The sequence below is a fragment of the Globicephala melas genome, chromosome 20, assembly GCF_963455315.2.
Source record: "Globicephala melas chromosome 20, mGloMel1.2, whole genome shotgun sequence".
Taxonomy (NCBI): Eukaryota; Metazoa; Chordata; class Mammalia; order Artiodactyla; family Delphinidae; genus Globicephala; species Globicephala melas.
Window position 1 is genome coordinate 37741234 of NC_083333.1, and position 142261 is coordinate 37883494.

Sequence of the window (142261 nt, forward strand, 5' to 3'; positions counted from 1 at the left end):
GTCCTTCCATCCCTGGGGGTCCCCAGAAGCCAATCCTCCCACCCTGGAGCTGACTTCCCTCCCTCACCTTCTGGACTGAGCAGGGAAGAGAGAGATGCAAGAGAGGTGCCATCTGAGGAAGGCTGGCTGGGCCCTCAGGCAGGACCTCACAGGGCGGACTTCAGAGTGACCATCATGGTCCAGGCTTCAGGAGGGTCCAGACGGTGGGCCAGGACCCTCAACAGTGGCCACAGCCTCTCTGGACTGACCAGACTCAGTGATGAGCAACCAGAGCACCACTTCCTAAACTCAGGATGGAAGGGATGGAGGCTGCCTTTTCAGTCACTGGACTACCCATGCTCACTATTCTGGGGACTCCTTTCTTGGAGTCAGGAGACCAGGGAAGCCAAAATAAAGATCGGAAAGCCACTTGGAGAACAGAGAACCAGCGCAAGAAGGCAATAGACCTGAGTGAGTCACCTCTTCATTCACTATTATCATCCACTCAACAGACATCTGTGGCGTCCCTGCCATGCAGGTGCTAGCTAGGTACTGGGGACACAGTAGCGGTGGTGGGGGTGGCAGTGGTTGGGGGAGGTATGGAACTCTGTGAGAGACTCTGTTAAGAGAATGAAAAGACAAGGCATAGGCTGGGAAAAAATATTCACAAATCACAATCGGCCAAAAGGCTGTATCCAAACTACACAGAAGTCAACAATCAGAAACTAACAACCCAACTTTAAAACTGAGCAAAAGACACTTCACTCAAGAAGACATGCAGATGACAGATGAGCCCATGAAAAGATTTTCAACACCACCATTCATTAGAAAATAGAAATTTAACTCAGTGAGATATTGCTACACACATACTAGAAAGACACATGTACAAATAAACAAAATACAAAAATTATAATAACCCTGACATTACCAAGTGCTGGTGAGGATGCAGAGCAACTAAAGCGTTTGCACATTGCTGATGGGAATGCAAAGTGTGACGTCCACCGTGGAAGACACTTCGGCAGTTTCTTGTAGAGTTAAGTATATACTTTCTATATGACGCAACAGTCCCCCTTCTAGGTATTTACCCAAGAGAAATGAAAAATTTTTGTACACATACATACAAAACTGTACATGACTGTGATGGATTTTTCATAATCACCAAAAACTGATACAACCCAAATGCCCTTCAACTGGAGATAGATAAAAATCAAAAATTAATTTAAAACATCTGTGATGCATTCATATGATGGACTACTACTCAACGATAAAAAAGAACGAACTGTTGGTACGTGCAGCAATGTGGATGCATTAAGCTAAGTGTAAGAAGCCAAACTGGAAAGGCTATATATCTTATGGTTCCATTGATTTGACATTCTGGAAAAGAAAAACCATAAGGACAGAGAACAAGTCAGTGATTGTCAGGGGTTAAAGGAAGGAGGGAGGATTTGACTACAAAGTGGCAGCATGAGGAACTGTGTTTGTCTGGTAGAACTGTTCTGTATCTTGATTGTGTTGGCGATTACACAACTCGAAGCATTTGTCAAAACACCTAGTACCATACACCAGAAAAAAATGAATTTCACTGTATGTAATTTTAAAAATAAAAAGACACTTATAATGACTATTTTGGGGAGAGTTTAAAAAAAAAAGGTGGAAATAAAATACCAGACAAGAGGGCTTCCCTGGTGGCGCAGTGGTTGAGAGTCCGCCTGCCGATGCAGGGGACACGAGTTCGTGTCCCGGTCCGGGAAGATCCCACATGCCGCGGAGTGGCTGGGCCCGTGAGCCATGGCCGCTGAGCCTGCGCGTCCGGAGCCTGTGCTCCGCAACGGGAGAGGCCACAACAGTGAGAGGCCCGCGTACCGCAAAAAATAAAAAAAATTTTTAAAAAGAGGTATGTGTCATTAACCCCCATTTTACAAACGAAGAAACTGAAGCTTGGAAAGCATGTCTTATAGCTGATAAGGAGCAGAAGCAGGACTTGAATCAAGGGCCCTTCTTTTTTTTTTTTTTTTTTTTTTTGCGGTATGCGGGCCTCTCACTGTTGTGGCCTCTCCCGTTGCGGAGCACAGGCTCCGGACGCGCAGGCTCAGCGGCCATGGCTCGCGGGCCCAACTGCTCCGCGGCATGTGGGATCTTCCCGGACCGGGGCACGAACCCGTGTCCCCTGCATCGGCAGGCGGACTCTCAACCACTGCGCCACCAGGGAAACCCAAGGGGCCCTTCTTGATTATGGACTCCACACTCCCAAACATCCCATTATGTCAACAAATGGGGGAGTTGAAGGGTGAAAAACATGTTTCAGAGCGAATTGTGGTGTCTGTGTCCCTCCTAGTGTGAACTCCCTTTGAGCTTTCCTTTCTTTGTCTTTTTCATCCTGTGATACTGAGGAGTGAAGCAGATTCTGGAAAGATAATCAGATAAGTAGGCGGATGATATAAGTTGGAGATTTTATTATAGTTTTGACACGTTTCATGACAAGCAGTAATCATCCTCAGTGTTCAGTTGTCACTTGAGAAAATGTAAATGCTACATCTGCTCACGGCCTGTCTTTTCTTCCAGACAAAAGAACATATGTTCCTAACAAGGGCGTGTGCTTTGTTCATCATCGTCGGTCCTACTAGAGAAGCCTGAGCCTTGGGACAGGTGGGGATTGGCTGAATGTGTATGGGCTCTCCTGTCCCCTGTAGCCCAGGCAAGCTTCCCAGGACTATTCTGGCCCATCGGGCATTAGGGATCATCTTAGTCCCCATCTTAGTCTCATTGATGAGAAAACAAAGGTCCACAGGGAAAGTGTGGCTTCATCAAAAACCCATTGACAGCAAATGTCAGAGTCAGGCTGGGACCACACCTCTAGATTCCTCCTCCAGTGCTCTCTGAACTCCAAGACCCTCTGGAGTCTCCTCTCCAGCTGCAAGCAGGTCCCTAGGCTCCTGATGGAGGCGGCCTGAGTCCGCCAGTCTCTGGGAGTGCTGAGAATAGCCATGATCTATTGAAAAAAGGATGTGGCCCAGGAGCTCAACAGACAGATGTTCAGCACCACAGACAGCTCCGCTGGCCTAATTTACTTGAGAGGCTGGTTGCCCCTCGAGGCAGAGTGTCATGGGAGAGAGAAAAGTACTGGAATGATCTTAGAGACCACCTAGTCCAGCTCCTTGCTTCGTATGGGAGGAAACCCAGGAACAGATAGAATGACTTGTCCAAGGTCACACGGCAGGTCAATACAGAGCCAGAGAGGAGGGCCAGCAGCCCTCTTCCTCACACCTCTTCAGGGCCCTCAGATACCTGATTCCCATGACTTATTAATGGCACAGCCAGAGCTTGAATCAAAGTCTTCAAAATTTAAATCCCTTGCCTTTGGGGATGGCAAGAAAAGAAAAGAAAAGAAAAAAAGAAGTAAAAAGAAACTGAAAGAGCACCCAGCCCTGATGGGAAGGTCTGTGATTTGGCCTCTAACTTCAAGTGTTTTTTTTTTTTTTTTTTTTGCGGTACGCAGGCCTCTCACTGTTGTGGCCTCTCACTGTTGTGGCCTCTCCCATTGCGGAGCACAGGCTCCGGACGCGCAGGCTCAGCGGCCATGGCTCACGGGCCTAGCCGCTCCGTGGCACGTGGGATCTTCCCGGACCGGGGCACGAACTCGTGTCCCCTGCATCGGCAGGCGGACTGTCAACCACTGTGCCACCAGGGAAGACCTAGCTTCAAGTCTTTGACAGGAGCTTCCTACTTCCCCAAGGTGATGTGGCATTTTAGAAACAGTTTTGTTTCCATGGCAACCTCATTCCAGGTTTCATCTCCATGGCAATTCATTGGAGTTTTTCACCCTTTTGGTAAGTACACATGTGACTGCCGATACATACATTGCAGAAAAGTTAATATAAAGCCACATTTTTAGAAGTGGGGCATCTCATTATCTAAGTCTGCAGTCCGGAGCATAACAAGGCAGGTTCCAGGGGAGACAGGGCCCATGGCATCAAGGACCCAGAGCAGTCTTTGGGGCAGGTATGCCCTCTGACTGCCATTGTAAACCTCTTCTAATCTTTACGGATCAGTGTATCTTAAGGTCACCATGGCCATAAATAATTTCTCCTTTTCTGTATCATCCCTCGTGCCCTGCTCATGACAAAGCCTCAGAGTTGCCTCTGATGGCAAGAAGTGCTGGGACAAGGAGAGAGGAAGCTGATTCTTCTGACTACAACCTCTGCAGTACCCCGGGAGTGACTCCACCTGCTTCCCTCGCCCATGCACCCCAGTTTGGCGCACGCTGGAACAGTTCCCACCTTTTGTGGCAGACCTTGCTTTCCTGATCTGTGAGCTGTGAGTACCCCTTCCGACCTGACCTAATCTGACACCTATTTTCCAGGATATCTTCATGGTTTCTAGTCCACTGAGGGCACCCCTTATGTTTTCCTGCAATGCTATAGATTTTCTTTAGTATCTGTCCCAGTGTTTATAATGACTCAGGGCTGGATGGAGTGAGTATATAGTCAACCATCTCGACATAACCCTCTCTTTCCCTCTCTACTTCTAGTGTTTTGGGTAACTTTTCTTGTCAACTTATAGTCTGTTTAATGATGGTGGTGAGTCGTTAATTTCTCTGCATCATCACGAACATCTTCATCGTCAGTAGTGGTACTATTTCATGACTAAGGAGTCACCATCACATTCTGCAACAAAGAAAAGTGAGAAGTGCTCCCCCAAATATCCCCACATCCTGAACAATGAAACAGAAAAATCAAGGCATGGTGTAATTTCAAAATTTCAATCAAAATCATAAAATGTGCCAGCTCTTCACTTTCCAAATATCTTTTGAACTCAGGTAGACTTGAATGTGGACTCTGGTTCCATTGATCCTTAACTGTGGTTTCAGAGGAATGACCTAACAGTCTGAGCCTTGTTCTCTTCAGTGGAGATGAGAACAGTCTCTGCCTTGCAGGAATTATTAGATCTGGGTTATGAAAAAAATAGAAAGGATTATGAGACAAAATATGAAAAGTGCTTCACACCATTCCTGGCATGTGGAAGATCTTCTCTAAATGGCAGTATTAGCACCTAAAAAGGGAGTCATTACCATGGAATTGTATTTGCATCTGACTGAAGTGAACACTTACCCTCCTTGTGTTTTGTTTATTTCATGACACGTCTTTGATCCCTATGATGCATGACGCCCCTTGAAAGCAGAGGCTGTGTCTTCAATTCAACCAAGTTTTGTGATGTTCCTAAACAGAATAAAGCATCATGCTCGGCACCACAGAAAATACACACACAGAGGAGACAGTTCTGGTCCTCGAGGGTAGTGTAGTGATGGAGCTCTGTCACACCATAGAGCTGCAGGGGTAAGCGATGCTGCCTCAGGGTAGAGACCCCACACCCCCGCCCCAGCTGCCATCTCAGAGACCTGGACACTTGCCTGGTTTGGCCTGCCCTGAGCTGGGTTCGGGGATCTGGACATCCTATGTACCTGGTAAGATCTTGATTGGCAAGAGAGGATCGTGGGCGGCACTCAAGGAATGCTACTCAGAGATCCCACCAAATTCCCTGGTATAAAATGTGTGACCCAGGGCTTCCCTGGTGGCGCAGTGGTTGAGAGTCCACCTGCCGATGCAGGGGACATGGGTTCGTGCCCCAGTCCAGGAGGATCCCACATGCCGCGGAGCGGTTGGGCCCGTGAGCCATGGCCGCTGAGCCTGCGCGTCCGGAGCCTGTGAGAGGCCACAACAGTGAGAGGCCCACGTACCGCCAAAAAAAAAAAAAAAAAGTGTGACACACACATACCCACCCCCACCCCCACCCTCCCACACACACCCCCTTCCCCCAACATTGGAATGCTGGATGTGGCCATTTTTTGTCTGTGCCCACCATTTGTCAGGCTTCACTGTCCCTTCTAAACCTCCCCTAACACTCCAGGCTGCTCTTGGTCTGCTGCTGAGTTGGGGTCTGGGGAGAGTTTGGGCAGAGCGACTCCCAGAAGCCAGACCAGCATGGCTCTGTGTGAACTGGATTCAGACAAATAAGTGGGAAAGTAAGTGGATGTTGTGATGTAAGCCCTTCCTAGTGTCCCCCATTCCAGAGGACCTCTTGCTAGTGAGAGCACAACTGACCCCAGATATTCCATCCCTGACTCAGAGGAAGGGAAGCAGAGGGTTTGACCTAGTCCCTGAGACCCTCAATACCCGAGGGCTAGTGGTCCTGAGGAGCAGTGCAAGTACCCGCGGCTGCAGGCCAGGCTAGACTCCAGTTCTGCTATCGCCTTGCTCACCCCAGTGCCTGCACGGTACCTGGCCCACAGGAGATTCCCAGTAGACACTCATTGAAAGGATGAACAGGGGCAAGTCCGTTAAATGGAAACTTAGTTTCCTCTCCTATAAACAGGCTCATGGGAGAGTGTGTGCTCTTACTCACCGAGCTGTTGTGGACAGCAAACAAGAGCATGTGGAGGGAAGGCTGGAGTCACAGGCAGGGCTGAATCCTAGCTCTGCCCCTTCTTGGCTGGGTGACCTCAGACAACCTCTTAGAGCCTCAGTTACCTCACCTGTAAAATGGGAGCACTAATGAAACCTTCCTCAGCAAGGTGGGAGCTCAGTGCTCCGCTCATTAGATACGCGATACATTATTTTTGTCCTGATTATGAGAGTGCTTTGAAACCTACAAAATGCTTTGCAAATACGAGTTACTATTTTTCTGTCCAAGATCCCTTTTCAGAGAACCAAATATATCTTGCTGGGGAAGAGTTCACACCTTAAACAAAAATAATGATAATCATAATCATTGTCTTTATTGGCTGTTTATCACATGCCAGGCACTGTGTCAGCTACTTTATACTCATCGTCTCATGGGAGCTATGGCTACTATGGCTTCCATTCTATAGATGAGGAAACTAAGGCTCAGAGAGATTGAGTTACTTCCCCAGTCACAGAGCCAGGAAGCAGGGCGGCTAGGATTTCAAAGACCAGCGTCCAAGACTTCTCTTCTGAACCCAGGACCTCCAGAGATTTGGCCCCTGAATCTTGGGCACCCCTTGTTGGAAGATCTCTCCCTGCACAGGGGTGGGGAGTGAGGAGAGGGCACTGGAGAACCAGGCTCTTTCTTGGTCCAGTGCCCGATGCCCCAGGCTCAGGACTCTGATCTAGTCCTGCCTTTCCCCTGAAGCACTATGCTTCGTGCGCTCGCTCTTTGGTAACTAAGTGTGCCCACCCCTGAGGTTTATATAAGAGAGCTCTGTAAACACATTGCAGGACATCAGGGCTTCGAAAGAACTAAGATGGACTGCAGAAGAGATGTCACCCTCCACCCTTCCCTGGACCCCACTCACACTTGCTAGTTTCCTGTTTGGGGCTTGAGCCTGGCTTTGTGTGCACCTGCCTGTGTGTGCATACTTGTCCACATGGGTGTGCCAGTCATGGGATGGGGTGCACAAACACACATGTTAGTACATGTCTTCATTGTCCTTTTTCTTCTTTACAGTGAGAAAATCCTGCAAAGCTTCCCCATTAAGGCTTTTCCTTTTTCAGCAAATTCAGGAAACTTAACTCTCGAATTCCCTTCTCTTGCCCCAGTTGCAGATCCATTTTATTAGAGGGAAGTTCTCGTAGTGTTTGCTCCAACTTGGTCAGCCAGAAAACAGTGTCTAAGCTGTGTCCCTGCCAAAACTCCCATTTTTCCTGTCATTTGGGTTTTACATGAACACCCGCGGCTCTCTGACCTCCATTCTTCAGGCCATCGGGTCAGCCGGGCTCCAGACAGCTGTGCTACACAGAGCCAGATCCCCAGGTTGCCCCAGTTGTTCAAGGCTGCTCTCACCAGATCAAGCTGGGCTACTTACCCAAACCATCAACAGAGCATTCTTCACATTGTGGGTTTAACTCTGCAGTAGTTTCTGGCCCCTATCCTTTACTGGACTGGCCTAACTGGATGAACTCTCCCAGGTCTGAGATTGGGGTGGTGGGGTGGGTGTGGGTAGGAAGATGACACATCCTAATGATGATGATTTTTTTTTTAATATTTATTTATTAATTTATTTGGTTCCACCGGGTCTTAGTTGCCGCACGCGGGCTCTTTTAGTTGCGGCATGCATGTGGGATCTAGTTCCCCAACCAGGGATGGAACCCGGGCCCCCCCTGCATTGGCAGCACGGAGTCTTAACCACTGGATCACCAGGGAAGTCCCTAATGATGATGATCCTGGTTACACAGGAGGGCTCAGGAGCCAGGAGGATTCTGAATCCTTCATGATCAGTGACCATCATGGGCTTCCCTGGTGGCGCAGTGGTTGAGAGTCCGCCTGCTGATGCAGGGGACACGGGTTCGTGCCCCGGTCCGGGAAGATCCCACAGGCCGCGGAGTGGCTGGGCCCGTGAGCCATGGCCGCTGAGCCTGCGCGTCCGGAGCCTGTGCTCCACAACGGGAGAGGCCACAACAGTGAGAGGCCCGCGTATCGCAAAAACAAAAACAAAAACATAGTCAGTGACCATCTATGCTTTTGTTGAGATGCTGTGCACCCCCTCGCAAACCTCGTAGGGAACTAGTGTTGGAGACATGAGATGGCGCTCATACAAGAGAAGTATACTTCTCTTCCCAAAGCCAAGTAAGGCTTCAGCCACCTTCCTTCTCATTCACCTTCACTTCCACCCATGGCAAAAGAGAGAAGAGGGGGAGAAATCCACTAGAGCCCTCCCCCCAAATCTTCCCAGCACCAGGGTGCCTGAGTGGGGTTGGCACTAGGGCTAAGGGGGATATACACAAGCTACAAAGACCAGCTTTCTCTCCTCCTGTCCCCCACCCCCCAGTTTCAGTTCTTCCCCAGACCAGACACTTGCAGAGAGCAGAGCCACTCACACTCCCCCTTGGCTGTGAGTGCCAAGGTTCTAACTCCTTAACACGGCTTTAAGGAAATTCTGCACCTATAAGAGGTGCCAGGGTTCTGGGAAGCAGGGGGCATCTCATAATGGGAGCTTCCAAATTCCCTGAACACAGCTACATTGGAGGTCATTTGCTCATTTTAAACATCCTGGGTCCTTCAAACCACAAAGCCCTCTCCCAAGCATACATTCCACCCACCCAAACTCTCCTCCCCATGCTGCAAGGGCACATCTTCAGAATCTGCTCACCTACCCTCTACAAGGGTAGCGTCAAGCAAGCCCTTACATGGGGCTTTGGGCCCTATAATTAAAATTTCCCTCGATCTAGACTGCTGCCCACACATTAATTGAATTTTATTTGCCCACTGTCCTGATGTATTATTTTTGCTATTTTCTCCGTTTTGGACTCAAGTAACTGATTTTTTTTTTCCATCTCACGGAATAGATTCAAATTTTCCAGGGATTTAATTGATCTCACCAGCTATCCCGCCAGCCTGCAGGACCTGCCTCCCTGGCTGTCCGCGTAGAAAACAGGACCTTTTTTCCTCCCCGGCTGCAGCTTCCGAGTGGGTCTCAGGAGCCCGCGACCAGCCCCGACAGCTGCCCAGTCCTGAGGCCTGGCGTCCTGTGACCTGCCTAAAGTACTTGCTAGTAGGCTACACACCGCCCACCCCCGCCCACCCCCACCCCCACCATACACACACATCCCACAGGAGTGCGGGCGGAAGCCGCGGGAAGCCCGACGGCTGTAGCTTTATTGCAAGATTTCTTCTCAAATGCGAAATCAAGCCAACAAGCTCAGTGACTCGGATTCGTCAACAGCGGCGCCCCCCCGCACGCTGCTCGGAACTCGCGCCCACTCCACCCCACCTACGTACACACAAAGTTCCCACGCCGGTGACCTCAGCCCCAAGTGCATCCCACAACCTCTCCCACCCTGCCCAGAACTTCCTTTCAAAGTAACAGTTAAGAACCCCCATCCTCTACCCTCCCACCCCCCAACGCTGGACCGCACGCAGGACCGAGTCGGGTGTGGAAGTCCCTTCCCGCGCCGCCGCCTAAGGTCCCGCAGTGGCCCGGGCCCGGGCGCCCGGAGGCACGTCGCTGCCCCTCGCGCTGCCCGCCGAGAGGCGACGGCAGAGCCCGGGGAGGGGGAACCAGGGTCCTGGGCTCCCTTCTCCGTCTTCTTCCAGCCAAGCTGCCGAGGGCGGGCCGAGGCGGCGCTCAGTACAGCCCCAGAATGGCAGCGCCCACGTCCTTGGAAGGCCGGCGCTCCTGCATCAGAAAGTTAATCATGCTCTCCGACTTGATGAGCAGGTTGCAGCCCAGGAAGAAGACGCCGAAGACCACGGTGAGCGACAACACGCAGAGCACGGCAATCTGCGCCACGCGCGACACCCACAGGCTGCGCTCATCCGGAGCCAGCCCCGCGGGGACCCCGTCACTGGCGGACAGCGGCGCGCCCCCGGGGCAGCAGCCCAGCCACGTGCCCAGCCCGTGGCTGCGATTTCCCACGGCGGCTCCGCCGCCGCCGCCGCCCAAGCCACCCGCCGCTTCCAGGCCGCTGTGGTTCAGGAAGGTCGCGTTCATCGCCGCTCGGCGCCCGGGGTCTTGGCGCGCGGTCCGGGGCACACCGGGAGGCTCTCCGGCGTCCGCGCTCTCGGAGACGCTCGGGTCCACCTGTGTGCGTGGAGAGCAAGAGGGCGGGGGGATGCCCGCGCGCCGCACCCCTCGGGCCGCCGGCCCCTGGGCACCTGGCGGGAAGCGGCGGCCGGGAGAAGGCAGCAACAGGCTTCGCGGGAGCTGGAGCGGCAGAGCCGAGCGCGCCTCGCGGCACCGACTGCGCTCCTCGCACTCCCCGCCGCCCCTCCCCTAGCAACGGCCCCGCCCCCTACTTCCTTCCCCATCCCCCCCTCCGCCCCAGGCCCTGCAGCGTCCTTGGGGGGCGGGAATCCCGCAGCGATCGCAGCTCCCCTAGTGTCCCAAGGCTGGAAGGGGTCGGGAGATCAGGGCAGCCCCGCCCTCGGTCGGCGAAGCTCGACACCCTCGGGGCAGCCTTGGTTCCAGCCGGGAAAAATCTCCCAAGGAACCTCTTCTGGGATTTGCTGCTCTTAGCAGTTAAGTTCTTCTTGAAGTCTGCCCTAAGTCTCTTCTCCGCTCTTTACTGAAGTCGCAGTAAGCCTTCCCAGATGTCAGAGGAGTCGCAGAGACCCCTCCCCTCGCCCCAGCGTTGCCTTCCCTCTCCTCTCTCCCCTCGTCACTGGGCAATGGCCCTGGGTGGCCGGCCGTGCCCCGCCGCTCCCACCCAGGTCCTCCCAGCCTCGCTCCCACCATCAAGGTGAGGAGTACTCTCTGCCTCCTTCCCACCTCGCCCCCAGCCCTCCCCGTTTGACATTTTCTTAATTTAAAAATGTTATTGCATTTTTCCCTTCTCCATTCCTTTTCACAAATACACGTCATTGTAAACTTGTTAGAAATTACCGATTAGCAAAACACAAAAAAATCTAAAAGCTTGTAATCCTACTACCCAGAGAGTGTCCATGTCACCGCCTTGGTACAAAATCTTCCTGTCCTTTTTCTATGTGTGTCTTTATATATGTATTCAGAATAGGGACGCACTGTTCATACATGCTGTTTTGTACATGCTGTTTTGTAACCCTTTGTCATTTAACAGTTTATCCTTTGGTAATGATAAATATTCACCTACAACAGTGGTTCTGAATTGCCCAGGGGGCTTGTTAAAACCCAGATTCCCGGGCTCAGCCCAGAATTTCTGAATCAGTAAGCCTGTGCATTTCAAATAAATGCTCTTGCTGCGCCTCCTAGATGCACTTTGAGAATTACTGGTCTGCAGCATCATTTTTAGTGAAGGAATTGTATATTGTAGTCAAAGTACAGACTGTTACAATTTATTTAGCCAAATTCTCTATTTTTGGATATTTGACTTGTTTCTCTCCCTTTCTTTCTCTTTCTCCCTCCCTTCCTTCCTTCCCTTCCTTCCCTTCCTTCCTTCCTTCCTTCCTTCCTTCCTTCCTTCCTTCCTTCCTTTCTTTCTTCCTTTCTTTCTTCCTTTCTTTCTTCCTTTCTTTCTTCCTTCCTTTCTTCCTTCCTTTCTTCCTTCCTTTCTTTCTTCCTTTCTTTCTTCCTTTCTTTCTTTCTTTCTTTCTTTCTTTCTTTCTTTCTTTCTTTCTTTCTTTCTTTCTTTCTTTCTTTCTTTCGTCAGAAACAAGATTACCATAAAGAACCTTGTAATGAAATCTTGGTACAGAAACTGTAATGTTATTTATTTATTTATTTATTTTTTTGCGGTACGCGGTCCTCTCACTGTTGTGGCCTCTCCCATTGCGGAGCACAGGCTCCGTCCAGACGCGCAGGCTCAACGACCATGGCTCACGGGCCCAGCTACTCTGCGGCATGTGGGATCTTCCCGGACCGGGTCACGAACCCGCGTCCCCTGCATCGGCAGGCGGACTCTCAACCACTGCGCCACCAGGGAAGCCCAGAAACTGTCATTTTTTATTTCTATTATATTTTGAAAAATGGACCTGCAGAATCAGTAAATCACATCTAACCAAATTGCCCTCGAGAAATGTACCAGTTTACACACCAGCCCTGTGGTGAAAGAGCATACTGCCCCCAGTCCTGTTTATTGTCAATATTTAAAAAATCATCGTGTGAATTTAGGGGCTAGTGGATGGTTTCTCACCCTTGTATTCTTTGATTGTTGAATCAAAGGAAAGAAGGAAAGCATTCAGGACTTTTTGCAATAGTCCAGGCAAAAGATGGCTGGCTGGAGACTTGGATTCCAGTGGTGGCAGTGGAAGGAGAGATAAGTGGATGGAAAGAAAGGGCTTGGCAAATTGGAGGAAGAGGATTCAGGATGCCTCCAGCACATGAGCATCCCAAAGCCACCCCTTCACTATTAGTAGAACACTAATTTGTGTGTGTGTGTATGTGTCCTGCGAAGCTATTAAATTTCTCATTTTAAAGATGAAGAAACTAACATGTATGCGCGCACACACACACACACACACACACACAGGAGAGATTAGGGAAAGACCCAGCTCACCTCCTCAGTCTTAAGAAAGCAGCCTGATACAAGGGCACTCAGAGTTTTCTGGGCAGGAGTCTCCCTTTCCTGACCACCCCTCAGAGCCATGATAACACAGGATGAGAACAGGTATCTGGCCTAGACATTTTGTCCTCTGCTTTTGACCAGCTGGGTTTCTTTAGAGAAATGCTTTTGTCTTTTGTCCATCCTTTTCCTGAGACCAACCCCTGACCTTTGATATACCCTGGACTTGGAGCCCATGGCTTTGACCCCATCCAGCTGAGGTCAGTCAAGCTGTCTGCTGCACAGAAAGGTTGGGGAGGGGTGAGTAAAGGTGGGGTACAGGGGCCTGCCTACTCCAGCAAGAGGCTGTGAGGAGGCTCATGGTTGGCCTTTCCTTTATTAAGCACCTATTATATGCTCAGTGCATTAAATATATTACCTCACTGAATTCTTACAGTGGATGTCCCCTTGACATGAGGAAACAGAGACTCAGAGTGGTTATTTGACTTACTTAAGACCACACAGCTAGTTAAGCATCAGAGCCAAGAATTTGAGCCGAGATCTGTCCTGTTCCAAAGCTACTCTTTTTAAAAAAAATTTATTGACATATGGTTGATTTACAATGTTGTGTTAATTTCTGCTGTACTGCAAAGTGACTCAGTTATACATATATATTTTTTCATATTCTTTTCCATTATAGTTTGTCACAGAATATTGAATGTAGTTCCCTGTGCTATACGGTAGGACCTTGTTGTTTATCCATCCTGTATATAATAGTTTACATCTGCTAATCCCACACTCCCAGTCCTTCCCTCCCCTACCAACTCCTCCCTTGGCAACCACAATTCTGGTCTCTATGTCTGTGAGTCTGTTTTTGTTTTGTAGATATGTTGGTTTGTATCGTATTTTAGATTCCACATATAAGTGATATCACGAGGTATTTTTCTTTCTCTTTCTGACTTACTTTGCTTAGTATGGTAATCTCTAGGTCCATCCATGTTGCTGCTAATGTCATTATTTTATTCTTTTTGATGGTTGGGTAATATTCCAGTGTGTGTGTGTGTGTGTGTGTGTGTGTGTGTGTGTGTATAGAGATAGATATAGGTATAGATATAGATATATAAATACTACGTCCAAAGCTACACGCTTAATTATAACTGTCCCCTTTCTTCCATCATCCCTGAGCAGCTTTCTCTGGTTACGTGGCAGGAGAGGAAGATGTTGTCTGTGACCTGGGAGCAGGAAGGGAGAGAGAGAAACTTGGGCTTGTGGAAGTAAACAAAGACCACCCAAATGAACGAGCAAAGGCTATTCATTCACAGCTTACTACAGTAGGGGAGTCAGCCACCATTACTTGAGTTTGGCAGAGACACAAAGGCAGATAGAGGAGTGGGAAAGCTTTGTAGCAGCAAAAAGGGCCGGCTTCAGGTGTGCCCCGATTGGAGGCTGCTGGCATAGAAAAGCTATAGGTGGGATGACTAGACGAGGGGCAGCCCATGTGATTGGTTAGGGGAGCATATTTAACTTTCTCCAGTTTGTACTGTGTTGAAAGTGGGGGCAAAATTAGGGAAGCTTGTTATTGATCAAGGCCTGGATGTTTGGGGCTGGTTGCTACAGGGGTTGTGGTTCGGCTTCCTGGGCTGTTGCTATAGGTAGTGGGTCAGAGCACTATTTTTTTTTTTTTCCCCTTCGGTACGCGGGCTTCTCACTGTTGTGGCCTCTCCCGTTGCGGAGCACCGGCTCCGGACGCGCAGGCTCAGCGGCCATGGCTCACGGGCCCAGCCGCTCCACGGCATGTGGGATCTTCCCGGACCGGGGCACGAACCCGTGTCCCCTGCATCGGCAGGCGGACTCTCAACCACTGCGCCACCAGGGAAGCCCCAGAGCACTATTTTTATATACGGTCTGGCCATTGTATATTCAGTCTCTCAGACTCCTTCCCAGAGTTCAGGAGTGGGAGACCTGCCTGGCCTGGATTCAGCCAGGTGCTCCCTCCTTCTGCTTTTCCCTTCTGCCCTTTCTGGAGTCACTGGTCCCAGCAAGTCCGGTTGCTATTTGATTGCATTAACTGCTTTTTTTTTTTTTTTTTTTTTGAGGGGGCCACCTGAGTGGCTTGTGGGATCTTAGTTTCCTGACCAGGGATTTGAACCCTTGCCCTCGGCAGTGAAAGTGCAGAGTCCTAACCACAGGACTACCAGGGAAGTCCCTGCATTAACTCTTAATTCGTATAATATCCCTGAAAGAGAAGTACATTACTTATCTCTGCATCACAAATCACCCCCAAATTTAGCAAATATTTATTAGCTCACATAGCTTCTGAGGGCCAGGAAACTGGAAGCAGCTTAGCTGGGTTGTTCTGGCTCAGGGTCTCTCATGAGGCTGCAGTCAAGGGGTTGGCCAGGGCCACAGTCACATGAAGCCTCCACTGGGGGTAGGGGATCGGCTACTAACGTGACTCCCCAGCAGAGCTATTGTCTGGAAGCCTCAGTTCCTGGCCCTGGAGACCTTCCCGTAGGGCTGCTTGAAGTCCTCATGACATGCAGCTGGCTTGCCTTAGAGCAACTCTTGAAGAATGTGCTGGAAGATGAGCAACCGGTGGAAGGGGGAGGGGCAGAAGAGTGAGGTTGCAGAGTAGAACACGTCAGCTGTCATTGTTACTTAATCTTCACAGCGAGCCTTGCAGAGAGAAGTCAGAAGCCCCATTTGACAGATGAGAAAATGGAGGCTCCGAAAGGAGAAAAATCTTGCCTGAGGTCACAGAGCTGGTACCTGGCACAGCCAGAATTTCAGCCCTTAGCTACCTTATAACCCAGCCCAAGTTTGTTCCAGCACGTTCTTTGTGCTTGGGGGGGGGAGGGGGAGGGGGGGAGGGGAGTGTTTCACTGTTAGAGAAAGACCACCCTCCCCCCAGGCCCCAGGGCTTGGGAGGGGCCTCAGGAGCCTAAGAAGGTGCCTGTCAACTGGGCTGCCTTCCCGCTCTAGAATGAGGAAGCCAGGGCCTCTGGGCCCAGCGGCCACCCACACAGGACTATTTTTACCCTCCACCTCAGTGACAAGCCTGCATCTCCCAGCTCTGGAAAGGCCATCTGGGCAGTCTGGCTGCCCCAGGAAGAACCTCCACCCAGAGGCCACCGTTGTCCCCGCAGCTGTTTCTAGATGAACCTCTAGCTGTCCACCATGCCTTGGCCATCCGGGGTTGGTAAGACGATTCCACCCCTAGATTCAGAGACTAATAAAACATCCCCAATTAGTATCAGTTGCCGGATGGACCTATCTGAACCGAAATGTTTACATCTGAAGGTATTTTAAATTGTTCACATTTCTAAAAAGGTTAACAAAGTGTTCTACGCATGAACCATTTTAATCAAGAGGTAAGAATGATTTTACTTGCGTATTCAACTGTACACACACAAACACACACACACAAAATGTCAATAGATGACCATTGTACAACAGTGCACTTCAGGGAAGCCCAAAAGCCCTTGAAAGGAATTCATTTTCTGAAGTGGTTTCAAACAGCTGCCCTGAGCCTCCTGTTTATGCCCTTAGTTTGTTTGGCAAACTCTTCCTGGAGCAGGCAAAGGTTGCCTTCGGCCCAGGTCCTGTCCAAATGATCTCACGTTTTACATTGGCAGAGGGGAAGTTAATGATTTCCTGCATCTGGTACAGAATTTAAATAAACACAGATTGCCCTGTTTAGCTTTTGCCCCTCCTCGAGAGACTTCGAGGCTGGCCCCTGCTCTGTTCACCCGTCCAAGGTGGAGAGCAGAGGAGCGCCACTCTTCACACCAGGGTGCCTTTGCCCAAAGCATCAGGGGAAATGCCTCAGGGGTGTCTGTGCCGTAGCAGAAAGGGGGCAGTACCTGTGTAAGTACTGCGCAGTGGAGATCTTGAGAGCAGGTATCACAGGTATCAGGAACTTCACACGCCACCTCCTACTACCTGTCTGATTTGTGTTTCAGAGAATACCTGGATTTTGGAGATCTGGAATCTATTTCTGCCTCTGCCCCTAATTGGCTATGTGCCCTTTGACAAGTCACCCATCCTCTCTGGGCCTTGATTGGCTCATCCATAAATCAAGGGAGCTGAAACAGATCATCTTCAATAAAACTTTATTTATAAAACAGGGAGTGGGCCATTTGGATCATGGTTTGCCTTCCTCCACCCTCTGTTTCCTGGAAGGTGGGGGAGGGGATGTGCAGAGAGCATTGGGCCCAAGATCTGTGCCTGGTCTGCACCTAAACCACTACTTGGGCCTCCCTTACCCCATATATAAGATGAGAAGCATGGTTAATATCTTCATTTCCCAAACTGTGCTTTCTGGATCAGCAGTTCTGTGAGGTCTGTACAGAAGTGGCACTGACCTTAACAGATTTCTTTACTACAGGACTTCTCAGGGCCTTTAGTATGTTGATGTGCATTGTGAATTTCCCGAGGGGGCGGGGTTGCAGGATGCGGTGTGTAACAATGGGATTCTTTTTCCCTACCCACCTACTCATATTTTTTGCCACTGTGCACCACTCAGCACAGTTAGGGAAATGCCCCGTAACCTCCCCAAAGCCTCTGCTTCCTTCCCTGCAGAACAGGGTGATAAATGGTTTCTGCCTCCTAGAATTGTTGGGAAGGGTAAATGAGGTAATGCCTGGAAGCGGGCCTGGCACAGGGCCTGGCACAGAGTAAGTGTTCAATAAATGCTGGCGGTGATTATTTATAATGAGGTTCTTCCCTTCCAGCTCTGACATGCACTTCCAACGGCAGCGTGTAATTAGACCCCAAAGCATCTGGCTCCCCGAGCCGAAAGAACAAGGCTGGAGGAAGGAAAAAGGAAGAGAAATATCCTTCTGGGTTGCCCATTTGGCACCAACCTCACTGCCAGTCGTCACAACAGGGGAATGTAGCAAAATGCCAACCCCTGATGACTAGGCTCAGGGGAGCTGGTGGTTCCCTGTTTAGCTCAGACGCTGTGGGGAATATCGGAAACTGCGGAGAGGAGAGGGCTAGGACCAGCGCTGCTTTGGGGTCAAGCAGAAGAACCCCACAGCATCCCAAGTGGGTCAGCCTCCCTTTCTCACTGTCCGGGCACAGTGATCTTGGCCATTTACAGGTCTGTGTGATGTGCTGGGGGAACAGTGACAGGAGTGCTGAGTCAGAAAAGGTAAACAGGAAAATGCAGACAAGGGCAGGAAGAGCAATCCGCAGAGGAAGCAGCATCTGCTGTGGCTCTGAAGCCTGGGGAAGCATAGGGCTGTAGTCACAGGGACCCAGGGGTGGGGCGGCAGTGCGGAGGAGTGACAAAAGAGAAGGCTACAGGGTGGGGGGGGAAGTCAGCGGGGAAGCATTTACATTCCCCTGGATTAAAAAAGAAAACAAACTCTCCTCTGCATTTTTAAAAAATTTGACAATGAACGTGTATAGCTCTTATAAGAAGAGAAATAATGTTTTTGAGAAAGGAAAATGATCACCCTTGCAACCATGTAGAGATCACTCTGGATGCTACTGCAATTGACCAGACAAAAGGTAAAGGTGAGCAATTCCACTCGCAGGTGTACATTCCCAAAGAGTTGGAAATGTACAAATACACATACATGCGTGTTCACAGCAGCACTATGCATAGTAGCTGAAAGGTGGAAACGGCCAAATGTCCATCCACAGATGAATGGACAAACAAAACGTGGTCTAGCCATTCAAATGGGATATTACTCATAAAAAGGAACGAAGGACTGATACACGCTGCCACGTGGATGCACCTCAAAAACTTTAGGCTAAGTACAAGCAGCTGGACACAAAAGGTCACATACTGTATGATTTCATTTATATGAAACATCCAGAGTCGGTAAATCCATAGAAACAAAAATGCAGATTAGTGGTTGCCAGGAGCTGGCAACAGCTTAAAGGGTGTGAGAGAAAGTCGCAGCATTCAGAACGCTGAAATCTCCCATAGTTTAGTCATAAGCCCTCTCTATAGCTTAAGCTACCTCGAGCTGACTTTCACTTATACAGAAGAGTCGTATCTAATTCACCTGATACCATTCCATAAGCCTCTTTGCCAAAGTTCTTAAATCAAGAATAAAGTCACCAGGGACTTCCCTGGTGGTCCAGTGGCTAAGACTCCGCGCTACCAACGCAGGGGGCCCGGGTTCCATCCCTGGTCAGGGAACTAGATCCACACGCTGGCAACTAAGAGTTTGCACGCCGCAATAAAGATCCCATACATGGCAATGAAGATGCTGCGTGCTGCAACTAAGACCCGGCGCGGCCAAATAAATAAATATATATATACATGAGAAAAGAATAAAATCACCCACGGGTGGGGGGAGAGGGAATCGGATGAAGGTGGTGAAAAGGTGCAAACTTCCAGTTACGAGATAAAAAAGTACTAAGGATGTAATGTACAACATGATAAATATAATTAACACTACTGTATGTTATACATGAAAGTTGTTAAGAGGGTAGAGTCCAAGAGTTCTCATCACAGGGAAAAATATTTTTTTTCTTTTATTTTGTATCTATATGAGATAATGTATGTTCACTAAACTTATTGTGGTAATCATTTCATGATGTATGTAAGTCAAATCTTTATGCTGTACACCTTAAACTTATGCAGTGCTGTATGTCAATTATATCTCAGGAAGGCTGGAAGAAAAAAAAAGAAGAAAATGATCATACTATCAATGTTTCTGAAAGCCATGATGAACATGTGCAATGGGAGGAACTTGAAGAACCTTCTACAAGGTTTCTAATGATGAAAAAATGGAACCAAATTAAATGTCCAAGAAAAGGGGGTTGATCGGGCTTCCCTGGTGGCGCAGTGGTTGAGAGTCCGCCTGCCGAGGCAGGGGACGCGGGTTCGTGCCCCGGTCTGGGAGGATCCCACGTGCCGCGGAGCGGCTGGGCCCGTGAGCCATGGCCGCTGAGCCTGCGCGTCCGGAGCCTGTGCTCTGCAACGGGAGAGGCCCGCGGACCGGAAAAAAAAAAAGAAAAAGGGGGGGGGGTTGGTCAAATTACAGTGCATCCCTTCAGCAAAAAGAATGCAAGGCCACCATGGGAAAATGATTCTGTGGCACAGGAGCCCTCCAGCTTGGCCACACATTGGAACCACCTGGGGAGTCTTAAAAGTCCCATAGACCAACCCCATCCCAGGCCCATTATATCGGCCTGGGGGTGGAACCCAGACGTGAATATTTGTTAAGCTTTCCTGGGGGGTTCTAATGAGAGCCACTGTTGGAGAACATAGAAATATGGCCACTATATGCAGTCATTCCTTGATATCCAAAGGGAATTGGTTCCAGGACCTGCCTTGGATACCAAAATCCACAGATGCTAAAGTCCCAGAGTTGGTCCTCCATATCTGCGAATATGGAACCTGCCTTGTATTGGAAAAAGTCTGCTATAAGGGGACCCGCGCAGTTGAAACCTGTGTGGTTCAAGGTCAACTTTATTGTTAAGTGAAGAGAAGCTAATAATCTAACAGAGTATACCCTATGACTCCTTTCTGGTAAATTTCTACCTGTGTGTGCACACACACACACACGCACACACACATACACACAGACTCACATAGATGAACAATAGGTGTGAAACATTGATGTGCTCATCTCTGTAGGATGGGGCTATGAGAGACTTTGATATTTTTCTTTTGATTATCTGTATTTCCTCTATGTTCTAAAGTAAACATTATGTCTTGTAATAAGTACAAAAAAAGATAAAGTCATCATCTTAAAAAGTCATATACTTTTCATTTCAGGAAAAAAGACAGAAATGAGCATCTAATCAAACAAGGTGTCTGCAGGTCATTTGCGAACACAGAACATCCCTAGGGGTGCTGCCACTGCAGCCCCACCGAGAGGCAGATCCCAGCCTCCTGGCGACACCTGGGTTCTGTGAGTTAGGCAGGTGCTCCTGCCTGTAAGCCTCAGGCTCCTCCAGGGGAGGATGGGATGGGTTTGCCGGCCTCACAAGATTAACGGCATGAATGTGCAGCGTCCGTCACAAAGTAGGCACTGGATGCAGGCTGCTTCTTCCTCCATCGGTAAATCTCAGAGTCAGAGCCTGCAGCCTGTCAGCTCCTTGCTTGTCTTGCTGAAGGAGAAGGATTGGTTTTGCCCAAGTTCATCCACAGCTCCTGGTCCCCAGTGCTGCTGCAGCTGTGCTAGCTAGTGGCCACCTCTCACTGGCTTTGGCTGGGAATCTCTGCTGCCCGTGGAATTTTCCTGGGCTCCCTAGAAAGACCCCAGCTTCTCATCAGCACAACCTGTTGACCCTCTTATCAACATAGTCTGTATCCACCATCCCCAGATTGGGTCCCATCTGCATTAAGAAAGAAGGGCTTTCAGTCTTCCTGGGGTTGCTCACCTTTAATAAAAATGACAATTGTAGCTGCCATATATGGACCCTACGTGTGCCTGGGCTTAACACCCTCTATCTCTCAGCCTTGACTCTGCTGGGCATGGGATGATGCTATTCCCTTTTCACAGGTGAGGCTCAGAGAGGTGAAGGGACTCAGTCATGGTCACACAGCTGATAACTGGCAGGCCTGTCTGGCCCCCAGGTTTCTCCACTCTACCACACTGCCTTCTAGCTGCCTCTGTTCCCTTTTCTATCCCAGTGGATTCTCATGTGCGGCCAAGTTAGATAACTGTTTTTACAAAAGCAGTGATTCTCAACATTGACTATGGAATTGCCTAGAAAGATTTTTAAATGCTGGTGGTAGGGTGGGCATTGGAGGGTGTGGGGTGGGAAGGGTGGAGGTGGGAGGAGGGCGAGTGGGTGGGTAGCCACCAGAAGGGGACACTCAGGGCCTTCTGCGGTTGTGGTAATGTTCTACTTCTTGATCTGGGTGCTGGGTACTTGGGTTGTTCATTTATTTGTGAAAGTCATTGAGCTGTACACTTATGATTTGTGTGCTTTTCTACATACATGTTATTCTATGGTAAAATTGTTTTAATTATTTTTTTAAGTAAAGAACGAAAGGCAGTTGTCCTCAGCCACATCACTGCCTCCTGGGAAAAAGGCGGTCTGTGGCCCCGGATTCATCATCTTAAGGATGCTTTTCACGGCATCAGGCAGTTGTTGGCCTTTGAGTCTGTGCCTGTCCTTGACAGTGAGCAGACACTTCTTCCAGGGCTCATGCTACGCTTAGCTGTAAAAGGTCCACTGCTGCTGCTCTGGTACTCAGGGACCGTCAGGCCCTGTGGCTGGGCTCAACACCCCCTCCCTTCCCACAACTGCACTCATATGACCTCACTCTGCCCAAGCCCTGGGACCTAGGGCAGCAGGGATGGAAACAGCTACAGCCCAGCACCTGGGCCTAAACTGTGAGTCCCCTGCTGACTTCTGCCTTGTATCATAATTTGAGTCACTGGATACGTGTTCTCTGACCTTCACTTACTGACTCTCTGATTTTTAGCTGGGCCCATGAATGTGTGAAATGAAGACGGTATTTCCCATTGTCATTTGTGGCTAGGTCTAGTTATGTGACTCAGTTTTGGCCAATAGAATCTAAGTGAAGTAGTCTGCACAATTCTAGAAAATGCCCTAAAAAAGGAGACTGCTCTTCTCCTTCCCCTACTCTTTCTTGATACCTGGAATATGGCAAGGAAAGGCTGAGTCCCAGCAGCCTTTTTGGTCCAAGGAGCAAAGTTATGATTGAAGATGACAGGGGAGCCTGGGTTCTCTCTCTCTTTCATCTCCTTTGTACCATGGAGCACCCTGTTGGTGGTAGACTGACTCCCTTGGGGTGTCTTAACGTGAGAAGAAAATGAGCTTCTACCCTGTTTGCGCCAGTGAGAGCTGGGGTTTTCCATTCCTCTCCACTCAGCTTAATCCTAACTAATCCTCATGGCTTCTGATTTGGTCCTTGGCTTGAGTTCCTGCCTTGGTCACCTGCCCAGTATGAGGCTGAGGGCCCTGCCTTGCCCCTCCTGTGCCCTGGAGTTCTGTCCCCGCCCCATCTCAGTGCCACCTACTGGTGCCCCCATCCATGCTCCCTGCAGGATTGTGTGTTGCTGCATTTGCCTCTTGCCAGGGTGGAGTATAGTCTGCCGCTCCAGTTGCTTTCTTAGAGTGAACCCTGCTGCTTCCCGCTTCTCTCTCATCCTCTTACCGTGGCTCCTGCCCTGTGCCTGACAGGCTGGCAGCTCTCTGGACATCTACAGCAGGACCGATGCCTGCAGGACCTTTCCCAGTGGGCAGGTCCACGAGCAGCCAGTTCTGGAGAGGTAAAAACAATGGAACCTTCATTCATGTATTCATTCAACTATTTATCAAGTGTCGATCTTGGGCACTGGGGACACAACAGTAGGACCAGGTCGAGAGATGGTGCACTGGGTACAAGCACAGGCTGTGGAGCAGGAACGGCAGACACAGGCATCAAAGACCCTGGAACTGATCACAGGAATTTTTAGGGGTTTCCTTTAAGGTTATTCCCAGGACCTTGGTTACGTGTGCAAGTCTGCGTATGTCACTACACCTCTCCGGCCTTCAGCCTCCTCACCTTCCCCATCTGAACATGACAAGGCTGAACTGGGTGATGTTTAAGATTCTGTGCAGATCTGTCCTCCTATGAAGGGAGAAAAAGGCCTAGGAGTCCTTAAGCCCAGGTTTGCCACCCATGGGCTGCTGCCTGATTTAGGGCCTTAAGACAACTCCTATTTAATTATTTATTATAATTCTGTGGGTTGATGGGGGCTCAGCTGGACAGTTCTTCTGGTAACAGTTTCCTTTACCCCTCTGACCTCTGTGCTCATATAGAAATGGAGTACACTTGTACCGACCCAGAATTCTCACAGAATTCATGAGATAATAGCCAGGGTAACCGATAGTAGAGGAGGGGAAGTTTCTCTTTATTGAAATAAACCAGTTACTAAATGAAGAAGGAATTATAGAATTAGGATGTCACCATGTTTAACTCCCAGAGAATTAATGGATCCAGGCATTGGGCATCAACAGCTGCTAATGTCACAAAAAGGAAGCCAACTAGACATTATGTCCCTTTGATGGAAGAACACAACACCTGCTTTGATCTTAATCTGATCAAACCTTTAGACTCAACTGTCAATTTACAGGAATTATAGAAGACAGAGCAATATGTTAAACTACATCATGGGCTTGTAATCATCAAAACACAGACTGTGGACAATCTACAAGGTATATGCTCTGCCTTCTTCAATAATAAATTACAAAGAAAAAGCGAAAGAGGGGAGAGAAACCTATGGATTAAAAGAGATTTAGGAGACATCAACCAATCACAACTAAGCGCATCTTATTTGGATCTTGATTTAATCCAATTGTTAAAAAAAATGCTTTTTGGCATAGAACAATTAGAAATTTGAACACTGACTGAATATGTAGTGATATTAAAGAATTATTGTTTTCAGAAAGACACAAGATAATGAGTAAATAGTAATAGACAAAGTACAAAGAAGTGTCCAGAAGCAAGGACCTATCATTAACTAAGTCTGGGGCGTGTGGGAGAAAGAGACTGTGCTGGGAGTCCTACCCCCAACTTGGCCATTAGCTCACCCTGTGTGTAGCCTTGGTCGAGTCTTTTCCCCTCCCCAGTCCTCAGTTTTCCCATCTATGAAATGAAGCAGGTGGATCCAATGGGTCTGTGAGGACTTGTTTATCTCTGGCCTCCTTTTGCTTTGTCCTCACCTGTGCAGCCCTGGAGCCTTTACTTGGTGCCTGTATCACCCCTACCATGTGTCCATAAGAGCATAAAAGCAGCAGGATGGGCAGAAGCCCATAGCTGATGGGCCCTGCAGAACAGAAGAGGCCACCTCCCTGAGGCACCTTGCCTGGAGGATCAAGCTGCATGATCCCAGGCGGACCGGTCCAAGCCCAAGGGGGAGGATGTCCAGGAAAGAAACCTCTAGAGAGGGACTTCACTGGTTGTGCAGTGGTTAAGAATCTGCCTGCCAACGCAGGGGACACGGGTTCGATCCCTGGTCCGGAAAGATCTCACATTCCATGGAGCATCTAAGCCTGTGCGCCACAACTACTGAGCCTGTGTTCTAGGGCCTGTAAGCCACAAGAGAGGCCACCGCAATGAGAAGCCCACGCACTGCAACAAAGAGTAGCCCCCGCTCGCCACAACTAGAGAAAGCTTGCACACAGCAACAAAGACCCAACGCAGCCAAAAATAAAAATAAAAAAAAATTACAAAAGAAACCGCTGGAATACTTCATCACCCACAAACCACACACATAAGTTATCTGCTCACTGGGACGGTTTGGCTTTTCCTGACGACTGGGGCCTTTTGGTGAGCTCCCTGGACCTACATCCTGGTCTAGGCACCTGCTCGGGACTCCAGCTGAGGTGGGGCCCCGCTGCCTTTGACACACATCTGTGGGCAGAAATGAACAATGTCACTGGGTCATTCCATATCACCTGCCCCTCGATTCCTTGTTGCTGGTCTCTGCCCACCTGCCCTTCCAATAGCATCACTAAGAAAGTATCAACCTTAGCACAGAACCTCACACATTGAAAATGTTCAATAAATAGAGAGGACTTCCCTCCTGGACCATCACAGGGGATTAAAATTCTCTTGAATCATCAGGAGCTTTATCTCCAGAAGTTTGAAATAAAATACCCACCACCTGCTACCAACACCAACCAATTTAACACAGGAACTAAATAATACCCCAGCCCCAAAGAGTAAGAAAGACAATTCCATGAAAGTGAGCAGTACAGAGTAGCAGCTAAACCCACCATGTTGGTGTCAAACCTGAATTCAAATCCTTGCTCTACCTCCTGCAAGCTCTGTGATTATGGGTGAATTACTTAACTTCTCTGCATCTAATTTCACAAGAGTGCTGTGAAGGTGAAATGATTCACTGCATACACGCTTCGTGCCTCACACACTGGGAGGGCTCAGTATGTATTAACAATAGTTTTTATTGGGGGGCCTCCATTGTAGCATCCCATGGGTGCTCCACCATCACCTCCCCACCCCCAATTAAACCCTGTCTCCTTTCCCTGTCCCTTATAAAAAATGACCTTTCCACCAGTGCTTCACTCTTCAGCCTGGTTAGCTAAGCCTGTGATGTTGCAGTGTCTGATAATGGAACGCTGACTTTTTTTTTTTTTTGGCTGCATTGGGTCTTCGTCGCTGCGCGCAAGCTTTCTCTAGTTGCGGCGAGCGGGGCTACTCTTCGTTGCGGTGCGCGGGCTTCTAATTGCAGTGGCTTCTCTTGTTGCGGAGCACGGGCTCTAGGCGCGCGGGCTGCAGTAGTTGCGGCATGTGGACTCAGTAGTTGTGGCTGGCAGGCTCTAGAGCGCAGGCTCAGTAGTTGTGGTGCACGGGCTTAGTTGTTCCGCGGCATGTGGGATCTTCCCGGACCAGGGCTCGAACCCGTGCCCCCTGCATTGGCAGGCAGATTCTTAACTACTGCGCCACCAGGGAAGTCCGCCTTGTTTCATAGTAGGAGGGTTTCAGGCAAGGTGGAAGGCCAATGCAGAGGGTACCTTGAGCCTGAGCGGCCTTCTAAAGGCACCTTGAGAATCACAACTCTTTGATGCCACCTCCAACTACTCCATGTCACTTCTGTGGATGACAGACCTGGAGCTCTGGCTGCTGCCTCACTGGACATAGGACATATGGTAGCACAGGGAGGGCTCTTGATGTTGAGGAACCAACAAAGTGGAATCAGGAGCCAGAGAGACCACAACCCAAATCCCGGCTCTACCACTGCATAAATCGGGGATATTAATGCCCAGCTCCCAGGCTGGCGAGCATAGAGGAGGGAATACTTTTACGTGTTGGTGTCCCCGCAGCCCGTGCCTTCCTGTACCTGGACCTCTGCTAGCCTCTAGTGGCCACTTGGATAAATTGCACAGAGAGTTGGCCTGAAAACCGGCATGTGGGAGAAACTTTGCTCCAACTTCTGAATTTTCCTAATACTGGGATTCTCAGCCATGACAGACCCATAACTCCCTTTCCACAAAATATATTTTGTGGGTAGTGTCGTTGTTACTTCCGAGGCTTCAGCATTCATGATGAACTTACTTCAGATTGTGTGTGACCACTGGGTACATATACTTGTCCCTGTGGGATTTGTCGTTGGATGCTATCTAGACAGAAAGAATGATGAAAAGCTAATTGCCTTCCGGAACAAGAGTCTGTTATATAAAAGGGAATTAAGACCCAGTGAAGAAGTCACCAGGAAGTAAAAGTTGCTGCTGAATTACAGAATGTTCACATTTTTTAAAATATAAGAGAAAAACACATTCATTACTTAAATATATATATATAGTGTAATGATAGTAATTTTTAAAGATTTTAAGCACTTTATTGACATATAATAAATGACATATTTATAGTGTACAATTTGCTAATTTTTGATTTATGTAAATTCTCCTGAAGCCATCATCACATCAAGATAGTGAACATCTCAATCACCCCCCAAAATTTCCTTGTGCCCCTTTCTACTCCCTAATCCCCCAAAAAACTACTGATCTGTTTTGTCATTATAGATGAGTTTACACTTTCTAGAGTTTTCTATAAATGGACTCATACAGTATATACTCTTTTTTTGGTCTGGCTTCTTTCACTCAGCATAATTATTTTGAAATTTATCCACGTTGTTGTGTGTACCAGTCATTCATTCCTTTTTCTTTTTTTTTTTCTTTGCGGTACGCCGGCCTCTCACTGCTGTGGCCTCTCCCGTTGCGGAGCACAGGCTCCGTCTGGACGCGCAGGCTCAGCGGCCATGACTCACGGGCCCAGCCGCTCTGTGGCATGTGGGATCTTCCCGGACCGGGGCACGAACCCATGCCCCCTGCATTGGCAGGCGGACTCTCAACCACTGCGCCACCAGGGAAGCCCCATTCATTCCTTTTTATTGATTTGTTTAATCCATTCATAATGACGGTAAATTTAAAAATTAGCATAATGCTTTAACTATAATATAAAAGAGAAACTGGGGGAAAGTAATAAAGTAATAGGTAAGTTCTATGAAGATGCACAGGTATGATTACACTAAAACATATAATGATGTAATCACATGCTTTACCTATACATGCGGTTATATGAGCCCAGTTCTTTGCCAGGAATTTTGGTTTGACTCCAAAGGCCAGCAATTGGCCACCTCATGCAAGAGGGTCCGAAGCTGGGTGGATGACGTGTGGGGACTGAGTTTAAGCAGAGAAAGTGGACACAGGCAAATTTTAGCTCAGTGGAAAGATTCATTTCTCGAAGGGCTGACCATCAGGGTGGCATGCTTCTTTTTGAACTATGTGAATGATGTGTCTGGACTGGACCACCGTGGAATTTCTCCAGTCTTTTAATTACTCAGACTTATGGCCCTGCTAAGGTCCATATTTGATTTTTCAAAGGCAGGTGTGTATTTCACTCATCTTGCATTTCACAGCACAATCTAGGAGCTTCCATTGCACTTTCCTGAGCAGAGACATGTCTCTCTCCTTGCCACATGCTCCCAGGTCCAGCAGCAGGCAGTGGTACTTCTCAGTCCTGCTGGGGGTCCCCCCTTGGGACAAAATATGATTTTATGGGAGAAAGTATTTGGCAATGCTTTTGGGGTGTCAAGGCTTTAGAACCTTCAGTTATATTTACTTTCTTGGATAATCTACCCACTGTGTTTTTATTAAAGAAATCTGTTGTTTGCTGGTAACCCTTGGCTTCCGAGTGGCCAGTCCTTGCAAGGAATTCACTCCAGAAACTTTGAAATATGTAGTTTACACAACCCTAATGCTACAGAGAAGGATCCAAAGTCCATAGTGGGACATGTAATATTCAGGTTCTCTAGTCTTTGCTTCTTAACTTTGTTTTTAACTCGTCACCCAATATTTTCCCCTGAAGCCAATTAAATACGTTACACTTTCATTCTTACGTTTTGCTTCCTTCTGTTTTCCCTTGGGAATGTTTTTCTTCTACTTTTTCTAACTTCTTGAGTTGAATGCTCAGTTTGCTTGTTTTATTTGAATGAAAGCAGTTAAGATTATGAATTTACTTCTAAATAAATTTCCGACACAATATATTAATGTCATGTTCATTGTTTTGCAAACCTGTTATTCCAGATTTTAATTTTGCCTTCGACTCAGTAATTATTCAGAGGGGAAAAAGTGTGAGTGTGTGTGTGTGTGTGTGTGTTTCTGTTAAAGTTATAAGAAACTGAGGTTTTTAAATTATAGCCAGAGTACGGAGCTTACGTAATTCCTCCTTTGGGGACAAATTGCGGTATTATTTGTAGCCTAGTTTATAATCAATTTCGTCACTATTCCTGAAGTATTTGAGAAGATATGTGTTCTGTGGGGTAAAGTACAGGCCTAAAAGTAAAGTCAAAAATTCAGTCTTATGAATATATGGCTTGAATATGTCTCAGTAGTGACTGTCTTTTCATGTATTTTTCCTGGAACACAGGTTACCTGTCAGATCTGCAAACTCACCTTTTTCAGCTCTGGTGTCTTTGTCCCAGTCTAAGGCTCTAATCTTTATCATCCATAGCCATCCTTTTTTTGTCCCATTGTTTTCCACACGTCTTTCTGCTCTGCATTTGAAGAACTTCCCAAGTGTGTGATTCCAGCCTTGATTGACTCTTCTGACCTGTGGATTCTGCTCTTCCTGCCTTCAATACAGGTTTCATTTCTGTCACTGGATTTTAGTTCCTTGTATTCTGCATTTCAGCCAGCGGTATCATTTGGGGGTTTTCTCATATTTTATTGAAAACTCAAAGCAGACACTTCCTTAACTTTTCCTCTGGTTTCTATAGCAATTTATTGCCAGAGCATACTTTTCCAGTATTGCCATTAAAACTGACAAGTGGAGCCCCTAGCTGGGCCTGTGCTTAGTGCACCTGCAGACAAGATAATTAAATTAAACCACAGGATGCCTCTGTTACTCCAGATCTGGCACTCAGCACTGGCACAGCACGACTTAACCCGAAACATCCACTCTCTTGACTAACAATGTTTAGGCCCTGGGGAGATGCTTCTTTACATCTTACCCTATGTTCATGGGGAAAAATGCAACTGCATCTAAAGGTTTGATGAAAGCTTAATGACTCCTGCTTGGTACAATTTCAGAGTCCAGAGACGCTTTGAGCAGAAAAGAACTTAGGAAAGAGAAAAGACTAACTTGTCAGAGCTTTCCTCTCAGGTAGCTTGAACGCAATAGATTTGAACACAATGAAATATCATTTTCTAGTAGTGCTGAGTGGTACCATTCTTATTTTCATGTTTCTACTCATGGTTCTGGAAGTACACAGGAATTAGTACAGTATTTGCCTCAGTTGTAAAAAGCTGAGGAAATTTTTGTAATATTGCATAAATCACATTACATATTACTCTTAAATTTTTATATATGTTTAGACTTCAGACATAACATGATACTAATTCTTTATTTTTTTAATTTTTTTAATTTTTTTATTTTTTGTGGTACGTGGGCCTCTCACTGTTGTGGCCTCTCCCGCTGTGGAGCACAGGCTCCGGACGCTCAGGCTCAGCGTCCATGGCTCACGGGCCCAGCCGCTCCACAGCATGTGGGATCTTCCCGGACCGGGGCACGAACTCGTGTCCCCTGCATCGGCAGGCGGACTCTCAACCACTGCGCCACCAGGGAAGCCCCATGATACTAATTCTTTACATTAGCAGCAAGATGGACATTGAATGCTAGACTTATGAATTGTAACATTTTCATTTTAAAAGTTTTAAATTAAAAGAAGTTTTAAAATTAATTTATAATTTAAATAAAATTTAAGTTAAATTTTAAAATTAAAAGTTAATAAAATTTAATTAAGCTTTCAGAGAGTAAAAGAAAGTGTTTGGATTTATATAAATAATTTGATATAAAAATTTAATATTCATTCATTTTAATTTGTATTTTGCCTTTTGAATTATTAGATACCTTTCAATATTTTAAAACTAATTTTTGGAAAACAGAAAATTAATACATTTTTCACATAAATTTATATTTTTGATGAAAATATATTTAAAATTTTGTACTTTGAATATAATTATGTTTTAAATTCTTAAATATATTGAAAAATCTTGATAATAGTAATATAATTAGTGATTGTATTGAAAGGGAGATAAGAAAGATAAATTTCATGGAATAGTTATAATCCTTTATGAATTATGTATCTGTTTATTATTCATCCCAACATTGCCAGCCCATTAACAGAGCATCTAGACATGTGGAATAAAAACTAAATTCATTCATCTTTGACATTTTGCTAACCTTCAGTCATATATAAACCATAGCTTCATACACATTTTAAAATTTTATCCTTTTAAAGGAATGTTTGTCAGAATATGAGGATAGAAAATATTTTAGTTAACAGCTTGTTAGTTTGATTTATAACTTGTAAATATTTATTTAGACCAATGATCTGTGGCTTCCATGTCTTCTTGTCCCAGGTTGCAACATTCCGAATTTATCCTTGGGTCCCAAGTTGGGTCCCAGGTTGGGTCCCAGGTCCTTGAATGGGTAGGAATCCATTCAGGGCTCATGTCTGTCACAGTTGGGAGGTGGGGGTCGAGGGTCCCTCTGGTCCCCCTTTGAGTGCTGCCATCATCCCCTCTAAGACTTTAAGCTGCAGGGAGACCCTCCCCTGGCCCAATTTCCAGTGTGTGGTCCTGGGCTATGGAAGCCTCTCCTCCTACCCAGGTCTCTAATTCTACACAGACATGGTAGTTTGGGTCATCTGAGGCACCTGCATATTTTTGGCCCCAAACGATACTTCATAAAGTGGTACCCAGAGAATACCCTCCTCCCAGAGTTCAACCTCCACCAGAGCTCCGGCTGCCTTCACATCCCAAGATGCAATGTGCTGCTGTCCCACTGGGGAGGGAAGTCCAAAGCCAGAGGGTATGGGGCATCACTGCCCACTTAGAAAGCTCTTCCTACTTCCCTTCTGTCAGACCTTATCACCCTGTTTCAGAGGGTGGAGTGAACATCAGTAACAGAATTTTCTCTTGCTTCCTTTTTGCTATAGTTGGTGGAAATGTCTCCCAGACTTTGCTGACAAATGATACGTGGCCTTCATGGGGAGGTGAAGGTTGTCAGGTCACCACTCCGTGGATGGTTAACCCCATGCTTTCTCTCCTGGCAGGTCTCTTTTGGTTGTAAGTGACAGAAACTCAACTCAAACATGTTTACACAAGAAAGGACATTTATTGAATCATAGGGTAGTAGTAAGGGCAAAAGGGTGTTTAGGTTGCAGAAAGGGTGGACCCTGGGGCTGCAATCCTGTCTGGACTCTGATCCCTGTTCAAGGAGGCTTATTCTCTCAGATGGGCCGTATCCACGTGATTCCAAACTGTCTGCCTCTGGCCCCACACCCAAAGTCTACCTGGGAGAAGCTGAGCTGCTCTGCCTAATTTCAGTTCAAGATACACTGGTTGGGGCACGGGCACACCCTGTCACCTGGAGTGCAGGGCCCTGTGTGACTGTGGCACTAAAGCCCCATGGGGGAAGGAGTTCCCTTAAAGGTGGTACTGTTCCCAGAAGGGAAGGGAGATGCGCAGACAGAACAACCAGCCCCCTCTACCCTATCCCACAGTTGTCACCAATCCCTCCAGGCCCATCTACCATTTCTGCCTGAAGTTTGGCCTCAAGACTGAGCCAATTTGCATGTAAGACCAGAGTATTTCCAGGAGAGTGATGACATCACAGAACTGGGGTTCCAGAAGTTGGGGATGGCTGAGCACTCCCGTCTTCTTTAGAATATGGAGAGTGGTGAGCTGGGCGGGGCCACAGGGTAGTCCATGAGGAAGAGGAGGCTCCTACCCAAACGACTTTGTTCTACAGATTCTCCCAGAAAGCCCTAGGCCGGCTGGGACCTGGGGTCAGAGAGGGATAGGAGAGCGGTAAGCTCGGGAGGGGAAGTTGGGGGTACACCTGCCCGAACCACTTTTTCCCCAGGGAACCCCAAGAGGGGCCTTCATGGGCAGAGATGGAGCTCCCTGCTTTCCGAGGTTCAGTGATACCTGTCTCTGCAGGACCCTACTGAGTCAGGGCAGAGTAAGGTTGCATGAGACACACTTATACTAAAAACTTATTTGTTGTTTGTCTGAAATTCTAATGTAACAGGGCATCCTGTAATTTTATTTGCTAAATCTGGCAGCTGTAGGGTGGAAGAGAGAGGCAAAAGAATGGTCGCAAGCTCAGGCTGCAATGGAGTGAGTCTTAGGAGACAGAATAAAACATCCGTGAGGAGACAGGCATCAGGGTAGCCATGTTGTCCAAGAAGCTGCCTGACTCATGAAGCTAGTGGATGGAGGAATCCTCAGGAACATACACCTAGTTTAATGGAAAGATACACACACACACACACACACACACACACACACACACACACACACACACACACACACACACCCTAGTGATAGAAATAGCCTCATTCTTTGCTTTCATGGCATTGATCATTTTGAAGAACGTAGGCCAGTTATCTTGTAGATTTTCCCTCCATTTGGCTTTGTCTGCTGTTTCCTCAAGATTAGCTACAGGTTATGCATCTCTGGCCAGAATGCTGCATAAGTGATGTGTGTCCTTCTCAGGGTGTCACATCTGGAGGCACATAATCTCTCTCTGTCCCTCACTGGTGGTGTTAATTTTGATTACCAGGTCAAAACACTGTCTGGTTTCTCCACTGTATTGTTACTGTTTTTCTCATGCAATCAAGGGGAGATACTTTAAGACCATGAACATACTCAGCTCTTCACCAAGCTTCCCACCCCCTCATATTTAGCATCTATTGATGATTATTTCTTGCTCAAACCAGTTTAGGATGGTTTCAAGATGGTGATTTTCGAACTTCATGACTACCAACACTTTTATCAGTCAGCATTTTCTTGTCAAGAAGAGCTCCCCTTTAATCTCCATTATGTATCTATTTATCTATTACTGTTATGAACTCATGGATTCCTATCTCATTCAGTGGGTTATAATCTGTCACTATCATCATTTATTTTGATGGTCAAATTGTTCCAGATTACCTTGGAAACCATTATGCATTGGTTTCACATATATGATACCAAAAGCATATGCAACAAAAGAAAAAAATACATAAATCAGTCTTCATCAAAATTTACAAATTTTGTGTTTCAAACAACACCATCAAGAAAGTGAAAGGCAGGACTTCCCTGGTGGTGCAGTGGCTAAGAAACTGCCTGCCAATGCAGGGGACACGGGCTTGAGCCCTGGTCCGGGAAGATCCCACATGCCACGGAGAAACAAAGCCTGTATGCCACAACTACTGAGCCTGTGCTCTAGAGCCCGTAAGCCACAACTACTGAGCCCACATGCCACAACTACTGAAGCGCACGTGCCTGGAGTCCATGCTCCGCAACAAGAGAAGCCACCTCAATGAGAAGCCCACGCACTGCAACCAACAGTAGCCCCCACTTGCCACAACTAGAGAAAGCCCACGCACAGCAACAAACACCCAATGCAGCCAAAAATAAACAAATAAATAAATTTATTAAAAAAGAAAAAGAAAAGAAAGTGAAAGGCAACCCACAGAATGTGAGGAAGTATTTGCAAAGCAAGTATCTGATAAGGTTCTAATACCCAGAATATATAAAGAGCACTTACAACTCAATAATGAAAAGACAAACAACCCAACTGAAAAAGTGGGCAGAGGTTCTGACAAGACATTTTACTAAAGTTACACAAATAGCCAATGAGCATGTGAAAAGATGATCAACATTATTAGCCATGAGGCAAATGTAAATCAAAATCATAACGTGATACCACTTCACACCCATTAGGATAGCCTTGATCAAAAAGACAGTTAATAACTCTGTTGGTGAGGATGTGGAGAAATTGGAACCTCCATACATTGCTGATGGGAATGTAAAATGGTACAGCCGCTTTGGAAGTCAGCAATTCCTCAAAAGTTTAAACTTTAGGTCACCATATGACTCAGCAATTCCACTCTTTGGTATGTATCCAAAGGAATGGAAACATTTGTCCACACAAAAACTTGTACACGAATGTTCATAGCAGCATTATTCATAATAGCCAAAAAATAGAAACAACTCAAATGTCCACAAACCGATGAATGCATAACCATATTGTGATATATCCGTACAATGGCATATTATTCACCCGTGAAAGGGCATGAAATATTGGTACATGCTACAAGATGGATGAAACCTTGAAAACATTGTGAAGTGAAAGAAGTCAAACACAAAAGACCAGATATTGTATGACTTCATTTATATGAAATGTTCAGAATATGCAAATCTATAGAGATAGAAAGTAGATTATTGGTTGCCAGAGGCTGGACGGAAGTGGAACAGACAGTGAGTGCTAACGGATATGGGGTTTCTTTTTGGGTTGATGAAAATATTCTAAAGTTGACTGTGGGATTGGTTGCACAGTTCTGTGAAAAATGATTGAATTGTATACTTTAAATGAATTAAGTGTATGGTATGTGAATTATATATTGTGAATTATATCTCAGTAAAGCTGTTACCCGAAAAATGCTGTCCCAGATTTGGCCAGTGGGTACCCCTTTGAGCTGGCTCTCATTTCTATTTGACATGCCCCAGCATCGTTAATTTTAGACTAGGAAAAACAAAAACAGAAACAAAACAACAGGAGACCCCCCCAAAAAAAATGTATTTATAAAATAATACATGAGAGGAAAGAGAAACAGCCAGGAGGGGGGCAGTGAGTAAGCGAGGACATGTGGTTGCTCTCTCCAGATTCCCCAGAAGACTCTCTCTCCTGGGAGACCCTAGGACCCGCAGGCCTTCCTCTGCTCACCCTCCACTGCGTCTCCTCCCCTCTGAGGATGACGACCCTGCTACTCATCTCCTTGGTCAGCTGTCTCGTTGCCGTGAATCAAGCCAGCCTCATCAACCGATGTGACTTGGCCAATGTGCTGCACCAGGAGGACTTGGATGGCTTTGAGGGCTACTCCCTGAGCGACTGTGAGTGCCGTTTCCTCACACCCTCACACCCCTTTTCTCCTCCTCTCCCGGTCATGCCCTCCGTGGCCATCTTTCTTTTTCTCTCATTTGTTTTTCAAAGTCAAGTTCAAAAAGTAGCCCTCTCCAAGAAGCCTTTCCCAACATTCGATATTTGTTCCACGATTCTTAACTGAGCACTTATTATGTCCCAGGAACTACTTTAGGCGCTGGGGATACAGATATCAACACAGCTCCTTCTCTCATAGTGTTCACATTCTAGGGGAAGAGACAGCAAGAAAGAAACACACAAATATATGAAGTGCTTCCTGGTGGTGATAAATGCTATGCAGAAGAGTAAAGCAGTGGGGAGTGATGGGTGACACTGTTGTAGAGGGGGAAGTCAAGGAAGGCCTCTCTGAGGAGGTGACATTGAGCAGTGCTGAATGGAATAAAGGCCCTAGTCCCCCAAACATCTGGCGGAAGAGCATTCCAGGTGGAGGGAACAGCCAGTGCAAAGGTTTCGTCCTACTCCATGGTAGAGATAGCTCCCTCTTGCCCAGAATTGTAAGGCACGACTGCCTTATAACACTCTCTCCTTTCATCTTGCTTTGTGGTTTTTTTAGGTACATATCTTCATTCTTATTCTATAGGCACCTTGAAGGCAGCCTCATGCATTTGAGCCAGCTAAAGGTCCCTCACTGGGTTTTGCACAGTTTCTGGCACGCAGTAGGTGATCATTAAGTGCAGAAATCATGCATGGACAGATGGACGGATGAGTGGTTGTACTGATGGGTGGATGGACTGAAGAATGAGAGGAGAAGCTAATGGGTGTTTCTGGCCCACTAGCCCCATCTAGCCTCTTAGGCTTTGTTCCTTTCTTCTTTTTTTTTTTAAAAAAATTAATTAATTAATTATTGGCTGCGTTGGGTCTTTGTTGCTGCGCGCAGGCTTTCTCTAGTTGTGGCGAGCGGGAGTTACTCTTCGTTGAGTTGTGCAGGCTTCTCATTGCGGTGGCTTCTCTTGTTGTGGAGCACGGGCCCTAGAGTGCGTGGGCTTCAGTACTTGTGGCTCGCTGGCTCTAGAGCGCAGGCTCTGTAGTTGTGGCGCACGTGCTTAGTTGCCTTAACCACTGCACCACCAGGGAAGCCTGTTCCTTTCTTCTGATTCCTCGTCTCCCTTTCTCCTCCGTCTTCCTTGTCCGTCAGCTTGGCCCCCCATCTAAAAACCCTCTTCTCCCTGTTCTAAGGGCTGTGCCTGGCTTTCGTGGAAAGTCACTTCAACATAACAAAGGTAAATGAAAATACAGATGGCAGCTTTGACTATGGCATCTTCCAGATCAACAGCCACTACTGGTGCAATGATGACAAGAGTCACACGGAAAACATTTGCCAAGTGGACTGTCAAGGTCTGGCCAGGGCCCCAGGGTGGGAGAGGTGAGAGAGATGACCAGGCTCTGGGTTAGTGTGGGACTAACCTTCCCACACACAGCCTGGAAACAACACCAGAGGATTGGTTCAAGGAATCAGGGAATCCCTTTACTGAGCAGAGGGTTGACTCGTGTCCCTAAATGCCTATAGGAGGTTCTGCAGTGTGCTAGCAGGGTCCAGAGAAGCTCTGCACAGGCAGTAGCAGTAGAGCAGTGCAGCAGCCAGCATTTACTGAGAGCGTATTATATACTCAGTACTTTACATACATAGCTCATTTCATCCAACTTGCCATGCAATAGAAACTAGTATGATCCCCACTTTATTGGTGAGCAAACTGAGGCTCATAGAACCAGTGCTGAATGCCAAACTGGTGGCCCTGAAGGCTCAGCTCTCACCACCAAGTAGAGCTGCCTTTGGCTAATGGTCTGACCGAAGGCCAAGTGCAAACTCCCACCTCAGGGCTAATCCAGGAGGCTCCACAGGTCCGTGATTGTGTCCCCCATCTCCTCCTTTGTATTCTGATTAATGGCCCTGGGCTCTTCACCTGAAGAGCCTCCCTCCTCAGGCAGGACTTTTCCTTCGTCTCTGTGCTGCCTTTTTTGGCATTTCCTTTCCCTAGAATCCTCCACACTTGGGGTGAACTACCATCCATTAGGAAGTATGGCAGTAAACAGGCTCAAATCTCAGCCCTCCTGCCCCTCCTGCCCCCACCCCCCAACCATCCCCAACCTCCAGCAGCCATTGTACGGATGTCCAAATGGGCCTCTGAGGGGGAAGACTTGCCTCGTCCGGAAGTTCTCAGCCACTGGGTGGCACATGCCTTGCAGGGAGACCAGTCTTCGGGACTGTCCCCTGTGCTCTGACGGGTATTCTCTTTCTCCCTTTCAGAATTGCTGAGCCTCAATCTTCTTTCAAACATCAACTGTGTGAAAAAAATTGTGTCCGGAACAGGGGGGATGAAGAACTGGTAAGGAGGCCATGGTGGGATGAAGTTAGTGGGCGGAGCCTTAAGAAAGACATAGTGACAGAGAAAGGGACAGTAGGCCAGGACCTGACCTTTTCTACAGCCTAGAAAAATGTGGGATGTGGCAGGGCTTGGAACTCCGACTTAGAAGACCTGGGATCTGGCTCTTCCTCTGACACTGTATTAAACAAAACTCTTTTGGTTGCAGGAACAGAGCAACTTGAGCTAGCTGGGGGAGATTTATTCTGAGAGGACAAGGTGTCTTGCTGAGCCCACACGAGGGGTGCAGCTGGGCCTCAGGAAGAGGGTGGAAGCAGGGCTGGAAACTTTCCTTTGCAGGTTTCTGCTTCTCTTTGTGCATTGGCTTCACTACTCCCTCTGCAGACCAGCTTTCTCTGCTCTACAGTCCACCAGACAGACTATGTCCGCCCTGAATCTCTGGGCTAATGTCCTAAGCGACCATAGAGACTAGCTAGGCTCAGTCCCAGTCCAAGTGCCTGGCAGGGAGGATCTGATGGGTTCAGCTTGGACCCTGTGTCCCAGCTCCATTCATTCAGCTACAGGCATGGAAGAAATTAAGCAACATAAACATGGCTGCCACGGGCCCTCTCTACATAATTGGCAGCAACATTTTCTATAAAAAGTGTTGCTGGGCTTCCCTCGTGGCTCATTGGTTAAGAATTCGCCTGCTAATGCAGGGGACACGGGTTCGAACCCTGGTCCGGGAAGATCCCACATGCCGTGGAGCAACAAAGCCCATGTGCCACAACTATTGAGCCCACATGCCTGGAGCCCGTGCTCCGCAACAAGAGAAGCCACCGCAATAAGAAGCCCGCGCACCGCAACAGAGTAGTCCCCGCTCGTCGCAACTAGAGAAAGCCCGTGTGCAGCAATGAAGACCCAACGCAACCAAAAATAAATAAAATTGATTCTTAATAAAAAAAAAGAACCAATCTTCTTTCTCTCCACAGGGTAAAATGGAGGTTGCACTGTGCAGACCGGCCACTGTCCTACTGGATGACAGGATGCCACCTGGCATGAGACAGGGAACAGGCCTGTGGTGGAGTCATTCCAGAACTCCTCTCCTCACTTGGGAATTCTTCATTTCTTCTTCCTCTTGCCTCCACCTCGTCTTATTTTCTTCCTTTCCCATTTACAAATAAAACTGACCGGAGCCCCAGGAATAAATAGTTTTCTAGGGCTTCCTCCTTGTTCCTATCCAGGCCCAGGCCCCTGGTTCCTGACTGTCATTTGCAAACCAAGAAGACCACGATGAAGAATTTTCTATATTTTTGGAATTATTAAAGCATTCCTTGTGCAAAGAATGTGTTAATTTAGTCATGATTAATCCCAGGTATATTTGAGTACCTAATAGAGTATGAGTGTGCTAGGTACTAGAAAAAGGGTGATAAATCTGTAAATATTGTTCATGAGGTGTTCATAATCTATCTGGAGAAGATTATGGGGATCTTCTCCATGCACAGATAATGGATACAATGAATAAATGGATACATACAATGAACGCAATGGATAATGATATGGATAATAAATCTATAGTTATTGGTTTGAAACAGTATCAAGATCCAAGTAATTCCTCCAAAGTCAACAATTTTTGAAGTAAAAGAGCTCAGAAGTAGGTAATGGGTGGGGCTAAGGGTCTGATATATTGAGGTGGAGAAAGTCATGGTGGGGATGGAGAAATGTGCTGGGTGATTTGGGAGTACTTTAGGAAAATGGGCTAGAAACCAGCTTTTTAAGAATTTCATACTAGACTGTTGATGGCTTTAATGTTATACCTTGATTTGCATATTTAAGACTCATGAAAACACTCAAGTCGAAGGATTGCATCTTTGGTGGTCATTTCTCACACAGAGTCAGGAAATCTAAATTTTTAAAGTTCAGTGGATAGTTAGCGCTAACTACTTAGTACTCTAGTCTTCTCTGGGAGTTTGAAGATGAAGCCAGCTGCTATAAACATGTCCGCACCATTCGATCCTGTAAACTCACACTTTGGACTCTACGCTAAAAATACACTTGAATAGAAACGCTAAACTTCAAAACTTCTGGGCGCGCGGGTTGCAGAAGGGGAACTAGAGGCAGAGGCAAGCCCGGAGTGGGAGGGGCGAGGGAGAGGTCCGAGCACCGCCCCCGTCCCACTCCCACCGAGCTGGCTCCGCCCCTCAGGCTCCCGCTTTAAAAGGCGCGTGCGCGCGTGCGCAGGCGCAGTCCGCTTGCGCCTCGAGCCGCGCACGCGCGGTAACGGTAGAATGGTGGAGTTGGTACCTTTTGCGGTTCCCGTCGCGGGTGACAAAACCTTGCTGGTGTGGGAGCTGAGCTCTGGACCCACGGCCGAGGCCTTGCAAGTGAGCCGAGCCGGGGCGGAGGGAGGGGTGGAGGAAGCCGCCCCGCGCCCCAGTAACTGGGCGCCCCAGGGTACTGCTTCAACACCTCATCTGCCTGTGGTCTCCGCTGAGAGGAATCTTAGTTCTAGAGCCGACCTGAGCAGTCAGCTCGCTCCCAGAGATTTTTGAGAGATAGTTCCCAACAGACGGCATTGCCTCCTAATGCTTCTCGAAGCTTAGGATTTCAGAGGGAAACTTGTTCATAAAATGAGAAGTGTTTGGAGTTGCCGGCTCACCACAGTTGCCTGTGGCGAAGGGCTGGGGGAATATAAGGGAATGGGCGGTTTGTTTTCCTGGGCGTGAAATTTCCTGCACTTACTTATCATGGGACCACCCTACAGCATTCTGTGTTCACAGTCTTCTCCCAGTTTGGCCTTCTGTATTCGGTCCGAGTCTTCCCAAACGCAGCAGTGGCCTGTCCTGGGTTCTATGGCATCATCAAGTTTTATTCAGCAAGGGATGCCCACAGAGCCCAAAAGGCATGCGACCAGAAGCAGCTTTTCCAGACATCTCCAGTGAAGGTGGGTCCAAATGTGGAATTCCTCGCTCTACCGGGATGAAGTGCTGAATTTAAAACTAATGGGCCATCGGGAATTCCCTGGCGGTCCAGTGTTAGGACTCTGCACTTTCACTGCTGAGGGCCCGGGTTCAACCCCTGGTCGGGGAACTAAGATCCCAGCGGCGGGGGCAGGGTGGGGTGGGGGGAAGGCCAACGTTTATACAGCACTGTGGTGTACAGAATGCTCTCAGATTCACTGCTCCAGTGATCCCCCAGTTCCCCAGATCTTTCTTTCTTTTTTTTAGATGAAGAAACTCGAAATCAGGATGGTTAAGTGACTTACTTAAGGTTCATGACAGTAAAGGAGGAAACTAGAGGCCAAACCCAAACTTAACTGATGTTAAACCCCATGTCATTTTATGCTGCCCCTTAATTTAAGAAATCTTCACAAGAGTCTTCCTTATATTTACTTTTACGTGGATTTCAAATGTGTGAGGTTGACAAACGTTTTTCATGAATTAATTTATTTATTTATTTATTTTTGGCTGCGTTGGGTCTTGTTGCTGCGCGCTGGCTTTCTCTAGTTGCGGCGAGCGGGGATTCCTCTTCCTTGTGGTGTGTGGGCTTCTCATCGCGATGGCTTCTCTTGTTGCGGAGCATGGGTTCTAGGCACGCAGGCCTTGGTAGTTGTGGCTTACGGGCTTAGTTGCTCTGCGGCATGTGGGATCTTCCCGCACGAGGGATCGAACCCGTGTCCCCTGCATTGGCAGGCGGACTCTTAACCACTGTGCCACCAGGGAAGTCCGGAGCTTGAGGAACTTTTGTCAGATGTAACATAAAGGAGGCTTCATCATCACTCTCAAACTGCCTATTCAGAACTCCCTTCACATTCCAGAAAATGGTTAAAATATTCTCTCATGCATTGTAGAAACCTTATTCCATATTAACATGCCATCAAATCTTACTTGCCCAGAATTAACATTTCATTATGTGCCTCCATTCAGCCACCATTCCTTTTTCAAGGACCTTTTCAATTCCTCTGAATAAGTGAATGAGGCTTAGATTTCCAGACCTTTCCCTTTATAATTGTGTGTCTTCTCTGATTGGTTTCTCGCTCTGGCTACTTCCTACTGACCTTGCTGCCTGTTCTTACCCATATTTCTTTACTCACTGAGTTCACCTTTATTGAATCTGAGAACTCTCCTCAGATGTGACTCCAGGTACACTACCTCCCACTTCTGTACCCTGTTTAACACCCTCTTCATCCTGGCTGTACTCCCTGGGATTGAAATGATTTTGTGCCAGGCATTCTTTTGTTTGCACACCCTGCGACCATTTCACATAACCACTCAGATATTACAGATGGTCCTGGAAAGATTATGAAACAGTTACTTGGTGTCAGTTGTGAGTAATGAGTTGTTTTCTCATATTGGACATTAAGACTATTGCATAAGCTTAGGTTCTGAGATTTTCACAGCATAAAGCTCGGCACTGATAGAATGTTCTACAAGTCACTATAGAGTTGAGAGGAAAGGGCATTCGTATTAGATTTCCTTATTTAATGCAGAGCCTTAGTTTACTGCCCACACGCCCGAAATTGTTACCCACTTTAATTATGCGTTCCTTTAAAATTTTATTTATTTATTTACTTGGTTGCACCGGGTCTTAGTTGCAGCAGGCAGGCTCCTTAGTTGTGGCTCGCAGGCTCCTTAACTGTGGTGTGTGAACTCTTAGTTGCAGCATGCATGTGAGACATAATTCACTGACCAGGGATCGAACCAAGGCCCCCTGCATTGGGAGCATGGAGTCTTAACCACTGCACCAGCAGGGAAGTTCCAATTATGTGTTCTTTTATTCATTGGCAGGTATACATCTTATCTTTTTTCCCCTGTAGTTTTTATAAATACAGAAAAGATAATAACATCTTAAAATAAAATGAAGGAAAGGCCTAATGTATCTGAGTTTTTCTCAGTAGCACGAAGGGATATGTTTGCCAGCAAGAACTGTGGCAAGGTTATCCCAGATGTCAACTGTCTCTACTACCCAGGGGCTCAGAGCCCTTCTGAAGCTTCCTAATTGTCCAGGACAGCTCCATTATGACTCACCGTACAGGGCCTATCCTCCCATGCAACACTCAACATTTAAAAATTAGTCTTCATTTCTCCTTCCCAGCAGGCAGCTTCAGTTGGAGGAAATAATTTCATTTTCTTATGTACTCATTCATTCATTCAGTCAACAGACCATCACTCCCCTATTATATGCCAAGACCTATGCTTGTTTCTGGTAACAAGGAAAGAATAATATACGGTTCCTTCAAGCACTTAAGGAGCTCGTAAACTAGTGACGGGGAAGATGCACAAACAAATCAAAGAATTAACAATGCTTTGACTTTCTTTGTATTATTTGAATTTTTATGACTGTATTTATATACTACACGCTGTTCAAAATGGAAATAGACATTTAAGAAAGAACTAGTGATGTAAAAACTCCACAGTGATATGTAAGCTATTGAGAGAGTTAAGACTGGAAATATTTGCACTCTCAAAGAAGCTTGTTAATGCAGATGAACCTCTAATTCTTTTGGTTGCTTTATTTACATTTAGAGAGGTATACGTATTCCCTCTTCTAACAGGGGTTAGTAACTTGGGGAGGGGGTGCTACAGATTAAGGTCCTAATTCAGTGGCAGGTCCATCTTATCTCCTCTTCAGCTCATATTCTCAAGCAGGAGCTACAGGATGAGACAACTAAAACAGTTCACTTCCTTTGCTTAACCCCAGCCCCATAATAGGCTTCTGCTGGGCTTCCTTGGTTGCTTTCATCATCACTTTCACCACCAGAGGTCAGGGAACCTTCCCGGTTAATCAGGGGCCCTGGAAATGATGCAGAAAAGTACTGACCTAAAAATAATAAATAACATTTATTTAGGGCTCACTGTGAACTCATTGCTTAAAATGTGCTACTTAATCTGCACAGCCCCTCTATGAAATTGGTATTGATAAATCTCAGGTATATCCAAAATAAGCCTCTATGTAGGGTTGTGATATTTTTACGTCTTTTATTGTCTTTAGGTTCGTCTCGGCACCAGTCATAAGGCGGTTCAACATAATACGCCTGCCCTAAACAGCTGCAGATGCCAAGAATTGGCAAATTACTACTTTGGTTTCCATGGGTGGTCAAAAAGGATCATCAAGGTAAACTCTGTAGACTTTCTTTGACTAACCAGACTCCTTTCAACACTGAACTCCTAGACTTTAGAGGGAAGAATAGAACAGGGCTATGGGGAGGAGATGTGAGAGGCTTCCACATGGAAGTATCTGAGCATTGGCCTGCCACCTAGAATTAGTGATAATCTCAATGACATAGATGGTGGTGTCCATAATTTTTCCAGTATTTTCATGGTATATAATAAAAAATAGTTGACCATATCTAATCATTCATTTGCAAGTCTCACTTGATTTTGAAGCTATAGCATACCTAAACTATTACCTGGGGTTGCTGGAGTTTAGTTTTTATTTCTAACAAGAGGATATTTTGAAGTCTAGCCTTTAATTCAAAATCCTAACAGCTTCAGGATCTTTCTAACCTTGAAGAAAGGGAAAAGGAAGATATTGTGACACCACTTCAGAAGCAAAGCCTCAAGTTCTTCTGTGCTTTAGAGGTGGTGTTGCCCTCCCACGAGTGCAGGAGTCCCGGAGTTGGCATGGCTGAGGAACCTTTGGATAAGTTGGAGGAAGGTCTGTTTTCCAATATGTGTGTGTATGGGGAGGTGAGGGAGTGGGATTTCTCTTTTTTCCTTTCTTTCTGAAACTCAACTTTTCAGATACATCATCACCATAGCTAAGCAACTAAAGCCCTGGGCAGAATTTTTCTGCCTGACAATGTAGGTTTTTATCTTAGGCAATACCTGACAGCACCTTAAACTTTAGAATTTTAGAACTGGCTGCCTGCCAGGAAGCTTAGGAGGAGGGAAAATTAGTTAGTTTTTGTGGTTTTTTTGGTTAATAATTTGTTATGTGCTAAAATAGTCCTTCAAATACAGATGTCTTCTGGCCTCCAGTTATCCCAACAAAACCATTGTCTAAAGATTGAAATAAACTCTTGTGTAAATGTTCAGTCCTTTGCTCCCATAGAAGGGCCTGAGCGGAAAAAGTAAATATAGATCCCTAGAAAGGGGATTCCGATTGGTGCTGAGTTTTTTCCTAGAATCCATGGCACTTGGGCTTAGGGTTTTAAGTCAGAGGCAGGGCTGTTAGCGAACGGAGTGGAGGAGGCTCCACCCTCCACCTGAGTGGGTGATGGTTGAGGAGAGGCCAGATCATCTGCACTACCACCAAATCTATCTCACTGTATGAATCCAGCCCTTCACGCACAGGAGAGCAGCGTCTGTAGCAGTGTAGCCTCAGCTTGTCCACTTGAAATCTGTGTGTCATATGCAATTTGTGCCACGTTCTTGGTTTTCATTTCCCATCGAGTATTTTAGGAACTTCCAGAATAGATCTGAGCAGTAAAAATGTGCCAAGCCAGGGTATACCTACAGCAGAGTCATTCAACCGCACCCCACTGTAGTGCCTGCCCTTGATCACTAAGGTAATGATCTAAGAATCACAGATGCATTTTTAGTTTTAAACACATAACCTAGACATCAGTTATTCAGACAGGCATTTTAAATTCATCTGTTTTGGTTGAATTTAGGGTCATTATCATTCCTTATGAAAAGGAAGGTAACCCAGAAGCTTGCTATTCAGAAGGCTATGACAGATGCATTCCAGAAACGGCTGATTGTGGTTTTAGGTAAGACCTTTCTGATTGTCCTTGAAGTACTTCAGTTTCAGTGAGCAAATAAACTTATTTGAAAAGTTAGTTAGATGGGGCTTCCCTGGTGGCGCAGTGGTTGAGAGTCCGCCTGCCGATGTAGGGGACGCGGGTTCGTGCCCCGGTCCGGGAAGATCCCACATGCCGCGGAGCGGCTGGGCCCCTGAGCCATGGCTGCTGAGCCTGTGCGTCCGGAGCCTGTGCTCCGCAATGGGAGAGGCCAGAACAGTGAGAGGCCCGCATACTGCAAAAAAAAAAAAAAAAAAAAAAAGTGAATTGGATGAAAATAATGGTTCTCTAAAACATTACGTATTCTTTCATTCACCAGATGCTTTCACAGCAGCAGTCTTAAATTTGTTCTTGGTGGCATTTATGAGAAAAACGACAGTGAATATTATTGTCCCCAGTGTTTAGATGTAGAATGACTTGCCTCAGTTCATACAGAAAGTGTTTGATCCAGTTCTTCCTCAACTGGTTGCTTATCATACAGAATAGTGTAGTGAGTATAAGCCTTGGACACCTGTGTTTGAGTCCTAACTTTGTCTCTTAGATTTATTTGTTGTTGTTGTTGCAATTTTAGGTTTTTCTAGCCAGAGACATTTGAAGGTGTTTAATATCTCTAAGCTGCAATTTCTTTATCTGCAAATAGGGTTAGTAATTCAGCTTACCACCTAATGGGGGATATTGTAAGAGTAAATGAGATGATGAATGTAAAAAGCTTAGAACTATGCCTGAAACATAGTAAGCAGACAAAATATATGGACTATTATCATTGTTGTTTTCTTGTTGAAGAGTTTATTAGATTATGTTTTTGGAATCAGTTTAATTTCAGTTTTCATTTCTGATATATTGGGTGAATATGATTCTTATATAATTATCGGATACGTTTGTGTGAGCCTTAAAAGTGGTCATGCTACTAAATACCGTTGATTGTGTTCCCTATCGAGTTATACAGCGGTGAGAATGTCACAGGCTGTGCCCAAAGGAAACTTTATGATTAGTAGATTCCTGGAACAGAATTGCTCCCCTGCTTCACAGCGCTGCAGGCTTAGAGACTGAGAAATCCTAGCTAAGTTTCAGAGACCTTATTTGCTTGTAAGAGTTGACCCTGCATTGGTCTTGGCCTTTCCGCCTGGGCAGTCCTTCCAATGAAGTTTGACTTCCCTGGTCATCAGGCTGAATCTCCACCAGCTGTCAACTCTGGGTAACAACCTTTAAGAACCAAACTAAATGTCTGGGTTGTTTGTCCCTAATTTGCCAAGGTATTCCTTATATGTACTCAAAACTCCTTAGACCAAAAAGCCTGGTGGCTCTAGCTTGCCTTGAGGAAAGCGGTGTTGTCCAAAGGGTACATGGGCCAGTTTCTGCCAGTAGAGTGTTCAAATGCTCTCTGTCTCTGTCTCCAAAGCTTTGTTCATTGTATCTGGTAGAATTTTGGTCCCAAGGAGTAGGCACTTGCCTTGCTTCTAACATGAAGTATCTATTATAGTCCAGTGGTATCTATCCCAGGTTTGAACTCACTTTGACCCCCACCTAATGCCTTCCTATTTCGTTGTATTGTGATTGAACATTTTTGTTTCCACAGCTTTTAATTCCTATGTCATTATTCCTTAGTTCTTATTTCTAAGATCATAAAGGTTTTTGAACCAAAGTTGATACTTGTTATATACTTTTTCACAAGTAATTATGATAAAAACGGAAGTGTCAGATGAGGGAACTTCTAGGAAAAAGCTATTATTTTCTGCTTTTGGAAATCAAAAGAATGTCTAATTATTGGGTGCTACCATTGTATACAGGAAGTTTTAGAACAAGAAACCTTGTGAATTGATCCTTGTTAGCTTTATTTCAGAAAGTGGTAAAGTAGCTGTGGCATATAGACCCTGTGAAGAGGCCACAGATGCTAGAACCTAAGAGGAGCTACAGGATTTCATTCAAGTATGTGGAGATAAAAACTCAAGGGGTACACAGCCAGTGTAGCCGTAATTCAAAGCACCCAGCAGGATTTGGAAGACTTTGGCATGTCTACTCAGCTCTGTCATCCTCAGGAAAAGGTGAAACTCTGAAACTGCTTTTGAGGCAGGGAATTTCTAGGACTTTTCCAAGTCCCGAGCCTTGTCTCTGGCCCCTTATTTGAAGTTTGGAGAGCAGGATTGAGGGCCATCAGTGTACATCTGCAGTTGTGGACACAGGAGAAGACACAGGCCTTTTAGAACTCCCCTCAAATAGAATTGCAAGGATATGGGAACAAAGTAACTATGGCCTTAAGTGTGATTATGCTACAGTGTTTAAAAACTATTCATACCTTTCAAGTAAGGTATATTACCCAGATCTCAGCATCTCATTTATATCCTGTGTTAAATATTTTGCCGAAGAACCTTACTGTAAACCAATTATATGAATGCCTCAAATTAGGGATTAAGTTGTCAACGTAATTTCTAAAAGAAAACATTAATGTACTGCATATAGGATTTTTATTAAAAAGGAGCAAAAAATGTGTTTCATGTCATTGAGAGCTGAATTTGGGGCTAGATTTCTGATGATTTAACTCACCCCAATGTTGCAAAGTTTGTTCTGAAGGGAAGAAAGTAGAGAAAGAAAAGGTGGTTATGTTCTGAAAAATGTAAAGATTTTGAAAGTTTTTCCTGTACAAAACAATTATTTTAATTCAATTTAAATCAGTCAAGGAAACTTCAGACGTATCCATGTTTGGGCTTTAAGAAGTCTAGCTTCCTGTGAAATGTGAGAGGAAAGGATTCCGTATTGATACTAAAGATTTCGGAAACCTGATTATAACAACAGATCCATTCCTAAATGAGGCCAATCTTGGAATCAGTTCCATTTAGAAACCATTATGTGCTAGGCACTGGAAATAAGATGAAGCTCCTTCTCTCTTGGAGTTTAGGTGTTAAAGGTGTACCAGACAATTAAAAAGGACTAAAATCAAATAGATTATGAAAAGGACTGTGAAGAAAGTAAATAGGGTGCTAGTTACAGTAGTTCAAGAAAATTACTTAACATGCTAACTTTAACATTCGAAGTGTCTTCTCCATGTGTGCACACAGGGTTGACCTCTGAAAAGTGACACTGTAGTTTTTTCTAGATTAATGGCTCTGTTGAGACAAGGTGGGGTGTGGGAAGTTTCCCCATGCTAATGTAAAGGGCCATTCACTTGGTTTTAGACTCTCTTTCCCAGAATGAATTGCTCACCTGCCCCAAACCCCTCCTACAGAAGTTCTGGAGTCATCACTGATTCAGTGGTAACCCCTAATAACAGAGTGGTGAATGAATAATGAGACGTGAATACTGAGAGTTTGGAGGAAATGGCAAACATTTTATTTTATTGTTTTTTATTTTTTAACATCTTTATTGGAATATATTTGCTTTACAATGGTGTGTTAGTTTCTGTTTTATAACAAAGTAAATCAGTTATACATATACATATGTTCCCATATCTCTTCCCTCTTGCGTCTCCCTCCCTCGCACCCTCCCTATCCCACCCCTCTAGGTGGTCACAAACCACCGAGCTGCTGTGACAAAGTGAGAGAATGGCATGGACATATATACGCAACATTTTCGAATAATTGTAAGGTGTGTTCCCCTCCCGCCACCCAACTGGTGCTCATTTCCTGGTCAGCAACTCTTCTTGTCAGTTGTGTGGCCAAAGGGAGGAAGAATGTCTCTTAGACTTCAGCTCTGAGGAGGAAGAGTTCAGATTGCCAGAACTGGATTAGCACTTTTGAATTTCCCAGAATGCTACGTCCTGTGGTTTCCTTGGGAAGCTCTGCATCCTTCCCAACCCCTCTCCACCCCTGGGCTGCTGGAGTTTGGGGCCACTGGGGACTGCAGCCCAAATCCCGCCTCATTGTTTGGGGCCAGGGAGGGCAGGGAGGGGTTGGGAAGAGGGCCCGGCAGGAGGTAAGTGTCGCCTTTGCAAGGGGAAGGATGGCTTGGGCCCTGGGGACTCTGGGCAAAAGGCCCACTCTGGTGGCGCGGATTGGATCTCCGCACTAACCTAATAAAGGTGGCGTAACTAAAGATGTCATAAATAACGGGTGGAACGTTAGGCGGGGGAGGGGCGCGCGGTTGCTAACCTGAGCGCTCGCGTCGGCGCTGGCATAGCGGTTCAGCTCGGACACAGGATGTGGCTCCGGCTCCTCACTGGCCTGGGTCACTGTGCCTGCGACCCGCCGCACGTTGTGTCCCGGCTACGCCTTTGGTTGCCACGGCTCTTCCTCACGTGGCTACAACTGTGGCTTCAAGTCCAGGCAGTTCAGCCTCCGGAGTGGGCCCTGGGCCCCGTCCAGGTGACCCCCAACCCCCCGCGGCTGACAGAGGCTTGGTCTTCATACGCCTCAGACCCCCCTCCCAAATTGCCCCATGCCCTTACACCCCTGGCAGAAGCCGGGGGCTTTAATTACTTGACGTCCTGGTCTCCATTCAAGATGTTGGCCCCGCCTCATCGGGAGTTGACTGAGACTGAGGCTCCATACCCGGACACGGATTCCGCGAGTGTAGTTTTCTCTCCAGAGCATCCTGTGCCGACAGTTTCTCCTCCAGGTCAGGATCAAGCTCAGCTTCTGCAGCGGCCCGATGTCTCTGTTAAACCTGTGGGTCTTGCACTGATCGTAACTGCAGCGTTCACTAATGAGCTTGAAACTCCTCCACCCCAACAAGAAACCTCGGCTCAGTCTACAGTGTCCTCTGAGCAGTTGGAACCTTTGTCAGTCTGGCAGGAATTTTCAGAGCAGCATCCAATCCCCTCTGAAAATGTTGAACTTTTTCCAGTTCACCAAGGAGCCCCAATTCAACCACCGTACCCCGAGGTGACATTTCCAAATCCAGAGCAAGTTCAGGCTCGCCACCCAACTTTGATTGAGGTCACAATTCAACCATTGGACCTTGGACTGACCAGAAGGCCAGAACCCAGTAAGGAGGGTGAACCTTCTCCAGTCATGCAGGAGACCTTAACCCAGCCTGCAGAACCACCTAAGGAGGTTTTTGTAGCTCAGCCTCCAGTATATCACAATCCAATAGTTCCAACACCGCATCAGGATCACACTGAGCCTCCAACATCACCCAGTATCACAGTTAAACCTTTGAACCTGGAGCTGACCACAACTCCAGAACCTACTACAGAGTCTGAACATTCTACAGCCCGGCAGCAGACTACAGCTCCCCCTCCAAAACACCCTGAGGTGACGCTTGCACAACCAAACCTGTCTCAAGTCACAGTTTCACCTGTGGACCTGGGAGTTAACGTATCTCAGCAACCAAGGCCATCTGAGACGGTTCTTTTTCCTTCGACTCAGTATTCAGTATCCACAGGTCTTCCTGGTGTAAGATATACCCCAGAAAAGAAGCAGCCAGGGCAGAATGCCACCACAAACATCAGCATATGTGAGCTCTGTACCTGCAAAAATGAGACGCTGTCGTGTGTTGGTCTCAGCCCAAAGCAGAAGCTCCACAGAGTGCCTGAGCCAGAGCCTGACGCCTACAACGGCACCTTCACCATCCTGTAAGAATCGCCTTTCCTCATTTGTTCTCTGCATCCTGCCTGACAATGCAGCCTTTCTTCAGGTCTTCCTGGGCCCTCCTTATCTCCCCAATCCACATTGACTGACTTTGTGTTTCCACCTTTTGTTTGTCAATGATTCCTTATCTTCATTCTTCTTACTATTTTTCCCTCTCCTCCAGTCTTGTAATTGGCCGTATTTTTTCCGTCTCCATTTTTTACCCCATTATTTAATTCCTTAACATCTACTCTTCTCCCATCTTTACTCCATCCTCTTTACAGCAACATGTCCCTCTCCCCATCTCTTTGGTGGTAATACGACAATGTGGTTAAGAGTAGAGATTCCGGGGCTTCCCTGGTGGCGCAGGGGTTGGGCGTCCGCCTGCCGATGCAGGGGACGCGGGTTTGTGCCCCGATCCGGGAGGATCCCACATGCCGCGGAGCGGCTGGGCCCGTGAGCCATGGCCGCTGAGCCTGCGCGTCCGGAGCCTGTGCTCCGCAACGGGAGAGGCCACAGCAGTGAGAGGCCCGCATACCACAAAAAAAAAAAAAAAAGAGTAGAGATTCCGGAGCCAGACTACCTGGGTTTGAACCCAGGTCTGTCATTTATTAGCTTTATGACTCAACTTCCTCATCTGTAAAATGGGGATTATGGTAGTCATCGTCTCACAGGATGACTCCTATGGCTGCTAAATCTCCCAATGACTCCAATCTCATTGGGAGATTTAGATGAGTTAATATTGGTAAAGCTCTTCTATCAGTGCCTAGCATATATTTTAGTGTTAGCTATTATTATTATTCAGTCCCTCAGTTATATCTAGAACTCATCTTTGTCCCCTGGCTTTCTATATGTAGCACCCATTTTGTGCCCAACCCAGGGCTAAGTACTGTGGGAGCCACAGAAGTACATGTCATTGTCTCCAGAACATGACAATGACAAGTGGGAAGAAAGGGGATATGCCTTAAAAGGGAGGTAATATATAATTATTAAGAGAAATACAGATACGTGCTGTAATTCACCAGAACCTGTAATCACAGGGGTGTGGAGGTGACAGAAGGCTGCATGGATAAGCTAAATCTTTAGCTGGGACTTCAAGATTGGCTGTGATTTGTCAGAAAAATAATAGGCAGTACAGTCTAGGCAAAGGTGTGACTGCAGGGATGATCAGAATGTATTAGATTAGTCTGGCTGTGAAGAATTGGGTTAGGCAACAATGAAAGATAAGATTATAAAATATCTTGACTATCGGCAACGGGGGTTTGAAAGTTATGCTGTGAGATATGGGGAGCCGCTGCAAGTATTCAAGCAAGAGAGACAAACGATTAAAGCAAGAGGCTGATTTTAGATTTCATATGTAGAGCGACCTAGAGAGGAAAGCTTGGTTCAGGGAGACCAAATAGAATGCTTTAGCAAAATCTAGGAGTAAAGTGAGAAGGGGCCGAATTAGAGTGGTTGTGATGGAAGTAGAAAGAAAATCCTGAGAGTACTACAGAAAACCTGACAAGATGTAGTAATTGACTAGAGTTGGGGGATTGTAGTACAGCAAAGAGAAAAATCACATGTGTTGATGGGCAGAATGATGGTGGTATAATAGGTGGAAATACAGCAGTTGGGAAGCAGAGTCAGTTTGAGGGAGATGAGTTCAGTCTTAGGCATCTTTTATTGGTGAGCATAAAGCAACCAGAAGGCTCTGTTTGAGTGGAAATGTCCCTCAGGCAGATGGGCAGACAGGTATCCGTTTTGACTTATTTCTGACTCCCGTGAAAAATGTGCATATAAACTGAATAGTTCCATTGTTGCTGAGGGAAGAGGGCAAAACTAAAGCTAAAGATTCAGTCATCCACTGAGTTAGTGGTGCAAACCGAACCTCAGGCATTTAACAGCTTCTTTTAAACATGTCTAATTCATGGATACATTCTCACTGTTTAAAAAAAGAAATGCCACAGAAGTATATAGGATAAAATGTGAAAATTCCACCCCACCTTCCCTACCACCAATAAGGTAACTCCTGTTACTGTTTTGATGTGTGTCCTTCCTTCCGATCTCTTTCCTTTGCATTTTGTTCCCCTAATGAGGTAATAACTTTACTCCTTGTTCAGTGACTTGTGCTTTTCCCTAGGCAATATGTTTAAGAGATATTTTTGTATTAGTCCCTCTAATTTCTAATTGCCTTGCCCGTATCCTTCTAACACCTGGAGAGATTCTGAGGGCACTGAGCCAAAGCTTTGGTGTTGCCTGCCATAGGATTTCTTAATATTTATTTGCTGATATTGATAAATGTTTGCCATTTTTCTCATTGATTTGTAGGAGTCATTTTAGACACATAAATGATTTTGGAAAAAAAGTAACTGGCATTATGTATCCAAGAATTTGGACAGATAGGAAGTTCAGGTTCTGAGGAGATGCCTCATTGTTTGTGCCAGTGGCCTCACAGTATGCTTTTATTAATTGTGCACACTGGGAAGCTGGGAAGCTGTGGGAATTAAAAAGCTGGTCTTTTCTGCATTTGAATATTCCCTACATGGTGGCCATGATTCTTTTCCTTATTTTCTACATTCTTTTTCTACCTATTCAAGCATATGAACTGTGTTTCTTCACAGAAATTTCCAAGGAAACTCTATTTCTTACCTTGATGAAAGTATATGGAAGGCATACCGCTGGGCTGAGAAGCTGTGAGTATACTCTCCCCAAATATGAATACAAAAAGCTAACTGCATTGTAAGATCCTTCTTGGTCCAGAATTTGAGGTCAATACCTGTGAGCAAAGGTACTTCCCCTTCCATAGCCCAAAGCAACCTAATGATTGAAATTCTATGTTTATTTAAAAAATTAAATTTGGCAGGACCTCTTGAAAACCAGTAAGAGACAATTTAAACTTATTTTCCATTATACAAGTAATACATGATTGTATTCTCAATATATAACAATGAAATAACAGGTATAGTGAAAACCCTCCTTTTGCCCTAGTCCCACACCCGCTACTTTGAGTTTAGTATTAATCCTTCCAGACTCTTTTCCATACGTTTGAGTACATACATATTTACAGATAGCAAAAGAGGTTTGTGTGTTTTTCTTATCATTTTTTACATAATTAACATCCTGAAACTTGATTCCTTCATTTCCTGATATGTCTTAGATTTCTTTCCTTCCCAGTTCATAGAGGGTTACCCCATTCCTTTAAACTCCTGCATAATATTCCATAGTATGAATGTGTTACAGTTTAATAATGCCCCTATTGAAGGATGTTTAGATTATGACCAGTTTTCTTGTTACTTGCATTGCTGCAATGAATATCCTTGTACGTGCATTTTTGTGAGCCTGGTCATTTATTTCTATAGAATATTTATCTAGAAATGGGATTGTTGGGGTGAAGACTATTTAGATATAAAATTTTATTTGCCCTCAAAAAGTTATGCCAGAAAAAAAAAAAAAAAGTTGTGCCAGCTTACCCTCCAGTCACCATGCTGTGATGACATTCATTTCCCCACACCCTTCCACCACTGGAGATTCTCACTTTTTTTTTTTTTTTTTGCTAATCTGACAGATGAATAAAAGGGGTCCCGTCTGAATTTGAATTTTCTTATTATTTGTGAAATTAAATATCTTTATATGTTTACTGAACATTTGTATTTTATCCCTGAATTGTCTGTCCTTTCCCCATTTTTCTGTTACTATTTTTTTATTGATTTGTAGTAAAAGTCAGTTTAGATACATAAGTTATTTTGGAAAAAAAACATTCCAAGTAATTTTCATGACAGTCTGTGGTCATATCCTTAGTTCAACTTGAATAGACGTCATAAATGACTTCTGAATTAATAATAAAAGACATAACAGTCAATCTAAAAACTGGTATTATGACCACCCTTAAAGATATGCCCCCTTAGTCTGATATCTTATTGGAAATGAAAAAAATGCTAGAACCAAGCACTTTTTTTAATTTACAGATTTCCTAAATACTATATGTAGTTTATATTTCCCGTGATAGTACCTAACTTGGAGATTTTATTTCCCAATCTTGTAAGAAAAATGAAAGTCATTTGGCACAAGAAACAGATAATTTCCTCTGGGAGTGGAGGGGGGGTGGTAGACTGAGGGACAGAGGTAAGAGAAAAAGTTTGAATTGTGTGCTACATATTTTTGGAATTTTGAGATGTGAATATATATTACATATTTTTTAAAAATAAATTGAAATTAAAAATTAATTTTTGAAAAGCATGTGTTTGGGAGGCGGTACACTATAACATGAGTCTGGTAAGGTTTGAAGATTTCTAAGTCAGCTTGAGGTTTATACCTTATAAGCAGAGGTTCCTGACTTGAGGTCAGTGGTTCCCCAAAGCAGAATTTCTTAACCTCCCTCCTGCTTCCCCGTGTATAACTCTTTGGCAAGCTGCAGAAGCTTATGTTCTTGGGATAATGTTTTAAAATGTATAGTAAGTCAAAATATATAGAAAAACAAAGGAAACCAACTATATTGAAATAGTTTTCAGAATATTTTTAAAATTAGTGAAATAGTAATAAATATGCTTCTCTTAACGCTTTAAATAAGAAGATATAGTGGTAGGTCTAATAAATGTTATAACTCCAGGGTAGTGATGAGAATAAATGATATTTCGAGGTATCTGCAGCATATACGTGATATGAAATGACCTGTGATTTCTATTGGGGACCAAATTAACTATACTGCTGATCTACTGTGGTTCGTTGCCTACATTCATAATGGAAGGAAGTGCTGATTTTAGTTAGAGATTTGTGAAAACTGAGATGTAATTTTATTTCCCATCCAAGTTTGGCACTCTGGATTCAGTCCTCTCTATTCACAGACCTCTGCCCTAAAAGGATGATCCACAAGTCGAAATTGCGTGCACACTTTTGCGTGTGTTCAAGAAAGTGCAGTTTTTTAGGGAAAAGCATCATTGCTTTTATGAAATTCTCAAAGGATTCTTGTCTCAAAAGATTGAGTCACAAATGTAGGGGAGAAAAAAGACATTTCTTTTCCTGTAATTATCCTCATGAGTGAGGATAAATGGATAATTTGTTTTAAATAAAAGTATCTGATAGTTGATAATTTGTCACTTTCTGAATTCATTCAATAAATATTTTTCGAGTATGTACTATATGCCACGAACTGTTTTACATGCTAGGGTTACAGGTCCAAGAATGAAACAGCCCAAGTATCCCAGTTCTCAGGGGGTTTACAAATAAATAGAAATAAGTATATAAGTGTAATAAATAGATAGATATAATTTCAAGCATTGCTAAGTACTTTGGAGAGAAAGAAAGCAGGGGAAGGAGAGTAAATCAGTTCCAGAAAGGCCTATTGTTTGCATTATATATATAGTTAAATCAATCAAACAAACAAACCCTGAGCCCTCTCAATTTCCTAGAAGTTTCAGAGGTGGAGAGAAGGGTAATTGTCAGTATTACAGAATCAAGAATGAATGTGAAGTTCAGAAGGTTGCCTTAGACCTGAACCCTGGTCTTTCTTAAATGTTACTTCATGCCTAGTTTTGATATTTCATGGTGTGAGAAAGTTTTAGATCTGGCTGTAACTCTGATTCCCCATAGTTTTAAAATTTTTTCTTCAGTCAAGATGAATATTTGAAGTTCTACAGATTAAGGTATTTTATTTCAGTTATTGCTTATTTGAAGCCACTTTTTGGGTAATTTTTTGGTGACTGACTCATTCTCAGTCTAAATTTTACTTCCAGGCTGAATTTACCATTGTTATTTAAAATTTCTACTGTCCTGTCGTGCAAACATCTTCACAGAAAGAAACCCAATTAATTTGAAATACATACTGTTTGGTTACCCCCTGTCCAACCATGATATTCAAACTCCAACCAGTCTGATATGGGCATCAGCCAATCACAGAAGACAGTGTCATAAAGAGTTGAGGATCGACCCCATCTCTTTGCTGTACTTACTGAATCCTTGTCAACTTTCAAAGTTATAATTAGTATATATGAGTTCCACTTTTGTGCAGCTGTTTTTCATAGACCATCATTTCCTGTGACGTTTGTATATCATTTATGGTATATACATACAGATTTGTTTTTTCCTACCTTTGATGGTATGAAAAGGGTTACCATACATGTTGTTGGACATATTGATTTGGTGTTTTTCTTTTTGAATCATTTCCATGGAAATACGAAACCACGACTTACAGGTGAGAAAACAATCAATCTTAGCACCATCTGTTGAACATTCCCCCTATCATGTATTCTGACAATCACTGCGATTCCTCCTAAAATGGTGAATTTCAAATTGAGGTCAGGGTCTTTGAATCACGCTCAGGGATCCAAGAGTTCTCTGTGGGAATTGAAGCCTTTTGTGATTTTGTTTTAGTGATCTTTTAAAAATGTGTGTGACTATATTCTCTATAATATGAACCACCTTAATAACTGAGTTGCAGAGTTTCCAGGTAGTAATATTTTAATTCACATAAGCTATGAGTAAAGAATTAACTTATGAGCTGGAATTAAGCTATGAGCTGGAATTAATATAAATATGTGACCAAGAGACACTGTGAGTGAAAAGCAGAACGTTTTAAATGCAGAATTCAGTGGAGATAGTTTCACAAGGCAACATAGCCTGTGCTCAGATCCCCAAGGCTCCTGAAGGATGTACCACTGTTAATATCACCTGCAAGGAAGGGGATTCTTCCAGGCAAGAGAAACCTACCTTTGACGTCTTATAGAGGTCCTTCTATACTGGCTCTCTCCACCACTCCCTCACTCCACTCTTGGGATACAGGCTATGTGCCTTCCTGCTTATCAGATATAAGAGACTGGTGCAAAACACCACCCCCTCCTCCCCACAGCATGTTCCTAGTCTTTAGTGTGAGACCAGGGGAAGCAAAGTGCTTAACATTCCTCAGGCAGACCCAGGGGTCAGGCTTGACTGTGAATCCTTCCTGCTCCCTTCATTCTGCATTCTTGAGAAGTAATTGGCTGGATCTCTCAGTTTCCTAATTTATTCTTTAACTGTCATTTCTGCTGCTCATATACTGAGTTTTCTTTAATTATTGCTAACACTTTTCATTCGTATATTCCTGAGTTGATTAATGGATGCATTATCTGCTTACATCTGTCTGAGGGTAATAATTGTGCTGTCCTATGGTCCTCTTGTGCTTTGTTAACTCTGATTCATTGGCTATAAGCTCTTTTGTTTGTTTTTGTTTTCTGTCCTTAATGGAGTTGGCTTTGTCACATTGTTTGGTCATTCCTGAGTGTAATTCATCTTTGTAGTTGAGATTCTACTGCGTTTGTTTCCCAGCTTTAGGGGAGAAGTGAAATGAGCTGTTGGGGCTTATTACTCCCAATGGGTTCCCCTGAGAATAAGGCCGAGGTGGAAGGTGCCTTCTAGTGGCTAGTCAGGGAGTGCATACCTTTCTTCCAGGGTTCTGGGACCTTGCCCCCTTGCTAACACCAATTGCTCCTGCCTAGAGGAAGACACTTTTGCTTCCTGGATCAAGGAGGGAAGATGTGGGGTTGATGTGTGCTGTAGGCTGCTCCTACCACACTATTCCAACGGATCACCCTGTAGGTAGCTCCGGGCCGTTTCTGGTAAGGGGGCATTTGTGCAGCTGCTCCCACACATTGAGCTAAGGTTGTGAATTTTATGTTATATCTTTTGTATCATTCTTAGCGATTTTGGTGGAAGTTGAAGGGGTGGAGACCTGACATGTTTCAACCTGCCAGCTTGAAATAGCACAACTTCTTAGGAAACAATTTTGTATTCCTATTACATCCTAGACAAACTCAGGCAAATATGTATCAGGATACAAATAAAAAGAATGTTCAAAGCAGTATTCTTTTTAATAAATAAAAACTAGAAAAATCTCAGTATACACCGACAGTTGAATGAATAAAGTGTGGTATGATCATACTTAGAAGTCATACACTTCATCAGAAACATAACGCAAGCCACATAAGTAATCTTAAATTTTCTGGTAGCCACTTAAAAATAAAAGTAAAATGAAACAGATGAAGTAAATGTGAATATCTTTTACTTAACCCTTATATCCAAAATATTATCATTTTAACATGTAATCATCATATACATTATTAATAAGATATTTACATTGTTTTCATACTAAGTACTTAAAAATATCCTAAGTAATATCGTATCTACATGTCTCGATATAAAAATTAATGAAAGAGTTTACATTTCTTTCCCATACTAACTCCTTGAAATCACAATTTGGTTGCTAAATTTTATTACAAATACTTGATCAGCATTTAGATTTTATAAAATTTACAGTCGAAAAAGTATTATCACATATGCAAATTGTTGCTAACATAAACATTTTCCAATAATTACACTGTCAGTTTTTTACATTTTAATTTTAGAATAATTAAAGTTAATTAAATTAAAAATTCAACTCCTTAGTCACATTAGCCACTTTCAAATACTCAGAAGCCTCAGGTGGTTGGACATGCAACACCACATAGTACAGGCAAAAATGAAATAATTTTACAAAATAATGTTGAATGAAAGAAGCAATGTGGCAAATAATACATATAATATGATTCCACTTATATAAAGTTCAAGAACAAGCAAGACGAAACTGTGTTGTTTATGGCTGATAGAGAAAAGGCAAAACTACATTTAAAAAGCAAGGAAATTATTCTTAAAGTCAGGATAGTGGTTCCCTCTAGGAAGTCAGAGAGAGGGTTGTGATTGGAAAAGGGCACACGGGGGGCTTCTGGGATGCTGTCAGGATTCTTTCTTGACATGAATGGTGTTACGTGGGGTTCTGTTTTGTAATTCTTAAACAGTTGAACAGTTGTTCAATTGAATTATTGAACAGTTATGTATATTTTATGCACATTTTAGTTTTCAAAACAATTTTAATGGAGGAAAAACTCAGATGGCTTCATTTGCCCTGATACAGTTCTGCGTGGGGCTTCCCAATAAGGTTTGGGGAAAGAGAGGAGGGAAGGGCAGCTCTGCAACGTTGGTGCCACCCAGAGCTGGGTTCTAACAGAGACTTCGTGATCTAGAGAGTAGACATTAACTATATGATTCGGTGGGAAGAGTGGGTGGTGTGTGTGTGTGTGTGTGTGTGCGTGCGCGCGTGCACACATGCGTGATGGAGAGAGATGGACACAAAGGAGGACGTGAAAACAGAGCAGAAATCACCATCCCTAAATTAAATAAGAATTCGGTTGTTTAGGAGGCACCATTACCCAGCTTTCCTGCACATATAGGACTTAGTCCTATGTAGTATATAGTTGTAGTTATTTTGCATTTTGATCCAGAAATAACCTTTTCATTTTTCAGAAATCTCAGTGAAAATGATTTGACTGAATTACATAAGGACTCATTTGAAGGCTTGCTATCCCTCCGATATTTGTAAGTTAATCATATTTATTTATGAGTTCTTATCTATAAAGTAGATTATCTATAAAGTAATTAAGGGGTTCAAGTTAGGTAATCTCTTCAATTTCTTCTAGCAATAAACTTCTACAGCTCTGTAAGTCTGTGTAGGGCCCCAGCCCATCACTAGCCCTAAATATCTCCTATTCATTTTTAATTTTTAAATATATAGACAAGGTATAGATAGAAAAATACCCTTTAGTTGTAGAGGAAAAGTGGTAATGAGGTCTGAGCAATTATAGACTCCCATATGAACATTGTTATATAAGTGTTCATATACTTTCCATCTGTATTTATATCTTGTTTATGACCTATGGATCAAATCTGGCCCACAGTCCGTTTTTATACAGCCCATAAGTTAAAAGTGATTTTGAAAGGGCTGTAAATGAGAAAAAAAAGAAACGAAGAAAAATAAGTGACACACACTGTATGTGGCCTGCAAAGCCTAAAATATTGACTTATCTGGCCTTTACAGCAAAGATTTGAAAAAATTGGTTTAGTGAAATGAGAGAAATTAAAGTTAACCTCAAATTGTCACCTACAGTACAAGAAAATACAGACCCCTCACATTAATATGAATGCCATTAACTCATAACTCTGATAATTTAATCTAAATTGAATTAACATTTAAATGTTAAATATTTATGCAGATGAATTATGTAAACAGTATTGTCAAGGGACTTCCCTGGTGGTCCAGTGGTTAAGACTTTGCCTTCCAATGCAGGGGCTGCGGGTTCGATCCCTGATCAGGGAGCTAAGATCCCACATGCCTCATGGCCACAAAACCAAAACATAAAAAAAAAGAAGCAATAGTGTAACAAATTCAATAAAGACTTTAAAAATGGTCCACATCAAAAAAAAAAAAATCAGTATTGTTAAGAACACATTAAGTTACCAAAAGAACAAGCTGTTGTTGAGGATTTCAAGGCAGGAATTGTGATACCAATATTAAGAATGTTTAAGATGATGGTTAAGTGGTATATTTAGAAATGTTTACACTAAATAATCATATCAATAATGCCCCTAACAAAAATCTCTCCAGGCTTTTGTTTTCTTGTTTTTTGTTTGTTTGTTTTGGGGCCACACCACAGGACTTGTGGGATCTTAGTTCCCTGACCAGGGATTGAACCCAGGTCCCCAGCAGTGGAAGCGCCGAGTCCTAACCCCTGGACAGCCAGGGAATTCCCTCTCCAGCTTCTTTATCAAAGAGGAAATGCTTGCCTAGTATTTCTTTTTATTTAGGGCTAAGGAGATAACAGTGTTTTTTGCTATAAAAGCTCAGTTTTTGTCCTTTGTCCATGGCGTCCAAAGCTGTGTATGTCATTAATCCTTATTAAGCCAATTAATGATCCTCTTTAGCAAATAGGTTCTTCTTGCAAACATAAAAGGCTTAAGGGAAGTGGGTATAAAGAGACTCACATGACCCTAAAAATAGTTCTTTTTATTATCAAACCTTCCAAGCCTTAAGGGGCCAACACCTTTATATTAATCTCTTCTCTGCCTTCTGGGCTCAAAACCTTACCAACACAGTTTGGAGAAAAACAAATAAGATAAATGCTCAGTGGACTAGGCCCTTCATTATTTCTACTATGAAATACTTTATAATCTGATTATTTCATGTTCGCATAAGTATTCTCATTCTTAAAAAAAAAATGCCAATCAATAAAAAAGCGAAAAAAGAATATGCTAACAAGCACTATGCCTAGTGTTGTAAACACGCCGACGGGTAAGACAGGTTTCCTTTTAGCAACTCATGATCTCACAGGGAAAATAAACATATAACTCAAACCATACTGACAAAGTGCTGTGGAGGCACCATGAAGTGCCTCCACAAAAGAAATTACATTTCTTTTAAAACAGTCATTTCCTCCTTCTATCCACTCTCCAGCTATTTTTTTTTTTTTTTTTTTTTTTTTTTTTTTTTTTTTGCTGTACTTGGGCCTCTCACTGTTGTGGCCTCTCCCGTTGCGGAGCACAAGCTCCGGACGCGCAGGCTCAGCGGCTATGGCTCACGGGCCCAGCCGCTCCGCGGCATGTGGGATCTTCCCGGACCGGGGCACGAACCCATGTCCCCTGCATCGGCAGGCGGACTCTCAACCACTGCGCCACCAGGGAAGCCCTCAAGCTATTTTTTGATTTTATAAATATTTGAGTTTGCTTTATGTCCACGTGTTGGCTTTAAACGTGATAGACGATGCACGTAAGCAGTATCTAGTCCATACTTTGAAGGAGTTTATGCTCAGAGGAAATGGGTTGCAAAAATAGCTATATTTAAAGAAAGAAATGAATATGGGCAATGAGAGCTATAAGTTGGTATTGGAGCACAAAAGAGGGAAAGAAGACTTCAAATTGGATCAGGGAAGATGTTACCAGAGCAATGCTGTTTAAATGGGACCTCGAAGGGCCATTGGGTATCAATGACAGACATCTTGGGAAGAATAAGCTTGCAAAAGGAAAGTGGGAGAAAGGCAAAACATAGGAAAAATACTCTGAGTACCTGTAGAGTACAAGTGGGAAGAGTAGGAGATGAGAGCCAGATCATCTAGGGCTTTGGAGGCCAAGCCAAGGATAACACGCCAAGCTACCATGTTACCACAGCAGGGCTTTAGGACAAGCTTTAGCCTGCAACAGAACCGACCACTGGGAGGGCATGTGAAAACACAAGCTCCACCCCCGTAGTTACTGATTCCAGAGGTCCCCAGTAGGGCTGAGTATTTGTATCTTCAATAAGTTCACAAGTGATGCTGGTATTTGAGAACAACTTCCGGAGAGTTAATCTGGTGACCGCGTGGAGGATGGCTTAGAAACGGAGAGCGAAGAGATGGAAACACCAGTCAGAAGACAGTTATAGCCATCCAGGTGAAATGAGAGACTAAGCTGGAATCAATGGAAATAACATAGTCAGCTATAGTCAAGACTAGGTATTTTCGAATAAAAGTCAATATGATAGAAAGTGTAATACTGAATTAAAGTTACATATTAATGAGAGGAGTAACTTCCTTTCAAGTTGTGTGAAAGGGTATCTTTTATTTCTTCTGGTAATGAATTGGCCTAGAAAAACAGAACTATACTGGGAAGTGTGTAAACATAAGAATATTCCTTTGAATATTAGAAATTATAATGATATATAGAGATAAAAACTTTGAGCTCATAATCTAGAATTTGATGTGACCATAAAAGGTGGAATCTAATCAATGCTTCTGCTCTCAGGAAAGATTACCTCCAAAATCTATCAAGATCTATAGTTGTATATTTAATTTATGAAGATCCTGAAGGTGAGACTCTTAAGAGAGGTGAAGGCAGGGTTAGGGGCTCTGGAAGGTTCAAATAATAATTCCTAAGGTTTGGAGTTTAGACCAAAGCTTCTTATTTATTATTATCATTCTAACCTCTACTAGTTATTCCTACTAATTAGATATCTAAAAGCTAATTGAGGCAATATTTTCCTTTTCCTTTTCGTAGAGATTTATCCTGCAATAAAATACAGTCTATCGAAAGACGTACATTTGAACCACTACCTTTTTTGCAGTTTATGTAAGTTACAACTATAACTTCATTATATTTGGAATTTTTATAAAGCTTAATTTTTTCTAAAATTAATTTGTTACTCATTTTGAAATATGATTAAAATTCCTGCTAAAATTTTGTAGCAAATCCTTTTTGTCTCTAGCAAAGATTAGTGTGAGAGTTATTACACAGATCAGAGTGAATCATTGTAGAGCAGTGGTTCTCAACCAGGGTGATTTTGCATGCAGGTGACATTTGATAGTGTCTGGAGACATTTTTGCTTGTCAGAACTGTATATGCTCCTGGCATCTAGTGGACAGAGGCCACAGATGCTACTAAACACCCAACAGTACAGGAGAGCCTCCCACAGCAAAGAATTATCCAGCCCAAAATGTCAATAGTGCTGCCTTTCTAGAGAAATAAAGATCACTTAACACAAGTATTTAATGAGCATTTACTATTTTGTATCTAATGCACCACATATATAATCCTGAAAGTATAAATCATAATATCTTCCACAGTGAGATTTCATTAGTGTATGGAGGGAGTAGTGATGTTATGTTTCATCATACATAAATTAGAATTATTGCCAAACGATAACTGTTCTGAAAGAATATATATTTTTCTTCTTCTTTTGCATGTGTCTTTCTTTGTAGAAATCTTGGTTGCAATTTACTCACAGAACTGAGCTTTGGAACGTTTCAGGCCTGGCATGGAATGCGCTTTTTACACACGTTGTAAGTGAAATAGAAGATGAATGCATGTAAAAAACTGTGTGTAAAAACACCATGCAGTTATTGGTTAGCTGGGTGTAAGCCCAGTTTGAATTCTGGAAAGTATGTCTTGAGAGCCATTTATTATTTTTTCAAATGAGGAAACTAAGGTACAAAGAGGCCAAGAGACTTGTTTAACTCGTATATATGAAACGCTCTGCTTTCCATAGTACTGATCTTTGTCACGGCAATAAAAGGCACCAAGCAAAAACGCTCAGATAAACACTGTCATGGAATCCCACTGATGCCTCTCCACTATGCGAGTGGTCCATGAAGTTCCGCTTTTGAATTTAACTTTGATTCCTGCTCATGTGCAAAGTTCCTAACTGCTTAAAATGTATGCAACACAGAGCTGCAAAGAACTAAGTTTAGCACCCAGTTCTTCAGGGAGCAAAAGGTGTGGGTGCTTCCCCAAGCATTATTAGCTCTTTTAAATGGTTAAGCAGAAAGAATTCCTGAACACCCACCACAGGGCTCTCCCCAGCCACCCAGAACATTATTTTTCAAAAAGCATATATCTCTGAAGTGAATTATCTGTGGCCAGTAGGAACCTTTGTGGTATGGAAAAAGACGTTGTTTGTGTTCAGCTGTAGTGTGAAAAATAGAAGGAAAATACATTGTTGCAGCCTAATTCAATATACTTCCTTTGCTGACTACTCTTCAATAAGAAGTGTGGGTTTTACACCCCTTCAGCTCAAAAATTCTGCGATTTCTCATGACACAAGGAAATGATAGTGGGTACGTTCAGTGGCCCGAAGCCTATTTTAGACTCAAGGTAAAGAGCTCTTCTACACCTGGCTTTGGAAAAGACTCTCTTACCTTGTGGTTCAGAAATCCAGTTTCACACAGTTCACACATTTTGGTTAATGAAGGTGTTGAGGCTGTGTCTGGAGCTGGATTAGCAATTCCTGCAGATGCGTATCTTCGGCGGCCTCCTTCCTTTCCCTTGTTAGTTTGCTGATGCCTGTCTTGGGGAGAGAGCACCAAGGGTCAGTTTTTCTTTTGCCAGCACAAGGGAGAGCAGGCTCATGACATCCCTTCACCAGGAGGTTTTAGTAGCATCAATACAACCTCTTAAACTCACCACCTTTCCTAAACATCCTATAACACCAAGAGTTCCTTATAAGAATCTGCGTTTCACTATAGTTATGTAGGCAACACAGGAAAATACATTGTGGAAATAAACAAATAAATAAATAAATCACAGTTTAAAAATTAATGAATTCATTCAAAAACATTCCCTGAGTGCCATGCCACTCTGTGTCAGCACTGTACTAACTGCTGGGGATACAAACACGCGTAGGGCAGGGACTTTTTTTTTTTTTTTTTTTTTTTTTTTTGCGGTATGCGGGCCTCTCACTGTTGTGGCCTCTCCCGTTGCGGAGCACAGGCTCCAGACGCGCAGGCTCAGCGGCCATGGCTCACGGGCCCAGCCGCTCCGCAGCATGTGGGATCCCCCCAGACTGGGGCACGAACCCGCGTCCCCTGCATCGGCAGGCGGACTCTCAACCACTGCGCCACCAGGGAAGCCCAGGGCAGGGACTTTGTCCCCAAGAAACTTTCATACTGGAAGGAGAAAGATGGATGTTGATGGGAAAACATATATGAGAGCCATTGTAGCATCTATGCAGCAGGGTAACAAGGTGAGGGAGGGGGGTGATGAAGTAGAAAATGGGTGGTAGGTTAGAAAAGATTTGTGATGGAAGAGGCACCAACTTGTTCCTTTGGAATTTGTGTGCCTCTTAAATGACAGAAAAAGGTAGTGAAAGAATCAGAACTATCTGGTGTTGGAAATAAATTAGTACTGTACTCCTAAAACTCGTTCACAGTTACTTTCAAAAGATTGTCACAGTATAGTAAGTCTTTGTTTTGGGCTAAGTCTTTCTAATAGGAAAAGCTAATTTGCTTCAGGAAACATTTGCCATGGTGAGATATAAACTTTATTGCATCTCTTTCCAAAGGGAAGCCACCAAGGGAAGATGCCACCCTCGAGTTAGGTCATTTTACTACCTATAATGACATATTACTGGGGTGTTTATAAGTTGCCTGCATTAAATAAGTTTGGAAAAGGGCCCCAGCTGAGGTGGATTTATGAATTCAGTGAAGCTTAGGTTTCAGGGCTCCTCACTTGCATAGGTCCCTTGCAAGGTCTTGAGAGGGGTCCTAGCGATTTTTGTATTCATAACTTTGCATGTTTTTATTAGATATGATTTCCCAAAGTAGATGAGGTTCAGGCCCCACAAAACCTTGATTCATCACTAGGTTTCAGGTAATTATAAGACAGTGGGTTTCTTGAATGACGCCTCGATGTTATTGACAAGCATAAGGTGAAGTAGTTAGCAGTGTGGTAGTCTATTTTAAATCCGAAATCTACCTCAAAGATGAGCCAAGAGCTTATTAATTAATAAAGTACCACTCTTTGAATGGTGGTAGTAATCATATCTCTTTCAGATAAAATCAGGAATGAAATATATTATGGAAAACCAGCAGTGGTTGATAATCCTAAATGTTAAGTATACTTTTTTTTTCTGGCTTTAGAGTGTTTCTCGTTCACTCACCTACGCAGGTGCAGACTGATGGCTTATTTTTAAAAATTCTTTTAGTCACTTCATTGGTTCTAAGAATACAAGCTCCATGATTTTAGGAACTGAAGAACTCTACAATGTAGAAAGTCTATGTAACTTAACCAGTCAGAGCACATTCACATGCTGGCTTGTCTGTGGTACATCAATATTGTACCAAGAACATAAGCCCTAAGAGAGAATAAGAGGAAAATCAAAGCCTTATCCCTATTGAATTATTTACCCCATTGTTGAGAATATCAATGAGGGAGGTGAGGCCACACTATGAAGGCAAATTGAGCTGCGGTCACAGAGCCGCCCTAATGCTCCCCCATTCAGCTAGCATTGTTTCCTTTAGATAGCTATGTACACACCAAAGCTTACACACGTCAGGGTGCTGTCATCACTTTTTGCTATGTACTAGAATCCTGGCTGCTTCTCAGATTTACAAAGGCATAAACGCTAAAAACAAAAATAACTTGGGTCTGCCCTTTGGGGTGATTCAGGGTGGCTGTTTTATTTGTAATAGTTCAAAATTTTGAGATTGTCACACCTAGCAAGTAGTATACTTTTCTTCTCCCAACTGCATCTTATTCTTCCCACCTGTAGTATTTTCTCCCATGCTATATGTTTTCTCACTTTCTTGATAGTGTCCTTGGAAGCACAACGTTTTTAATTTTTATGGAGTCCAACTCATCTATTTTTCCTTTGGTTGTTTCTGCTTCTGGTGTCATATCTAACAACTGTTGTCTAATGCAAGGTCATAAAGATTTACTCCTGTGTTTTCTTCTAGGAGTTTTATAGCCTTAGCTCTTACCTTTGGATATTTGATCCATTTGGAGTTAATTTTCATATACGGTGTGAAGTGTAGGAGTCCAGCTTCATTATTTTGTGTGTGGATGTACAGTTGTCCCAGCATCATTTGAAAAGACTGTTCTTTCCACATGGAATTGTTTTGGCATGCTTGTTGAAAATCAATAGACCATATACATGAGGGTTTATTCTGTTCCATTAATTTACATGTCTGTTCTTATTCCAGTACCACACTGTGATTGCAGTAGCTTTGAACTGAGTTTTGAAACCAGGATGTGTTGAGTCCTCCCACTTTGTACTTTACCAGCACTGTTTTGGTTTATTCTGTTTCCTTAAATTGCTATATGAATTTTAGAATTAGATTGGCAATTTCTGGAAAGAAGTCAGCTGGGATTTTGATAGGAATTGCAATGGAACCATAGGTCGATTTGGGAAGTAGTGAAATTTTAATAAGATTATCTTCCAGTCCATGAATCCAGCATGTCTTTATATTTATTTAGATCTTCTTCAATTTCTTTCAACAGTTTTGTACTTTTCAGTGTGAATCTTGCACTCGGGTAAATTTTTCCATAAGTGTTATATTTGTTTTGATGCTGTTACACGTGGAATTGTTTTCTTAATTTCATTTTTGGATTACTCACTGCTGGTGTGTAGAAATAATATTGATCTTATATCCTACAACCTTGCTGAACTCATTTATTAATGCTAACAGTTATCTTCCTAGATTCCCAGGAATATGTCTTGTGGTCTTCCAGTTTCCCAGGAATACAGTGGAACATTTCAAAGTCTCTGTGGACATCTCATTCCTCAGCTTTTCTTTTTAAGCTTTTCGGTTGGGCTGTTTTTTGCATCCAACTGTTACCCATTGCCTCATGCAGCCGCCATGTTAAAATATTTGCTTGAAAATGTTTTCCAGAAATGCCAGCTGAGGAGAGGCTTTTCTCACTAGACAGCTCTGAGTCAGGTCAAAGGCAAACCTTTCAAGTGAGGTCTTCCAGGGGACCACCAGACATGTAAAACAATGACAGTTCTTTGGGAATGAGGCTTTGAAGGCCCTCCCAGTCCATGCTGCTCCTTCTGGTACCAGTGATGTGGGCTGTTTTTCAAGGCTACCACTGGCATGGAGAGCAAAGTTCAAGGACAAATTAAAGCAACACAGATCTCATTTTTCTTACAAAAATTAATTTGTTTTCCTTGAAGAAATTGCTCCCCAATTTCCTGCCAGCATGTTGGTTAAAGTGATTGGTCAGAAGTTGATTCTGACCATTTTTGCCAGTTTTGTTGTTGTAGTTATTGTTATTTTTGCTTCTATGGAGGGATGAATTTTCAGATGTCCTTCCTCCATCATTTTTACTGATTTTCCTGCAATTTTTAAAAAAATCTATAAAGTCTCAACGTCCATACGCTAATTAAATATCATGAGAGATGATTAAGGAAAAAATAAATAAAAAGAGAAATAAATAAATAAATAGAGAAAATATAATTCTCATAGAGGCTTTCCCAGATGGGTAGATGAAGTTTGAAAAGGTATTTCTATATTTAGTGCTCTGCAAATTAAGGTTAAAGTAACAGATGTTTTAACACACACACCCCTTTTTTTTTCATTCAGGTTAAACACAGGCTTTAGAGTCAGAACTAAGTTCAAATTCTAGCTCTGCTTCTTACTAGCTTGATGACTTACGACAAGTTATGTAACTTCTCTGTGCCTCAGTTTCCTCATTTGTACAATGGTGTAATATATATATCATATAAGGTTACTGTGAGGATTAAATGTTAAATGCTGATCACAGATGCCTGGCAACCCAAAAGATATTACTTTTGATGATTATCTTTATAATATTTTGCAAAAATAAGCTAATAATTCTTGAGTAGAGTTAACCTAAAGTCAGGTATTCTTTTCTTTCTTCCTGTTTCTTTTTGGGTTTTTCCCCCCCTTATTTGTTTTTTTTGTGTGTGTGTGTGTGGTACGCGGGCCTCTGACTGTTGTGGCCTCTCCCCTTGCGGAGCACAGGCTCCGGACACGCAGGCCCAGCAGCCATGGCTCACGGGCCCACCCGCTCCGCGGCATGTGGGATCTTCCCAGACCGGGGCATGACCCCGCGTCCCCTGCATCGGCAGGCGGACTCTCAACCACTGCGCCACCAGGGAAGCCCCCCTTATTTGTTTTAAAGAACTAAGAAAAAAGAAAGAAAGAAAGAAAGAAAGAACTAATAAGAAAATCTATTCCAGGATTTTGGAATAAAATTTTGTTCCCCAAAATTAATTTGTTTGTTTTATTGATATATAAACAAAATGTTATTTATTTATTCAGCAAACATTTATTAAATACCTAGCAAATATTAGGCACTATGTCAGGCACAGGAATAATAATGACAATAAGTGTGGTCTCTGCTCTCAAGTTGCTGACAATCTAGGAGACTGACAAGTAAACAGGTGATTACATACACAGTAACAAAGGCTATGATACAAGAATACACACGGGACTATGTGATGGGAGTATGGCTTTCACCAGTTCCTCTTGGATTTATCTCTTCTTCTTTGGCTCCAGAACCAAGGAATTAGCCCTATTTTTGTCTTTAGCTGGGTAGTTTAAATCATGAAATTTTTAAAAATTTGTAGAGATGAAAGACAAACACCTTGAATTATGGAGGACACTAGAAATAGTACTTTTTTACAGAGCAAGGGCTTCCTACCAGCATAGTCACTTCGAGGGTTTTTAAGCTGAAGAGTTCTTTGGCATATTTTTTCTTTGCTAGCCACTTTTTTTCTATTTTATTGTTTGTTTGTTTGTTTCTCTTCTCCACTTTATCATCTAGAGACCTGGGTAGTTCCCAGTGAAAGAGTGTTTTACAGATTCTAAGGGTGATTTATAGGTAAAGACAGAAAATGATTTTTTTTTTAACCTTCCAGTTCCGTACCAAAAAAAATGAATATAAGCTTTCATGGAAGTAATTGAAAATGCAGATAATTTTAATTCCATTCCATTTTTCAGAATTCTCAATCGTAATCCTTTGACAACAGTTGAAGATTCTCATCTTTTTAAATTGCCAGCATTAAAATATTTGTAAGTATTGCAACAGTTTCATGGCTCATGAGATAATTTCTCCTTTTTACTTTCGTCAAAGATTGAGTACTTTAGCTAAAAAGACATAATTTAGATTTTAACTGGGTTATTGAAAATAAGAGTTATTGGCAAAGAAAGGGATTAAGAAAGAATATATATGGATAAGACAGCCAGCAGAGAATGAGAACAGTGTTGAAGAACACATATAGATATGGAACATGTAGATGCATGTAGGAATATTATTTATCCCAGAAAGAAAAAAGGAATAAGGGATACATTATTTTTTTTAAAAAAGAGTGATCAAAAGAGGTAGATGCAAATGAAAATGAGAAGTAAGGATAATAAAAAATGATTGTACTGTTCAGCACCAAGGTCATTAATTTGATGATGCAAATTTAAATTTCTTCAGTAAGAGCTGTTTTGGATTATCATCTATGGCAAGTAAGAAGCCAGAATTGAAGTAATCACATGTTAAGTATCTTTTTAAGTTTAGAACTTTTGTCTTTGGGTTTTCTATCACGCATGTTTGGGCTTCTCCTTCAGAGACATGGGAACAACACAAGTGTCACTTACAACAGTTGAAAGCATCCTCATGATGACCCTTGAATTGGAAAAACTGTAAGTTGATTTTCCTTACGTTTATTTTCACTCAATTGTTTTTTTAGGTTTACTATTTTCTTAAGTCAGGTTTATTTATGTATAATTTTCATTTAACAAAATTCACTATTTTTAAATATACAGTGTGATGTGTTTTGACAAACGTATAGTTCTGTAGCCACCACCACATCTGAAGTAAAGAAAACGTCTGCACTCCCAAAAGACCCCTCGTGTCCCTCTGTAGTCAATCCATCCTCCTCTCTCTACCAGCCCCTGGCAACCACCAATCTGAGTTTTGTCCGTAAAATGTTGCCTTTTCCAGAATATTTTATAAATGAAATCATGTGGTATGTAGCTTTTTGTTTTTGGCTTCTTTCACTTAGCCAGTCTCTTTGGAGATTCATCTGTTTTGTTGCCCCTGTCAGTAGTTCATTCCTTTTTATTGCTGAGCAGTATTCTAGTTGTGTGGATACACAGTTTGTTTACGCATTCATCGTTTGATGAACATTTGCGTTTTTTCTCATTTTTTGGCTATTATGAACAAAGCCTCTGAAAACAGTCACATGTGTGTCTGAACATATGTTTTGTGCGAGCATATGTTTTCATTTCTTTGGGGTAAAATCCATAAGGGTGGGATTGCTTTATCATATGCTAACTGCATATTTAACTTTTTAAGAAACTGCTAGACTGTTTTCTAAAGTGCCTGTGCCATTTTGCTTCCCCACTGGCAGTCTATGAGTGTTGCAGTTGCTCCACATCTTCACCTGATTCTTATATTAAAAAAAAAAAAAAAATTTCAACCTTTCTAGTAGGTGTGTAGTTGCATCTCGTGGTTTTGCCACATTTTGCATTTCTGTAATAGGTGAGTGATGTTGAGTGTCTATTCATGTGCAAATATCTTTTAAAATGAAGTGTCTGTTCAAATTCATTTTTAATTGGATATTGTTATTGAGATTTAGGAGTGCTTTATATAAAAAGCAATGGAAAAAGTCCTTTCTCTCAAATAAGTGTTTAGTAAATATCTTCTCCCAGATTGTGACTTATCTTCATTATATTAAAGTGTCTCTGAAGACTAGAAGTGTTAAATTTTTGATGAACTCTAATTTAGCAATTTTTCTTTTTTTTCATATTTATTTAATTTATTTATTTGGTTGTGCTGGGTCTTAGTTGCGGCAGATGGGCTCCTTAGTTGTGGCTCATGGGCTTCTTAGTTGTGGCATGCGAACTCTTAGTTGTGGCATGCATGTGGGATCTAGCTCCCTGACCAGGGATCTAACCTGGGCCCTCTGCATTGGGAACTCAGAGTCTTAACCACCAGGGAAGTCCCTTAGCAACTTTTCTTAGATGGTTTGTGCTTTTTTCTGTCTTATCTAAGAAATCTTTCTCTGAGACCCCATTGTCTAACCCATAATGACAAAGGTTTTCTCCTATGTTTCCTTCCAGAAGTTGTATAGTTACATTTAGGTCTATGATTCATTCTGTGTTAATTTTCATATATGTTGTGAGGGAAGGGTCAAGTTTCTTTTTTTTTTTTGCAGTTTAAATAACTATTTCTGTAGGACCCTATTGCGACAGTTTATTACACAACTTACTGCACCTTAAATTGTGCCATCCCCCTTACAATATGGGAAGCTAATAGAAACCTTCTGTTATGCCAAGGCTAGTTGAGGGGATTGCATGAATTAGTATGTGGAAAGGGCCCTGCATTTAGCAGTCTGTTCCAACCGTCTTTGTCAGGTCAGCTGACCAATGACTGTCTTCACCATGCCGTCACACATTGGTCACTGCTCTAGCCTCATCTTCCTCAGCCTCCCACAGCATCTGCCACAATTGCGATCCCCCTCTTGTAAGCTAGATGCCCTTCTCTCTCGATATTAAAAAGTATTTCCCTATGTAACGACAATACTGCTAACACACAGTACTAAATAAATTAAATTCCTACACAATAATATTACTTAATAAAGATTTGCTATTCAAATTTCCCCAATTGGCTCTCTCATATAATATCATTTCTTTTAAGCTTTTTGAGGTATAACTGACATACAGTAATCTGTGTTCACACACACACATACACACACCATGAAGACATCACCAAAATCAAAATGTCCATCACCTCAGAAAGTTTCTTAATGTCTCTTTGTAATTTTTCCTTCCCATCTTTCCTCGCCCTTCCCAGTTGCTATGCAACCATTGATCTGCTTTCTGTCTGCATTTTCTAGAATTTTATGGAAATGGAATCATACAGGGTATACTTTTTTCTAACTGGCTTCTAACTCAGCATGATTATTTTAATCTTCATCCATATTGTTGCATATATCAGTAATTCCTTTCTGTTTATTGCTGAATAGTATTCCATTATATGTATGTACCACCATTTATCTATTCACCATTGATGGACATTTGAGTTGTTTCAGTCTTTGTCTATTACAGATAAAGTTGCTGTGAATAGTTGTGTACAAGTCTTTGTGTGGATGTGTACTTCCATTTCTCTTGGGTAAATACCTGCAAGTAGAATGGTTGGATCATTGGTAAGTGTATGTTTAAGTTTTTAAAAAATACCTATTTTCCATAGTGGTTTGATCATTTTACATCTCTACCAGCAGTGTATGAGAGCTGCATTTTCTTCACGTTGCGGCCAACATTTGCTATGCTCAATATTTTTAATTTTACATATTTTAATAGGTGTGTAGCTGTATCTCACTGTGGCATCCCTAATGATTAATCATGTCAAACATCTTTTCATATGCTTATTTTCCATCTGTATATCTTTGAATCTTTTATCTATATTTTTCTCGAGTTTTGAGAGTTCTTTATATATTCTGGAAATTGGTCCTTTATCCAATATGTAAGTTGCTAAGTATTTTCTCCCATTCTGTGACTCATCTTTTTGTTCTCTCAGGAGTGTCTTTTGCAGGGCAGAAGTTCTTAATTTTGATGCTGTTTAATTTATCTATTTTATTCTTTTATGGATTATGCTTTTGGTGTTGTATCTAAGAAATCTTGTCTAACGCAAGGTCATAAAATTTTTCACCTGTTTTTTTTTTTTGTTTTTTTTTTTGCGGTACGCCAGCCTCTCACTGTTTTGGCCTCTCCCGCCGCGGAGCACAGGCTCCGGACGCGCAGGCTCAGCGACCATGGCTCACGGGCCCAGCCGCTCCGCGACATGTGGGATCTTCCCGGACCGGGGCACGAACCTGTGTGCCATGCATCAGCAGGCCGACTCTCAACCACTGCACCACCAGGGAAGCCCTCACCTGTTTTGTTCTAGAAGTTTTATAGTTTTATGTTTTACATTTAGATCTTTGAACCAATTTGAGTTCATTTCTGTATATGGTTTGGATGGAACTTCTTTTTTTTTTTTCTTTTTGCACCTGGATATTCAATTTTTCCAGCATCATTTGTTGAAAAGACTATCGTTTCTCCACTTAAAAACTTTTGAACCTGAAAGTCAGTTCTCCACATCTTTCTTCTTCAGAACTTTCTATTCTGTTCCTTTGATCTTTTTCTCTGTCCTTACACTACTATCACAGTGTCTTGAAGGTGTAGTTTCATAAGCCTTGAAATCAGTTACTGTTAGTTCTTCAACTTTGTTCTTTCTCAAAGTTGTTTTAGTTATTCTAAACTTTATTTCCATATGAATTTTAGAATTAGCTTGTCAATTTCTATAGAAAAGCCTACTGGGATTTTGATCTATAAATCGATTTGGGGACAATTGATGTCTCAACAATATTGAATCTTCTGATCCATGAATACTTTATATCTCTCCATTTATTTAGGTCTTCCTTAATTTCCCCCTGCAACATTTTACAGTTTTCAGTGTGCCAGTCTTTTACATCTTTTGTCAGATTCATTCTAAGTATTTTATATGTTTGATTCTATTATAAGTAGTATTTTAAAACTTTGATCTCTGATTGTTTGTTGAGATCAATTAATCTTTTTGTATGTTGATCGTGTACCCTGCAAACTTGATAAACTCATTTATTAGTTCCAGTAGCATTTTTGTAGATTCTATCAGGTTTTCTACATAATCATGTTATCTGCAAATAAAGATAGATTTACTTCTTCCTTTCCATTCTGAATATCTCTTTTCTTTCTTTTGCCCTATGGCACTGGCTAGAACCTTCAGTGCAATGTCAGATAGAAGTAATGAGAGCAGACAGCCTTGCCTTTGTCCTGATCCTGGAGAGAAAGTACTTTGTCCTTCACCATTAAATATGATGTTAGGTATTTTGTAGAAGTCATTTATCAAGTTGAGGAAGTCTCCTTCCATTCCTAGTCTACTGAGGGCTGTTCTTTTCTTTAATGTGGAATGGATGTTAGATTCTTTCATTCTTTTCCTGCATCTATTGCAATGACTATGTGATTTTTCCCTTCTTTTCTTTTCTTAATTTGTTTATTTATTTTTGGCTGCATTGGGTCTTCTTTGCTGCACGCAGGCTTTCTCTAGTTGTGGCGAGCAGGGACTACTCTTCATGGCAGTATGCAGGCTTCTCATTGCGGTGGCTTCTCTTGTTGCAGAGCACGGGCTCTAGGTGCACGGGCTTCACTAGTTGTGGCACATGGGCTCAGTAGTTGTGGGTCACGTGCTCTAGAGCGCAGGCTCAGTAGTTGTGGTGCACAGGCTTAGTTGCTCCATGGCATGTGGGATCTTCCCAGACCAGGGCTCAAACCCATGTCCCCTGCACCGGCAGGTGGATTCTTAACCACTGCCCCACCAGAGATGTCCTGATTTTTCTTTTTTAGTGTAGTAAGTTGGGTAAGTTGATTTTCAAATATTAAAGCAACCTTTCATTCTTGAGATAAACCCCACTTGGTCATGATGTATCATCTTTTTATATATTATTGGATTTGATATGCTAAAATTTTGTTAAGAATTTTTGCCTCTGAGTTCATGAGAGAGATTGGTCTATAGTTTTTTTGTAATGTCATTGTCTAATCTTGGTATAGTGAAAGTTGGCCTTATAAATAAGTTGGGAAGTATTCCCTTCTCTTCAACTTTCTGGTAGAGTTTGTGTAGAATTGGCATTATTTTATTCCTTAAATGTTCCATAGAATTTATCAGTTAAGCCATTTGGACTTGAAGCTTTCTTTGTTGGAAGGTTTTAAACTGCACATCCAATTTCTTTAATATCCTTATTCTTGAATAAACTTTAGTAGTGCATGTCTTTCAAAGAATTTGTCCATTTCATATTGAATTTATTGGTATAAAGTATTCTATAATATTCTCTTATTATCCTTTTAATATCTATAGTACTTTTCTATTTTGCAGTTTATTTATTTCTACTTTGACCTTTATTGTGTTCTTTCTTCTCTTACTCTGTGCTTAATTTGCTCTCGTTTTTCCAGTTTAAGGTGGAAGTTGAGGAAGCTGAGTACAGCATTAGCAATATCCCACATGTTGACATAATATGTTTTCAGTTTCAGTGAGTTCAAAATAGTTTTTGATTTCCCTTTTGATTTCTTCTTTGACCACAAAGTTACTCAGAAGTGTGTTGTTTAGTTTCCAAATATTTGGAGCTTTTTCAGCATTTTAAATTTCTAATTTAATTCCATTGTGGTCAGAGACATATATTGATTGCCTAAAATCCTTTAAAAAAATTTTTAAAGTATTTTTTAAATTTATTTCTTTGCTCCATTGGGTCTTTTTTGCTTTGCCTGGGCTTTCTCTAGTTGCGGCGAGCAGGGGCTACCCTTCGTTGTGGTGTACCGGCTTCTCATTGGATGGCTTCTCTTGTTGCAGAGCACAGTCTCTAGGTGCATGGGCTTCAGTAGTTGTGGCACACAGGCTCTAGAGCGCAGGCTCAGTAGTTGTGGCGTACGGGCTTAGTTGTTCTGCGGCATGTGGGATCTTCCCTGACCAGGGATCGAACCCGTGTCCCCTGCATTGGCAGGCAGATTCTTAACCACTGAACCACCAGGGAAGTCCCAATTCCAGTATTCTTAATCTTTTGTGTAGATACATATTGCAATCTGGTGACATTTTCCTTCTGCTTAAAAATACTTCTTTTAACATTTCTTATAGGGAAAGTCTACTAGTAATGAATTCTTTCAGCTTTTGTATGTCTGAGATAGTCTTTATTTTGCTTTTGTTTTGACAGTTGTGGGTGTAGAATTCTAGGTTGATAGAATTCAATTCACTACTTTAAAGATGTTATTCCACTGAGTTCTCGTTTACATTGTTTCCAACAAGAATTCTCCTGTCATTGTTATCTTTGTTCCTCTGTATGTACTGTATAGGTTTTTCCTCTGGCTGCTTTTAACTTTTTTCTTTATTGCTGGTTTTGAGCAATTTGATTATTTTTTGTGCCTTGGTGTAGTTTTGTCCATGTTTCTTATGCTTAACGTTCATTGATCTTCTTGACTTTGTGGGTTTATAGTGTTTACCAGTGTGGACAAATTTTGGGTATTATTTCTTCAATTTTTTGTATTTCTCCTCTCCTTCATGGACTCTAAGTACACATGTATTAGACCACTTGAAGTTGTTGCACAATTCGCTGATGCTCTATTCATTTTTGTTGTTGTTTTGTTTTGTTACACGTTTTGTTTCATTTTGGATAGTTTCTATTACTGTGCCTTAATGTTCACTGACCCTTTCTTCTGCAGTGTCTAATCTGCCATTAACCTCATTCAATGTCTTTTTCATTTAGACTTTGTTTGTAATCTCTAGAAGCTCAATTTGGGTCTGTTTTGCATTTTCCATGCCTCTACTTAACATTTTCAGTGTTTAGCCTGGGTTTCTTAACAACTGAAATACAGTTCTAATAACTTTTCTTCATGTATAATAACTTTTTTTTTTTTTTCTGGTACGCGGGCCTCTCACTGTTGTGGCCTTTCTCGTGGCAGACCACAGAGTCCAGATGCGCAGGCTCAGGAGAGCCCCATGTGTAATACCTTTTTAAATGTTCTTTTCTACCAAGTCTAACATCTGTGTAGATTATGGGTTAGTTTTGATTGGTTGCCTTTTCTCCTCAGTATGGGTCATATTTTCCTACTTCTTTGCATGCTTGGCAATTTTTCATATGATAACAGATGTTGTGAGTTTAGTTTATTGTGTGCTATATATATTTATATTCCTGTAAAATGCTTGGGCTTTATTTTGTGTGAAATTAAGTTACTCAAAACAGTTTTATTCTTTTAAGTCTAGCTGTTAAGATTCGTTGGGTAGGAGTCCACGTAGCCTTTAGTCTGGAGCTCATTATTTGCAACTACTGAGACAAGTCCTTTCTGAGTATCATGAGGTTTTCCAGTCTGACTTGTAGGAACAGGTACTATTCCTACAACCCTGTGTGATAACCAGTTATTCTTATTATTAATGCTTTCATGTGGTTCTTTTCCTGGCATCAAGTAATTCCTCACACAAATGTACTGACCAATACTGTGTTGAATTCTCAAGAGATCCCTCTGCATATCCCCAGAGTTCGTTGTCTGTGTACTTCTTTTCTCTCTCATACTCTGCTTTGTGAACTCTAGTTACCTTGGTTTTCCCAGACTCTCAGCTCCATTTCCTCAGTCAGGGAGTCCACCAGTCTCAGCCTGGACTTCTCTTCCCTGTACCATGACCTGGAAACTCACTCAGAGAAGTAAGTTAGGGCTATTATAGGTATCAGTTCATTTATTTTCCATCTTCTGGGGATCACTGAACTGTATTGCCTGACGTGCAGTTTCTTGAAAACTGTTGTTTCATATGTTCTGCCTGATGCTTTCATTGTTTCAGGTGGGAGGTTAAATTGGTCCTTGTTACTTCATCTTGGCCAGTAGCCAATAATGTTCTTTAAGTCTGTTTTATTTTTATACAGGATCCAATTAAAGATTAGGCATTGCATGTCATGTCTTTGTTTCCTTTAATCTAGAATATTTCCCTGCTATTCTTTTTTTTTTTTTTTTTGTCTTTTATGACATTGGCATTTTTGAAGAGTCTAAGCCAGTTGTCTTGTAAATTGCCCCACAGTCTGGATTTGTCTGTTTCCTCATTTGATTCAAAGTAAATATTTTGGGGAAGAATACTATATAGGTGATGTATTCTTCATACTTCATCACTTCAGGTGGCCCAGTGCTAAGTCTGATCCCTTGATTAAGGTGGTTTCTTCCATATCTCTCCATTGTGAAGTTATTTTTCCCCTTGGTAATTGATAAATAATATGAGGTCCCATACTTTGGGATCAGTGGAGATCCTACTTTCAAACAACTCTTCACCCAACTGTGCATCAATGATAATCCTTGTCTGAATCGATTATTACATTGATACTTGCAAAATGACACTTTCCTAATCTATCATTCCTTTTGCATTTATTAGCTGACATGATTCTATAGAGAAGAGCTCCCCACTTTTCATTTTGAGTATCATTATGAGCTCATGTGCTTTTTTCTAAATTAACTATGTTATACCTTATTATAATGATCATGTTATTCTTTGGAATGTTCCATTTGTCTAGATTTGGCCAATGTGATATCTGTTATTGTTTAACCACACGATGCTTTTTTATTACTAGAATAACTTCTGATATATTACTACTGACAAGTAGGAACTGAGAAAGGGACTCCAGAAAGTGCGGCCTTATTCAGACTCTTCTTAGAAGTCTGCCTTCTTCCTGTGTACTCTCAACCCAAAGGCTTTCGGGTTGGAAGGAGATATTTCTGAATCAAATTACAGATCAATGTCCCCCAATTCTAATCCCTATTCCCTTTTTTCTAGGCATACCATACCTACTGCCATCCTAATCCTTCTGTTGGGCACCTCTCTCCTCCTCTATATTTATTTACAACAGTCAAGAGCAGCAATTGGCCAACCGGCCCCTATCCTGTTCTCCAGCCCATGAGCCCCAAGAACTCCTTTTTGCACTGGTCTGTGGGGGCCTTGGACTCCCCCTTCTACCTACTCAAGTAACTCTTTTATCACAACTTTAATGACCAGTGTTTCCATTTATAGGATCTTACCTAACCGTATGGGCTGCTGCCTCTGCCAATTTAAAGATAGTATTGAGGTTGCCTGTAAGACAGTCAAGCTGCGTTGTGACAGTGAATGCCTGACAGACGTGACACCTTGTGGTGAGTCTCAATTGCGGGATAATAAATTGTTAATTTAATTTTTTAATGTTTATTTTTAATCAATGATGATAAATTTTAAAATTAGTGGTGTAATTGCATTGTTTTAATTCATTCATTCAGAGTTCCAGCTCCCTAAGTTTCTAAGAACTACCCCCTTGCTAAAAATCAGATGCTTGGTTACATTATTAAGCTAATATAACTGATCTGCATACATAATGGAACAAGATAAAGGAATGGAAGGGGGAAGGGAATTCACATTAATGACCACATATCCTATGCTGTGCTCTCTGCAAATGAGAACTTATTCATATAGCGCATCACATTTTGTAAACTGATTTTATATACATTAAGTCTCAGGTACTCTTTGTCTCATAGGAGAGGTGTAAATATATTTTTGTTTATTTTGTGTGTTTCTGCAATTTTTTAAACAGTACAAGTGATACTGTTTTATGTCCTATTTGGAGCCTGAGATTTTCTGGTTCCATAACCAGAAGCTGCTACCTAGCCCTTCTAATGGACGGGAGAGCTAGTTTATTCTTAGACTGTCTAGCTCTGAGCTTGCTCTGAATCTCAAGCTTTTCTATCCACAAAACACTCAGGGGGGTTTCAACTATTTTTCTATATATTAGATTTATTGGCACTAACTTGATGACTTCCAAAATGTACTTTCATGCCCAGGTAGCTTGAATACAAGCCTCTTTCAGTGATCTAGAGCACATCATACAAATAACACTTTGCACCTTATATAAAGACAATATTGCTGATTTTTCAACACGGTTTTTTTTTTTCTGGCCGTGCCACACAGCTTGTGGGATCTTAGTTCCCCAAACCAGGGATTGAACCCGGGCCACAGCAGGGAAAGTGCCGGGTCCTAACCACCAGACCACCAGGGAACTCCCCCTGACAACTTTACTAATTATTATTACTCCCTTCTCCCCCAGATGTGGGCAGAAAAGGCATTTTTACTCTCCTTTTACAGGTGAGAAAAAACAAGATCAGAGGTGTTAAGTGCTATGACCCTAGTGCCCCGATCTCCTGTCCCAAGTTTGGGGCTCTCTGCAAGCCCATGCTCCTCCTTTCTCATGACCCTCCCCTCCTCCTCTGACCCTCACCAAAACTACTTTTAATCCTTTTGGAAGAGAAGCCCACCTGCACAATGGTACACATTGCCTTCACACAGTCAGAAGCTTTGGACGGTTCCCCAAGTAAAGCTGGAAATATTAGAAGTAAAATGAAATGAAAGCAAAGTAGCCATCTGACAGAAGTTACTTGTTCCCTTCTGCAGTTGAAGACCTCAAGTATTATTCCATTGATTTGTTGAACATTCCACATTGGCATATAATCTGGCAAATCTCTGAATTTATACCCCAGATCCCTGCCCAAATTTTAGCAAAGAGCCAGGGCGGACATAGTGTTTTTTTCTGTATAGATCCTTGTGTTATGGGCGCTGGGATATATGGAAGCAGGGACTGAGCAAAGGACTCGGTGGGCGGGTGGAGAAGGACATGTCCAGATGACGACCTGTTAGCGGCGGTTGTTGTCGTGGTCATCTGTGATAGCAGCAAGAACACAAGCACACTGAAGAGGTGGAGAGAGGAAGCCTCACACTCCTCTGCCTCTGAGGCAGGACAGGATGGGGTATATGAATGTGAGGAGTCACAGTAGACCTGCAGAGAGTCCAGCTGAGTAGGGGAATATTTGTCTTCCAGCCTTGCCTTTTCTTGAGTACTGGCCCCTGGGAACCAGTGGAGTAATCCTGAACATAGTTACTATATTTCACGCTACAGAATTTTCTGAGTAGATAGCCACTTTTTCAAGAGATATCTTTTTCACATTTTGTTGTTGCCAGTCATAGGCTTAAGTGTGGGTTTCTTTTACTCCTCAGTGGCACTCAAACTTTGACTGATTCCTAATTTATTTGGCTGTGGACTGACAAAAAGCTGTCCCATCAGTGTTCAATGATCAAAAACAGTCCCTTCTTTTTTGACAGATGAAGAAACATCTATAGGGAATGCAGAAGGATCGTTGATGAAGGTGTTACAAGCCCGGAAAAAGAACACCACCACTGAGCTGACTATTGAGTCCGAGAGGGCGTCGTCAGATAAAAGTGCTGTCAGCTTGTCAGGCTTCATGAATGAGCAGCTGGACTTTAAGAATAAAAGTGATATTATCAGTACACTAAATGACATACTGCCTTATACCTCAGAGGGAAATCTAGGAGATGTGGAATCAACATTATTCCCATTCATTCAACTTCTTTTCTCAAATACACCAGATGGAGATATGCCGCAGGGCCTTTTGAAAGGCAATACAAGGAGCCCTTCTGTTAAACCTGTACCCAAAAATTCAACTCATAAAAACAAATTGAGGAAACTCCATTTTGTGGAACATTTGTTAGATGCAGAAACTCAAGAAAAAATTGATGAGGTTAAAAAGGAAGAAAAACCTGCCACGCGTACGCGTTCCAACATTTCAAGTGCCACGTTTAAAAGCTACATCTTTCAAAAGAAATTGCAAACTGCCCAACCACAGAAAGACAGCCTCGCAAACACTGAGAGTACAGAGGAAAGGCTGCTGAGAGTGAACAGGGTCCTCAAGGGCCCAAGGGGCATACAGAAAATGCACCTCAAAGCAGTGGGAGATGAGAGCGTCAGGGGGAAACAGAATGCCCAGCCATCTGAGGCGAACACTGCTGAAGAAAGAAGGCTCAGGAGGCCATCCCCAAGAAAGCTGAAACAGCTTCTCATGGTTCAGAGTCCCAGGAAGCTGGTGGGAAAGTCCTCCAATGCAGAGTCTTCATTCATAAAGGAACACAAGGCAGCAGGCTCCTCTTCCCGGAAACAGTACTTCAAGGGCAGGCCTTCTGCCTCCATCCCTCCAAAATCCCCATCTGAGGTTAAAAGCACATCAAAAGACTTATCCAACACTCTTCATGTTTTAGAGGATGCGAAGGCTAGAACTAGAAACATTAAGGACTTCGAACTAATCTCACATTCTGGAAAAAAATACATCTTCCATAAAATTAGGTCTCATCGGGTCCACAGAAAACCCAAAGGCAAAAGGAGTGGAAAGTTCAGAAAGAAAAGTTCACTCACTAGAATGATGCTTGCAAGCCCTCCGTTCTCTGTACTGAGGAGTCTCATAAATTCCCCTCCACGAGAGGCTGTTTCATCTTCAGGAGAAGTGACTTCTCAGGAAAAGCCTTTTCCAGAATTATTTTCTCCTTCAGACCCTTCTACAGAAAACACTACTTCAGGAAACAATACTGCACAAAATGTTTCTGAAGAAATTATTTCTACAGGAAACTCTACTCTGCCAGGAGGAACCGGCCCTGGAAACACTACCCATAGGAACGTGTCCACTGCACATTCTACTGTTGCTGCAGACAACAGTATGCCAACTGTTCAACACACCAACCAAACACGATGGGAGTACCACAACACGGGCACTGAATTATCCTCTAAGCCCACAGGCTTCGCTTTCCCAGGGCTCACATCCCCGGGTGATCAAGTTGAAACTCAGCTAAACCAGCAGCTACGGTCCCTCATCCCCAACAATGACATGCGAAGGCTCATTTCTCATGTTATCCAGACTTTAAAAATGAACTGCTCGGAGACCCACGTGCAGCCGGCCTGTGCCAACCTCATCTCTAGAACAGGCCTCCTGATGAAGCTTCTCAGCAAGCAGCAAGAAGTAAATGTGTCCGAAGCGGAGGGGGATACGGACCAGTGGAAAGCTGACAACTATATCAGTGAGAGCACAGAAGCCCAGAGTGAGCAGAAAGGGCAGGAGTCAACTGAGGTGAGGGTAACCCCTGACACATGGGAGCTGGACTTTTACTCAGTTTAGGACACGCCATTAACGTGCCCAAGCAGGAATGCCACGGGCTCCTAGTCTCTATCTTATCTTCAGCCATGAAACGGGCTAAGACAGTGATCTCTCACTTTGCTCATTTAGACAGGTGGCACTATTCCTGGGGCAGACGAGAAAAGGACATAACACAAGATAAATAAATTGTAGATAAATAAATTGTAGAAGAAAATGCTAATGATAAGATTAACAACATTAAATTTGGCTTGTTCTTATAGAAGCTACTCGCCTGAAAGGATTGGGTTTTATAGTAGTTTAAGAATAGTTAGCTAGCATTTAGAATAGGTTTAAGAATAGTCAGTTTTTATCCCTTCTATCTCCTTGTTTTTAAAAAGTTGTTATTTGTTTTTTTAGCTCACAAAAGAAGTTCCAGCATATGGCTATAAGAACAGACTCATCTTGGCAATATCCATATCTGCAGTAGTGACGATTTGGGTTACAATTCTCTGTCTCATTGAGGTAAGGACAATACTTAATTCAGATTCAGAACTCACAAGCTGAGAATGAAATCCACCTTTCCACCTACTACTACTTGATTCTTCTCTTTAGTCATAAGGACTGACATACACTTTGTTCTTTTACTGAAAAGTATATTCCTAGGATGTTTTCTTGTGTTTTCTTTTTTTGTTTGTTTTGGCTGCGTTGGGGCTTCATTGTGGTGCACGCGCTTCTCACTGAGGTGGCTTCTCTTGTTGTGGAGTACGGGCTCTTGGCGAGTAGGCTCAGGAGTTGTGGCGCAGGGACTTAGTTGCTCTGCAGCATGTGGGACCTTCCCAGACCAGGGATCGAACCCGTGCCCCCTGCACTGACAGGCGGATTCTTAATCACTGCGCCACCAGGGAAGTCCCCACAGGATTTTTAAAGGAACTCCACTCCCAGGAAATCTCTATGGAATTGGATCCATGATGACAAGCCATTGGACTATTTTGACAAGTTAAGTTTATAGGAAGGCCAGAGCTGACATGATAGTAAAATTCCTTCAACTCAGAAAACGATGCTGATTTGATGTACTCAGCAGTCACTCTCATTCTACTTTTGATTTCTTTCCTTGTTGGCTGAAATGATGAGAGATATACGATCTCCAAAGTCATGGAGCTATCAGTCACCCTGGGAGAGGTAAAAGGACATGCCTAAACGATAAAAGTGTGATCTTTTCAATTCCTTAGGTTTACTTAGCATCTTTCTTCTCCGGTGTATTAGGAATTGTGTAGATAGGTTCCATTAAACCACTGCAAGTAAAATCCTGCAGCAGGCTACCCTAAAGTATGTCATATTTATAGTAGCCTATTCCTGGAGGTAGCCTGTTTACCTTTTGTTCGGTTACACAATGGTTTATTACTTTTCCCCACAGGCAGTTGCTAACATTAAAAGAGTGGTTTTAATAAGCTGACAATCTTGATTCTACCCTTCGAATCCAACCTACTTTATTTACCTTTTCTCTTGTAATGGCCTCCCTCCATTCCAGCCAAAGCGGCTCCTCACTATACGCTCGTTACACCATACCCATTCCTACTTTGGTCTGTGCCTTTGCCCATCTAAAATTCCTTTATTTTGCTTTGCCTGTGGAAGTCCTATGAATCTCTGAAAAGCCAACTCAAGTTCAGATATCTGTCTTCGTAAAGCCTTCCCTGAATACTGCAGCCCTCCTGATCCCAGTCCTGTGAGGTTTGTCACCATTTCTTAGGGGCCATAGCAAAGCGGTCCCTCCCCTCAGAACTCACAAAAGTGGTAAGCAGTTTTTTAAAAGGCAGCCCCCCAAGAGAGAAACACCAAAGTTAGCACATCATGGAGCTGAGCAGAGGTCCGTAAGGACCAATGGCTTGCAGCCCTATCAGACTTGACTACAACCTGACATGATGTACTAACTTCTAACGAGAAATGTGTCTATCTGCAGGAGGGTTGGTCAGTAGTGAAAGCATAGAAAAGGTGAGGAGAGACCAGCATGGGCAGTGCCCATCCTCACATTGCCCGAGAGTAGAGATGGCACCTTAGGCAGCATAACTGACGAGTCAGGGCCCCTAGCCAGGCTGTGCCTGTGGAGGAGATGGACGGATCCAGCTACCTCAGGCCTTCCCATTAAATTCTGGATTCAGCTGATTCCTTTTCTAATTCTGTTCTCACCACGTAGCCTTCGATCATGTGATTGTGCTTTAGTGTGCCACGGAGGCCTGTCCCACAGAAGGCAATTCTCTCATTGTGCAGACACAGATGCCCTGTGTGTAGAAGAGATGTATTTCTCATTGTCAAGTAATAATTTGGCATTCTGATTTTTGATCAATCCTGTGATATTGATAAAGTGCAACCGCCACAACAGGAAGACGTGAGTTCTCTCTTGGTGAGGAAGAGTATGATTTCTGAGCCAAGAGGCTGGGGACTGGCATGGGGTCAGCTTGCTAGTCATTGGCCATTGCCCAGACTGTACCCTCTATATCTCCAGGTGGCATATGGCCTCTTGCCTTTTTAGAATTTTGGGAAAGTCCCCTTTTTATTGTTTTTAACTTCTAGGTAGTTTAACCTTACATTTGTTTTGTTTTGTTTTGTTTTGGCCTGCGGGATCTTCGTTCCCCAAGTAGGAATTGAACCTGTACCCTCGGCAGTGAAAGCGAGGAGTCCTAACCGTTATTTCCTCTCCCCACTTATGTGATAAGCTTTTTGAGGACAGGGGCCATGCAGTGTTCTTCCTATGGTAGACAATAATGGGGTTCAACGGAACAGAGATGAGGCATTATGTCAATTCCACAGTGAGGAATAATGCAGCCGAATATTTACTTGAAGTAGCATAGAGTCCAGCAGTAGACCCATGTGTTGTTAAGACTTTTGAAATGTCATGTTTCAATATTCCAATCAGTGGAAGAAAATGAATAAATGGTGATAGAATAGCTGCCTAACTCCTTGGGGGTAAATAATAGCAGATCCCCATTTTTCATCTTAAATAAACGTATTTCCATAAATGTGAAGAAAGACCACATAAAGGTATTAGAAGAAAATAAAAGCAATATTTTTATAATCTTATGGTGGGAAAGAGCCTTCAGAGCCTGATGCCACAAGCAGAGCCTTTGATACATTCCACCATCTTGTCTGTGACACCAGCTTAGCACTGATTCATGCCAAGCGTAAGATGAAGAGTTTTCCATATATTGTCTGATTTAATGCCCACAGTCCTGTGAGGATGATATTACTATCCCTCCTTCATCGATGAAGGAGATCAGTGTGAGGGCCCAGTGGCCAAACCAAAAGCAGAAGCCAGTTTCACCCGACTGCAAAGCTTGTGCTCCCTACTCCACTCTTTTGTCGTGTCTCCTTAGAGACAAAAACACTGGAAAGATTCGAAACCCTGAAATTCAATGAAAGCCAGTATTTCTTTACTATGAAGAGTTGTTTGTTTGTTTGTTTGTTTGGAGGTGGTGGGGTTTGGCCATGCTGTGCAGCTTGCGGGATCTTAGTTCCCTGACCAGGGATTGAACCTCGGGCCACAGCAGTGAAAGAGCCAAGCCCTAACCACTGGACCACCAGGGAACTCCCAAGAGTTTTATACGTCAACAAGAAGAAGACAAACAGTCTAGGGGAAAAGGGGGCAAGGGCTGTGAAGAGTAGGAGGTGTGTTGACAGTCTGCCACCATATCTGCCCGTCCTCTCCTCATGGCTCATGTGGGGTGGGTTTTGTTAGCCAGGCCTTTGTCACCTCATGACGTAAAAATCATCTCTAATATTTTCTTCAAGTACTTTTATAATCTGTCTAGAATTTGTTGTATTTCTTTTTTAGTGTGGTTGAGGTAAGGGATGTAACTTTTTCCCCCTACATGAAGATCTAGTTGTTTTCAAATCTTTCACTGAATAGTTTATTCTTTCTTCCCTGGTCTAATATTTTCTCTTCATCTGGACTCTATTCTGTGATCCAGTTATCTTGTCCTGTACCACCAGTACCAATATCACACTGCTTAATTCTAGTTGCTCTATAACATATTTTATATCTGGTAGGGCAAAGTCCTAATCTTTGACCTTCTTTTTCATACATTTCATAACTATTCTTACATATATTCTCTACCAAGTGTCAGCTGGCTAGGTTTTATTTAAAAATTATTTTAGATATAAATGGATTGCATTGAATTTGTAGGTTAATTTGCGGAGAATTGACCTCTTTACAGCATTCTAGGAGGATGGTATCTCATGCCATGTAAGTACTTCTTCTTAATGTCTTTCAGAAAAGTTTTAATATTTTCATCACATAGGTCTTACAAATTTGTGGTTAAGTTTATTCCTAGGTACTTTATGCATTTTTATGGATATAGTAAATGGGATGTTTCTTCTGTTGTTTCGTTAGTTATTTGTGTTATATGGGAAAGCTATTGAGGCTTATATGTTGATCTCTTGATTTTGTATGGAGCCATCTGCCTCATGTTACTTCCAGTAGAATTTCGGTTGATTCTTTTGGTCTTTTTAGGTCCCTCATTTCATATGCAAATATGTTTGTCTCTTCCTTTCCAATACTTTGTTTTTCTTACCGTACTGATTAAGACCTCCTCCACAATGATCAATAGTAGCAGTGATCATGGGCATCCTACTCTTGTTCTTGACTTTAAAACAAAGCTTAGGTTTCTGCTAGATACTTTTATTTTCTTTTCCTACTTCTAAGAGTTTGTATTAGGAATTATCTGTTGAACGTTATCTAAAACAGTCAATAAAATATATCGCCGGCTGCATGCAAGACCCTAAGTTAGGTACTGTGGAAGAGTCAAAGGATTTTGAAACAGGGTAGAATTCCTTGCCTTAAAAAGTTATCATCTCACTGGGTAGATAAGATATAAAGTAAAAAGGATTGAATAAGGATTTGGAAATAGTTGTAATGGCTAATCATGATCATGTTTTCTTTCAAAACAGACTTATTCTCACAGAATCGCAAAAGACGAAGATAGAAAAAGCAGCAGAAGGTAAATATTGGTCTCTGAAAGCAGAATTTTTCAACTAGAGGAGAACTTAGAACTCATCTGTTTCCATTTCCTCACCAAAAGCCGCAAGAAAGTTTAATTACCCTAATGGTTTACCCTAATTTATGTATCAGCAGAATTAGCTCCCCAGCCCAAGCTGAGTTAGAACAGGACTGGCACAGATTCATCTGCTTTCATTAGCCTTTAAGGAAAGAGGGTGGACGGGGAGGGGTTTTGGTTGTACCTGTTCCTGCTGGCCTGACGCCTGGTTCCTAGGCATCAGGCCAGACCAGACGCCTTCTAGGAGGCTCTGGGGTCGGGAGAGCCACATGGTTGGGGATTTAGGGGCTGGCCTCACTCAAAGCTGACGAAAGGTAGAACATATGAGTCCCTTCTGTAAAGTGGCAAGAAAACTTCCCTTCTCATCCTACTGTTTTTCAGGCCCCTACTCTCTATTCCCTTTATCCCAACCTCATGGAATTTTAACTGGGAGAAACTTTAGACAGTAGTTTGTCTCTTCCTTTTATAATAAGGAACTGGAGAAAGAGAAAGGGAAAATATCTTGTCCCATGGTCATACTGCTAGTGATTATCAAAAAGAAGATGGTCCCTTTCCACTGAGGACTTCTCTACTGATCACACTGTGCTTGGGCTGTGAGCTAGGTTTTATGTCACAATTCAGTAGACACATACTATATGGACAGAAGTAGTTTCTGAAACACACTTATTGTGCACTGATTTTTGATCTATTCTATTTGTATTCAAAAAGAGTATTTTGTGCTTCCCTGCTGGTCATGGCCTTTAAACTGATTCCACTTTACACTGACACCTCAATGCTACCCTGCAGTATGAAAGTCAGAGAGCTATAGATAACTTTGCTTGTTGGGTTCACGTGTTTACTTGGTGTGATTCAACTTATAGGATAGAGCAGCCAGGAAATAAAAGCACCTTCTCCCCACACCCACACCCCCAGCAAATGCTGCATGTGCGACTAAGTGCGAAGCGGACGGGTGTGAAGCGCATCTAGAGAGTAACGTGTTTCTGCCCAGGGCCGTTGTGCAGTGTTTTCACCGCACGAGGGCACTTGGCCAAGGGCCAGGAAAGGTGAACGGGGCTGAAAATCCTGCCTATACTCCATGCTAAGCCACATGCAGTGGTCTCCCCGGAGACACTGGGGGTCCATTTTGGACGGACACAGAGAACTTCTGGAAGGCCAGCGTGCATGGAATGAATTTCAAGATCCCGGGGCTTTGGTGATTTTGCTCATTGTGATTATGGACTGAGGTACCCATTTAGTCCTGATAAGACCAGAGATAACACATTGTGCGAGAGATGAAAAATGACGTGTAACACTAACTGTGTGTGTTTTCCTCCGAGGGGCTTTTTTCGATTTCTGCGGCGTAAGAGAAGCTCAGGGGAAAGTGAGAGTCAGGTAAATTTGAGGAGGGTAAAGTACTGTGGCCAGAGAAAGCAGGGGAGATGCAGAATTAATATTTCCCTTTCTGTGTTCTAGGAGGGCGTTTTCGCGACAAGGGGGCCACTTTATGCCACGGACCTGCCGTAGAAAGAGGATTTCACCGCCAAGGGTCAGAAGGGAAGGGGTAAGGAACTGAAGTAGCACCGACGAATGGGGTCAGAAGGACCAAGACAACTGATGGTGGCAAGACAAATTTTATTATGCTACAGTTGCAGATTATATAGGCTAGAAAAAGGGAGGTTGGTTGCCAGATGGTGGTTTACATCATCTAGGGACTGTCTCGGCTTCAAGGTTAACTTCCCTGGGAGGAAACCCATAAGCCCAGAATCATGCAGAATAACCTGCGTGTGCAGGGGGGAGACAGCTTTGCTCGTCTCAGTTTCCATTCTTTCTGATCCCTGGGCCCTGGTGGTTTATCTCCCGTGGAACGGAACAAGGAGGGGAACAAGTAGGCACGGTCCCTTCGAGCAGTGGCGGCATGCCTGGCATGTCCGCAGCTGGCTCTCAAGGCTGAACGTTTCCCACAGGTCCCCCTTTTTTATTTTTTAATTTTTGTTGCAAAATAATTCCATGAAGCTTAGTGCCGAGAGTAGTATATTGTTGCATGAGGATACGAAACAGACATGAGAAGATTATTATCAATAATAGGCAAATTATGGCCAGGGTAATAAATCCTGACAACCCTCCAGTAATCCAAGACTGAGGGTTTAACCACTTTAAATGATCCAGTAAAGTTTGAATTACATCTTCTGGCGAAATGTCAAGATGTGCATTTTGCATATCCTGAATTTCAGCATTTAACTTTTTAAGATCAAGACTAATATTATTATCTGACCAAACACTCAGCAGATGCATTGTTACTTTCTCTCATTCCCAAATAGAGTCATTATACTTATAAGGAGTAACACAAATCCATGTATACTTTGCATGACAAGCTAAACGCATCCTCAATTTTAATGCTGCCATCTGATCTCCTCTCCTTCTTCTTCTTTTTCTGAATCAGCACTGTCAAATTTTCGTGAGAGTTGCAGAGCTTCTTCAACTTCTACACTTGTTGTGAGCTGTGGCGAGCCATCTATTTGCTAGCCATCAACCTCTCCCCTGCAGAATGGCCAAATTTATCAACAGTGAGAAAATTTAAAATAAACAAAGCATGATTTTTAAGGTTATGTGGTGGTGTTCTGTATGATTCCCCCTTTTTTATTTTTTCAATAGTTAGCTTTAAAGATCTATTTGCACGTTCTATAATACCTTGTCCTTGAGGGTTATATGGAATGCCTGTAATATGGGTAATTTGTAATGAACTACAAAATGTTGCAAAAGCAGCACTAGTGTAAGCGGGCCCATTATCTGTTTTAATAATTTTAGGAATATTCATAAATGCAAAACAATGTAATAAACGAGTAATAACATGTTTGGTAGCCTCTCCGGTCTGTGCTGTAGCACAGAGAAAACCAGAATAAGTATCAATAGTGACATGAACAAACTGTAATTTCCAAAAGAGGGGATGTGAGTAACATCCATTTTCCATAAATGACTAGGTAATAATCCACGAGGATTAACACCATAATGTGGAACAGGAAGGTGAGGTAAGCATTGTGGGCATTGCTTAACAATTTGTCGGACGGCTTCACGAGTAAGGGAAAATTGTTTGCATAAGGTGGTAGCTGATTGATGATGTAAAGCATGTGAGTGTTGTGCTGCTTGTAAAGGAGTTTGATCATAACTCACCATAACGCAAGGGCGTCCTGGATATAAACCATGTTTATTTACAGTACGCAAGTAGCGAATGCAATACATTAGCCATGCTTGATAGCATGACGAACGGAAAGGAGGAGTACGGTAAATTAGGATATGTCCTGCTTTAGGGAAAAGAGATTGAGGAGGAAGAGTAACTTTAACTTTATTTTTGGGAGGAAAATGCACAGGATAAAGATTACGTTTAGATCAAGTTAAAACACCTGCAGTCGCATTAAGTTTAGACAATGGACCAGGCAAGTTAGAATGAGCACGGATAGGTAGAGCTGCGACAGGACCATCGTGGGAACGAGTAAGCTGTTGAAGCAAATGAAAAGAGGATGATAATTCAGGGTCATTAGTATGTCCTACGGTAGCAGTTTCCAAAAGAAGTAATAGATCAATAAGGTATTTACTATCAGAAAACAGATTAAGAGACACAGAAGGAAAATGCTCAAAAGCCGTAATAACAGCATGTAGTTCAACACGCTGAGCTGAAGTCAATGGAATTTGTTCAATCAATTTTGTCCCGTCGTCAATGAGTACAATAGCCATTCCTGAGGAGGACCTGCTGGGAAAAACCAAAGGTACATGTGGAATAGGGTGTCGTTGGATTATAGAAGGAAAAATGTAAAGATTATTTTTACTAAATTGAATTATCAGCAGGATAATGACATTCTAGTTTTCCTGGAAATCCTGCAAGAGCAAGTCCCCATTCATTACTATGTTGAAAACGCCAATTTTGCTGACTAACTGAATAAGGGATAATAATTTGAGAAGGTTCTATTCCTATATGTTGTAAGCATGTAGTTCTCCCTTGCATTATTAAATTACTAATAAGTTCATAATAAGGGTTAATAACTTTAGAGGGTGTAGTTTTCATATGAATCCATTCAATAATCCCAACAGTTTGTCATAAAACAGCTGTAGGTACATGAGGTGTTGGACAAACAATTAAAGAAATTGGCAGGTGAGTATGTATTCGAGTTAATTGTACAGAGCTGATAGCTCTATTAACTATTTGTAAAGCTTGAAATCCTTCTGGAGTCATAGAGCGTGAAGAAGAAGGATCTGAGTCACCTTTAAGAATATCTAACAGGACTTCCCTGGTGGCGCAGTGGCTAAGACTCCGTGCCCCCAACGCCGGGGGCCCGGGTTCGATCCCTGGCCAGGGAACTAGATCCCATATGCATGCTGCAACTAACAGTTCACATGCCACAATTAAGGAGCCCACATGCAGCAACTAAGACCTGGCACAACCAAATAAATGAATGAATAAAGAAAGAAAGAAAGAATATCTAACAAAGGCTGTAATTGAGCAGTAGTAAGTTTTAAGGAAGGCCTTAGCCAATTAATATCTCCAAGTCGTTTTTGAAAATCATTTAATGTTTTTAAATTATCAACTCGAATTTGCAGTTTTTGAGGCCTAATAGTAGTGGTATCAATATATTTTCGCAAATATAAAACTGGAGATTGTCTTTGAATTTTTTCTGAGGCAATGACCAAGCCAAATGATTGTAAGGATTGTTGTAAAAATTGAAAAGCAGTCTTTAATAAAGAAATATTATCAGTGGCTAAAAGTATATCATCCATATAATGTATGAGATATAACGTTGGAAACCTTTTTCCCACAGGAGTCAAGGCCTGAGCCACATATTTTTGGCATAATGTAGGACTATTTGCCATGCCCTGAGGCAATACTTTCCATTGAAATCTCCTCATGCGTTCCTTAAAATGTAAGGAAGGCAAGCTAAAAGCAAAATGTTTTCTATCTTCAGGAAACAAAGGAATAGTGAAAAGACAATCTTTTAAATCTACAGTTAAAAGATGGTAATTGTGTGGTATGGCTGTTGGAGAGGGTAGGCCTGGTTGAAGAGCTCCCATTATTAGCATAGTTTTATTAACAGCTCTTAGATCCTGTAATAACCTATATTTTCCAGATTTTTTCTTGATAATAAAAATAGGAGTATTCCAAGGACTGTTGGAAGACTCTAAGTGTCCTAACTTTAATTGTTCTATAACTACCTACTCTGCAGCCTCTAATTTGTCCTTAGTGAGGGGCCATTGGTCCACCCATACAGGGTCATCAGTCAGCCAAGTAATTGGATCAGCAGTGAGTGGAGGAGAATCCAAGGCCCCTAAGAAAAACCCAAACCTTGTCTATCATTTTTTATTTTCACATCAATAGGATAGACAGTTCCTTGTTGATTTCTTCCCAGCCCTTTTGTGGGAAGAAATCCTTGATCCAACATCATATCAGAGACTTGAGAATTTGGACTATAAAGCAGTACTCCGATTTCTTTTAATTTATCTCGGCCCCAGAGGTTTAAAGGCAGCCCAGGCAAAACATAAGGCTGGAAGTATCCTGAATGGCCCTCACTATTTTGCCATAATAATAACTGACTGCTTTGCACAGGAGAAGAACTTTGTCCTATTCCTTGAAGTTCTGTAATAGTAGGACTAACGGGCCAATGTTTAGGCCAGTGCATCTGCATCATAACAGAGACATCAGCTCCAGTGTCTAACAAACCTGAAAAAACCTTTTCATTAATGGTTAATTTCATTTCTGGACGTTCTTTCCCTATCTTCTGAATCCAGTAGGCAGCATTAGATGATCCAAAAGCCTTTGTTCCTCTCTTTTGATGTTGTAAAATTTGTCCACGAGGTACAAAGGGCAAAAGTAGCAATTATGCAATTTTATCATCAGGAGAAATAGTTATTACATTTTTAATAGTTTGTGCCATGATTTTTATTTCTCTTTCGTAGTCAGAATCTATGACTCCTGGCATAATAGTTAAACCCTTCATGGTGACACTACTTTTTCCCAATAATAGTCCCATCAAACCCTTGGGTAAAGGTCCACAGATGCCCGTAGAGAGGGCCTGAGGACCCATTTCAGGAGGTAATACATATCGGGCGGAGGTACTGAGCTCCAGTCCCGCGCTTCCTGGTGTTGCTCTGGAGAGCGAGGATATTGTATGTTTTTGTTTTTGGTTAATGTCTGATTGATAATTTGAGGAGGATACACAAACATTGCCCCTGTTGTTTGTTGGGGCCGGGGAAGGCCCCGGGAGGAGTTTCCCGACAGTGGTATCCCATCCTTGTGGGCCAGTGAGCGACAGTGTCGTGCCCAATGTTTTCCCCTATTGCATCTAGGGCATAAACCAGGGATTTTTCGACCATCTGGAGGTTTTTGAGTAGGGAAGGAAGGACTAGGGTTAGGATTAAAAGATCTACATTCTCTAGCAAAATGACCTGCCTTTCCTCATTTAAAACAAGTCTTTGTTTTCTTTTGATTGCTTCTAAATCCCACTTTAGTTAATGCTGCAGCCATAGCAGCACCCTGTATATAAGCAGGTCCAATGTCCGCACAAAGGTGAATATGGTCCTCCAATGTTCCCCGTTTTCTCCAAGGTCGAATCGCAGCCTGACACGCATTATTAGCGTTTTCAAAAGCAAGTTGCTTAACTACAACTGTACCAGTGGGTCCGTCCACAATGAGTCTCCCCACCGCCTGTAACAGTCCATCTACAAAATCAGCATATGGTTCATCAGGTCCGTGTCTAATTGTTGAAAGATCCTCAGTTGTGTGTGTAGAAGGTCATTTCCTCCAGGCTTGTAATGCCAAATGATTTATTTGAGGATAAGCAACAAAGGGAGAAGTTAATTGATCTTGTAAATAAATATATTTTCCTTCCCCAACCAGCATATGATAATCAACTGGAATATTATGGGCAGCATTCTTTTCTGCTTGTTCAGCAGCCCGTTCATAAAAATCAGACTTCCATATCAAATAATCGCTACCATTTAAACAAGCTCGTGCAATAGACTTCCAGTCAGCGGGGGAAAGAGCTTCTCCTGCAATAGTGTCAACCGTAACAGTAGTAAAAGGAGCAGTGGGCCCATATCGAGCACAGGCAGATTTTCAATCTTTCAAAACTTTAAAAGGAAGAGCCCGATGCTCCCTAATAGCCTGTTGAGGATTATTAGGATCAGGTCTTTCTATGACGGGACAACAGAAAATAGGATCTTCTCCTCGCTTTATTGCTCCTTGTACAGCGCGCTGCAAGGGACTGAGCGTTTTCACAGATGCAGATTTTTGAGGAAGACAGTTCTTATTAACCTGCAGCTTTTTCGCTGACTTACCTATCACAGCCATTAGAAAATCATCCTCAAGGTATTTTTCTCTTTCGTGTTTAAAAGCCTCATCTGTTAAATCGAAATGTTCCTCTTCATCTGATATGTCAAAATTAATAAGTTCCCTAGATTTAGGAAGTGGTGGTGTAGAAGCCATTAAGGCAGTTTTATCTCCTGAAGAAGGCTTTGGCTCTTCTGACTTTACATTCAAATCACCACTATCATGAGCAGAATTTAAACATTCTTTTATCAGATTCCACAAACTAAATGTAACAACAAGAGTATGAGTAGGCCCTTGAGACTCATAATAATTTTTTAAATCTTCTTCAACTTTCTGCCAGATTTCTATAACAACAGAGCCACCATCAGGAAACCAGGGAGATACATCATGGATATGCTGCAAAACTTCAGTCAACTGTGAGGTAGAAACCTTACTACCCCGAGCTTTAAGCATCGAAAGTAAAACCTGAGCAAATAATTCACGCTCCTTTGAGCACTTTTGTCCCATCTTCTTTTACTTCTGACTATTGCCTTACGCCTCTATTAGTTTCACTTTTACTCGTGGCCACACATACTTTGCATAAGGATTCTCTTACCTGCACTTTCTTTTAATTGCCTTCATGCTTCAGGTCCCTGTTCAGGCGCCGCTTGCCACGGACCAGCTGGAGAAAGAGGGTTTCACCGCCCAGGGTCAGAAGGGAAGGGGTAAGGAACCGAAGTAGCACCGACGAATGGGGTCAGAAGGACGAAGACAACTGATGGTGGCAAGACAAATTTTATTGCGCTACAGTTGCAGATTATATAGGCTAGAAAAAGGAGGTTGGTTGTCAGATGGTGGTTTACATCATCTAGAGACTGTCTCGGCTTCAAGGTTAACTTCCCTGGGAGGAAACCCATAAGCCCAGAATCATGCAGAATAACCTGCGTGTGCAGGAGGGAGACAGCTTTGCTCGTCTCAGTTTCCATTCTTTCTGATCCCTGGGCCCTGGTGGTTTATCTCCCGTGGAACGGAACAAGGAGGGGAACAAGTAGGCACGGTCCCTTCGAGCAGCGGCGGCATGCCTGGCATGTCCGCAGCTGGCTCTCAAGGCTGAACGTTTCCCACAACTTTGGCTTAGGGTTATGTATAGGCCTCTCAACGCCACACGCAAGGAAAACATGGCACAAAAGCTACAGGACAGGGAGTCTTCTGATGAGGATGAGATATTCTATAAGGATGCAGGGTAAATGATAGGGGACAATTTAAAATTCTCATCTAAAATGAGGAAATAATGAAACTATAATTGTTCCTTTCAAAAGTAAAAGCCTTGCAATTAGTCTTCTTACCCCAGGGAAGTCATCAAAGCCCCCGCAGAGAAGCTTCTGGCTGCATATTGGATTGATGAAGAGGCGGGTGAGGAAAGTGAGACAGCACATGAGACTGCCACAGAGTGAGCCCTGTTCTGCCTCAGGCCACCTGCAAATGTTATTTTCTAATATTGGCTTCTCAGCATTGCTTGTAAAATACTTATTTTTCTCATATTAAAATGTATAAATTCATAACCAAGTTTAACCATGTGGTAAAGGAATTAAAATGTAAATAGTTGAATATTTATATACCAATAACAAGGGCCTGCAAGAAGAAGCAGGGCTGAAACTAGAATCCCTCATGCAGCCAGTACTTCCACAAGAGGAAATGTGGGCAAAGGAGGATGAGTAGAAGGATGAAGAGGGGCTTCCCTCCCTTGTTTCCCCAGCATCATCTGTCCCTGGGAACTGGAAAACATACCATCCGCAAGGGGCGTAGGTCATTCAATCAAATAACAATGTATCCTGGTTCTCTCTCTCCTGGTTCATCAAGTACCGGTTACTTACAACATGCTCGACCTCCTGCCCATAGAGGATCATCTACCTCTGGCCCCTCACGTACGGTCACTGGGGTTGCGAGAATACTTGCATCACTGGGCCTCCCTCCACTGTGGAGCCAAGGCCTGACTTTTCTCCCAAGTTCTCAAACTCATGACAAATGTGTACCCTGTCTTGGTAGGGGCTTCTCCACCATTTCAAGCTGGTGGAAATTCCCATTGGGTTGTTTTTTTTTTCTTTAAAAAAAATTCCCAACCCTTGGATAACTAGCAGGGAGGTGCCAGAAAGACAAGGTAAAGAAGAACGTGCGAGAGCAGCCATTGCCAAAGACGGCCCTCCTCAGGCCCTGGCCTCTCCTGACCCTGCTGCAGGTCAGCTGTGTGCCGCTCGGCTCCCTCCAGCTCAGCCCAGCACCAAACCTAGCCACCTCCTGCCTCAGCCAGCACAGGCCCCGGGCTGCACGATTCCAAGTGATTCTATAATGACAGTGCCACCTGCAGAAGGTGCAAAGGCTCTTCCACTCCTGCCAAGAAAGTCATTAATCACATTTATTAAGTCATTAATCACATTTATTAAGTCAGTGAGAGTTAAATACGGTAATGAGTAAAAGAAATTCTGGATGAACAAGATATGATAATGTACCTAAATGACCACAGATAGTGCTGGTGGTTTAGTAATGTGAGGTGAAGAACGGTGCAAGCCATGGGGTGATAGCACACGGTCCCCAGAGGATCAGTGGGCCTGGGAGACAACCCAGAAGGTTCTGCCGGTTGGGTGGGGTTCCAAGCAAAGTGAACGGCCCATCGGTTCTTCTGATTTATTAGTTTGCTGATGCTGCATGAGAGACATCTGTTCTCTCAGTGCCTGCCCAAGTCACCTCCCAAAGTTTCTTACTGAGAATGAAATACAAGTGTTTTTCTCTAGGCGGTGACTTTAGTGAGGCAACAAGTATTTATTGTGTTTAAGGCGCATGACTCATACTAGTAACAATAGGAAGCAGCAGCAGCTAACATTTCCCACTTGCTTGCTTGGTGCCAAGCCCTGGGTTAGGCATCTTATGGTCTAATTTACGCCAACAGTCCGTGGAAGCATATCTTGTTATCCTCGTTTGACAGATAGGAAACAGGGTTTAAAGAATGTAGGTAACGTGCTCAAGGGCCCAAGGCCCCACGTCCAAAAGTGTCAGTTAAGGTTGGAGCCCAGAACTGTTAGACTCCAACAGGGATGCAGAGAAGTATAAGCTGTGTTTGCCACCAAAGAGTTGATAACAACGGTAATAATGAGGAGAAGGAGGCAGCTGCTGTGTATTGAGCACCTGCTATGGGCCAGGTACAGTACTAGGCACTTTGGTTACACTATTAGGTCACAAGAGCGGAAGGTCCCCCTGCCCGCTCAAACTCTGTAATGAGTGGGGGTCTGATTTCAATAAGAGAGGTGGTCACAAAGACAGGGAGCTGACGAGAAGCCAGGGGTAGAGATCCTTGTACTGCTGGGCTTCCCAAAGTGTGGACCAGCATTCCAGGTAGCTCCAGGTTCCTATTTTGGGAGATTTCCATTATTTCAAAGTTGGTACATAAATGAGGCTTAGATAATATTTTGGGTATCTTACTACCTCAGATTTGCACAATTTTTTATTAGTCTCAAATGCTACCCTACCATATTTCTAAATTAAAATTCCCAAGAGTAAGATTCTGCTTTGCCCAGCTTGACCTGGATTGGGCAGTGTTTTTGCCAGAGCCAGAGACTTCACGTGGCCAGCCTGTGAGTGAGCTGTCTCTCCTTGGATCAGGGACTCATCCCTGGCTGTGGCCCAGAAGCAGGAGGGGTGCCCAGGGTCAGGTGGTACAAAACATGGCCGCCTGGGGCTGCCTCTGTCACCATCTTATGATGGACAAACTAGCTCAGAGCCCAACTCCTTGCTGAGACCTGAGAGACAGAAGGGGAGAGGGAGATACAAAGCCAACAGCTACTAAATGAATGAAAATTCTGATTCCAATGAAATCTGTCAGAGAAATGAGCCACTTTTTAAAAGATAATGAAATGACACAATATATGATTAGGGCAAAAGTGATACAGAGAAGAAAATTGTAGGTTCAGAGGAAGGAAGGTTAGGAAACTAGGGAGGGTCCATAAAAAAGGTAGAAGTTGATCTGGGCCTGGATTATATGTCAGACACTGTGCCTGGTGCTGGGGAAAGATGATCAGGACAAAGTCCCTGCTCTTGCGGGGCCCTAAGACTGAGAGGAGGCACAGAACCTGAAGACATATTATACATAGAAGACAGTGTGTTGACATGACAATGGCAGTGTACCAAGAAGTGGTTCAGCTCTTGGTTGGCTGGAAAGGAGTCAATGTGAGGGATGGCTTAGAGGAGGGGAAGAAGAAGAAAGCCAAAGAGAAGTTTCTTGGGAGGACGAGATGAAGGAAAGGATTCTAGACGGAGGACAGTACAGAGGCAAGAGGCATGAAACCTTGGGTGGGCTTGAAGCCTGTGCAGTCTGGTGTTCCCAAGCATGAAGCACAAGGAGGAAAGGGCAGCAGGTGAAGCTGAGCAGGCGAGCAGAGAACCGATCCCAAAGGGCCTGGTCAAGGCACATGGCCTCGAGCGAACAGAGCACAAACTACAACGTTTTAAACAGAGAAAAGACATGACCAAGCTTGAGTTTTACAAAGAGTACTTTGATGGTGGCCTAAAAGTGGAGAGGCTGAGAGGTCAACTTGGGTGTTTAGACCAAGTAGGAACTGGGAGAAAATGGGGCACCAGACCAGAGGTTTTGTTGCAACTGAAGAGCATGTACAGTGGATACACATGAGTGAGAACTGAAAGGACAAGAGCTTATGTTCAGAGAATGAAAGATGGTACTTTTAAGATTTTTTATGACAAGTTCCAGATGGTGATAAAGTCCAAATGTAACCTGGGAATGGAGATCAGTGAGGTGATGGGAATCCAGGAGGTGATGAGAAATAATTCAGATAGTCCTGGACACTCATTCCTTTCCCCTTTCAGTAGCTCAGCAAAAAGCTAGCTCAGCAGGTACCAGCGAGCTCAATGGAAAAAATAGGCTCCCCCTCCTACTGCGACCATTTCTGTCACCAAGCAGTTGCCACTGTTAGTAGTATAGACGTTCCCTGCCTCACCATCCCTGTAACTGTGACGCACTCCAGGCTGGTTCCTCATTTACGGACACTCTACAGTTCATGGGACACACAATGCAGCTGAATCTGGTCTAATCCCCTTCTCTGAAAGCGTGGGGGATTGAGTGCACTCTGTTATTGTTCTGCTTATAAGTTCCCCCCGAACAATAAAACCCTAATGTGTATTTTCACAGTAGGGATTTGAAGAATTTCGTGCCCAGGAAAATCTGTGGGTTGTTGGCATGGCAAGTATTGTGGTAGAGGAAAAGTCTTGGAGCCCAGGACCGAAGTCCCCAACGGTTAAGAGGGCATCATTCATTAATATGCCAGTTCAATATATTGAGGGTCTCAAGTCTGTCTGGTTCAAACCCTGAATCAGACAGTGTATTGATTATCTGGTGGTATGTAACACATCACTCCAAAGTAGTGGCTGAAAACAACAATCAACATTTATTGCTCACAATTTCTGAGTCAAGCCTTTAGGAATAACTTGGGCAGTTCCGGCTCTGGGTCTCTCATGAGGTCCTCAAGATGTCGGCCAGGGCTGCAGTCATCTGACGGCTAAACTGAGGCTGCAGGGTCCACTTCCAAGATGGCTCACTCCCTTACCTGGCTGCCAGGGTGGTGCTGGTTGTTAGAGGGAGGCCTCATTTCCTCCCTGCATGAGCCTGTGTGTCCACCTGCTACTTGATTGAATATCCTCACTACATGATGGCTGGCTTCCTCCAGAGGGAGCTGTCCAAGAGAGAGACAGAGGTTATTCCTCTTATGGCCTGGCCTCAGGAGGCACATAGCACCACTTCTGCCACGTAGCGTGGTTAGAAGTCAGTCACTCGTTCCAGCTCACATTCAAGAGGAGGGGATTTAGACTCCACCTTTTGAGGAAAGAAGAGTCAAAGAATTTGCGGATATATTTTAAAACTAGCATAGACAAGAAAATAGAAGGCACTCTAGATACTTCAAGCAAAAAAAAAAAAAAAGCCAGAAAGGGAGAAAGATTATATCCAAACAGTTGGTGCTTATCATTGAGGGGGCTAATGGTGGTGAAAGTTGGGGATGGGGGCATTGTAGCACTAGCCTTCAGGTTACTCCACCACAGCTGCTTTCCATAGACTCAAAACTGCTGCTGCCACTCAGAAGTCAGGAAACTTTGGGAAACCACTGATGAGATCGTTTAAGCCCCAAAGCCCCACGGGTGGTGACTAGATGGGGTATATGGAGTCTGCTGCAGAGGAGGAAAGAAAGATTTCAATCTGCTTTCCACCTTCCAGATTTCACACAAGTACATTTTATTGGCAGAACCCTGCTGTCGAGGGGATTTGTGAAATATGGTTCCCAGGCTTCTAGTACCTGCGGAGAAGGGGGTAGAAATGGGTGTCAAGAGCCAACCAACACTATCCAACATGCGTCCATATACAGGTATGGTGAGGAGGCACCACCTGTACTTGGAGAAGTCCTGGAGCCCTACTCCTTTTTTTCTTTTATTTTTATAGGCTTATGGGTGTCCAAGGCTTTGTAAAAGGCGGGTGGTGTCTACATAGAATAACATGGTGGAGAGCTAGCTGAGTCACAAATCTGGAAGCTGTCACTGTAGTTGGGCAGCAGGTGAGATACTGGTTGCTGGTGACATGCAGTCAGCCCCAGAGGTGACTGGAGAAACACCTGGAGTTGATCCTTAGTTGGTCTCTGGAATGTTCTCACTGGGATGAAAGCTGGGTAGACTGCAGGCAGTGCAGCACTGGAGAGAACATAGCTGCCATTCAAAAGGGCTGCCAGAGGAAAGGTGTCCATAGGGAAATATCATTTCTCAAAATATGGTCTCTGGAGCTCTGCACTCAAACATCTCTGGGATGCTTCTTTAAAAGGCTGATCCTGGGACTTCCCTGATGGTCCAGTGGTAAAGAATCTGCCTTCCAGACTTCCCTGGTGGCGCAGTAGTTAAGAATCCACCTGCCAATGCAGGAGACATGAGTTCGAGCCCTGGTCCGGGAAGATCCCACCTGTCGCCGAACAACTAAGCCTGTGTGCCACAACTACTGAGCCTGTGCTCTAGAGTCTGTGAGCCACAGCTACTGAGCCCTTGTGCTGCAACTACTGAAGCCCGCTTGCCTAGAGCCAGTGCTCCGAAACGGATTAATCCAAATATATTTGAGTACCTAATAGAGTATGAGTGTGCTAAGTACTAGAAAAAAGGTGATAAATCTGTAAATATTGTTCATGAAGTGTTCATAATCAATCTGGAGAAGATTATGGGGATCTTCTCCATACACAGATAATGGATACAATGAATAAATGGATACATACAATGAATGCAATGGATAATGATATAGATAATAAATCTATAGTTATTGGTTTGAAACAGTATCAAGATCCAAGTAATTCCTGCAAAGTCAACAATTTTTGAAGTAAAAGAGCTCACAAGTAGGTAATGGGTGGGGCTAAGGGTCTGATATATTGAGGTGGAGAAAGTCACGGTGGGGATGGAGAAATGTGCTGGGTGATTTGGGAGTACTTTAGGAAAATGGGCTAGAAACCAGCTTTTTAAGAATTTCATACTAGACTGTTGATGGCTTTAATGTTATACCTTGATTTGCATATTTAAGACTCATGAAAACACTCAAGTCGAAGGATTGCATCTTTGGTGGTCATTTCTCACACAGAGTCAGGAAATCTAAATTTTTAAAGTTCAGTGGATAGTTAGCGCTAACTACTTAGTACTCTAGTCTTCTCTGGGAGTTTGAAGATGAAGCCAGCTGCTATAAACATGTCCGCACCATTCGATCCTGTAAACTCACACTTTGGACTCTACGCTAAAAATACACTTGAATAGAAACGCTAAACTTCAAAACTTCTGGGCGCGCGGGTTGCGGAAGGGGAACTAGAGGCAGAGGCAAGCCCGGAGTGGGAGGGGCGAGGGAGAGGTCCGAGCACCGCCCCCGTCCCACTCCCACCGAGCTGGCTCCGCCCCTCAGGCTCCATTTTTAAAAAAGCGCGGGCGCGCGTGCGCAGGCGCAGTCCGCTTGCGCCCCGAGCCGCGCACGCGCGGTAACGGTAGAATGGTGGAGTTGGTACCTTTTGCGGTTCCCGTCGCGGGTGACAAAACCTTGCTGGTGTGGGAGCCGAGCTCTGGACCCACGGCCGAGGCCTTGCAAGTGAGCCGAGCCGGGGCGGAGGGAGGGGTGGAGGAAGCCGCCCCGCGCCCCAGTAACTGGGCGCCCCGGGGTACTGCTTCAGCACCTCATCTGCCTGTGGTCTCCGCTGAGAGGAATCTTAGTTCTAGAGCCGACCTAAGCAGTCAGCTCGCTCCCAGAGATTTTTGAGAGATAGTTCCCAACAGACGGCATTGCCTCCTAATGCTTCTCGAAGCTTAGGATTTCAGAGGGAAACTTGTTCATAAAATGAGAAGTGTTTGGAGTTGCCGGCTCACCACAGTTGCCTGTGGCGAAGGGCTGGGGGAATATAAGGGAATGGGCGGTTTGTTTTCCTGGGCGTGAAATTTCCTGCACTTACTTAGCATGGGACCACCCTACAGCATTCTGTGTTCACAGTCTTCTCCCAGATTGGCCTTCTGTATTCGGTCCGAGTCTTCCCAAACGCAGCAGTGGCCTGTCCTGGGTTCTATGGCATCATCAAGTTTTATTCAGCAAGGGATGCCCACAGAGCCCAAAAGGCATGCGACCAGAAGCAGCTTTTCCAGACATCTCCAGTGAAGGTGGGTCCAAATGTGGAATTCCTCGCTCTACTGGGATGAAGTGCTGAATTTAAAAGTAATAGGCCATCGGGAATTCCCTGGCGGTCCAGTGTTAGGACTCTGCACTTTCACTGCTGAGGGCCCGGGTTCAATCCCTGGTCGGGGAGCTAAGATGCCAGCGGCGGGGGCGGGGGGGGGAAGGCCAACGTTTATACAGCACTGTGGTGTACAGAATGCTCTCAGATTCACTGCTCCAGTGATCCCCCAGTTCCCCAGATCTTTCTTTCTTTTTTTTAGATGAAGAAACTCGAACTCAGGATGGTTAAGTGACTTACTTAAGGTTCATGACAGTAAAGGTGGAAACTAGAGGCCAAACCCAAACTTAACTGATGTTAAACCCTATGTCATTTTATGCTGCCCCTTAATTTAAGAAATCTTCACAAGAGTCTTCCTTATATTTACTTTTACGTGGATTTCAAATGTGTGAGGTTGACAAACTTTTTTCATTAATTAATTAATTTATTTATTTATTTTTGGCTGCGTTGGGTCTTGTTGCTGCGAACTGGCTTTCTCTAGTTGCGGCAAGCGGGGATTCTTCTTCCTTGTGGTGTGTGGGCTTCTCATCGCGATGGCTTCTCTTGTTGCGGAGCACGGGTTCTACGCACGCAGGCTTTAGTAGTTGTGGCTTACGGGCTCAGTTGCTCTGCAGCATGTGGGATCTTCCCAGACTAGGGATCGAACCCGTGTCCCCTGCAGTGGCAGGCGGACTCTTAACCACTGTGCCACCAGGGAGCTTGAGGAACTTTTGTCAGATGTAACATAAAGGAGGCTTCATCATCACTCTCAAACTGCCTATTCAGAACTCCCTTCACATTCCAGAAAATGGTTAAAATATTCTTTCCTGCATTGCAGAAACCTTATTCCATATTAACATGCCATCCAATTTTACTTGCCCAGAATTAACATTTCATTATGTGCCTCCATTCAGCCACCATTCCTTTTTCAAGGACCTTTTCAATTCCTCTGAATAAGTGAGTGAGGCTTAGATTTCCAGACCTTTCCCTTTATAATTGTGTGTCTTCTCTGATTGGCTTCTCGCTCTGGCTACTTCCTACTGACCTTGCTGCCTATTCTCACCCATATTTCTTTACTCACTGAGTTCACCTTTATTGAATCTGAGAACTCTCCTCAGATGTGACTCCAGGTACACTACCTCCCACTTCTGTACCCTGTTTAACACCCTCTTCATCCTGGCTGTACTCCCTGGGATTGAAATGATTTTGTGCCAGGCATTCTTTTGTTTGCACACCCTGCGACCATTTCACATAACCACTCAGATATTACAGATGGTCCTGGAAAGATTATGAAACAGTTACTTGGTGTCAGTTGTGAGTAATGAGTTCTTTTCTTATATTGGACATTAAGACCATTCCATAAGGTTAGGTTCTGAGATTTTCACAGCATAAAGCTCGGCACTGATAGAATGTTCTACAAGTCACTATACAGTTGAGAGGAAAGGGCATTCGTATTAGATTTCCTTATTTAATGCAGAGCCTTAGTTTACTGCCCACACGCCCGAAATTGTTACCTACTTTAATTATGCGTTCCTTTAAAATTTTATTTATTTATTTACTTGGTTGCACCGGGTCTTAGTTGCAGCAGGCAGGCTCCTTAGTTGTGTCTCGCAGTCTCCTTAACTGTGGTGTGCGAACTCTTAGTTGCAGCATGCATGTGAGACATAATTCACTGACCAGGGATCGAACCAAGGCCCCCTGCATTGGGAGCATGGAGTCTTAACCACTGCACCAGCAGGGAAGTTCCAATTATGTGTTCTTTTATTCATTGGCAGGTATACATCTTATCTTTTTTCCCCTGTAGTTTTTATAAATACAGAAAAGATAATAACATCTTAAAATAAAATGAAGGAAAGGCCTAATGTATCTGAGTTTTTCTCAGTAGCACGAAGGGATATGTTTGCCAACAAGAACTGTGACAAGGTTATCCCAGATGTCAACTGTCTCTACTACCCAGGGGCTCAGAGCCCTTCTGAAGCTTCCTAATTGTCCAGGACAGCTCCATTATGACTCACCGTACAGGGCCTATCCTCCCATGCAACACTCAACATTTAAAAATTAGTCTTCATTTCTCCTTCCCAGCAGGCAGCTTCAGTTGGAGAAAATAATTTCATTTCCTTATGTACTCATTCATTCACTCAGTCAACAGACCATCACTCCCCTATTATATGCCAAGACCTATGCTTGTTTCTGGTAACAAGGAAAGAATAATATACGGTTCCTTCAAGCACTTAAGGAGCTCGTAAACTAGTGACGGGGAAGATGCACAAACAAATCAAAGAATTAACAATGCTTTGACTTTCTTTGTATTATTTGAATTTTTATGACTGTATTTATATACTACACGCTGTTCAAAATGGAAATAGACATTTAAGAAAGAACTAGTGATGTAAAAACTCCACAGTAATATGTAAGTTATTGAGAGAGTTAAGACTGGAAATATTTGCACTCTCAAAGAAGCTTGTTAATGCAGATGAACCTCTAATTCTTTTGGTTGCTTTATTTACATTTAGAGAGGTATACGTATTCCCTCTTCTAACAGGGGTTAGTAACTTGGGGAGGGGGTGCTACAGATTAAGGTCCTAATTCAGTGGCAGGTCCATCTTATCTCCTCTTCAGCGCGTATTCTCGAGCAGGAGCTACAGGATGAGACGACTAAAACAGTTCACTTCCTTTGCTTAACCCCAGCCCCATAATAGGCTTCTGCTGGGCTTCCTTGGTTGCTTTCATCATCACTTTCACCACCAGCGGTCAGGGAACCTTCCGGTTAATCAGGGGCCCTGGAAATGATGCAGAAAAGTACTGACCTAAAAATAATAAATAACATTTATTTAGGGCTCACTGTGAACTCATTGCTTAAAATGTGCTACTTAATCTGCACAGCCCCTCTATGAAATTGGTATTGATAAATCTCAGGTATATCCAAAATAAGCCTCTATGTAGGGTTGTGATATTTTTACGTCTTTTATTGTCTTTAGGTTCGTCTCGGCACCAGTCATAAGGCGGTTCAACATAATACGCCTGCCCTAAACAGCTCCAGATGCCAAGAATTGGCAAATTACTACTTTGGTTTCCATGGGTGGTCAAAAAGGATCATCAGGGTAAACTCTGTAGATTTTCTTTGACTAACCAGACTCCTTTCAACACTGAACTCCTAGACTTTAGAGGGAAGAATAGAACAGGGCTATGGGGAGGAGATGTGAGAGGCTTCCACATGGAAGTATCTGAGCATTGGCCTGCCACCTAGAATTAGTGATAATCTCAATGACTTGGATGGTGGTGTCCATAATTTTCTCCAGTGTTTGTATGGTGTATAATAAAAAATAGTTGACCATATCTAATCATTCATTTGCAAGTCTCACTTGATTTTGAAGGTATAGCATACCTAAACTATTACCTGGGGTTGCTGGAGTTTAGTTTTTATTTCTAACAACAGGATATTTTGAAGTCTAGCCTTTAATTCAAAATCCTAACAGCTTCAGGATCTTTCTAACCTTGAAGAAAGGGAAAAGGAAGATATTGTGACACCACTTCAGAAGCAAAGCCTCAAGTTCTTCTGGCTTTAGAGGTGGTGTTGCCCTCCCACGAGTGCAGGAGTCCCGGAGTTGGCATGGCTGAGGAACCTTTGGATAAGTTGGAGGAAGGTCTGTTTTCCAGTATGTGTGTGTATGGGGAGGTGAGGGAGTGGGATTTCTCTTTTTTCCTTTCTTTCTGAAACTCAACTTTTCAGATACATCATCACCATAGCTAAGCAACTAAAGCCCTGGGCAGAATTTTTCTGCCTGACAATGTAGGTTTTTATCTTAGGCAATACCTGACAGCACCTTAAACTTTAGAATTTTAGAACTGGCTGCCTGCCAGGAAGCTTAGGAGGAGGGAAAATTAGTTAGTTTTTGTGGTTTTTTTGGTTAATAATTTGTTATGTGCTAAAATAGTCCTTCAAATACAGATGTCTTCTGGCCTCCAGTTATCCCAACAAAACCATTGTCTAAAGATTGAAATAAACTCTTGTGTAAATGTTCAGTCCTTTGCCTCCTATAGAAGGGCCTGCACGGAAAACGTAAATACAGATCCCTAGAAAGGGGATTCCGATTGGTACTGAGTTTTTTCCTAGAGTCCATGGCACTTGGGCTTAGGGTTTTAAGTCAGAGGCAGGGCTGTTAGCGAACGGAGTGGAGGAGGCTCCACCCTCCACCTGAGTGGGTGATGGTTGAGGAGAGGCCAGATCATCTGCACTACCACCAAATCTATCTCACTGTATGAATCCAGCCCTTCACGCACAGGAGAGCAGCGTCTGTAGCAGTGTAGCATCAGCTTGTCCACTTGAAATCTGTGTGTCATATGCGATTTGTGCCACGTTCTTGGTTTTCATTTCCCATCGAGTATTTTAGGAACTTCCAGAATAGATCTGAGCAGTAAAAATGTGCCAAGCCAGGGTATACCTACAGCAGAGTCATTCAACCGCACCCCACTGTAGTGTCTGCCCTTGATCACTAAGGTAATGATCTAAGAATCACAGATGCATTTTTAGTTTTAAACACATAACCTAGACATCAGTTATTCAGACAGGCATTTTAAATTCATCTGTTTTGGTTGGATTTAGGGTCATTATCATTCCTTATGAAAAGGAAGGTAACCCAGAAGCTTGCTATTCAGAAGGCTATGACAGATGCATTCCAGAAACTGCTGATTGTGGTTTTAGGTAAGACCTTTCTGATTGTCCTTGAAGTACTTCAATTTCAGTGAGCAAATAAACTTATTTGAAAAGTTAGTTAGATGGGGCTTCCCTGGTGGTGCAGTGGTTGAGAGTCCGCCTGCCGATGTAGGGGACGCGGGTTCGTGCCCCGGTCCGGGAAGATCCCACATGCCGTGGAGCGGCTGGGCCCATGAGCCATGGCTGCTGAGCCTGTGCGTCCGGAGCCTGTGCTCCGCAATGGGAGAGGCCAGAACAGTGAGAGGCCCGCATACTGCAAAAAAAAAAAAAAAAAGTGAATTGGATGAAAATAATGGTTCTCTAAAACATTATGTATTCTTTCATTCACCAGATGCTTTCACAGCAGCAGTCTTAAATTTGTTCTTGGTGGCATTTATGAGAAAAACGACAGTGAATATTATTGTCCCCAGTGTTTAGATGTAGAATGACTTGCCTCAGTTCATACAGAAAGTGTTTGATCCAGTTCTTCCTCAACTGGTTGCTTATCATACAGAATAGTGTAGTGAGTATAAGCCTTGGACACCTGTGTTTGAGTCCTAACTTTGTCTCTTAGATTTATTTGTTGTTGTTGTTGCAATTTTAGGTTTTTCTAGCCAGAGACATTTGAAGGTGTTTAATATCTCTAAGCTGCAATTTCTTTATCTGCAAATAGGGTTAGTAATTCAGCTTACCACCTATTGGGGGATATTGTAAGAGTAAATGAGATGATGAATGTAAAAAGCTTAGAACTATGCCTGAAACATAGTAAGCAGACAAAATATATGGACTATTATCATTGTTGTTTTCTTGTTGAAGAGTTTATTAGATTATGTTTTTGGAATCAGTTTAATTTCAGTTTTCATTTCTGATATATTGGGTGAATATGATTCTTATATAATTATCGGATACGTTTGTGTGAGCCTTAAAAGTGGTCATGCTACTAAATACCGTTGATTGTGTTCCCTATCGAGTTATACAGCGGTGAGAATGTCACAGGCTGTGCCCAAAGGAAACTTTATGATTAGTAGATTCCCGGAACAGAATTGCTCCCCTGCTTCACAGCCCTGCAGGCTTAGAGACTGAGAAATCCTAGCTAAGTTTCAGAGACCTTATTTGATTGTAAGAGTTGACCTGGATTGGTCTTGGCCTTTCCGCCTGGGCAGTCCTTCCAATGAAGTTTGACTTCCCTGGTCATCAGGCTGAATCTCCACCAGCTGTCAACTCTGGGTAACAACCTTTAAGAACCAAACTAAATGTCTGGGTTGTTTGTCCCTAATTTGCCAAGGTATTCCTTATATGTACTCAAAACTCCTTAGACCAAAAAGCCTGGTGGCTCTAGCTTGCCTTGAGGAAAGCGGTGTTGTCCAAAGGGTACATGGGCCAGTTTCTGCCAGTAGAGTGTTCAAATGCTCTCTGTCTCTGTCTCCAAAGCTTTGTTCATTGTATCTGGTAGAATTTTGGTCCCAAGGAGTAGGCACTTGCCTTGCTTCTAACATGAAGTATCTATTATAGTCCAGTGGTATCTACCCCAGGTTTGAACTCACTTTGACCCCCACCTAATGCCTTCCTATTTCGTTGTATTGTGATTGAACATTTTTGTTTCCACAGCTTTTAATTCCTATGTCATTATTCCTTAGTTCTTATTTCTAAGATCATAAAGGTTTTTGAACCAAAGTTGATACTTGTTATATATTTTTTCACAAGTAATTATGATAAAAACGGAAGTGTCAGATGAGGGAACTTCTAGGAAAATGCTCTTATTTTCTGCTTTTAGAAATCAAAAGAATGTCTAATTATTGGGTGCTACCATTGTATACAGGAAGTTTTAGAACAAGAAACCTTGTGAATTGATCCTTGTTAGCTTTATGTCAGAAAGTGGTAAAGTAGCTGTGGCATATAGACCCTGTGAAGAGGCCACAGATGCTAGAACCGAAGAGGAGCTACAGGATTTCATTCAAGTATGTGGAGATAAAAACTCAAGGGGTACACAGCCAGTGTAGCCGTAATTCAAAACACCCAGCAGGATTTGGAAGACTTTGGCATGTCTACTCAGCTCTGTCATCCTCAGGAAAAGGTGAAACTCTGAAACTGCTTTAGAGGCAGGGAATTTCTAGGACTTTTCCAAGTCCCGAGCCTTGTCTCTGGCCCCTTATTTGAAGTTTGGAGAGCAGGATTGAGGGCCATCAGTGTACGTCTACAGTTGTGGACACAGGAGAAGACACAGGCCTTTTAGAACTCCCATCAAATAGAATTGCAGGGATTTGGGAACAAAGTAACTATGGCCTTAAGTGTGATTATGCTACAGTGTTTTAAAACTATTCATGCCTTTCAAGTAAGGTATATTACCCAGATCTCAGCATCTCATATATATCTTGTGTTAAATATTTTGCCGAAGAACCTTTCTGTAAACCAATTATATGGATGCCTCGAATTAGGGATTAAGTTGGCAACGTAATTTCTAAAAGAAAACATTAATGTACTGCATATAGGATTTTCATTAAAAAGGAGCAAAAAATGTGTTTCATGTCATTGAGAGCTGAATTTGGGGCTAGATTTCTGATGATTTAACTCACCCCAATGTTGCAAAGTTTGTTCTGAAGGGAAGAAAGTAGAGAAAGAAAAGGTGGTTATGTTCTGAAAAATGTAAAGATTTTGAAAGTTTTTCCTGTACAAAACAATTATTTTAATTCAATTTAAATCAGTCAAGGAAACTTCAGACGTATCCATGTTTGGGCTTTAAGAAGTCTAGCTTCCTGTGAAATGTGAGAGGAAAGGATTCCGTATTGATACTAAAGATTTCGGAAACCTGATTATAACAACAGATCCATTCCTAAATGAGGCCAATCTTGGAATCAGTTCCATTTAGAAACCATTATGTGCTAGGCACTGGAAATAAGATGAAGCTCCTTCTCTCTTGGAGTTTAGGTGTTAAAGGTGTACCAGACAATTAAAAAGGACTAAAATCAAATAGATTATGAAAAGGACTGTGAAGAAAGTAAATAGGGTGCTAGTTACAGTAGTTCAAGAAAATTACTTAACATGCTAACTTTAACATTCTAAGTGTCTTCTCCATGTGTGCACACAGGGTTGACCTCTGAAAAGTGACACTGTAGTTTTTTCTAGATTAATGGCTCTGTTGAGACAAGGTGGGGTGTGGGAAGTTTCCCCATGCTAATGTAAAGGGCCATTCACTTGGTTTTAGACTCTCTTTCCCACCTGCCCCAAACCCCTCCTACAGAAGTTCTGGAGTCATCACTGATTCAGTGGTAACCCCTAATAACAGAGAGGTGAATGAATAATGAGACGTGAATACTGAGAGTTTGGAGGAAATGGCAAACATTTTATTTTATTGTTTTTTATTTTTTTAACATCTTTATTGGAATATATTTGCTTTACAATGGTGTGTTAGATCAGTTATACATATGTTCCCCTATCGCTTCCCTCTTGCGTCTCCCTCCCTCGCATCCTCCCTATCCCACCCCTCTAGGTGGTCACAAACCACCAAGCTGCTGTGACAAAGTGAGAGAGTGGCATGGACATATATACGCAACATTTTCGAATAATTGTAAGGTGTGTTCCCCTCCCGCCACCCAACTGGTGCTCATTTCCTGGTCAGCAACTCTTCTTGTCAGTTGTGTGGCCAAAGGGAGGAAGAATGTCTCTTAGACTTCAGCTCTGAGGAGGAAGAGTTCAGATTGCCAGAACTGGATTAGCACTTTTGAATTTCCCAGAATGCTACGTCCTGTGGTTTCCTTGGGAAGCTCTGCATCCTTCCCAACCCCTCTCCACCCCTGGGCTGCTGGAGTTTGGGGCCACTGGGGACTGCAGCCCAAATCCCGCCTCATTGTTTGGGGCCAGGGAGGGCAGGGAGGGGTTGGGAAGAGGGCCCGGCAGGAGGTAAGTGTCGCCTTTGCAAGGGGAAGGATGGCTTGGGCCCTGGGGACTCTGGGCAAAAGGCCCACTCTGGTGGCGCGGATTGGATCTCCGCACTAACCTAATAAAGGTGGCGTAACTAAAGATGTCATAAATAACGGGTGGAACGTTAGGCGGGGGAGGGGCGCGCGGTTGCTAACCTGAGCGCTCGCGTCGGCGCTGGCATAGCGGTTCAGCTCGGACACAGGATGTGGCTCCGGCTCCTCACTGGCCTGGGTCACTGTGCCTGCGACCCGCCGCACGTTGTGTCCCGGCTACGCCTTTGGTTGCCACGGCTCTTCCTCACGTGGCTACAACTGTGGCTTCAAGTCCAGGCAGTTCAGCCTCCGGAGTGGGCCCTGGGCCCCGTCCAGGTGACCCCCAACCCCCCGCGGCTGACAGAGGCTTGGTCTTCATACGCCTCAGACCCCCCTCCCAAATTGCCCCATGCCCTTACACCCCTGGCAGAAGCCGGGGGCTTTAATTACTTGACGTCCTGGTCTCCATTCAAGATGTTGGCCCCGCCTCATCGGGAGTTGACTGAGACTGAGGCTCCATACCCGGACACGGATTCCGCGAGTGTAGTTTTCTCTCCAGAGCATCCTGTGCCGACAGTTTCTCCTCCAGGTCAGGATCAAGCTCAGCTTCTGCAGCGGCCCGATGTCTCTGTTAAACCTGTGGGTCTTGCACTGATCGTAACTGCAGCGTTCACTAATGAGCTTGAAACTCCTCCACCCCAACAAGAAACCTCGGCTCAGTCTACAGTGTCCTCTGAGCAGTTGGAACCTTTGTCAGTCTGGCAGGAATTTTCAGAGCAGCATCCAATCCCCTCTGAAAATGTTGAACTTTTTCCAGTTCACCAAGGAGCCCCAATTCAACCACCGTACCCCGAGGTGACATTTCCAAATCCAGAGCAAGTTCAGGCTCGCCACCCAACTTTGATTGAGGTCACAATTCAACCATTGGACCTTGGACTGACCAGAAGGCCAGAACCCAGTAAGGAGGGTGAACCTTCTCCAGTCATGCAGGAGACCTTAACCCAGCCTGCAGAACCACCTAAGGAGGTTTTTGTAGCTCAGCCTCCAGTATATCACAATCCAATAGTTCCAACACCGCATCAGGATCACACTGAGCCTCCAACATCACCCAGTATCACAGTTAAACCTTTGAACCTGGAGCTGACCACAACTCCAGAACCTACTACAGAGTCTGAACATTCTACAGCCCGGCAGCAGACTACAGCTCCCCCTCCAAAACACCCTGAGGTGACGCTTGCACAACCAAACCTGTCTCAAGTCACAGTTTCACCTGTGGACCTGGGAGTTAACGTATCTCAGCAACCAAGGCCATCTGAGACGGTTCTTTTTCCTTCGACTCAGTATTCAGTATCCACAGGTCTTCCTGGTGTAAGATATACCCCAGAAAAGAAGCAGCCAGGGCAGAATGCCACCACAAACATCAGCATATGTGAGCTCTGTACCTGCAAAAATGAGACGCTGTCGTGTGTTGGTCTCAGCCCAAAGCAGAAGCTCCACAGAGTGCCTGAGCCAGAGCCTGACGCCTACAACGGCACCTTCACCATCCTGTAAGAATCGCCTTTCCTCATTTGTTCTCTGCATCCTGCCTGACAATGCAGCCTTTCTTCAGGTCTTCCTGGGCCCTCCTTATCTCCCCAATCCACATTGACTGACTTTGTGTTTCCACCTTTTGTTTGTCAATGATTCCTTATCTTCATTCTTCTTACTATTTTTCCCTCTCCTCCAGTCTTGTAATTGGCCGTATTTTTTCCGTCTCCATTTTTTACCCCATTATTTAATTCCTTAACATCTACTCTTCTCCCATCTTTACTCCATCCTCTTTACAGCAACATGTCCCTCTCCCCATCTCTTTGGTGGTAATACAACAATGTGGTTAAGAGTAGAGATTCCGGAGCCAGACTACCTGGGTTTGAACCCAGGTCTGTCATTTATTAGCTTTATGACTCAACTTCCTCATCTGTAAAATGGGGATTATGGTAGTCATCGTCTCACAGGATGACTCCTATGGCTGCTAAATCTCCCAATGACTCCAATCTCATTGGGAGATTTAGATGAGTTAATATTGGTAAAGCTCTTCTGTCAGTGCCTAGCATATATTTTAGTGTTAGCTATTATTATTATTCAGTCCCTCAGTTATATCTAGAACTCATCTTTGTTCCCCTGGCTTTCTATATGTAGCACCCATTTTGTGCCCAACCCAGGGCTAAGTACTGTGGGAGCCACAGAAGTACATGTCATTGTCTCCAGAACATGACAATGACAAGTGGGAAGAAAGGGGATATGCCTTAAAAGGGAGGTAATATATAATTATTAAGAGAAATACAGATACGTGCTGTAATTCACCAGAACCTGTAATCACAGGGGTGTGGAGGTGACAGAAGGCTGCATGGATAAGCTAAATCTTTAGCTGGGACTTCAAGATTGGCTGTGATTTGTCAGAAAAATAATAGGCAGTACAGTCTAGGCAAAGGTGTGACTGCAGGGATGATCAGAATTTAATAGATTAGTCTGGCTGTGAAGAATTGGGTTAGGCAACAATGAAAGATAGGATTATAAAATATCTTGACTATCGGCAACGGGGTTTGAAAGTTATGCTGTGAGATATGGGGAGCCGCTGCAAGTATTCAAGCAAGAGAGACAAATGATTAAAGCAAGAGGCTGATTTTAGATTTCATATGTAGAGCGACCTAGAGAGGAAAGCTTGGTTCAGGGAGACCAAATAGAATGCTTTAGCAAAATCTAGGAGTAAAGTGAGAAGGGGCCGAATTAGAGTGGTTGTGATGGAAGTAGAAAGAAAATCCTGAGAGTACTACAGAAAACCTGACAAGATGTAGTAATTGACTAGAGTTGGGGGATTGTAGTACAGCAAAGAGAAAAATCACATGTGTTGAGGGGCAGAATGATGGTGGTATAACAGGTGGAAATACAGCAGTTGGGAAGCAGAGTCAGTTTGAGGGAGATGAGTTCAGTCTTAGGCATCTTTTATTGGTGAGCATAAAGCAACCAGAAGGCTCTGTTTGAGTGGAAATGTCCCTCAGGCAGATGGGCAGACAGGTATCCGTTTTGACTTATTTCTGACTCCCGTGAAAAATGTGCATATAAACTGAATAGTTCCATTGTTGCTGAGGGAAGAGGGCAAAGCTAAAGCTAAAGATTCAGTCATCCACTGAGTTAGTGGTGCAAACCGAACCTCAGGCAACCTCAGGCATTTAACAGCTTCTTTTAAACATGTCTAATTCATGGATACATTCTCACTGTTTAAAAAAAGAAATGCCACAGAAGTATATAGGATAAAATGTGAAAATTCCACCCCACCTTCCCTACCACCAATAAGGTAACTCCTGTTACTGTTTTGATGTGTGTCCTTCCTTCCGATCTCTTTCCTTTGCATTTTGTTCCCCTAATGAGGTAATAACTTTACTCCTTGTTCAGTGACTTGTGCTTTTCCCTAGGCAATATGTTTAAGAGATATTTTCGTATTAGTCCCTCTAATTTCTAATTGCCTTGCCGTATCCTTCTAACACCTGGAGAGATTCTGAGGGCACTGAGCCAAAGCTTTGTTGCCTGCCATAGGATTTCTTAATATTTATTTGCTGATATTGATAAATGTTTGCCATTTTTCTCATTGATTTGTAGGAGTCATTTTAGACACATAAGTGATTTTGGGAAAAAAGTAATTGGCATTATGTATCCAAGAATTTGGACAGATAGGAAGTCAGGTTCTCAGGGGATGCCTCATTGTTTGTGCCAGTGGCCTCACAGTATGCTTTTATTAATTGTGCACACTGGGAAGCTGGGAAGCTGTGGGAATTAAAAAGCTGGTCTTTTCTGCATTTGAATATTCCCTACATGGCGGCCATGATTCTTTTCCTTATTCTCTACATTCTTTTCCTACCTATTCAAGCATATGAACTGTTTCTTCACAGAAATTTCCAAGGAAACTCTATTTCTTACCTTGATGAAAGTATATGGAAGGCATACCACTGGGCTGAGAAGCTGTGAGTATACTCTCCCCAAATATGAATACAAAAAGCTAACTGCATTGTAAGATCCTTCTTGGTCCAGAATTTTGAGGTCAATACCTGTGAGCAAAGGTACTTCCCCTTCCATAGCCCAAAGCAACCTAATGATTGAAATTCTATGTTTATTTAAAAAATTAAATTTGGCAGGACCTCTTGAAAATCAGTAAGAGACAATTTAAACTTATTTTCCATTGTACAAGTAATACATGATTATATTCTCAATATATAACAATGAAATAACAGGTATAGTGAAAACCCTCCTTTTGCCCTAATCCCACACCCACTACTTTGAGTTTAGTATTAATCCTTCCAGACTCTTTTCCATACATTTGAGTACATACATATTTACAGATAGCAAAAGAGGTTTGTGTGTTTTTCTTATCTGTTTTTACATAATTAACATCCTGCAACTTGATTCCTTCATTTCCTGATATGTCTTAGATTTCTTTCCTTCCCCGTACATAGAGGGTTACCCCATTCCTTTAAACTCCTGCATAATATTCCATAGTATGAATGTGTTACAGTTTAATAATGCCCCTATTGAAGTATGTTTAGATTATGACCAGTTTTCTTGTTACTTGCATTGCTGCAATGAATATCCTCGTACATGCATTTTTGTGAGCCTGGTCGTTTATTTCTATAGAATAGTTATCTAGAAATGGGATTGTTGGGGTGAAGACTATTTAGATATAAAATTTTATTTGCCCTCAAAAAAGTTGTGCTAGAAAAAAAAAATTGTTGTACCAGCTTATCCTCCAGTCATCATGCTGTGATGACATTCATTTCCCCACACCCTTCCACCACTGGAGATTCTCACTTTTTTTTTTGCTAATCTGACAGATGAATACAAGGGGTCCCGTCTGAATTTGAATTTTTCTTATTATTTGTGAAATTAAATATCTTTATAAGTTTACTGAACATTTGTATTTTATCCCTGAATTGTCTGTCCTTCGCCCATTTTTCTGTTACTATTTTTTTTTATTGATTTGTAGAAAAAGTCAGTTTAGATACGTAAGTTATTTTGGAAAAAAAACATTCCAAGTAATTTTCATGACAGTCTGTGGTCATATCCTTAGTTCAGCAGTTGTGGCACACAGGCTCTAGAGTGCAGGCTCAGTAGTTGTGGTGTACGGGCTTAGTTGCTCTGCGGCATGTGGGATCTTCCCTGACAAGGAATCGAAGCCGTGTCCCCTGCAATGGCAGGCAGATTTTTAACCACTGAACCACCAGGGAAGTCCCAATTCCAGTATTCTTAATCTTTTGTGTAGATACATATTGCAATCTGGTGACATTTTCCTTCTGCTTAAAAATACTTCTTTTAACATTTCTTATAGGGAAAGTCTACTAGTAATGAATTCTTTCAGCTTTTGTATGTCTGAGATAGTCTTTATTTTGCTTTTGTTTTGACAGATGTGGGTACAAATTCTAGCTTGATAGAATTCAATTCACTATTTTAAAGATGTTATTCCACTGAGTTCTCGTTTACATTGTTTCCAACAAGAATTCTCCTGTCATTGTTATCTTTGTTCCTCTGTATGTACTGTATAGGTTTTTCCTCTGGCTGCTTTTAACTTTTTTCTTTATTGCTGGTTTTGAGCAATTTGATTATTTTTTGTGCCTTGGTGTAGTTTTGTCCATGTTTCTTATGCTTAACGTTCATTGATCTTCTTGACTTTGTGGGTTTATAGTGTTTACCAATGTAGAAAAATTTGGGGTATTATTTCTTCAATTTTTTGTATTTCTCCTCTCCTTCATGGACTCTAAGTACACATGTATTAGACCACTTGAAGTTGTTGCACAATTCGCTGATGCTCTATTCATTTTTGTTGTTGTTTTGTTTTGTTACACGTTTTGTTTCATTTTGGATAGTTTCTATTACTGTGCCTTAATGTTCACTGACCCTTTCTTCTGCAGTGTCTAATCTGCCATTAACCTCATTCAATGTCTTTTTCATTTAGACTTTGTTTGTAATCTCTAGAAGCTCAATTTGGGTCTGTTTTACATTTTCCATGCCTCTACTTAACATTTTCAGTGTTTAGTCTGGGTTTCTTAACAACTGAAATACAGTTCTAATAACTTTTCTTCATGTATAATAACTTTTGTGTGTGTGTGTGTGGTACGCGGGCCGCTCACTGTTGTGGCCTTTCTCGTGGCGGACCACAGACTCCGGATGCGCAGGCTCAAGAGAGCCCCATGTATAACACCTTTTTAAATGTTCTTTTCTACCAATTCTAACATCTGTATAGGCTATGGGTTAGTTTTGATTGGTTGCCTTTTCTCCTCAGTATGGGTCATATTTTCCTACTTCTTTGCATGCTTGGCAATTTTTCATATGATAACAGATGTTGTGAGTTTAGTTTATTGTGTGCTATATATATTTATATTCCTGTAAAATGCTTGGGCTTTGTTTTGTCTGAAATTAAGTTACTCAGAACAATTTTATTCTTTTAAGTCTAGCTGTTAAGATTCGTTGGGTAGCAGTTCACGTAGCCTTTAGTCTGGAGCTCATTATTTGCAACTACTGAGACAAGTCCTTTCTGAGTATCATGAGGTTTTCCAGTCTGACTTGTAGGAACAGGTACTATTCCTACAACCCTGTGTGATAACCAGTTATTCTTATTATTAATGCTTTCATGTGGTTCTTTTCCTGGCATCAAGTAATTCCTCACACAAATGTACTGACCAATACTGTGTTGAATTCTCAAGAGATCCCTCTGCATATCCCCAGAGCTCGTTGTCTGTGCACTTCTTTTCTCTCTCATACTCTGCTTTGTGAACTCTAGTTACCTTGGTTTTCCCAGACCCTCAGCTCCATTTCCTCAGTCAGAGAGTCTCAGCCTGGACTTCTCTTCCCTGTACCATGACCTGGAAACTCTCAGAGAAGTAAGTTAGGGCTATTATAGGTATCACTTCATTTATTTTCCATCTCCTGGGGATCACTGAACTGTATTGCCTGAGGTCCAGTTTCTTGAAAACTGTTGTTTCATATGTTCTGCCTGATGCTTTCATTGTTTCAGGTGGGAGGTTAAATTGGTCCTTGTTACTTCATCTTGGCCAGTAGCCAATAATGTTTTTTAAGTCTGTTTTATTTTTATACAGGATCCAATTAAAGATTAGGCATTGCATGTCATGTCTTTGTTTTCTTTAATCTAGAATATTTCCCTGCTATTCTTTTTTTTTTTTTTTTTGGTCTTTTATGACATTGGCATTTTTGAAGAGTCTAAGCCAGTTGTCTTGTAAACTGCCCCACAATCTGGATTTGTCTGTTTCCTCATTTGATTCAAAGTAAATATTTTGGGGAAGAATACTATATAGGTGATGTATTCTTCATACTTCATCACTTCAGGTGGCCCAGTGCTAAGTCTGATCCCTTGATTAAGGTGGTTTCTTCCATATCTCTCCATTGTGAAGTTATTTTTCCCCTTGGTAATTGATAAATAATATGAGGTCCCATACTTTGGGATCAGTGGAGATCCTACTTTCAAACAACTCTTCACCCAACTGTGCATCAATGATAATCCTTGTCTGAATCGATTATTACATTGATACTTGCAAAATGACACTTTCCTAATCTGTCATTCCTTTTGCATTTATTAGCTGACATGATTCTATAGAGAAGAGCTCCCCACTTTTCATTTTGAGTATCATTATGAACTCATGTGCTTTTTTCTAAATTAACTATGTTATACCTTATTATAATGATCATGTTATTCTTTGGAATGTTCCATTTGTCTAGATTTGGCCAATGTGATATCTGTTATTGTTTAAGCACACGATGCTTTTTTATTACTAGAATAATTTCTAATATATTACTACTGACATATAGGAACTGAGAAAGGGACTCCAGAAGGTGAGGTCTTATTCAGACTCTTCTTAGAAGTCTGCCTTCTTCCTGTGTACTCTCAACCCAAAGTGAGGCTTTGGAGTTGGTACGAGATACTTCTGAATTAAATTACAGATCAATGTCCCCCAATTCTAATCCCTATTCCCTTTTTTCTAGGCATATCATACCTACTGCCATCCTAATCCTTCTGTTGGGCACCTCTCTCCTCCTCTATATTTATTTACAACAGTCAAGAGCAGCAATTGGCCAACCGGCCCCTATCCTGTTCTCCAGCCCATGAGCCCCAAGAACTCCTTTTTGCACTGGTCTGTGGGGGCCTTGGACTCCCCCTTCTACCTACTCAAGTAACTCTTTTATCACAACTTTAATGACCAGTGTTTCCATTTATAGGATCTTACCTAGCCGTATGGGCTGCTGCCTCTGCCAATTTAAAAATACTATTGAGGTTGTCTGTAAGACAGTCAAGCTGCGTTGTGACAGTGAATGCCTGACAGACGTGACACCTTGTGGTGAGTCTCAATGGCGGGATAATACATTTTTAATTTAATTTTTTAATGTTTATTTTTAATCAAGGATGATAGATTTTAAAATTAGTGGTGTAATTGCATTATTTTAATTCATTCATTCAGAGTTCCAGATCCCTAAGTTTCTAAGAACCACCCCCTTGCTAAAAATCAGATTCTTGGTTACATTATTAAGCTAATAATAGCTCAGGTACATTGTTAGCTTAGTAATGTAGCTGATCCGCATACATAAAGGAACAAGAGAAAGGAATGGAAGGGGGAAGGGAATTCACATTAATGACCACATATCCTATGCTGTGCTCTCTGCAAATGAGAACTTATTCATATAGCGCATCACATTTTGTAAACTGATTTTATATACATTAAGTCTCAGGTACTCTTTGTCTCATAGGAGAGGTGTAAATATATTTTTGTTTATTTTGTGTGTTTCTGCAATTTTTTAAACAGTACAAGTGATGCTGTTTTATGTCCTATTTGGAGCCTGAGATTTTCTGGTTCCATAACCAGAAGCTGCTACCTAGCCCTTCTAATGGACGGGAGAGCTAGTTTATTCTTAGACTGTCTAGCTCTGAGCTTGCTCTGAATCTCAAGCTTTTCTATCCACAAAACACTCAGGGGGTTTCAACTATTTTTTATATATTAGATTTATTGGTACTAAGTTGATGACTTCCAAAATGTACTTTCATGCCCAGGTAGCTTGAATACAAGTCTCTTTCAGTGATCTAGAGCACATCATACAAATAACACTTTGCACCTTATATAAAGGCAATATTGCTGATTTTTCAACACGGTTTTTTTTTTTTTCTGGCCGTACCACACAGCTTGTGGGATCTTAGTTCCCCAAACCAGGGATTGAACCCGGGCCACAGCAGGGAAAGTGCCGGGTCCTAACCACCAGACCACCAGGGAACTCCCCCAGACACTTTACTAATTATATTACTCCCTTCTCCCCCAGATGTGGGCAGAAAAGGCATTTTTACTCTCCTTTTACAGGTGAGAAAAAACAAGATCAGAGGTGTTAAGTGCTATGACCCTAGTGACCCGATCTCCTGTCCCCAGTTTGGGGCTCTCTGCAAGCCCATGCTCCTCCTTTCTCATGACCCTCCCCTCCTCCTCTGACCCTCACCAAAACTACTTTTAATCCTTTTGGAAGAGAAGCCCACCTGCACAATGGTACACATTGCCTTCACACAGTCAGAAGCTTTGGACGGTTCCCCAAGTAAAGCTGGAAATATTAGAAGTAAAATGAAATGAAAGCAAAGTAGCCATCTGACAGAAGTTGCTTGTTCCCTTCTGCAGTTGAAGACCTCAAGTATTATTCCATTGATTTGTTGAACATTCCACATTGGCATATAATCTGGCAAATCTCTGAATTTATACCCCAGATCCCTGCCCAAATTTTAGCAAAGAGCCAGGGTGGACATAGTGGTTTTTTCTGTATAGATCCTTGTGTTATGGGCGCTGGGATATATGGAAGCAGGGACTGAGCAAAGGACTCGGTGGGCGGGTGGAGAAGGACATGTCCAGATGACGACCTGTTAGCGGCGGTTGTTGTCGTGGTCATCTGTGATAGCAGCAAGAACACAAGCACACTGAAGAGGTGGAGAGAGGAAGCCTCACACTCCTCTGCCTCTGAGGCAGGACAGGATGGGGTATATGAATGTGAGGAGTCACAGTAGACCTGCAGAGAGTCCAGCTGAGTAGGGGAATATTTGTCTTCCAGCCTTGCCTTTTCTTGAGTACTGGCCCCTGGGAACCAGTGGAGTAATCCTGAACATAGTTACTATATTTCACGCTACAGAATTTTCTGAGTAGATAGCCACTTTTTCAAGAGATATCTTTTTCACATTTTGTTGTTGCCAGTCATAGGCTTAAGTGTGGGTTTCTTTTACTCCTCAGCGGCACTCAAACTTTGACTGATTCCTAATTTATTTGGCTGTGGACTGACAAAAAGCTGTCCCATCAGTGTTCAATGATCAAAAACAGTCCCTTCTTTTTTGACAGATGAAGAAACATCTATACAGAATGCAGAAGGATCGTTGATGAAGGTGTTACAAGCCCGCAAGAAGAACACCACCACTGAGCTGACTATTGAGTCAGAGAGGGCGTCATCAGATAAAAGTGCTGTCACCTTGTCAGGCTTCATGAATGAGCAGCTGGACTTTAAGAATAAAAGTGATATTATCAGTACACTAAATGACATACTGCCTTATACCTCAGAGGGAAATCTAGGAGATGTGGAATCAACATTATTCCCATTCATTCAACTTCTTTTCTCAAATACACCAGATGGAGATATGCCGCAGGGCCTTTTGAAAGGCAATACAAGGAGCCCTTCTGTTAAACCTGTACCCAAGAATTCAACTCATAAAAACAAATTGAGGAAACTCCATTTTGTGGAACATTTGTTAGATGCAGAAACTCAAGAAAAAATTGATGAGGTTAAAAAGGAAGAAAAACCTGCCACGCGTACGCGTTCCAACATTTCAAGTGCCACGTTTAAAAGCTACATCTTTCAAAAGAAATTGCAAACTGCCCAACCACAGAAAGACAGCCTCGCAAACACTGAGAGTACAGAGGAAAGGCTGCTGAGAGTGAACAGGGTCCTCAAGGGCCCAAGGGGCATACAGAAAATGCACCTCAAAGCAGTGGGAGATGAGAGCGTCAGGGGGAAACAGAATGCCCAGCCATCTGAGGCGAACACTGCTGAAGAAAGAAGGCTCAGGAGGCCATCCCCAAGAAAGCTGAAACAGCTTCTCATGGTTCAGAGTCCCAGGAAGCTGGTGGGAAAGTCCTCCAATGCAGAGTCTTCATTCATAAAGGAACACAAGGCAGCAGGCTCCTCTTCCCGGAAACAGTACTTCAAGGGCAGGCCTTCTGCCTCCATCCCTCCAAAATCCCCATCTGAGGTTAAAAGCACATCAAAAGACTTATCCAACACTCTTCATGTTTTAGAGGATGCGAAGGCTAGAACTAGAAACATTAAGGACTTCGAACTAATCTCACATTCTGGAAAAAAATACATCTTCCATAAAATTAGGTCTCATCGGGTCCACAGAAAACCCAAAGGCAAAAGGAGTGGAAAGTTCAGAAAGAAAAGTTCACTCACTAGAATGATGCTTGCAAGCCCTCCGTTCTCTGTACTGAGGAGTCTCATAAATTCCCCTCCACGAGAGGCTGTTTCATCTTCAGGAGAAGTGACTTCTCAGGAAAAGCCTTTTCCAGAATTATTTTCTCCTTCAGACCCTTCTACAGAAAACACTACTTCAGGAAACAATACTGCACAAAATGTTTCTGAAGAAATTATTTCTACAGGAAACTCTACTCTGCCAGGAGGAACCGGCCCTGGAAACACTACCCATAGGAACGTGTCCACTGCACATTCTACTGTTGCTGCAGACAACAGTATGCCAACTGTTCAACACACCAACCAAACACGATGGGAGTACCACAACACGGGCACTGAATTATCCTCTAAGCCCACAGGCTTCGCTTTCCCAGGGCTCACATCCCCGGGTGATCAAGTTGAAACTCAGCTAAACCAGCAGCTACGGTCCCTCATCCCCAACAATGACGTGCGAAGGCTCATTTCTCATGTTATCCAGACTTTAAAAATGAACTGCTCGGAGACCCACGTGCAGCTGGCCTGTGCCAACCTCATCTCTAGAACAGGCCTCCTGATGAAGCTTCTCAGCAAGCAGCAAGAAGTAAATGTGTCCGAAGCGGAGGGGGATACGGACCAGTGGAAAGCTGACAACTACATCAGTGACAGCACAGAAGCCCAGAGTGAGCAGAAAGGGCAGGAGTCAACTGAGGTGAGGGTAACCCCTGACACATGGGAGCTGGACTTTTACTCAGTTTAGGACACGCCATTAACGTGCCCAAGCAGGAATGCCACGGGCTCCTAGTCTCTATCTTATCTTCAGCCATGAAACGGGCTAAGACAGTGATCTCCCACTTTGCTCATTTAAACAGTGTGCCACTCTTCCTAAGGAAGACGAGAAAATGCATAACACAAGATAAATAAGGTGTAGATAAATAAATTGTAGAAGAAAATGCTAATGATAAGATTAACATTACAATTGGCTTGTTCTTATAGAAGCTACTCGCCTGAAAGGATTGGGTTTTATGGTAGTTTAAGAATAGTTAGCTAGCGTTTAGAATAGGTTTAAGAATAGTCAGTTTTCATCCCTTTTATCTCCTTGTTTTTAAAAAGTTGTTATTTGTTTTTTTAGCTCACAAAAGAAGTTCCAGCATATGGCTATAACAACAGACTCATCTTGGCAATATCCATATCTGCAGTAGTGACGATTTGGGTTACAATTCTCTGTCTCGTTGAGGTAAGGACAATACTTAATTCAGATTCAGAACTCACAAGCTGAGAATGAAATCCACCTTTCCACCTACTACTACTTGATTCTTCTCTTTAGTCATAAGGACTGACATACACTTTGTTCTTTTCTTGAAAAGTATATTCCTAGGATGATTTTTTGTATTTTTGTTTTGTTTTTGTTTTTTCTCTGGGGGGCTGCGTTGGGGCTTCATTGCAGTTCATGGGCTTCTCACTGAGGTGGCTTCTCTTGTTGTCGAGTACGGGCTCTTGGCACGTAGGCTCAGGAGTTGCGGCGCACGGACTTAGTTGCTCCGTAGCATGTGGGACCTTCCCAGACCAAGGATCGAACCCGTGTCCCCTGCACTGGCAGGCGGATTTTTTTTTTTTTTTTTTTTTTTTGCGGTACGCGGGCCTCTCACTGCCGTGGCCCCTCCCGCCGCGGAGCGCAGGCTCAGCGGCCATGGCCCACGGGCCCAGCCGCTCCGCTGCATGCGGGATCCTCCCGGACCGGGGCACGAACCCCCGTCCCCTGCATCGGCAGGCGGACTCTCAACCACTGCGCCACCAGGGAAGCCCCATGGCAGGCGGATTCTTAATCACTGCGCCACCAGGGAAGTCCCCACAGGATTTTTAAAGGAACTCCACTCCCAGGAAATCTCTATGGAATTGGATCCATGATAACAAGCCATTGGACTATTTTGACAAGTTAAGTTTATAGGAAGGCCAGAGTTGACATGATAGTAAAATTCCTTCAACTCAGAAAACGATGCTGATTTGATGTACTCAGCAGTCACTCTCATTCTACTTTTGATTTCTTTCCTTGTTGGCTGAAATGATGAGAGATATACGATCTCCAAAGTCATGGAGCTATCAGTCACCCTGGGAGAGGTAAAAGGACATGCCTAAACGATAAAAGTGTGATCTTTTCAATTCCTTAGGTTTACTTAGCATCTTTCTTCTCCGGTGTATTAGGAATTGTGTAGATAGGTTCCATTAAACCACTGCAAGTAAAATCCTGCAGCAGGCTACCCTAAAGTATGTCATATTTATAGTAGCCTATTCCTGGAGGTAGCCTGTTTACCTTTTGTTCGGTTACACAATGATTTATTACTTTTCCCCACAGGCAGTTGCTAACATTAAAAGAGTGGTTTTAATAAGCTGACAATCTTGATTCTACCCTTCGAATCCAACCTACTTTATTTACCTTTTCTCTTGTAATGGCCTCCCTCCATTCCAGCCACAGCAGCTCCTCACTATACGCTCGTTACACCATACCCATTCCTACTTTGGTCTGTGCCTTTGCCCATCTAAAATTCCTTTATTTTGCTTTGCCTGTGGAAGTCCTATGAATCTCTGAAAAGCCAACTCAAGTTCAGATATCTGTCTTCGTAAAGCCTTCCCTGAATACTGCAGCCCTCCTGATCCCAGTCCTGTGAGGTTTGTCACCATTTCTTAGGGGCCATAGCAAAGCGGTCCCTCCCCTCAGAACTCACAAAAGTGGTAAGCAGTTTTTTAAAAGGCAGCCCCCCAAGAGAGAAACACCAAAGTTAGCACATCATGGAGCTGAGCAGAGATGCGTAAGGACCAATGGCTTGCGGGCCTATCAGACTTGAATACAACCTGACATGATGTACTAACTTCTAACAAGAAATGTGTCTATCTGCAGGAGGGTTGGTCAGTAGTGAAAGCATAGAAAAGGTGAGGAGAGACCAGCATGGGCAGTGCCCATCCTCACATTGCCCGAGAGTAGAGATGGCACCTTAGGCAGCATAACTGACGAGTCAGGCCCCCTAGCCAGGCTGTGCCTGTGGAGGAGATGGACGGATCCAGCTACCTCAGGCCTTCCCATTAAATTCTCGATTCAGCTGATTCCTTTTCTAATTCTGTTCTCACCAAGTAGCCTCCGATTGTGTGATTGTGCTTTAGTGTGCCACGGAGGCCTGTCTCCACAGAAGGCAATTCTCTCATTGTGCAGACACGGATGCCCTGTGTGTAGAAGAGATGTATTTCTCATTGTCAAGTAATAATTTGGCATTCTGATTTTTGATCAATCCTGTGATATTGATAAAGTGCGACCGCCACAACAGGAAGACGTGAGTTCTCTCTTGGTGAGGAAGAGTATGATTTCTGAGCCAGGAGGCTGGGGACTGGCATGGGGTCAGCTTGCTAGTCATTGGCCATTGCCCAGACTGTACCCTCTATATCTCCAGGTGGCATATGGCCTCTTGCCTTTTTAGAATTTCGGGAAAGTCCCCTTTTTATTGTTTTTAACTTCTAGGTAGTTTAACCTTACATTTGTTTTGTTTTGTTTTGTTTTGGCCTGCAGGATCTTCGTTCCCCAAGTAGGAATTGAACCTGTACCCTCGGCAGTGAAAGCGAGGAGTCCTAACCATTATTTCCTCTCCCCACTTATGTGATAAGCTTTTTGAGGACAGGGGCCATGCAGTGTTCTTCCTATGGTAGACAATAATGGGGTTCAACGGAACAGAGATGAGGCATTATGTCAATTCCACAGTGAGGAATAATGCAGCCGAATATTTATTTGAAGTAGCATAGAGTCCAGCAGTAGACCCATGTGTTGTTAAGACTTTTGAAATGTCATGTTTCAATATTCCAATCAGTGGAAGAAAATGAATAAATGGTGATAGAATAACTGCCTAACTCCTTGGGGGTAAATAATAGCAGATCCCCATTTTTCATCTTAAATAAACGTATTTCCATAAATGTGAAAAAGACCACATAAAGGCATTAGAAGAAAATAAAAGCAATATTTTTATAATCTTATGGTGGGAAAGAGCCTTCAGAGCCTGATGCCACAAGCAGAGCCTTTGATACATTCCACCATCTTGTCTGTGACACCAGCTTAGCACTGATTCATGCCAAGCGTAAGATGAAGAGTTTTCCATATATTGTCTGATTTAATGCCCACAGTCCTGTGAGGATGATATTACTATCCCTCCTTCATCGATGAAGGAGATCAGTGTGAGGGCCCAGGGGCCAAACCAAAAGCAGAAGCCAGTTTCACCCGACTGCAAAGCTTGTGCTCCCTACTCCACTCTTTTGTCTTGTCTCCTTAGAGACAAAAACACTGGAAAGATTCGAAACCCTGAAATTCAATGAAAGCCAGTATTTCTTTACTATGAAGAAGAGTTGTTTGTTTGTTTGTTTGTTTGGAGGTGGCGGGATTTGGCCATGCTGTGCAGCTTGCGGGATCTTAGTTCCCTGACCAGGGATTGAACCTCGGGCCACAGTACTGAAAGAGCCAAGCCCTAACCACTGGACCACCAGGGAACTCCCAAGAGTTTCATGAGTCAACAAGAAGAAGACAAACAGTCCAGGGGAAAGTGGGGCAAGGGCTGTGAAGAGTAGGAGGTGTGTTGATAGTCTGCCACCGTATCTGCCTGTCCTCTCCTCATGGCTCAGGTGGGGTGGGTTTTGTTAGCCAGGCCTTTGTCACCTCATGACGTAAAAATCATCTCTAGGGCTTCCCTGGTGGCACAGTGGTTGAGAGTCCGCCTGCCGATGCAGGGGACACGGGTTCGTGCCCCGGTCCGGGAAGATCCCACATGCCGAGGAGCGGCTGGGCCTGTGAGCCATGGCCCCTGAGCCTGGGCGTCCGGAGCCTGTGCTCTGCAACGGGAGAGGCCACAACAGTGAGAGGCGCGCGTACCAAAAAAAAAAAAAAATCATCTCTAATATTTTCTTCAAGTACTTTTATAATCTGTCTAGAATTTGTTGTATTTGTTTTTTAGTGTGGTTGAGGTAGGGGATGTAACTTTTTCCCCCTACATGAAGATCTAATTCTCTTCAAATCTTTCACTGAATGGTTTATTCTTTCTTCCCTGGCATAATATACTCTCTTCATCTGGACTGTATTCTGTGATCCAGTTATCTTGTCCTGTACCAGTACCAGTATCACACTGCTTAATTCTAGTTGCTCTGTAACATATTTTATATCTGGTAGGGCAAAGTCCTAATCTTTGACCTTCTTTTTCATACATTTCATAACTATTCTTACATATATTCTCTCCCAAATGTCAGCTGGCCAGGTTTCATTTAAAAATTATTTTGGCTATAAGTGGATTGCATTGAATTTGTAGTTTCATTTGAGGAGAACTGACCTCTTTACAACATTCTAGGAGGATGGTATCTCATGCCATGTAAGTACTTCTTCTTCATGTCCTTCTGAGAAGTTTTAATATTTTCATCACATAGGTCTTACAAATTTGTGGTTAAGTTTATTCCTAGGTACTTTATGCATTTTTATGGATATAGTAAATGGGATGTTTCTTCTGTTGTTTCGTTAGTTATTTGTGTTATATGGGAAAGCTATTGAGGCTTATATGTTGATCTCTTGATTTTGTATGGAGTTATCTTACTCATGTTACTTCCAATAAAATTTCTGTTGATTCTTTTGGTCTTTTTAGGTCCCTCGTTTCATATGCAAATACGTTTGTTTCTTGCTTTCCAATACTTCATTTCCAATCCTTGGTTTTTCTTATCGTACTGATTAAGACCTCCTCCACAATGATCAATAGTAGCAGTAATTATTGGGCATCCTACTCTTGTTCTTGACTTTAAAACAATGCTTAGGTTTCTGCCAGATACTTTTATTTTCTTTTCCTACTTCTAAGAGTTTTTATTAGGAATTATCTGTTGAACGTTATCTAAAACAGTCAATGAAATATATCGCTGGCTGCATGCAAGACCCTAAGTTAGGTACTGTGGAAGAGTCAAAGGAATTTTAAACAGGGTAGAATTCCTTTCCTTAAAAAAGTTATCATTCTCACTGGGTAGATAAGATTTAAAGTAAAAAGGAATGAATAAGGATTTGGAAATAGTTGTAATGGCTAATCATGATCATGTTTTCTTTCAAAACAGATTTATTCTCATAGAATTGCAAATGAGGAGGATAAAAAAAGAAGCAGAAGGTAAATATTGGTCTTTGAAAGCAGAATTTTACAACTAGAGGAAAACATAGAACTCATCTATTTCAATTTACTCACCAAAGGCAGGAAGAATGTTTAATTACCCTAATGGTTTAACCTAATTTATGTATCAGCAGAATTAGCTCCCCAGCCCAAGCTGAGTTAGAACAGGACTGGCACAGATTCATCTGCTTTCACTAGTCCTTTAAGGAAAGAGGGTGGACGGGGAGGGGTTTTGGTTGTACCTGTTCCTGCTGGCCTGACGCCTGGTTCCTAGGCATCAGGCCAGGCCAGAGGCCTTCTAGGAGGCTCTGGGGTTGGGAGGGCCACATGGTTGGGGATTTAGGGGCTGGCCTCACTCAAAGCTGACGAAAGGTAGAACATATGAGCCCCTTCTGTAAAGTGGCAAGAAAACTTCCCTTCTCATCCTACTGTTTTTCAGGCCCCTACTCTCTATTCCCTTTATCCCAACGTCATAGAATTTTAACCGGGAGAAACTTTAGACTGTAGTTTGTCTCATCCTTTTAGAATAAGGAACTGGAGAAAAAGAAAGGGAAAATATCTTGCCCCATGGTCATACTGCTAGTGATTATGAAAAAGAAGATGGTCCCTGTCCACTGAGGACTTCTCTACTGATCACACTGTGCTTGGGCTGTGAGCTAGGTTTTTTTGTTTGTTTGTTTGTTTGTTTTGTGAGCTAGGTTTTCTGTCACAATTCAGTAGACACATACTATATGGACAAAAGTAGTTTCTGAAACAAACTTACTGTGCACTCAGATTTTTTTTTCTGTTCTATTTGTATTCAGAAAGAGTATTTTGTGTTTCCCTGCTGGTCATGGCCTTTAAACCGATTTCACAATTCACTGACACCTCAGTGCTACCCTGCAGTATGAAAGTCAGAGAGCTATAGATAACTTTGCTTGTTGGGTTCACGTGTTTACTTGGTGTGATTCAACTTATAGGATAGAGCAGCCAGGAAAATAAAAGCACCTTCTCCCCACACCCACACCCCCAGCAAATGCTGCATGTGCGACTAAGTGCGAAGCGGACTGGTGTGAAGCGCATCTAGAGAGTAACGTGTTTCTGCCCAGGGCCGTCGTGCAGTGTTTTCACCGCACGAGGGCACTTGGCCAAGGGCCAGGAAAGGTGAACAGGGCTGAAAATCCTGCCTATACTCCATGCTAAGCCACATGCAGTGGTCTCCCCGGAGACACTGGGGGTCCACTTTGGACGGACACAGAGAACTTCTGGAAGGCCAGCGTGCATGGAATGAATTTCAAGATCCCGGGTCTGTGGTGATTTTTGCTCATTGTGATTATGGACTGAGGTACCCGTTTAGTCCTAATAAGACCAGAGATAACACATTGTGAGAGAGGTGAAAAATGACACGTGACACTAACTGTGTGTGTTTTCCTCCGAGGGGCTTTTTTCGATTTCTGCGGCGTAAGAGAAGCTCAGGGGAAAGTGAGAGTCAGGTAAATTTGAGGAGGGTAAAGTACTGTGGCCAGAGAAAGCAGGGGAGATGCAGAATTAATACTTCCCTTTCTGTGTTCTAGGAGGGCGATTTCGGGAGAAGGCGGCCACTTTGGCTTAAGGATACCTATAGGCCCCTCAACGCCACATGCATGGAAAACATGGCACAAAAGCTACACGACAGGGAGTCTTCTGATGAGGATGAGATATTCTATAAGGATGCAGGGTAAATGATAGGGGACAATTTAAAATTCTCATCTAAAATGAGGAAATAATGAAAATTATAATTGTTCTTTTCAAAATTAAAAGCCTTGGCATTACTCTTCTTACCCCAGGGAAGTCATCAAAGCCCCAGCAGAGAAGCTTCTGGCTGCCTATTGGATTGATGAAGAGGCGGGTGAGGAAAGTGAGACAGCACACGAGATTGCCACAGAGTGAGCCCTGTTCTGCCTCAGGCCACCTGCAAATGTTATTTTCTTCTTAAAATGGCTTCTCATATTGGCTTCTCAGCATAGCCTGTAAAAATACTTATTTTTCTGATATTAAAATGTATAAATTCATAACCAAGTTTAACCATGTGGTAAAGGAATTAAAATGTAAATAGTTGAATATTTATATACCAATAACAAGGGCCTGCAAGAAGAAGCAGGGCTGAAACTAGAATCCCTCGTGCAGCCAGTACTTCCACAAGAGGAAATGTGGGCAAAGGAGGATGAGTAGAAGGATGAAGAGGGGCTTCCCTCCCTTGTTTCCCCAGCATCATCCGTCCCTGGGAACTGGAAAACATACCATCCGCAAGGGGCGTAGGTCATTCAATCAAATAACAATCTATTCTGGCGCCCTCTCTCTCCTGGTTCATCAAGTACCGGTTACTTACAACATGCTCGACCTCCTGCCCATAGAGGGTCATCTACCTCTGGCCCCTCACGTACGGTCATTGGGGTTGCAAGAATACTTGCATCACTGGGCCTCCCTCCACTGTGGAGCCAAGGCCTGACTTTTCTCCCAAGTTCTCAAACTCATGACAAATGTGTACCCTGTCTTGGTAGGGGCTTCTCCACCATTTCAAGCTGGTGGAAATTCCCATTGGGTTGGTTTTTTTTCTTTAAAAATAAATCCCAACCCTTGGATAACTAGCAGGGAGGTGCCAGAAAGACAGGGTAAAGAAGAACGTGCGAGAGCAGCCATTGCCAAAGACGGCCCTCCTCAGGCCCTGGCCTCTCCTGACCCTGCTGCAGGTCAGCTGTGTGCCGCTCGGCTCCCTGCAGCTCAGCCCAGCACCAAACCTAGCCACCTCCTGCCTCAGCCAGCACAGGACCCGGGCTGCATGATTCCAAATGATTCACTATGTGAATAAGTTCTCATTTGCAGAGAGCACAGCATAGGAAAAGTGGCCATTAATGTTAATTCCCTTCCCCCTTCCATTCCTTTATCTTGTTCCATTATGTATGCATCAGTTATATAGCTTAATAATGTAACCAAGAATCTGATTTTTAGCAAGGGGGTAGCTCTTAGAATCTTAGGGAGCTGGAACTCTGAATGAATGAATTAAAACAATGCAATTACACCACTAATTTTAAAATTTATCATCATTGATTAAAAATAAACATTAAAAAATTAAATTAACAATTTATTATCCCGCAATTGAGACTCACCACAAGGTGTCACGTCTGTCAGGCATTCACTGTCACAACGCAGCTTGACTGTCTTACAGACAACCTCAATAGTATTTTTAAATTGGCAGAGGCAGCAGCCCATACGGCTAGGTAAGATCCTATAAATGGAAACACTGGTCATTAAAGTTGTGATAAAAGAGTTACTTGAGTAGGTAGAAGGGGGAGTCCAAGGCCCCCACAGACCAGTGCAAAAAGGAGTTCTTGGGGCTCATGGGCTGGAGAACAGGATAGGGGCCGGTTGGCCAATTGCTGCTCTTGACTGTCGTAAATAAATATAGAGGAGGAGAGAGGTGCCCAACAGAAGGATTAGGATGGCAGTAGGTATGATATGCCTAGAAAAAAGGGAATAGGGATTAGAATTGGGGGACATTGATCTGTAATTTAATTCAGAAGTATCTCGTACCAACTCCAAAGCCTCACTTTGGGTTGAGAGTACACAGGAAGAAGGCAGACTTCTAAGAAGAGTCTGAATAAGACCTCACCTTCTGGAGTCCCTTTCTCAGTTCCTATATGTCAGTAGTAATATATTAGAAATTATTCTGGTAATAAAAAAGCATCATGTGGTTAAACAATAATAGAGATCGCATTGGCCAAATCTGGACAAATGGAACATTCCAAAGAATAACATGATCATTATAAGGTATAACATAGTTAATTTAGAAAAAAAGCACATGAGCTCATAATGATACTCAAAATGAAAAGTGGCAGAGCTCTTCTTTATAGAATCATGTCAGCTAATAAATGCAAAAGGAATGATAGATTAGGAAAGTGTCATTTTACAACTATCAATGTAATAATCGATTCAGACAAGGCTTATCATTGATGCACAGTTGGGTGAAGAGTTGTTTGAAAGTAGGATCTCCACTGATCCCAAAGTATGGGACCTCATATTATTTATCAATTACCAAGGGGAAAAATAACTTCACAATGGAGAGATATGGAAGAAACCACCTTAATCAAGGGATCAGACTTAGCACTGGGCCACCTGAAGTGATGAAGTATGAAGAATACATCACCTATATAGTATTCTTCCCCAAAATATTTACTTTGAATCAAATGAGGAAACAGACAAATTCAGACTGTGGGGCAATTTACAAGACAACTGGCTTAGACTCTTCAAAAATGCCAATGTCATAAAAGACCAAAAAAAAAAAATAGTAGGGAAATATTCTAGATTAAAGGAAACAAAGATATGACATGCAATGACTAATCTTTAATTGGACCCTGTATGAAAATAAAACAGACTTAAAGAACGTTATTGGCTACTGGCCAAGATGAAGTAACAAGGACCAATTTAACCTCCCACCTGAAACAATGAAAGCATCAGGCAGAACATATGAAACAACAGTTTTCAAGAAACTGCACGTCAGGCAATACAGTTCAGTGATCCCCAGGAGATGGAAAATGAATGAAGTGATACCTATAATAGCCCTAACTTACTTCTCTGAGAGAGTTTCCAGGTCATGGTATGGGGAAGAGATGTCCAGGCTGAGACTGGTGGACTCCCTGACTGAGGAAATGGAGCTGAGAGTCTGGGAAAACCAAGGTAACTAGAGTTCACAAAGCAGAGTATGAGAGAGAAAAGAAGTGCACAGACAACGAACTCTGGGGATATGCAGAGGGATCTCTTGAGAATTCAGCACAGTATTGGTCAGTACATTTGTGTGAGGAATTACTTGATGCCAGGAAAAGAACCACATGAAAGCATTAATAATAAGAATAACTGGTTATCACACAGGGTTGTAGGAATAGTACCTGTTCCTACAAGTCAGACTGGAAAACCTCATGATACTCAGAAAGGACTTGTCTCAGTAGTTGCAAATAATGAGCTCCAGACTAAAGGCTACGTGGACTCCTACCCAACGAATCTTAACAGCTAGACTTAAAAGAATAAAATTGTTCTGAGTAACTTAATTTCACAAAAGCAAAGCCCAAGCATTTTACAGGAATATAAATATATATAGCACACAATAAACTAAACTCACATCATCTGTTATCATATGAAAAATTGCCAAACATGCAAAGAATTAGGAAAATATGACCCATACTGAGGAGAAAAGGCAACCAATCAAAACTAACCCATAATCTATGCAGATGTTAGAATTGGCAGAAAAGAATATTTAAAAAGTTATTATACACGAAGAAAAGTTGTTATAACTATTTCATATGTTAAAAAACCCGGACTAGGGCTTCCCTGGTGGCGCAGGGGTTGAGAGTCCGCCTGCCGATGCACGGGACACGGGTTCGTGCCCCAGTCCGGGAAGATCCCACATGCCGCGGAGCGGTTTGGCCCGTGCGACATGGCCACTGAGCCTGCGCGTCCAGAGCCTGTGCTCCGCAATGGGAGAGGCCACAACAGTGAGAGGCCCATGTACCGCAAAAAAAAAAAAAAAAAAAAAAAAAAACCCAGACTAAATACTGAAAATCTTAAGTAGAGGCATGGAAAATGCAAAACAGACCCAAACTGAGCTTCTAGAGATTAAAAACAATGTCTAAATGAAAAAGACATTGAACGAGGTTAATGGCAGAAGAGACACCGCAGAAGACAGGGTCAGTGAACATTAAACCATAGTAATAGAAACTATCCAAGATTAAACAAAAAGAGTAACAAAACAAAACAACAACAAAAATGAATAGAGCATCAGTGAGTTGTGCAACAACTTCAAGTGGCCTATTCCATGTGTACTTAGAGTCCATGAAGGAGAGGAGAAATACATTGAAGAAATAATTGCCAAAATGTTTCCAAACTGGTAAACACTGTAAACCCACAAAGTCAAGAAGATCAATGAACTTTAAGCATAAGAAACATGGACTAAACTACACCAAGGCACAAAAAGTAATCAAATTGCTCAAAACCAGCAATAAAGGGAAAAATTTAAAAGCAGCCAGAGGAAAAAACTATACACTACATACAGAGGAACAAAGATAACAATGACAGCAGAATTCTTGTTGGAAACAATGTAAACGAGAACTCAGTGGAATAACATCTTTAAAGTAGTGAATTGAATTCTATCAACCTAGAATTCTATACCCAGATCTGTCAAAACAAAAGCAAAATAAAGACTATCTCAGACATACAAAAGCTGAAAGAATTCATTACTAATAGACTTTCCCTATAAGAAATGTTAAAAGAAGTATTTTTAAGTAGAAGGAAAATGACACCAGATTGGAATAATGATCTACAAAAAAGATTAAAAATACTGGAATTGGGAGTTCCCTGGTGGTTCATTGGTTAAAAATCTGCTTGTCAATGCAGGTGACACGGGTTCGATCCCTGGTCCAGGAAGATCCCACATGCTGTGGAGCAACTAAGCCCGTATGCCACAACTACTGAGCCTGCACTCTAGAGCCTGTGTGCCACAACTACTGAAGCCCATGCACCTAGAGCCTGTGCTCTGCAACAACAGAAGCCATCCAATGAGTAGCCGGTGCACCACAACAAAGAGTAGCCTCTGCTAGCCACAACTGGAGAAACCCCAGGCAAAGCAGCAAAGACACAACGCAGCAAAAAAATACATTAAAAAAAATACTTAAGTGCTTCCCTGGTGGCAGAGTGGTTGAGAATCTGCCTGCTAATGAAGGGGACACAGGTTCGAGCCCTGGTCTGGGAGGATCCCACATGCCACGGAGCAACTAGGCCCGTGAACCACAACTACTGAGTCTGCACTCTAGAGCCCGTGAGCCACAACTACTGAGACCATGTGCCGCAACTAGTGAAACCCGTGACCATAGAGCCCGTGCTCTGCAACAAGAGAAGCCACCGCAATGAGAAGCCTGCATACTGCAATGAAGAGTAGTCCCGGCTCGCCACAACTAGAGAAAGCCTGTGTGCAACAATGAAGACCCAATGCGGCCAAAAATAAATAAACAAATTAAGAAAAGAAAAAAAGGGAAAAATCACATAGTCATTGCAATAGATGGAGGAAAAGAATGAGAGAATCTAACATCCATTCCTGATTAAAGAAAAACACAGCCCTCAGTAGACTAGGAATGGAAGGAGACTTCCTCAACTTGATAAATGACTTCTACAAAATACCTAACATCATATTTAATGGTGAAGGACAAAGTACTTTCTCTCCAGGATCAGGACAAAGGCAAGGATGTCTGTTCTCATTACTTCTATTTGACATTGCACTGAAGGTTCTAGCCAGTGCAATAGGGCAACAAAAAGAAAAGAGATATTCAGAATGGAAAGGAAGAAGTAAATCTATCTTTATTTACAGATAACATGATTATGTAGAAAACCTGACAGAATCTACAAAAATGCTACTGGAACTAATAAATGAGTTTATCAAGTTTGCAGGATACGAGATCAACATACAAAAAGATTAATTTATCTCAACAAACAATCAGAGATCAAAGTTTTAAAACACTACTTATAATAGGATCAAACAGATAAAATACTTAGAATAAATCTGACAAAAGATGTAAAAGACTTACACACTGAAAACTGTAAAATATTGCTGGGAGAAATTAAGGAAGACCTAAATAAATGGAGAGATATAAAGTATTCATGGATCAGAAGATTCAGTATTGTTGAGACATCAATTCTCCCCAAATCGATTTATAGATCAAAATCCCAGTAGGCTTTTCTATAGAAATTGACAAGCTAATTCTAAAATTCATATGGAAATAAAATTTAGAATAACTAAAACAACTTTGAAAAAGAACAGAGTTGGAGAATTAACAGTAACTGATTTCAAGGCTTATGAAGCTACACCTTCAAGACACTGTGATAGTAGTGTAAGGACAGAGAAAAAGATCAAAGGAACAGAATAGAAAGTTCAGAAGGAGAGAGATGTGGACAACCGACTTTCAGGTTCAAAGGCATTTAAGTGGAGAAACGATAGTCTTTGCAACAAATGATGCTGGAGCAATTGAATATCCAGCTGCAAAAAAAAAAAACAGAAAGAAGTTCCATCCAAACCATATACAGAAATGAACTCAAATTGGTTCAAAGATCTAAATGTAAAACATAAAACTATAAAACTTCTAGAAGAAAGCAGGTGAAAAATTTTATGACCGTGAGTTCAGCAAGATTTCTTAGATACAACACCAAAAGCATAATCCATAAAAGAAAAATATAGATAAATTAGACACCATCAAAATTAAGAATTTCTGCCCTGCATAAGACACTCCTGAGAGAATGAAAAGATGAGTCACAGAATGGGAGAAAATACTTAGCAATCTCTTATACTTAGATAAGAGATTCAAAGATATATGGATGGAAAATAAGCATATGAAAAGATGTTTGACATGATTAATCATTAGGGATGCTACAGTGAGATACAACTACACACCTATTAAACTATCTAAAATTAAAAATACTAAGCATAGCAAGTGTTGGCCGCAACGTGAAGAAGATGCAACTCTCATACACTGCTGGTAGAGATGAAAATGATCAAACCACTATGGAAAATAGGTATTTTTAAAAAACTTAAACATACACTTACCAATGATCCAGCCATTCTACTTGCAGGTATTTACCCAAGAGAAATGGAAGTACACATCCACACAAAGACTTGTACACAACTATTATACTGTGTACAACTATTATATTGCAACTTTATCTGTAATAGACAAAGACTGAAACAACTCAAATGTCCATCATTGGTGAGTAGATAAATTGTGGTACATCCATATAATGGAATACTATTCAGCAATAAACAGAAAGGAATTACTGATATATGCAACAATATGGATGAAGATTAAAATAATCATGCTGAGTTAGAAGCCAGTTAGAAAAAAGTATACCCTGTATGATTCCATTTACATAAAATTCTAGAAAATGCAGACAGAAAGCAGATCAATGGTTGCATGGCAACTGGGAAGGGCGAGGAAAGATGGGAAGGAAGAATTACAAAGAGACATTAAGAAACTTTCTGAGGTGATGGACATTTTGATTTTGGTGATGTCTTCATGGTGCGTATGTATGTGTGTGGGTGAACAAAGATTACTGTATGTCAATTGGACCTCAAAAAGCTGTTAAAAGAAACGATATTATATAAGAGAGACAACTGAGGAAATTTGAATAGCAACTATTTATTAGGTAATATTATTGTGTAGGAATTCAATTTCTTAAATACTGTGTGTTAACAGTATTATAGTTACATAGGGAAATAATTTTTAATATCCAGAGAGGAGGGCATCTAGCTGACAAGACAGGGATCGCAATTGTGGCAGATGCTTTGGGGAGCTGAGGAAGATGAGGCTACAGCAGTGACCAATGTGTGATGGCATGGTGAAGACGGTCATTTGTCAGCTGACCTGACAAAGACGGTTGGAACAGACTGCTAAATGCAGGGCACTTTCCGCATACTAATCTCATGCAATCCCCTCAACTAGCCTTGGCATAACAGAAGGTTTCTATTAGCTTCCCATATTGGCGGGGGGATGGCACAGTTTAAGGTGCAGTGAGTTGTGTAATAAACTGTCACAATAGGGTCCTACAGAAATAGTTTTTGAAACTGCAAAAAAATGAAACTTGAACCTTCTCTCACAACATATATGAAAATTAACTCAAAATGAATCATAGACCTAAATGTAACTATACAACTTCTGGAAGAAAACAGAGGAGAAAATCTTTGTGATTTTGGGTTAAACAATGGGGTCTCAGACAAAGACTTCTTAGGTAAGACACAAAAAAGCACAAACCATCTAAGAAAAATTGCTAAGGGATTCCCTTGTGGTTAAGACTCCGAGTTCCCAATGCAGGGGGCCCGGGTTCGATCCCTGGTCAGGGAAGTAGATCCCACATGCATGCCACAACTAAGAGTTCGCATGCCACAACTAAGAAGCCCATGAGCC

At 43.0% G+C, this 142261-nt stretch overlaps 7 protein-coding genes, 1 long non-coding RNA gene and 2 pseudogenes across 13 annotated transcripts in view; 8 read left to right on the forward strand and 2 right to left on the reverse strand.

The window, feature by feature from the left end:
• LOC115849122 (uncharacterized) overlaps positions 1 to 5413 on the forward strand; it is a 9282-nt gene extending 3869 nt beyond the window's left edge. Inside the window, exons 1-3 of the long non-coding RNA XR_009560255.1 lie at positions 1 to 450; positions 2542 to 2625; positions 3476 to 5413. The exon at positions 1 to 450 is cut by the window's left edge and continues 3869 nt beyond it. This is a non-coding gene — a long non-coding RNA (uncharacterized lncRNA). The remainder of the gene's footprint in view (positions 451 to 2541; positions 2626 to 3475) is intronic.
• A 4142-nt stretch (positions 5414 to 9555) lies between these two features.
• Positions 9556 to 10692, reverse strand: RPRML (reprimo like). Its single transcript, XM_030850072.2, has one exon. The coding sequence runs from the start codon at positions 10421 to 10423 to the stop codon at positions 10058 to 10060; it is 366 nt and encodes a 121-aa protein (XP_030705932.1). The 5' UTR covers positions 10424 to 10692; the 3' UTR covers positions 9556 to 10057.
• Positions 10693 to 26856: 16164 nt separating this feature from the next.
• On the forward strand, positions 26857 to 27101 carry LOC115849107 (NADH dehydrogenase [ubiquinone] 1 beta subcomplex subunit 1 pseudogene; annotated as a pseudogene).
• An 8543-nt stretch (positions 27102 to 35644) lies between these two features.
• On the forward strand, positions 35645 to 39285 carry LYZL6 (lysozyme like 6). The gene is made up of 4 exons (XM_030850026.2): positions 35645 to 35783; positions 37009 to 37167; positions 38078 to 38156; positions 39125 to 39285. Exons 1-4 carry the CDS (start codon positions 35645 to 35647, stop codon positions 39192 to 39194), a joined length of 447 nt encoding a protein of 148 aa, XP_030705886.2. The 3' UTR covers positions 39195 to 39285.
• A 1110-nt stretch (positions 39286 to 40395) lies between these two features.
• On the forward strand, positions 40396 to 71479 carry LOC138842286 (RAD52 motif-containing protein 1-like). 4 transcript variants are annotated; one of them, XM_070044417.1, is made up of 6 exons: positions 40396 to 40516; positions 40897 to 41076; positions 44124 to 44246; positions 44621 to 44789; positions 45748 to 45846; positions 71408 to 71479. In XM_070044417.1, the coding sequence occupies exons 1-6, from the start codon at positions 40421 to 40423 to the stop codon at positions 71428 to 71430; spliced, it is 690 nt and encodes a 229-aa protein (XP_069900518.1). In that variant the 5' UTR covers positions 40396 to 40420; the 3' UTR covers positions 71431 to 71479. The 4 variants fall into 4 exon arrangements, 2 of the variants coding, with proteins under 2 accessions (XP_069900518.1, XP_069900517.1); XR_009560200.1 differs by lacking the exon at positions 44621 to 44789; XR_009560199.1 differs by lacking the exons at positions 44621 to 44789; positions 71408 to 71479 and adding an exon at positions 53981 to 54052.
• LOC115849272 (leucine-rich repeat-containing protein 37A2-like) lies at positions 44155 to 92626 on the forward strand. Of its 3 annotated transcripts, none has more exons than XM_060289926.2 (14): positions 44155 to 44246; positions 53981 to 54052; positions 60666 to 60737; positions 64224 to 64295; positions 64925 to 65005; positions 71408 to 71479; positions 72023 to 72097; positions 81003 to 81121; positions 83112 to 84922; positions 85346 to 85450; positions 89870 to 89919; positions 91293 to 91347; positions 91429 to 91516; positions 92396 to 92613. In XM_060289926.2, the coding sequence occupies exons 1-13, from the start codon at positions 44221 to 44223 to the stop codon at positions 91477 to 91479; spliced, it is 2661 nt and encodes an 886-aa protein (XP_060145909.1). In that variant the 5' UTR covers positions 44155 to 44220; the 3' UTR covers positions 91480 to 91516; positions 92396 to 92613. The 3 variants fall into 3 exon arrangements, with proteins under 3 accessions (XP_060145909.1, XP_060145906.1, XP_060145907.1); XM_060289923.2 differs by lacking the exon at positions 44155 to 44246 and adding an exon at positions 49950 to 51382 and having other exon boundaries at positions 92396 to 92626; XM_060289924.2 differs by lacking the exons at positions 44155 to 44246; positions 60666 to 60737; positions 64224 to 64295; positions 64925 to 65005 and adding an exon at positions 50297 to 51382 and having other exon boundaries at positions 92396 to 92624.
• A 12655-nt stretch (positions 92627 to 105281) lies between these two features.
• Positions 105282 to 123021, forward strand: LOC115850449 (RAD52 motif-containing protein 1-like). The gene is made up of 5 exons (XM_070044418.1): positions 105282 to 105398; positions 105779 to 105958; positions 108990 to 109112; positions 118581 to 118652; positions 122911 to 123021. Exons 1-4 carry the CDS (start codon positions 105303 to 105305, stop codon positions 118611 to 118613), a joined length of 432 nt encoding a protein of 143 aa, XP_069900519.1. The 5' UTR covers positions 105282 to 105302; the 3' UTR covers positions 118614 to 118652; positions 122911 to 123021.
• Positions 110886 to 142261, reverse strand: part of LOC115848296 (RAD52 motif-containing protein 1-like) — a 59813-nt pseudogene continuing 28437 nt past the window's right edge.
• On the forward strand, positions 114766 to 116205 carry LOC138842472 (leucine-rich repeat-containing protein 37A3-like). Its single transcript, XM_070044494.1, has one exon. The coding sequence runs from the start codon at positions 114826 to 114828 to the stop codon at positions 116203 to 116205; it is 1380 nt and encodes a 459-aa protein (XP_069900595.1). The 5' UTR covers positions 114766 to 114825.
• The window catches only part of LOC115850448 (leucine-rich repeat-containing protein 37A2-like), a 32117-nt gene continuing 12605 nt past the window's right edge, over positions 122750 to 142261 (forward strand). The window contains exons 1-7 of the mRNA XM_060289931.2: positions 122750 to 123029; positions 125049 to 126859; positions 127280 to 127384; positions 132259 to 132308; positions 133726 to 133780; positions 133862 to 134004; positions 134114 to 134212. Of these exons, the coding sequence (XP_060145914.2) occupies positions 122888 to 123029; positions 125049 to 126859; positions 127280 to 127384; positions 132259 to 132308; positions 133726 to 133780; positions 133862 to 134004; positions 134114 to 134212 (2405 nt within the window). The 5' untranslated portion in view covers positions 122750 to 122887. The remainder of the gene's footprint in view (positions 123030 to 125048; positions 126860 to 127279; positions 127385 to 132258; positions 132309 to 133725; positions 133781 to 133861; positions 134005 to 134113; positions 134213 to 142261) is intronic.

Coding starts and splice junctions, on each gene's coding strand:
- RPRML (XM_030850072.2), bottom strand. CDS start 10,423: ATGAACGCGACCTTCCTGAACCACAGCGGCCTGGAAGCGGCGGGTGGC.
- LYZL6 (XM_030850026.2), top strand. CDS start 35,645: ATGACGACCCTGCTACTCATCTCCTTGGTCAGCTGTCTCGTTGCCGTG. Junction 37,168..38,077: donor TTGCCAAGTGGACTGTCAAG/GTCTGGCCAGGG, acceptor TCTCCCTTTCAG/AATTGCTGAGCCTCAATCTT. Junction 38,157..39,124: donor ACAGGGGGGATGAAGAACTG/GTAAGGAGGCCA, acceptor TTCTCTCCACAG/GGTAAAATGGAGGTTGCACT.
- LOC138842286 (XM_070044416.1), top strand. CDS start 40,421: ATGGTGGAGTTGGTACCTTTTGCGGTTCCCGTCGCGGGTGACAAAACC. Junction 40,517..40,896: donor CCACGGCCGAGGCCTTGCAA/GTGAGCCGAGCC, acceptor ACCACCCTACAG/CATTCTGTGTTCACAGTCTT. Junction 41,077..44,123: donor TCCAGACATCTCCAGTGAAG/GTGGGTCCAAAT, acceptor TATTGTCTTTAG/GTTCGTCTCGGCACCAGTCA.
- LOC115849272 (XM_060289923.2), top strand. CDS start 50,007: ATGTGGCTCCGGCTCCTCACTGGCCTGGGTCACTGTGCCTGCGACCCG. Junction 54,053..60,665: donor TACCGCTGGGCTGAGAAGCT/GTGAGTATACTC, acceptor TTCATTTTTCAG/AAATCTCAGTGAAAATGATT. Junction 60,738..64,223: donor TTGCTATCCCTCCGATATTT/GTAAGTTAATCA, acceptor TCCTTTTCGTAG/AGATTTATCCTGCAATAAAA.
- LOC115850449 (XM_070044418.1), top strand. CDS start 105,303: ATGGTGGAGTTGGTACCTTTTGCGGTTCCCGTCGCGGGTGACAAAACC. Junction 105,399..105,778: donor CCACGGCCGAGGCCTTGCAA/GTGAGCCGAGCC, acceptor ACCACCCTACAG/CATTCTGTGTTCACAGTCTT. Junction 105,959..108,989: donor TCCAGACATCTCCAGTGAAG/GTGGGTCCAAAT, acceptor TATTGTCTTTAG/GTTCGTCTCGGCACCAGTCA.
- LOC138842472 (XM_070044494.1), top strand. CDS start 114,826: ATGTGGCTCCGGCTCCTCACTGGCCTGGGTCACTGTGCCTGCGACCCG.